This window comes from Lithobates pipiens, unplaced genomic scaffold, assembly GCF_037356315.1.
Source record: "Lithobates pipiens isolate NorthernLeopardFrog02 unplaced genomic scaffold, aLitPip1_a1.2 Scaffold_16, whole genome shotgun sequence".
Classification (NCBI taxonomy): Eukaryota; Metazoa; Chordata; class Amphibia; order Anura; family Ranidae; genus Lithobates; species Lithobates pipiens.
In genome coordinates, this window is record NW_027507748.1 from 539040002 (window position 1) to 539184180 (window position 144179).

Genomic DNA, 144179 nt, shown 5'->3' on the forward strand with positions numbered 1-144179 from the left:
AGATCTTCCGCTGGCAGGTGAATAATCAAACAGAGGTACTTTCTCTCTATCTTCCATGGTACCAAGAGGAAGAACTTTCCTGGGCAGTTTAATAAAAATCACCTCTCTGCTCCTTCTACTGCACAGTGCCTATTGGGATCAGTAATGTAAGGAATCAATTAGTCCCATTATATGGCTGCCATCTCAAACTACAATTCCCAGGAATCTCTGCACTCTGCATACCCTATAGGATTGCTTGACTTTAGCTCTCCCCCTGCTGGTGAGAGAAGAATAGTGCAACATAACATCAGTATCTCAGTAGAGGGAGAGAAGAATAAAAGGCCGTGTCTAGTTCTCCATATTGCTCTTGCGCAGCACCCAGCAGCCTAAGCACTAAAATGGATCCCAATTTGCAATCAGGCCATGTTCCTGATTTTTAGAGATCGATACTTGTGATTTTCAAAAGCAACCATTTTTGCAAAACCAATTTTTCCAAATTAGACCGTAGCCTTGCTTCAACCCTGCCTTGCAATAGATAGCCTCCAAAGGTGGTTTTATGTAATACACAGCCCATACAGCAGTTTTAGTTTTATCAACTTTATTCATGTTCAATGTCAGGTAAAACATAAGCAGCAAGGAAACATAAAATAAAAATAAAAGTTAACCTGTTTATTACTTGTTTTTAGAGCCTAAAATGGTTCTAAACTATTTCTTAAAATCAAATTTGAGAAAGCCCCAACTTAATGTTACCTGTTTCCCTTCACATAGACCCATTTCTATTTTCTTTTATATTTCTTACCTTTTGGAGCTCTTTCATGCAAGCAGCTGAGAGGCAATAAAAATAGGTGGCCGAGCCTACCACCTGAATCCTAACATGACAAGCTGCAATCATGCCATGGCCACCACATTTTTTAACTGGGGCTGCAGAGTTTGACAGCAGAACCACCTTTCAAACTTGGGGCCACACCACAACCGCGAGCCAAATGCATGGCTTGTAGTTGTAGCACAGTCCCACAATGAAAAATTGCAATTCTTGCTGCAGCAAAAAAAATAAAGTCCTTCTGAATGCCAGTCAGCCACTGCTATAAACACCCTTAGATATTTCTTAGGCGAAGGTGTCATGACAGACTGCAAGCATTTCGGAAACAGTCTCACAGTTTTCCTGTGCCCACACAGACTAGGGACATGCTGTGCTATCCCTCATTAAGATACAGTGCAGTAAGCTATCTTTTAAATCTTTAACCTCTTAATGGAAAAGACAGCGTTCAAATCTAGTTTACAACTGAAAATGAGTGCAGACAGGGATAACTTATGGCAAACACAGCTCCTCAGCCCTCTCATATACAGAGAAAACTAAGATGGATTTTTCCTTGCTGGAGTTTTCAGAAAGGAGCATCTGAAAAAGGTAAGCTATACTATGTGAATGGGGACATGTTTTAAATATAAAGTAGGTGTTATCCCAACCAAAAAAGAGAATATTTGTTCATGGGAATTTTAGTGCGTGATACTGAGTGTAAATAACCAAATGTTATAAAAATACAAAATTTATTTCATGTTATATAAAAACAGACACCATTTTATATACAGTAGGTTGTATCCTCATAAAAAAAAACATATTACCTATGTACATACAGTACATATAGCTAATATTGATGTAAAGACATAATTGCACAGGCACTAGATTCCTAATTTGTAAGAGCTGTAGTCTCTACGCGTTTTGTGGGACAATGCCCACTTCCTCAGGAGACAGCCAAGATAGGATCTGTGTAAATCTGTGAGGAGAAATTAACAATCAGTCAATTTCCATTCAGGGACTACTCAAAATAATACAATTAGAGTAAGTTCACTTGATGTGTACAAAACATATTTACACATCAATTGATACATCAGAAGTATAAATGCATAAGAAATTCCATACGTTGAATCACTACAACCGAGGTCCCAGCAATATGGAGGCACCTCCACAATTAAGGTTTCCACTGGTAGCTGATGGCAGCATGTAGATCCGGGGCCGGAACATACAAAAAGAGCATAAGTGGGCGACCCCTATAAGTGAGAATTGATATGAGATAAAACTGCGATGAAATGGAGTGAATGGTGTACCAATTTGGCTAAAAAAAGTGAAAATACGCTAGAAGGTTTGTGAGACTTTCAGAGAGACTCCTTTGAAAGCAACTTCCCTCTCTATAAAGAACAGTCATACCAGTGGCTCTATTGCCATTGATTACGAATTTTCTCAAGAACACCCACCACCACCTTGCCAAGTTGGCTTTTACAATACTTCTACCCAGGGGCGGACTGACAACTCATGGGGCCCCGGGCAATAGGAGATTATGGGGCCCCCAGGCAATCAGAGATTATGGGGCCATACAGTATACACAAACACACACACACAGTATACAATCACACAGTATACACAAACATGTTTCTATTGGCTGAGAAGGTACTGGAGAGATGAGGCAGCTATAATCTCTGGATTTTTAGACCAAAGGGATGTCAGTAAGGGACATTTCAGAGACAGAAATATACAGGCAAGTGACTTTACAGTAGCTAAAGTATGGAAATGTGTATGTGTACATATTCATTTATTATTGAGCGCTGAGTTTTTAAATCCTATACAGTTATATGTGGAGGAGATCATTTACGAGAAATGTTTAATTGAGGACTTTTAGCACTGTTGTCGGGGAAGTACTGATACATGACATGTTTTTAGAGTCCACACCTATGTAGTTCTTGCACAGATTCTACCTTTAAACCATGACTAATGACAATATTATGCACACGTGTTCTTTCTACTGTCTGACTTGTGATAATACAAGGCTGCGATTTTAATCCACTTGTCAACACCAAGTCCTATTTTGAGTGGATTGTCTTGCATGGTTTTGGACTTTGTGCTTCTTATTTAGTTTCAGGACCATAAAACAACAATGAATTGGTTTTCTGAACTCAAATATAGGATTTGTCTATACTGTCTGGCTTCTGCACACTAAAAAAAATCATTACTTGTAAGTAGCTGAGCAGGAGGAACATAAATAGTCACTGTGTACTATGACCTACAGTACACAGATACCACCTCTGTGTATTTATTACATTGATCAATGTAAATGTTGATATTCTATATAACACGTTCCTCATGTGGAATAGTAATAGAACTGAAGGTTTAGTAGGATTATTTTTTACAAAGAGGCAGAAAGGATGTGGGGCTGTGGGCCCATCGTTTTTTGGGAAGGGCATATTCAGATACCAGATGATGACAGTTACCCAATCAGTGTTGCCAACCATTCATGAAATGACAGACAGTTTGTTTTTTTCCCTGTCCATAAATGTCCATAAACAAGAGATAGCATCAGTAAAAATAAAAAAAATCCGGCTTCTCGCTGGCTCTGTACTGTGCATGTGCAGTGTCAGAGGTGGCTGCCTTGTAAACAGTTGAGCTCGCCTTGGGTGGCAGGGAAAATCTTGGTGAACAATAATGTCATGACACACGTCACAAATATATAGCGCACCCGATGGGCCTTTTCCTGCCAGCCACCAAATGCAGCTTCATATTTGCTGCATATCACTGACTCCAAGGATGGAAGCAGGAGGATCAACAGGGCAGCCAAACAAATACCATTGGTCTTCTTTGGCAGCCTTCATATTAGTCTCGTGGTTGTTTACATTAAAATAAATCTGTAAAGATAGTAATAAAAAGCTGCAAGATCCAGGGCTGTCATCCCGATCCTGGCTTCTCTGCCTAGTCAGTCACCAACCTGCAGCAAGCATTGTGTTTGGTGAAATCTATCGTGCATGTTTATTCCAAGTCAGTGAATGTCTAGCCAGTAATTCATGTTTGTTTAATTAAATATGGTAATTTCTGCTTTCAGATTAAAGTTGTTCTAAAGCCTTAAGGGTTTTAGTTTTTTATTTACCGTAATTCATACTATGCGTTACGGTAAAAAAACTTCTGTGCTTCAGGAAATCCCCCCCCCCCAATACTTACCTGAGCCCAATTCATATCCAGCAAAGTGCACGAGAGTGGCATCAACACTTCTCCCTGGGCAGATTGATAGCAAAGAGTGGCATTGGCTCCAGCTGCTGTAAATCGCTATGATGGGGGAACAGGGGGTGGGCCAAACCGTCCAGTCTGTGTCAAAGGCGGCTTTCTATGGGGGCACTCAGCGAAGAGGAGGAGCCATTTGGGGACCCCAGAAGAGGAGAATTGGGGTTGCTCTGTGCAAAACCCTTAAACAGCGCATGTAAGTATAACATGTTTATTTATAACCATAAAGCAACAAGTGAAAAAATGTAATAAATTGTGTGTCACAATAAATCTATATATACCCAATCTGTGAATGAACGCAGCTAAGCTGCTAGCACACAAACAGACTAAGTTCAAAGATAATGTGAATAAAAAGTGCAGCGCTATAGTACACCCATATACAAAAATTTGTGTAAGTGAGACATAAATCAAGAGTATATATCCAATCGAGTTGTATAACAGTGACTGGAAAGTCCCAGGAAGGTATATAAATGTCCACTGGTATCAATTCAAATCTTGGGATTCCAATCCTTGGATATCCCAGGCACAGTAAATCTTGCAACAGACTACTAGACTGTATCACAGAAAGGTGGGTACTTTTACTTGATATGTTGGACACATCTACCCTATAGTAATGTGTCATAGAAGCTCAGAATGTCTACGGTAGCCAAGGCAAACGGACCTTCAGCCGGATGATGTTTCTCCTCAGGAGTCTTCCGTCCCAATCCTCTGTCATCCACAGTCCACAATACGCACTCAAGGGATGGATCAGCTACCTGGGGCTCAAACATTTTAGTCTGAAATGACTCCACAGAGGCTCACCATAAAAGAGAAAAGCACAAAAAGGCGCTCCTCATTGTGTAATTCAACCAATTAAGGTTTATTATAAAAAAATGCATATAAAAAGCACAAAACAACTGAAAATACATGAAAAAATCACGTGATATATAAAAGAAAAGCAAAGTCGTCTACTGCCCCAGTAGATGACTTTGCGGTTGAAACACGTAGGGGAAACATATTTCTGCTCCCCACATTGCTTTTCTTTTATATATCACGTGATTTTTTCATGTATTTTCAGTTGTTTGCTTTTTATACGCATTTTTTTATAATAAACCTTTGCAGGCATTCCGGCGGCTGACGTTTCTTATATACGGAGGGCGGGGCCACCCGTCACCTGACCCCGCCCCCTCTGACGCAAGGGGAAACCCGGGGTTCCCTGTGACGTATGGGTGACCCCGCACCCCTCTGATGTAACACAGGCAGGTTTCCGTTACATCAGAGGGGGGGCGGGGTCACCCATACGTCACGGGGAACCCCGGGTTTCCCCTTGCGTCAGAGGGGGGCGGGGTCAGGTGACGGGTGGCCCCGCCCTCCGTATATAAGAAACGTCAGCCGCCGGAATGCCTGCAGTGTCTCCTCCACGGAGACAGAAGAAGGATGGAGGATTCGCTGCGCTGGATGAGATGAGCCATCGCTGGAGAGATGACCGTCCGTCGCTGGATAGCAAGAGTGGATTACCGCCGCTGGAATCTTTTTTTTATTTTTTTATTTTTAATAAAGGAATTTTTCAAAAGTGTGTTTGTTTTATTTAACCATTTTTTACACTTTCTTTGTGAAATGGTAGGGGTACTTTTGTACCCCCTTACCATTTCAAACAGGGGGGGGCCGGGATCTGGGGGTCCCCTTGTTAAAGGGGGCTTCCAGATTCTGATAAGCCCCCCGCCCGCAGACCTCCACAACCACCGGCCAGGGTTGTGGGGATGAGGCCCTTGTCCTCATCAACATGGGGACAAGGTGCTTTGAGGGGTCACAGACCCCCAAAGCATCCTCCCAATGTTGAGGGCATGTGGCCTGGTACGGTTCAGGAGGGAGGGGGGGCCGCTCTCTCGTCCCCCCCTCTTTTCCTGCAGCCTGCCAGGTTGCGTGCTCGGATAAAGGGTCTGGTATGGATTTTTAGGGGGAACCCCACGTCAATTTTTTTTAAAATTTGATGCAGGGTTCCCCTTAATATCCATACCAGACCTGAAGGGTCTGGTTATGGATATTTAGGGGGAACCCCACGTCAAATTTTTTCTTAAATTTGAGGCAGGGTTCCCCTTAATATCCATACCAGACCTGAAGGGCCTGGTAATTGAATTTGGGGGACCCCCACGCTTTTTTTTAATTTATTTATTTATTTTTTTATCAATGACTTTCAATGAGTGTTCTCTGTATTACGGAGCCGACAATTCATAATAGCTGCGAGTGATTTTAAAGGACTTTTTTCCTGCATAAATGACACTTTGTGCAGGGACAGTTCTAAGCACGGGAAACATGCGCCCCTTCACAGGCATACTATAGACAACCCCCCCCCCTACGAAATTTAAAGGAATATTACACTTTTATTTTTTCACTTTAATCATTATTAAAATCACTGCTCCCGAAAAAACGGCCGTTTTTAAAACTTTTTTTTGCATTGATACATGTCCCCTGGGGCAGGACCCGGGTCCCCAAACACTTTTTAGGACAGTAACTTGCAGAATCTTTTCTCTCTGTCAAATCTTTTTTCTCTGTCGAATATTTTCTCTATATAATCTTGGACTAATAGAGGTAAGGTTAGGCACATTCGACCACAGGTTCTATAGACAGCTTGTTATTGTCAGAGTCATGTCGAATCTCCTATTCTATATCGAACTGTTGTAACAATGAAAACGAAAATAAAGCATTTATTTATGCCGGATCTTTCGTTTTTCGGATTTTGTGCTTTCGTTATCGTTTGTCAAAACGAAAACGAAAATAGCTGAAATTCGGACGAAAATGCATTCGGACGAAAACGAATGCACATGTCTAGTAATGTGTAATGTTTAAGCTTTTATGAAGAAATCATATCACTTGTATAGTCTGTGACCATACATTTGGCTTTAACCACTTGCTGACTGAATTATAGCCGAATGATGGCTACAGCGCAGGCGGCTAGTTCTGGGAGGCCGTCATATGATGGCCTCCTGTAATTGCACCCATTGCGGGCTGTGGGCATCGCACTCTGTGATCACAGATAGGACACTGCTGATCACAGATTGAGGTAAAGAGCCAATCACTGATGTCCAATCACAGCTGGTCACAGATGTAAATAGAAGCCAGTTATCGGCACTCCTTTCCTCATGCTGAGAGCATGAGGAGAGGAGAAGAGAGCCGATAAACGGGGTACTGATTATCAGTGTCCTGATTATAAGTACATTCCAAACAGTTCCCACCAGTGCTGCCAATCAGTGCCACCTATCAGTGCTGCCTACCAGTGTCCATCAGTAGTTCCTATCAGTACCACATATCGGTGCAGCCTCATCAGTACCCATCAGTACCCATCAGTACTCATCAGTGTCGCCTCATCAGTGCCCATCAGTGCAGCCTGAATTTTTTTTTCGACATTTTGGCTCTTTATTTGTTTATTTAGCAAAAAAATAGAAAATCCAGTGGTGCTTAAATACAACCAAAAGAAAGCTCTATTTGTGTAAAAAAAAATCAAAAAATTTTGTTTGGGTATTGTGTTACATGACTGCGAAATTGTCATTCACAGTGTGATAGCGCCGAAAGCTGGTCAGGAAGGGGGTAAAAGTGCCCAGTTGGCAAGTGGTTAATTCATACACAATTAGACAGGTCTTATCTCTGATTTCAGTCATTTAAAATTTTCTGTTGACATTCCAGATACACACCACCATCACTGGGAAGTAAAGCCAGAATTAGGATGACAGTCCAGAACTGGCACCTTTAAAATAAAGTAGCAATGGCAGCTTTCATACACCTGCTCTCATAGGTTCACTTTAAGGTGGCCATACAGTTGAATGGTTGGATGAGCATGCATGGTCCTGCTATCTCACAATGTCTCCAGGGCCACTTTGTTCCCTGAACAAGTTTAGTCACAGAAGCGCTCATGTTTAAGGCAATTGAGGAAGGAGGGAGAGATGCACACAGACAGCCCCTAAAGAAAACAGTATCAATGGGGCAAGGTTTTTCTTTCTTATAATGCCTGATTTTGTTCCCTGAAAGCAGCATTCAGGGCTGACAGGGGCTAACCTATAGACATTGATTTGTCACCCACTCTGACCAAAAATGCCAAATTAAGAGACTATCAACTTGTGCCTAAATACAACCTTTCATTTTGAAGAATGAAGAATATAAACCTGGCTGCTGTTCAGATCTCTAGCCCTGCTGTGTGCATAGCAGATGACATAATTATCTTTCGGAAGACAATGCGATTGCTGTTTGCTCCCAAAGGTGTATAGAAGGCACAGAATTTCTGAATAATTCAGTATTGCATGCCGCAGATTAGTTAAGTAATTAGTGCAGTGGTTATCATTACTGTATGACGTGAACATAAAAGACTGTGAAAGAAATTCCTTCTTTCCAATTCTTTCTTTGCTGAACATATACCACAAAGTGCAGTAAACCACCGAACTCCTGGTTTGACTAATTAATACCCAGCGGCAGTGGAAGCAAAAATTTAAACTCACAGAAGCCGTCTGATTAGGGGAAGTGGAAAATGATGGTAACCACAGAGGCGTCACAATAGCAATGAAGCACATAACGCTCGCACGTCATCGATAGGCTGCTCGTGGTGGAGAAGGGAGGGAGGCGAGAACCTTTAACAGCAGTTTACATGAGTTACTAAATTAGGTGGTTCCAAGTAACATTAAACAAATTCAACCTCCGCCCATAAGCATAAAGAGGAAGTTCATGAACATGAGATGTAGCAAGAAATATAAAAAGAAAAAGATAAGAATAGTATAGTTAACGGCTCTTTAGGCAATGTTATCACAAATATCAGGTAGACTTTAATGGATGCAATGGATAATATCTCCATATAGAATCACCAACTTTTTCCAGAGTACACTAAAGATCTTCCTTAGTAAGCTTATTATCACAATTTGCAAGAGAAGCAAAAAAAAACATTAAGCAAACTGGGTCATGCAATGATTCAAGGAAACCTGTAGCTATAATTATAGAGGCTGCCATTGGTGAACTCTCCTTTAAACGGTGATAATTGCGTAGTTGTTATGCAGATCCAAATATTCGCCAAGTCTGCATAAAGCTAGATATAGATGACTATTTTTTTTTTTTTGTTCAGCCAGAGGGCTGAATGAAAACAAAGAATGGATTCCTTCATCCACGCAAATGAGGTGGAAGGAAGAATCCCACCCGCTGGTATGTTTTATACCCATAGCGGTACTCTCCACTGTTAGAATACACTGATCAGTGGTTGCAAAAAAGGTCTTTTGGATTTGTTTAGATAATCTAAAGATGGGGCAATATTTACCTGAAGTGATTAGGATTCAGTGAACTTGCATGATAGTTTACTTCATGCACAAAAATGTTAGCAAAAAGCTAAAAAGCTGATTAAGCAACAAACTGAATTTCTTACATTACAGAACACTGTTCGGTGTAGGCCATCATCAATGCAAGATCTCATCCATATGAGTGACTGCCACAGTGGTTATCGGTGGAATTGCTATAACAGTTGGATAATGTCTACTACATCCCTAGGTTAGGTATTAGGGTCAGTTTAAAGTGAGTGTAAAGTGTGTACATGTGGCAGGTGGAACAGTCTCTTGCTGGAGGAGTTGTAGTCTGTACTCTCTCTGTGAGGTCCCTCTCCCATAGCAACTGGAGGAGATCAGCGCAGCAGAGGTCCTCAGCCTGTGCACAGGTACAGAAAAGAAAAGAAAATTGCATCAGTGATCATGGTGGTGTACATTAACATTGAGAGCGTTAACTAGAGTTGTTTGTTTAAGCAAAGGTATGTGTAAGGCAGTAACCCTATCCAAAGTGCTTAGCATAGCCCAGAAGAACCCACCCCGGGGTAGGCCTCCTATGTGACCCACAGTTGGTGAGGAGGAGAACATGAAGGAAGTGTCGCCCCTACCCTTACAAGTTTAGTGTAAGGCAGTCTTTGAATAGCTTGACGGTTTAGAGCAGGTCTTCTCAACCAGGATTCCATGCAACCCTAGGATTCCTTCAGACGTTGCTAGGGATTTCTTGAGCCAGTGGTCATCAAACCTGTCCTCAGGGCCCACTAACAGGCCAGGTTTTATGTATTACCTTGGGGAGATGCAGACTAGAATACTGCAATCACTGAGCAGCAAATGATATCACCTGTGATGTATTTCAGTTATCTTTCAAACCTGGCCTGTTAGTGGGCCCTGAGGACAGGGTTGGCAGAGGCGGCTCTAGGCTTTGTGAGGCCTTAAGCAAATCTTAGACATGAGGCCCAACTCATGCCCATAATGGGAAAAATAATTCAAGCAAAAAAAAGTCTGCAGAAAGATGCACAGGTCTAGCGCACAGGTGATCAGCACCACTTCCAGGGCAACCTACTCACTGATCAGACATATGCAGCAATGCTGGGGGGGGGGGGGGGGGAGAAGGGGAGGTGAAAGAGAGAGAGTGGTGATAGAGAGATCCCTAGCCCTGTCCCTGTCTGCACCTCTTCCTGTGCCCCATGTTCCAGTCTACAGTCCCTGTCTGTGGGAAGGTTTGTGTGATGCTTGGTATAGTACCTTCCATGCCAGCAGAATGTTCATGACGGCCAGCAGCAGGCAGGGTCCATTCTTGTTCTGGGTGGGGACAGTGTTCTCCTCCTTCCAGAGGATCTGTTTGCTGTGAGATTGAGTGGTCCCTGGCCACTAGCACCTTCTGTCCGTGTTTGTTTTCTGGGCCCCAGTCAGCCTGTCCTCCTGTCCTGGGAGGTTTTCCCTCCAGGGCTATCGATCCTTGCTGCTGCTCACCTTCTTCACCAGGCCCAGACTCTGACAAAAAAAGGGGCCCAGGCATTTTAGACTGAGCAGTCCATGAGACTGGTCCCCTCCCCGGAAGGAGACCAGAACCTTGCAGAGTTGTGGGGGGTGAGGGGGATGAGAAAGAGCACAGGGGTGGCGGATAGCATGGGAGTGAGGCAGAGAGCACTGGGGGGTATAGAGTAGCCGGGCTGAGAGCACTGGGGGTGTAGAGCACGGGGGTGCTGGAGAGCACTGGCGGAGCGAGAGAGCACTGGGGGAGACAGAGAGCACATGGGGGCAATGAGAATGGGGATAGAGAGCACATGGGCTGGGGAGCACAATAGGGTGGAGAGCACCAGGGAGAGGAGCCAGGTAGAACATGGGGGGGAGAGCACGGTGCGGCGGAAAGCACTGAGGGGAGCCAGGGAGCGCTGGGGGAGCTGAAGACCACTGTGAGGGGGAGCTGGAAAGCATGGTGGGGTGGAGAGCAGTGGGGGGGGGGAACTGGGGAGCACAGTGGGGTGGAGAGCAGAGGAAGAGCCAGAGAGCACATGGGGCAGGCAGAGAGGACATTGGGGGGAACTGGAGAGGACAGTGGGCTGGAGAGCACTAGGGAGGGGAGCCAGGGAGCACGTGGGAGGACTGGAGAACATGGTGAGGTGAAAAGCACTGGATCACTGGGGGGAGCTAGGGAACACATGTGGTGGGAGGCAGAAAGCACTAGGGTGGCTGAAGAGCACTGTTTGGGGAGCTGGAAAGCAAGGTGAGGTGGAGACCATGGGGGGCGGAGAGCAGATGGGGGGTTGAGAACATGGTGAGGTGGAGAGCACTGGGGGGGTGGAGAGCAGATGGGGGACTGAGAGCATGGTGGGGTGGAGAGCACTGGGGAGGTAGGAGATCATAGGGCATGGAGCAAGGGAGCATATGGGGGACCGAGAGCATGGTGGTGTGGAGAGCACTGGGGGGTGGAGGAGATCATGGGAGGCGGAGCCAGGGAGCACATGGGGGGACCAAGAGCATGAGGTCAAGAGCACAGGGGGGCCGGAGAAGATCATGGGGCAGAGCCAGGGACCACATGGGGGAAACTGGAGAGCACTAGGGAGGGGGGGAGCCAGGGAGCATATGGGGGGCAGAGAGCACTGGGGGAGCTGAAGAGCACTGTGTGGGGTGTGGGGAGCTGGGAAGCAAGGTGAGGTGGAGAGCATGGGGTGGCAGAGATCAGATGGGGGGCTGAGAGCATGGTGGGATTGGAGAGCACTGGGGGGGGGCAGAGAGCAGATAGCGGACCGAGAGCATGGGGTGGGGTGGAAATCACAGTGATCAGGCCGGAGGAGATCATGGGGGGCGGAGCCAGGGGGCAGCAAAACAAAAGCTGGATAGGAGGAGCGGTGGAGCCGATGCATATAGAATAATTTGTCTTTCCATATTCCTCCTGCAGCCAGTGAATGCTAGTTTATCCTCCCCTCCTGCAAACATTTAGTGGCTGCAGAAGGAATATGGAAAGATCAATTCTTCTATATGCAGCCACTCCGCCTATCCAGGAGCACAGGAGGTCTGCATGGCCAGGCACTCACTTTCTCTCCAGGCTGCCAGTAAGCACCAGAAGTTCAGATCCATTGAAGATCTTTCCCCTTCACATTCATGGGGCAGAGCTGCTGGGTAGTTTCTGTCCCTGACTGCTGAACTGAATTGGCGATCGGGTAACTGGTTAACCGGTGAGCAGTGCGGACTGAAGGAGCAGCCCAGCTACCTCAGCAGCTGTATGCCCTATGGCTACTCACAAGCCTTGCTGAGATTGCACCTGGAGTCGGGTGCTGGCACCCTATAGGTCTTTGCTGTCCCACTCCCCGTACCTGCTGCACCAGACTGGGATGCTCTATGATTGGCCCAGGTGGCCCTCAGGCAGTGCCCAATTGGTCAGTCTGCCCCTGTACCACGGAGTCCCAGCAGCGGGGGGAAAGGGGGAGGCGGTGGCGCCAACATTAGTATTGATCACAGGCAAATTAGGCAGCCGTGAGGCCCCTGTGAGTGTGAGGCATTAGGCGGTTGCCTAATTTGCCTAATTAGAGAGCTGCCTCTGAGGGTTGATGACCACTGCCTTGAGCAACAAGAGATTTCTGCCTCTCAAATAAGTTCCCACTGACACCATTGATTTTCCCAGCTATTTGCAAGGGAGTAATTTTTCCCCATGTCCACAAGTTTTAAAGGAGCATTCTTTTCACTGACTATCACACTAATATATCATGTGTTCTATATATAGTAGTTTTTATCAGGGGTTCCCTGAGCCTGGAAAGTTGAAAAGGTTGAAAAAGGCTGGTTTACAGTAAAAACAGAGGTAAACAGTGACTGGGCAGCAAATCAACAATGAGTAGTGTAGCAAAGTCCTGGGGCCCCTGAGGCCTAATGGTGAATGGGGACAGCTGACAGCTTTCTGTGTAGAGTGGGTTATAAGCCATGGTGGGTGTAATGCAAGATGAAATGGTGGGCTCCAGACACTTTTTTAATGCATAGCGATTTATTGTCTCTTGAACAGAACTGGGGAGAGAGGGTTAGGGCCAGGACACCCTTAAGTGGATGCAATGATAATTAGCAGACTCCGAGACTTCTATAGGAAGACACAGGTGAAGGCCTCTAGCTGGATACCACTTCTGTGTAGGTAGGATCACTGTCTCCTATGGCAACAATCTTGTAGCAGTGTAGCAATGATAATTGTATTCAACTATTGGCAATACAAACAGTTCTCCGCTTACTCCAAAATCACTGTGGATCTTCACTCAATGAACTTCCAGTCTTTCACTAGACTTGGGATCCAATAGCCACTGGATCACCTGAGCTCTTCCACTTGTAGCACTCAGTATCTTTCTCAAACATCATCCCCGCTTCCCTGCTGCGTCCCTGGCTTGGCACTCACAGATACTCTTAAAGCGTCGACCCTGCTGACCCGCTAGGTCCCTGGCTTGGACCCACTGATGCTCTGCAAGCATCACCTCTGCTCTCTCGCTAGGTCCCTGGCATGGCACTTGCTGAAGTTTTCCTACTTCTTCACTGTCCCCGGTTGGTGAGAAGACTGCTCTAGTACTGACTTCAGCTTACTCACAGTGGAGGCCGGTAACAAGGTGGATGGTCCCTTAGTGGCGACAATTTCCCCTTCTACCTCCGACCACAGCTGATTCCCCGTCCGGCTGAATCGCTACTTCTGGTTGGACTACAAGCCCGCAGTCCCAACCCTACACTGCTCTCCTGATTCTGGATAGGCCCTCAGACAGCCTAGTAGCCAGATGTCCCCGGAATAGGCCTCAGGCTTACGGCCTAGCAGTCCGGGGCAGCATAACACACATCCACCCAGACAGCCGTCCAGGTGGCACAGAACCCCAATCACCTAACTCCACCCAAATACATAGGCTCTCCCTGCAGGCCAAGGGACTTAAAGAAATCCCTGCCAATTGGCTGAGACACCCCATTTATCTGTCCTTGCTATGCCCTTGTCTTATCCAATGTCACCAGCTACCATGCCACCTAGCGACAGAAGAGAGAAGTGCAGCAATTCCAGCAATAGGGGGAAATCAATTGATCTCCTAACAATTGGCCAAGGCAACTATCGGTTGGCAAGTAAATTTGCTAGAAACCGTGCCTAAACATCTACAGTGCTACAGTAGAAAATAATGTCCTATAAAAATCAGCACTTTATCTCCAGTGAGACTTATGCCGCGTACACACGATCGGATTATCCGGTAGACTTTGCAGCGGAGGTCTGCTGGACAAGCACACAGACAGCCTGATTGTCCGCTGGACTGCCGAGTCCGGCGGTCAATTTTGAGTCAAAACTTCTTTCTAAGGCCGCGTACACACGGGCGGACTGTATGGCCTACTTAGTCCGTCGAAAAACACATTTCAGCGGACAGTCCGCTCGTGTGTGGGTTTCAGCGGACTTTTTCAGCGTGCAGTCTGGCGTACTAAGTATTTCGGATTTTTCGAAATTCTGTCCGTCATACTTTGGTTTCAGCGGACAATCCGCTCGTGAGTAGGCTAGTTCGACGGACTAAGAATGGCGCATGCTCAGAAAGGATTTACACGGCGGAAGGGTGCATTGCTGTGTATTGGACTTCCTATTTCTAGTCCCGTCGTACGTGCTGTACACGTCATCGCGCAAGCTTTCGACGGACTGTTTGTGCATCCGTGTGTGGTCAAGTCCGTTCATTCGAAAGTATGACGGACTGTCCGTCGGATTGTATGACGGACTAAGTAGGCCATACAGTCCGCTCGTGTGTACGCGGCCTTAAGTCCGCTGGACTTTTGGAAAGAAAAAGTCAGCCGGAGCCAAGTCCACCGGATATTCTGATCGTGTGTACGAGGTATAAGGGGAAGTATGAGATTCTGCAGATGGAACGTCTAGCTTCTGCTGAAAACATTTAAGTATAATTGCAAAAGCCTGCCATACTTTGCTCTTCAGTCCCTTTTTTTAAGTGATATGACACAATAACTATTTTCATCAAATTTGATCTTCCAAATCTGGCAATTTCACAGAAATTTTCTACTCTGTGGACGTCCTCTGTTAGCCAATATGTTGCTCATTCAACCTACAAATTGATGTACCCAATATGAAAGAGGATAAAATGTCAGTACAAGGGAAAAACAAACCATTCATGAAAAAATTAAGGCTCCAGGCTCGAATTAATGCTTAGTTCTGGAGGAATATCCCTTAGAGCCCAATCATACTTTTGACTGTGTTTAAAGTGGTATTAAAGTGAAATCTTTAACTTTGCCTTAGTGCTAAGCTGACGTCTCCTGCGCATGCACAATATTCTCTGCGTTCATGGAAAAGTTTACTACTGTTTTAAGAATGCTTTCTGTGTGCTAACGTGTTCTGTTAAGGTGGTTCATTCAGTTTGATTGGGTCCTCAACGTGCCCCAATGCATGAAAAAACACCTGCACAATTTTTGGCAGAACACCATAATGCATATTACATCTGTGCATTCTTGTGCACTATAGCACAGGGGCATATTTTCCTTCTTTATGTATGTGTTGAGTCAAAATGAATGGCACTGCATTATGGTAATATGTGTTAAGTGGCAGGTTGTTCACATCTATGTGTTGTTATAATGCTCTATACACTGACTGTTTTTTCTTTCCCTTTCACTTCAGTACAGATTTTTTTTTTTTACTTTATATTTGTGTTGTGGTGACAGTCAAATTGATTGACAATGCTCTGTGCATTGTGGAAACATGCATCAAACTGCAGGTTTTAGCATGTGTTGCTGCAACGTTGCTGCAACGTTCACACATATGTATTTTAGTAACACTCGCGACAAGGACAACAAGGTGATCTACAGCGCCCTTCTTTCCCTTTAGGCTTGGTTCACATATATGCGAATTGGATGTGTTTTTAACCACATCCAATTTGCGTAACAAGTGAATGTGAACGGCATTTAATGCAGCCAGGTTTGCACATGCGAACCGCAATGTGGTTTTCAAAAAGGGTCCTATGTGCTTTTGGGTCCAGTTCAGGTGCAATTTCATGTAAAAATTTGCATCTGAATTGCACCTGAAGCAGTGAACAGAACCGCAACGGACTGCCGAACTGAAACCACAGCAGCATACGTGTGAACCCAGCATGACTCTTTTACCTTTGCTTAATTCTTATTTCCCTCTGAAACCTTCTCAACCTGAAAGACTTAGGCCTCATGCACACGAGACGCAGGGGAAAACTCTGCTCAAAAAAAGCTGAAATGCGTGTTTAGAAACGCGCGTTTTGGCGCGTTTGCATGCCGCGTTTAGATGCGTTTGGCCACGTTTAGACCCGTTTGCGTTTATAAGCGTTTATAAAGATAACATCATGTAGACCCTCCCCAAGCTCTCAAAGCATATTTTTTTAACTATTTCTGCTATTTTGATCAGAGTGAGCAGCAGCAGCATAGAGAGCAGTTGTACACTTGCATTTTTCTCTCTTTCTGTGGTATATATTTTGAAATGGATCCCATATTGAATATATGTCAGGAAATGCTCCTGATGAGACAGCAACATCGTCGCAAATTTCGTGAGAGGTCCAGAGTCAGAGCTCATCGATATTGGACCCATCCATTGATGGGACAGCGAATGTCCATTGGATATTTCACAAACATGTATGTGCAGCTGCGTACCTACCCCGACAAGTTTTTTAATTTTAGCCGGATGTCCATTGTCACATTTGATCTGCTCTTAGAAAAATTACGACCTGGTCTGACATTCATGGACACCAATATGACAAACAGTGTGTCACGAGAGGAACGTCTGTTGGTAACGATCAGGTATGTGTATATATTTATAAAATATATTTATCTTTGGATGTACAGATACATTTTTTTCTCTGTACTTTATTTAAAAAAAAATAATGTCTATTTATAGCAAATTATCCAATTTTTTAAAATATCAAAAATTTTCTTGTGGCAATTTTTTACATGTTTTCATTATTTCTAATATAAAACAATATTAAAATAGTTAATTATTAATTTTTTTATCTTAATATATGTTTTTATTCATTTTTTCTTGTTTCAAATTGTTTTATTTAAAAGCAAATCTATGTTAATTAGATTTTTTATAATTGTTTTAAATTTATTTGGCCAATTTTTTAATATATTTTTATCGTGAAATATGTACTGATTAATATATTTTAATTCTTTGCTGCTGTATATGGTAGTATAATATTTTTTAATGCCTTATTAAAATATCCAGAATCCTAACCCTAACCATTCATCCTAACCCTAACACTAACCACTAACCCTAACCCCTAACACTCACCCTACCCCTAACAGCTAACCCTATCCCTTACACTAACCTTAACCCTAAACAACCCTAACCCTAATCCAACCCTTAATCCTAAACAATAACCCTAACCCTAACGGATAACCACTTACCATAACACCCAACCCTAATGACCAAATTACATTGCCGCAGATGGTCACAGTTGACTTTGAGGCCATGTATCTCTGATGCAGAAAAGTGCATGACATCTTGTGACCCTAATTTTGGGCCCCCTATCTCAGGGTCACTTGGTGATAGGATCCTCAAATTTGGATATGTTGTAGTGCTAGATACACAATGTCTGCATACCGAATTTGGGGTTCCTGGCAATAATTGGCCCCAAGATATGGGCCCCCAAATTCGGGCCGCAAAATGTCATTCTCTGGTGCAGAAAAGTGCATGACATTTTGCGACCCGAATTTGGGGCCCCCTATCTCGGGGTCACTTAGTGATAGGAACCTCAAATTTGGATATGTTGTAGTGCTAGATCTAGAATTTGGGGTTCCTGGCAATAATTGACCCCAAGATATGGGCCCCCAAACTCGGGTCACAAAATGTCATTCTCGGATCATATTTCTGAGTTTTCAGGTCCAAAACATTGGGTTCCTTTAAAAAGGCATATAATCACAAATGCGGCTAAACGCGGGTGCCGCGTTTAGACGCGTTTAGCCACGTTTAGACGCGTTTAGCCGCGTTTTGCGTCTGAAACATGGAAATTTTTGCGTCTGAACCCAGTTTTTTGCTTCTGGAAAAACGAGGTTAAACGCAACTGCATAAAAACGGCAAAAAACGAGACTGTGTGCATGGACACATAGGATAACATTGAATGAGTTCAGGGGCAGTTGAAAAAAAGTGTCCAACTGCATCTGAAAACGTAGGCCTCATGCACACGAGACGCAGATGAAACCTCTGTTAAAAAAAAGCTGAAACGCGCGTTTAGCCGCGTTTGCATGCCGCGTTTAGACGCGTTTGCGTTTAAACGCGTTTATAAAGATAACATCATGTGGACCCTCCCCAAGCTCTCAAAGCATTTTTTTTAACTATTTCTGCTATTTTGATCAGAGTGAGCAGCAGCAGCATAGAGAGCAGTTGTACACTTGCATTTGCCGTGTCACTTGCCACGGCACCTGCCACAAGTTGTGGATTGTCCACTTGCCACGTCACTTGCCACAAGTTGGGGATTGTCCACTTGCCACATCACCTGCCACGTCACCTGCCACAAATTGTGGAATGTCCACTTGCCACGTCACTTGCCACATCACCTGCCACGTCACTTGCCACGAGATGTGGATTGTCCACTTTCCACGTCATCTGCCATGCCACCTGCCACAAGCTGTGGATTGTCCACTTGCCACGTCACCAGCCACATCACCTGCCACAAGTTGTGGATTGTCCACTTGCCACGTGACTTGCCACATCACCTGCCACGTCACTTGCCACAAGTTGTGGATTGTCTACTTGCCACGTCACTTGCCACATCACCTGCCACGTCACTTGCCACGTCACCTGCCACAAGTTGTGGATTGTTCACTTGCCACGTCACCTGCCACGTCACCTGCCACAAGTTGTGGATTGTCCACTTGCCACGTCACTTGCCACAAGCTGTGGATTGTCCACTTGCCACATCACTTGCCACGTCACCTGCCACGTCACTTGCCACATCACCTGCCACAAGTTGTGGATTGTCCACTTGCCACGTCACTTGCCACATCACTTGCCACGTCACCTGCCACGTCACTTGCCACGTCACCTGCCACAAGTTTTGGATTGTCCACTTTCCACGTCACTTGCCACGTCAGCTGCCACGTCACTTACCACGAGATGTGGATTGTCCACTTTCCACGTCATCTGCCATGCCACCTGCCACAAGCTGTGGATTGTCCACTTGCCACGTCACCAGCCACATCACCTGCCACAAGTTGTGGATTGTCCACTTGCCACGTGACTTGCCACGTGACTTGCCACATCACCTGCCACGTCACTTGCCACATCACCTGCCACAAGTTGTGGATTGTCTACTTGCCGCGTCACTTGCCACTTCACCTGCCACGTCACTTGCCACGTCACCTGCCACAAGTTGTGGATTGTTCACTTGCCACGTCACCTGCCACGTCACCTGCCACAAGTTGTGGATTGTCCACTTGCCACGTCACTTGCCACAAGCTGTGGATTGTCCACTTGCCACATCACTTGCCACGTCACCTGCCACGTCACTTGCCACGTCACTTGCCACAAGTTTTGGATTGTCCACTTGCCACGTCACTTGCCACGTCACTTGCCACGTCAGCTGCCACGTCACTTGCCACATCACCTGCCACGTCACCTGCCACAAGTTGTGGATTGTCCACTTGCCACATCACTTGCCACATCACCTGCCACGTCACTTGCCACGAGATGTGGATTGTCCACTTGCCATGTCACTTGCCACGTCACCTGCCACGTCACTTGCCACGTCAGCTGCCACGTCACTTGCCACAAGATGTGGATTGTCCACTTGTCACATCACCTGCCACATCACTTGCCACATCACCTGCCACGTCACCTGCCACAAGTTGTGGATTGTCCACTTGCCACGTCACTTGCCACATCACCTGCCACGTCACTTGCCACAAGATGTGGATTGTCCACTTTCCACGTCACCTGCCATGCCATCTGCCACAAGTTGTGGATTGTCCACTTACCACGTCACCAGCCACATCACCTGCCACAAGTTGTGGATTGTCCACTTGCCACACCACTTTCCACGTCACCTGCCACGTCACCTGCCACAAGATGTGGATTGTCCACTTGCCACGTCACCAGCCACATCACCTGCCACAAGTTGTGGATTGTCCACTTGCCACGTCCCTTGCCACGTCCCCTGCCACGTCACCTGCCACAAGTGGATTGTCCACTTGCCACATTACTTGCCACATCACCTGCCACAAGTTGTGGATTGTCCACTTGCCACGTCACCTGACACAAGTTGTGGATTGTCCACTCGCCACGTCACTTGCCACATCCCCTGCCACAAGTGGATTGTCCACTTGCCACATCACTTGCCCCATCACCTGCCACAAGTTGTGGATTGTCCACTTGCCACGTCACCTGACACAAGTTGTGGATTGTCCACTCGCCACGTCACTTGCCACATCACCTGCCACAAGTGGATTGTCCACTTGCCACATCACTTGCCACGTCCCCTGCCACAAGTGGATTGTCCACTTGCCACGTCACTTGCCACGTCACCTGCCACAAGTTATGGATTGTCCACTTGCCACGTCACATGCCAGTCACCTGCCACAAGTTGATTTTCCACTTGCCACGTCACCTGCCAAGTCACTTGCCGCGTCACCTGCCAGGTCACTTGCCACGTCACCTGCCACAAGTTGTGGATTGTCCACTTTCCACGTCACTTGCCACTTCACCTGCCACGTCACTTGCCACAAGTTGTGGATTGTCCACTTGCCACATCACTTGCCACCTGCCATGTCACTTGCCACAAGTTGTGGATTGTCCACTTGCCACGTCACTTGCCACAAGTTGTCGATTGTCCACTTGCAATTGCAATTGTTTAAAATATTTTTCTAATGGTTTTTCATCATTTGCAATCATTTTTGAGATTTTTAATGTAAAAAAAAAGGTCACCTTTAAAAACGCATATAAACGCAAACGCGGCTAAACGCGGGTGCAGCGTTTAGCCGCGTTTAGCCGCGTTTAGCCGCGTTTTGCGTCTGAAGCGCAGAAATTTTTGTTTCTGAACGCATTTTTTTGCTTCTGGAAAAACGAGATTAAACGCAACTGCATATAAACGGAAAAAAACGAGACTGTGTGCATGGACACATAGGATAACATTGAATGAGTTCAGGTGCAGTTGAAAAAACTGTCCAACTGCATCTGAACGCGCGTTTAACTGCGTCTCGTGTGCATGAGGCTATTATTTGAAGTGAGAGAAAACACATGAAATGTATCTTTTCTATCACCCTCTTGTTGTGCAACCCTGTGACTTTTCAGTGTGGATCAACTTTATTCTTTTTAAAATAAAAGTTACAAAATAAATTCAGTTCATTATGATAAGATTATGAAATAAATGGGTTAAAAAAAGCTTTGATTTTTATACACTTACTTTTGCTTCAAGTACCAATCAGAGCTCTGACCACATCCTGAGAGTCTCCACCATAATTTCCTTGACTTTGGTTTGGTGAAGCGAATATAGGCCAAAATAAATGGGTCAATGCCTCTTTTGCCTCATCTCATGTCCTGCTTTTCTAAAGGTCTCTGATTCTGCTGAAAAGTTGATGATGAAAGAAAATGTAGTAACATAAAAAATAAATAAATAGTAAGCAAACACAAAATTGTTGACATAGGATGGCCTGAATAGTAATGTCTAAATATGAGCTTGTTTGGCCTGTATAACATGTGCAGCTGTGGCTAATTGTAGAACTGCTCATGAACAATCGCATAGAAAGAAAATAGCTGCTTTGAGCAATGTCACAACACCTCCTTCATCCCATTCGGTTGTCTTTTGATCCAAGAGTTGGTATCCCTAGGGTTGGTAGACAGCAAATGTAGTTTCTGCACCCTGATCTCTGTATATGCAGATGTGCAAACTCTATCTGTCTCAGCTCAGAATGAATACACTTTGGCATCCTCAATTAAGGTACCAGAGGACCTTGGCCCAACAATAATGTTTCTGCATTTAGTGCCCACAGCTTAGTGCATCATATTATAGAGTTACTAATGTGCTAGTGAATGCATCAGCATCACTTTACAACATTTGTGACATCATCATTACACACTGACACAAATCTTGAAATCTTGAAATGGCAAGCTACTTATAGGTACTGTCCCAGATCAGTTTTAAAGTATCACAATGATATTTAGTACATTTTATGTCATTTTTAAGAAATGGAATTCAGAAAAAATATCCTAGCTATTATCTGATCACTGCAAGTTCCTCTTTCCTCTGGCACCATCAAAATGTAATGAAGATCAGTTGAGTGATAAAGAAAATGATTTACATTGCTTACTGATATCTGTAAGTCTTAAAATGCTAGTACATGCGTGTAAAAAATAAATAAGCTGCTTTAAATAGTGGTATAAGGCAAAGCTCTCACTCACATGTCTTCCTCTTACAACTTGGAGTATACTGCATAGGCTTGCAGTGAATTTTTCAGTCATAGTCAAAACTGTTTACAATTTGTTTTATGAAAATCAGCCAGATGCAAGCTACATCTCTGACAGGTGAGCTTACCACAGATTAAAGTGACACTAAGCAATATCCTTAGGCCCCTTTCACATGGACGATGCGTTCAGGTCCGCCTGTCAGTTTTTCAGACGGACCTGAACGGATGCTCCATAGAGGTCTATGGAGCGTCGGATGTCAGCGGTGACAAGTCCGCTGACATCCGACCCGTTCCGATCCCAAAAAGTGTGACGGAGGAAAAAGCTATTTTTCCATCCGTCATCGGATTGGATCGGGTGACGACGGACACTGCGGTCCGTCGTCACCCGATCTCCCATAGGGGAGAGTGGGGCTGTAACAGGTCCGTCCCTGCGCAGTGTGCAGAGACAGACCTGTCATCTTCCTACTCAGTGGAGATCGCTCCGGCGATCCCCGATGAGCAAGCGGATATCCACGGGGTGGATCAGTGTGAAAGGACCCTTATTCTTCAAAAACAATCCATACACATCCACTACTTAATGGTCCATTTTTTCAATAGATAGCTTCTTACTGTATTTTTCTACCTCCTTGTTCAAAGTTCCAAACTCTGAGCTCCAATTGTTTAAATTGGGACTTCAAAATTCAGAGTTCTGAATTCCAAATTCCGATTTCTGAGTTTCGAATTCAGAGATCCAAATTCCAAGTTCTGAACTCTGGGTTCCAAAATCTAAATTTCACATTCTGAGTTCTGAATTCCTGATTCCAAGCTTCGAGTTCCAAATTCTGAGTTTGGATTTCGGAATTCAGAACTTGGAATTTGGAAGTCAGAATTTGGAATTTGAATTTAGAACTCAGAATTTGCAATATGGAATTTGGAAGTCAGAACTCAATTTGGAGCTGGAAACTTAAAATTTGGATTATGGAACCCAGAATTTGTAATATAGAATTTGGAAGTCAGAAGTCAATTTGGAGTTGGAAATGTAAAATTTGGATTATGGAACCCAGAATTCAGAATTTGGAACATGGAAATTGGATTTCAGACTCTGCGTTTGGAATTCAGAACTTGAAATCTGGAATTCAAAACTCAATTTGTAATTTGGACTTCGAAATGCAGAACTCAAAATTTGGAATTCAGAACTTAAATTTGAATTCATTACTCAAAACTCTAAATTTGGAATTCTGAACTTAGAATTTGGAATTCAAAATGCAGAACTCAAATTTTGGAATTTGGAACTTGAATTTGAATTCAGTACTCAAAACTCATAAATTGGAATTTAAACTCGGGATTTGAAATTCAGAATTCAGAAGTTGAAATCAAAATTTGAAATCTGAATTTTGGTCTGGGAATTCGTTTTTTGGAATTCAGAGCTCGGAATTCAAGATTTAGAACTCTGAATTTGGAATTCAGCACACAGAACTTGGAATTTGGAATTCCAAGTTCTGAATTCCAAGCTCCAAATTCCAAGTTCCAGTATCCAAGTTCCTAATTGTGGAGATTTCCCTTTACTTCCTTTCCTATATACATAATAGAAAGTGGGAGGGGATCTCTCCAAAGAGAGAAAATGGCTTTTAGACAGTGGGAATTTATCCACTGTTCCTGTTCTGGTGACAATGTGAAATTTCCTTAACTTCCTGCCCTGGTGGCCTTGTTCATCAGGACAAACAAAGAGTGAATCTCCCCAGCAGAGACATAGAAAGTAATAGAAACATGACACGGGTTCTAAACCTTCACCACCCTATGCAAAAACTAAAACTAAAAGTTTTGGCTTTGGGTACACTGGTAAGATGAAATATGGAGATATCCTACTGACCATACCTAGTTTTAACTAAACCCACAAAATCATACCCCCATTTTAATCAATATTTAAACTGAAGAATTATTTTTTCAATATTAATGATACCCAAAAGGGTAATTACCTGGCTTTACAGTTAAAAAGTCAAAATAGTGAGACAACATATGAGCATATTATTATGAAGCACCCAGGGATAGATAACAAGAAAGTTCTGTGGCATGACAATGACTGTCAGCCAAACCTTAAAGTTGCATCTCATGGAAGTGATGGACTTAAAACTTTATCATAGTGCAGTTTATGCAAAATATGTCATCCCTGCGATGTTTAGAGGAGTTACATTGATAACATGAGCAATGGCCAGAGTTTTGGAGGCTTTTCTGTGCTTTAACCCTTTCATGACTAAGCCTATTTTTGGAATTTGGTGTTTACAAGTTAAAATCCATATTTTTTGCTAGAAAATTACTTGGAACCCCCAAACATTATATATATTTTTTTAGCAGAGGCTCTAGAGAATAAAACGGCGATTGTTGCAATATTTTATGTCACACGGTATTTGCGCAGTGGTGTTTTAAACGCAACTTTTTGGGAAAAGGGACACTTTCATGAATAAAAAAAAAAAAAAACAGTAAAATTAGCCCAATTTTTTTGCGAAATGTGAAAGATAATGTTACGCCGAGTAAATAGATACCAAACATGTCACACTTTATAATTGCGCGCACTTGTAGATTGACGACAAAGTACGGTACCTAAAAATCTCAATAGGCGACGCTTTAAACATTTTTTACGGTTACCAGGTTAGCGTTACAGAGGAGGTCTACTGCTAGAATTATTGCTCTCGCTCTGACGATCGCGGCGATACCTCACATGTGTGACTTGAACACCGTTTACGTACGCGGGCGCGACTTCCGCATGCGTTTTCTTTGCTTCGCGAGCTCGCGGGGACGGCGGGCGCTTTGAAAATTTTTTTTTATTTTTTTATTTATTTTATTTATTTTTAAATGACTAAATTGTTTAAAAAAAAAATAAAAAAATTTGATCACTTTTATTGCTGTCACAAGGAATGTAAACATCCCTTGTGACAGTAATAGGTGGTGACAGGTACTCTTTATGGAGGGATCGGGGGTCTAAAAGACCCCCCCACCCCTCCTTTACACTTCAATGTATTCAGATCGCCGAAAACGGCGATTCTGAATACCGGATATTTTTTTAAAACCGGCGCCATTGGCAGCCGAGTAAACGGGAAGTGACGTCATGACGTCGCTTCCGTGTTTACGATGAGGAGACTGGAACGAAGCCGATTACGGCTTCGTTCCAGTTCCTCCCCAGCAGCCAGAGCCGACGGATCTTTAATCGGTGCTCCCGATCGAGTGGGAGCACCGGTAACAGCGGCGAGAGGCGGCGGGAGGGGGGGACGTCCCCTCCCGCTCCTCCGGCATAACAGCCGAGCGGCTTTTAGCCGCATCGGTTGTTATGCCTGGATAGCCAATCGCCTGCTGTAAAAAACGGTACCGGGATGATGCCTGCAGGTGCGGGCATCATCCCGGTATAACCCCCGGAAGCCGAGTACGCAGATGTGCGTACGCTCGGCGGGAAAGGGTTAATGTGTGTAATTCTAAAAATAAATGTACTGTCTTTACTGATTCAGCAACATTGTTGGTAAAACACATCACACAATATCCTAAGTCTGGAGACATCCTAGGGCCAATACTGTTAAGCTAAGTGAGTTACATGCTGCTGTGGACTCATATGAACAGAGGGAGACCAACTTTCATGTCATTTTAATAGGAAGAACACAGACTGAATCTGGCATCAATTACAGCTTCTTTGTCTTACTGGATTATCATAAAGAAAATGAGAAAAACATATTTACTTCACAACATAGACATGTACTGTATCTAAGGATGAGCCGAATACCCCCCAGTTTTGGTTTGCACCAGAACAAATACACTGCCTGAAGCAGATTAGAAATAGTACACCACGGAATGCACTGTAGAATGTAGACCTAGGCTACACTGACTTGATGCTGCAGTATATATATATATATATATATATATATATATATATACTAGACTGACTGTATATATATATATATCTCAAATACACTGCCACTAACTGAATAACATGCCTGCTTGATCTAAATCACACTATCTCTCTGTCCATGCCAACAACACTATATAGGGCCGGTGTGTAGGCAGCCTTATATAGTGTGGGGTGTGGACTTAGTCCCCCTGAGCCATGATTGGCCAAAGGCACCCTGCCCCCAGGTTGCCGAGCTACAGCACTCGAAGCTTGATTGTTTTTATTTTTTTATGTTCATGGCAGGTGAGGCTCTACCTCACCTGCCTCCAGGGCCGCTGTTATAAATCACAGGGCCCCATACAGCCTACCTGACAGGGCCCCCCTGAAAATATCAAAACAATATTGTTACAAAAAAAATCATTATTCGCGGACACAAACAGAATATAACTTACAAAATTCCTGCTAAATCAAAAAGGTACAATTGCATTGAGTTAATAAATAACGACCTATGTGTAAATGACGTCTAAGGACTCTGTCACATGGGTGATGTGGCCTGTACAGTGTAATTCAGTGTTCTTTTTATATTGCTGGAGCTGGTGCAAGGACTTTTGACACCCTAGGTGAAACCTAATTTGGCCCCACCCCTGACTCCACCCCCTTGTCCCTGCTCTTGTAAATCCCACTTTTTAATGAAGCGCCCATCAAATGCAGCCTCACCAGCGCCCATCAAATGCAGCCTCACCAGTGCCCATCAATGAAGCTTACTAGTGTCCATCAATGAATGTTTAATTGCTTGCATTCATTCGGGAGTCGGGACATTGACACAGACCTCAGCACCTCTGACACTATGTGCGAATGAAGTGGTGGCTGCCTGCTGATGCTGAGACTTAGTTGCTTGCTGCAGAGAGAAGAGAGTAGTAACAAGAGAGTAGGAACACCAGTGGCTGTGTGCCCTAGGCAGCACGGCACCCTAGGCAACTCCTAGGCAATCCCGGGGACACATGACTGCCCCCTCTCCCAGCATCCTGCTCCTCTCCTCGTACCACTGCTCCCTCATACAATCACTCTGCCAGCAGCATAGGGGAGAGAACAGACCACAGCGATCCTCCCCCCCCCCCCCCCCCCCTCCTGTACTGTAATGATTACACTCTGCAGCACCAAGCAATCCTGCCCTTCTGGACTACAATACCCATAGTTCATTGCAGTACAGGAGGGAGGGGGAGGAACGCTGTGCTCTGTTCTCTCCCCTATGCTGCCAGGAGAGTGCTTGGAGGGGGGAGCAGTAATGACCACAACCACAAGAAACAGGTGAGTTTGTGTGTATTATAACATAATAAATAATTTTTCTCCTTCACTGGTGGTCACTGATAGGCGGCACTGATGGGCACTGATGGGCACTGATGCAGTGGCACTGGTAGGTGGCACTCATGTGGTGGCACTAATAGGCGGCACTGATGAGGCTGAGCTGATGGGCACTAATGAGGCTGCATTGATGGGCACTGATCAGGCTGCCTTGATGGACACTGATCAGGCTGAGCTGATGGGCACTAATGAGGCTGCATTGATGGGCACTGGTGAGGCTGCATTGATGGGCACTGATCAGGCTGCCTTGATGGACACTAATAAGGCTGCATTGATGGGCACAGATCAGGCTGCATTGATGAGCACTGGTGAGGCTGTTTTGATTGGCACTGATCAGGCTGCCTTAATGGACACTGATCAGGCTGCATTGATGGGCATTGATCAGGCTGCATTGATGGGCACTGGTGAGGCTAGATTGATTGGCACTGACGAGGCTGCACTTATGGGCATTGATGAGGCTGCGCTGATGAGCACTGGCAAGTATAATACACTCTTCAAATGTGCATTAAAATGCATGATTTTTCCCTTTTATGAACAAGAAAATAATGACGTTATGCAGTTGGGCTGGTATAATGATGCTAAGGGGCTGGTATGAAATGATTTCCAGAAATAATGTATATATCGTACAATCATTACATAAACACATATCACACACACTGCATATATCATTTGAGGAAAATATGCTTATAAAATAGTTTACTGTTTGCCAATAAAAAAAAAAAAAACATCTGGTCATCTTAGTTTACAAGATATAAGAAAGTGTAAAAAAATTAAAAAGTTTACTAACAGTCAATTGCTCAAGCACAGGAGGACAATAAATAGTTAATAGGTCTGTGACACCCATTGCCTGACCAGCCTAATTCCTGCAAAGATAACATAAGGATTCTGGCAGAAATACCTCTAAAGAAACAGCTGAAGTTTATTACTAGCCACATGTCACATACTCATATCTAATGCAGGCTGCATCATCTTCCAGAAGTTTAATCATCATCATTATCAGTATGTTCACTGTCCTGTGTGCAGTGTAAATAAAAACAAAGATAAGAAGAGCTAGAGGAAGTCATCCCTTGACCAGTGTGTTCAGTGCCTTATCTGCACACAGGACAGGAGAACACACTGATGATGATGATGATGACTTCTGCAGCCAGCATTACAGGTGACATGTCAGTGATGATGATCAACTGTTTCTATAGCGCTAGAGTCCATTGTGGGCACTGAGTGACCTGTTGGATGACATACCTGGGTGAGTGACCTGTTGGATGACATACCTGGGTATGTCCGATCCTCCCCATCCAGCCCTGCAGGCTGGATAAGGGGTGGGTTACACAGGAAAGCTGATTGGCTAAAGAGGTGGTTGGAGGCAGAGCAATTTATCAGCAGCCACTCCCTCTGACTCAGAGGAGCAGTGCTATTGGTTTGTTACACTGGTGTGTGCCTCTCTATTCTCATGACCCAGTAAGCCAGTGGATCGTCGAATGGAAAGCTCTCTGTTTTCGCCCCTAGATAATCGTCCACCATGTGATGCAGACACTACCGATGGGATGTGGAAGCTGACAGACCTGGGCGGTAAGGACTAAATAAATTCAGAAATGCATCACTTGGGCGGCCGCTTTCTCCACCGCTCCTCTCTTGACCAACAGAAGTTTCAAAACTACATTTTCCATGACACTGTAACCTACCAGAGTGAGGGAAAGCGGGCGATAAACTCCTCTTTAAGATGTCCTCAAGAGATTTCGTCTTCTGCATTCTCTGTGGGGACATGATGAGTTATGAGACTTTACCCTTATAACGGTGGTCAAGGAGGGTTGCCAACCAATAGTGATCCTTTACGCCATGTATTCCTGGGTCTTTTCCCAGGCGTTGAAACATGAGGGAGCCCATGCACCGCAAATTTGCGGAGGCATGAAAAGCAGACTCCTCGGGGTCACTGAGGATTACAGTATCTGTAACTGCCTCCTTCCAGCTACATACTACTCCCAAGGGTTCTGGGGATGGAAAAACATCTCTTACTGTTTGACTTATGTCTTCCTCTGCTTCAATGTCTCTGAAACTGCCAGAATCCTCCTCCTCTCTCTCCTCTTGTGTGTTCTGTGGCATAGGAACAATGGTGTCTACATAAAGTGGGCCTTGAGAGGAAAGGAATTTCTCCTCTGCCTCGAGTGCCCTGTCCATAATGCCACGCAGAGTCTGCTCCAGCAGGAACACAACAGGGATTGTGTCACTTATGCATGCATTGTCACGGCTCACCATCCTTGTGGCCTCCTCAAATGGTGACAGTACAGTGCATGCATCCTTTATGAGCAGTCATTGGCCTGGGGAAAAAAGCTGAGCCGGCCTGAGCCTGTCGCTGTGCCATACTCACACAGGTACTCATTCACGGCACTCCGCTGCATGTGCAGCTGCTGCAGTATTGCCAAAGTCGAGTTCCACCTGATGGGTACGTCACAAATCAGGGCAGATGGAATTCCCGCTGAATTTCAGCCAACCAAGCATTGGCAGTTTATGATCACCTAAAATGGCCACAGACTCTTCTGGACTGCTTTAGTAGATCTTCCAACCCTGGGTACCTATTTAGGAATTGCTGCACCACCAAATTGAGGACATGTGCAAGGCATGGCACATGTTTCAACCTTCCCTATCTAAGGCCAGACAGGAGGTTTGTGCCATTATCACACACATCCATTCCTGACTCCAGCTGGCATGGTGTGAACCACCTCTGGGCCTGTCACTGTAGAGCTGCAAGAATCTCTGCTCCGGTGTGGTTCCTGTCCCTTAGACACACCAGCTGCATGGCACCTTTTACCCTGACTCAGTGAATAGCCCTTTGAATGCTTAGGGGGTACTTGAGGTGCATATGACATGTCAGCAGAGGAGGGCATGAAATAGAAGGAGGGGGAGGAGGGGGTATAGCTGCCAAATCTCACATCATCACCAGCTGTATGGAGACGTGGAGGCACAAGCTGTGAACTAAATATATCGTCATTGCCCATGCTTGATGCACCACGTGTCAGCAGTAACGTGGACTTTCCGGCTGCTTGCCTTGCCCAACATTGCCTTCCATGTGATGGTAGAGAGTTGGAATGACCTTAGGTGAAAAGAAACAGTGACTGAGAACCTGCCATTGTGGTACAGCACATTCTGCAAATTCATGGAATGGGGCAGAATCCACCAGGTGGAAAGGCAGAAGTTGGAAAGCCAGCAGCTTTGACACTGGGCATGTACTGTCAAACAATTTTCCCGAACCTGTTTGACAGGTGCATATGTTTGCAATTTTTGACAGCAAGGCCAATTATTGCCTTCATCAAGAGTATCTCTATAGGATTGCAGTGTGAAGGCGACAACCGACACCCAAAGAACAATTTTTCCACATCCGTTACAGAAGTAGAAATCCAAAGTCTGTGGTAGAGAGAATTTATCCCAAAAATCTCTTATCTTGTTCCCCCTGCACTACATCGTGGCCTCATTATACAGACTGGCTCCCCAAGCCATTGCTTACAAAATAAAGAAAGCTTGCAGGGAAAAGTTTTGGGCTTTATAAATGCAATTATTGCTACAGCAGCTTATATACACAGTACAGATGTGCCACTTTACAGGTGGACTAAAGGGACCCCCCAGGCACTATATTGAAATTTTTTTTTCATTTTTATACTTTGACTTTAAGCATCAATAAATCACTGCTCGTTTAAATTAACCGGACCCCTATAACCATTGTATGCCCAATTACTTCAAAATGAGCACTTTTAATTTTTCACGTTTGGGTCCCATAGACTTCAATGGGGTTCTTTATTCGGCTCCGAACTTTCCCGATGTTCGAAAGTTCTGGTGCGAACCAAACGGGTTGTTCGGCCTATCCTTATACTCAGGAGACATAGCAGAATGTCTTTTAGGGTGTAAATATAAGTATGCCAATGATGTGTATGAGAAATAACTTGTTAAAATTACAACTTTGTAAAAAAAAAAGGGTAGCTTTTGTGGGGGAAAAACATTGTAAATAAACCTTGGACTGTCTACTTTCCAATAAAGGTCATTTGGGGGGTATTTATGTTGTCCTGGCATTTTAGGGCCTCAAGAAATGTGGCGGTCAGCACATCAGGATTGAGCAATTTTCAAATATACAGTATATACACCATAATTTGTAGACTGTGTAACTTTCACATAGACTAAATGATATATACTGATTTGATTTTGTTTTTTTTTTACTAAAGAAATGTAGCTACTAGAATACATATTTGTTTAAATTTATGAAGAATTTATTTATATATTATATATTATATATATATTTATATATTATTTTTATAACAGAAACAAAAAAAGTTTTATTTTTTTTTATTTCTGTATTTTTTGCTTATATAGCAAACAATAAAACCTCCAGTAGTGATTAAATACCACCAAAAAAAGCTCTATCTGTCTCAAAGAAATGGTAAAAATTTAATTTGGGTACAGTGTTGCAAGACTGAGTAATTGTCATTCAAAGTGTAAGAGCACTGAAAGCTGAAAATTGGCCTGGGCAGGAAGTGTTCTGTCTTGAGGTGGTTAAAGCTAAACCATCAAGTAGTAAAGCTATCCAAAAATTAGATACAGGCTTACAATGTTTAAACATGTAAAACATTAAACATTTATATATATGTATTTATATTTTCACTCAGAGTTCAGTTTAATTTATTTAAAGTCAATAAATTCATTTTTTTAAAAAAAATGCATTTATAAGCAGAAGGATATTGGCGTATTTTGTTATTAATAGTTTAATGTGGTGATGACGATCTCACTAAAGCAAATTTCGGTCTATTTCTGTACAAAGATGTTTATCTACAAATGAATAAAAAATTAAAAAATAGAGCTAGCGGAGCCATCACCACTTCACCACACAGATACATGGAAGACTAGTCATGCATGCAGATGTGGGAGAGATGAACCTAAAGTCACTCAGATACCCACCAAGCCACCTGCTCAGACACTGTCATGACAAATGTGATTCACTGGGAATCACAAGGGTTTCATTAATAGGTTACTAAAACATAGGCCATTACAGAGACAAAGACAGCCATAATGTAATATCGCTGCCATTCATACCAACCGACAATTTGCACAAATAAAAAAAATGAGATAACAGTAATAAAAATATTAGGTCTAGATATCAGAGATGTAACCTGTATTACCAGGTTTGTAAATACAAATCACCAAACATATTTTGTTACAGATTAATTGTAATCAAAATGTTTCTTCTTGATTTGGATAAAATTGGATGGGGTTAGAACTTTCTCTTTCTTTCTCGTACATCACGGGACACAGATACAGAGTCTCAGTAATTACTGATGGGTTATATAGGGTATCCCTAGGTGATTGGACACTGGCACACCCTAGACAGGAAGCTCAACCCCCTATATAACCCCTCCCCTTACTGGGAGCACCTCAGTTTTTTCTCCAGTATCTTAGGTGTTGGTCACAAGTAAAGATGTGCTGTGCTGAGCTCCACTGGAATATCCTATACTGGGGCAAGCCATGCAACCCGGATCCATTCAAAGTGTCTTTTCCAGGCCGAATTGGATGGTACCCGGGCCTCGTTTCTGAAGAAACGAGGTTTTACCTGTAACGCTTCTCTTTTTAGAGAGCTGGACCCGCGGATCCAGTATTTTTTTTTTTCCAGCCATAGCCCTGTCGGGGTGCTTTACAGGCCCAGAACTGCAGATCCCCCTATACAAAAGGGGGCCCAGTCTCTGAAGGTTTTTTTCTCTAAACAGAGCCCACCGTGAGAGGTGAAGATTGGGTCTGTTACACAGAACCCTGCAGCTGGATAAGGTAATTCCTTAAGAATTTTTCTAGTTCTAATAGGTTTCTCCTTTAAGAGAATGTCTGCTATGCCTAAAGTCACCACCGGGGGCTGTCAAGAGCACATACCGTTCATGCCTGATCTGTCTGTCTGAGTGTCCATACTGTACGCTCCTCCAAGCCATGCTCCAGGTAGGATGTGGGAAGGGGGGTTTTCTCCTGCAGGGATTCTCCCCCCATGGCTTAGGTTAGGCACAGAGAAGCGGTAGTATACCACACCACCCACCGCCGCCCGCCACCGCCGCCATTACAGCGGCTTCCCATCTACCAGCCCTGCTCTCTCCTCTGCCCCCCCTCCCCTCCATGCAGGTTCCGAGGATCGGAAAGAGAGACTCCGGGATCCTCGGGTGTTTACAAAAATCTTGGCCCCTCCTCTGGCCAGATTAAGGGCCCAAGGTATAACAGTAATAGCATACCTAAACGACCTGATCTTGATAGACCGGTCGGTGGCCCACTTGGACCAAAACTTGGTCACCACAGTCAACTACCTTGAGTACCTAGGTTGGGTCCTCAACTTGGAGAAGTCTTCTTTAAAGCCAGTAAGAAGACTAGAGTATTTGAGTATGGTCATAGATACAGCCCAGAAGAGGGTATTTTTACCCCAGGCAAAGATCAGTGCCATAAAGGAACTGATTCAGGTAGTCAGGGCAAAGAAGGGTCCTTCTATTCGCCTTTGTATGAGGCTGCTGGGGAAGATGGTGGCTTCTAGACATGGGGGCCGTCAATAAATTTGTTTTGTTTCTTTCTGTTACGGTTCATATTAGAATTAATTCGTACTTCGTAATTCGTGTCCGAAATTGTCGAATTGTCGTTAGGTTCGTTAACTTGTACGAATGTTCTTTACGATGAATTTAAAGGCAAAAATATATACCTCAATATGACAGTCGATGCTGATGGAAGTTTGGTTTTTATCCGAAATATGAAATTCCGTTGAAGAATTTCCTATCCGAAATACGAATTTTCGTTAGATGCGTTCACTTTTTGTGTCCAAATTTCATTACTACAGAAACAACATGTGACATTGTTGACCAATCAGAGGTTTTCCTCTGCTGTTGAGACCTACAGGGCAGGCCCGATCATGTGACTTCCCTTTGTGGGTTAGTTAGTGTAGTGGAGCAGATCACACAATTATTTGTCTGTGCATCTGAGCGAATATCTTTGCAATCCTTAGTTTTTCATTGTTCATTTTAGTTTATATCTGTTGTATTTTGGGAGTGTATCATCTGTAAGGCCGTGTACACACGGGCGGACTGTCTGACGGACTTGGTCCGCTGAAACGTGTTTCAGCGGAAATCCGCTCGTGTGCGGGCTTCAGCTGACTTTTTCGGCGGACAGTCTGGCGGACTAAGGCCACGTACACACGGGCGGACTGTCTGCCCAACTAAGTCCGTCAGACAATCTGACATACAGTCCGTTCAACTTTTGAATGAACGGACTTGACCACACACGATGAACAGACAGTCCGCTGAAAACGTGCGCGATGACGTGTACAGCACATACGACGGGACTAGAAAAACGACGTCCAATACACTGCAATGCAACCTTCGGCCATGTAAATCCTTTCTGAGCATGCGCCATACTTAGTCCGTCCAACTTGCCTACACACGAGCAGACTGTCCGCTGAAACCAAGTTTGGACGGACAAAACCAAGTTTCAGCGGACAAAATTACGGAAATTCCGAAAGACAAAGTCCGTCGGACTGTCCGCTGAAAAAGTCTGCTGAAGCCCACACACGAGCGGATTGTCCGCTGAAACACGGTTCAGCGGACTAAGTTGGGCAGACAATCCGCCCGTGTGTACGCGGCCTAAGTCTTTCGGAATTTCCGTAATATTGTCCGTCCAAACTTGGTTTCAGCGGACAGTCCGCTCGTGAGTAGGCTAGTTCGACGGACTAAGTATGGCGCATGCTCAGAAAGGATTTACACGGCGAAAGGTTGCATTGCAGTGTATTGGACGTCGTATTTCTAGTCCCGTCGTACGTGCTGTACACGTCATCGCGCAAGCTTTCGGCGGACTGTCTGTTCATCGTGTGTGGTCAAGTCCGTTCATTCGAAAGTAGGACGGACTGTCTGTCGGATTGTCTGACGGACTTAGTTGGGCAGACAGTCCGCCCGTGTGTACGCGGCCTAAGGCCGCGTACACACGGGCGGATTGTCTGTCCAACTTAGTCCGCTGAAACACGGTTCAGCGGACTAAGTTGGACAGACAATCCGCCCGTGTGTACGCGGCCTTAGGCCGCGTACACACGGGCGGACTGTCTGCCCAACTAAGTCCGTCAGACAATCCGACAGACAGTCCGCTCGTGTGTGGGCTTCAGCTGACTTTTTCAGCGGACAATCTGACGAACAAAGTCTTACGGAATTTCCGTAAGACAGTCCGTTCAAACTTGGTTTTGTCCGTTCAAACTTGGTTTCAGCGGACAGTCCGCTCGTGTGTAGGCAAGTTGGACGGACTAAGTATGGCGCATGCTCAGAAAGGATTTACACGGCCGAAGTTTGCATTGCAGTGTATAGGACGTCGTTTTTCTAGTCCCGTCGTACGTGCTGTGCACGTCATCACGCACGCTTTCAGCGGACTGTCTGCTCATCGTGTGTGGTCAAGTCCGTTCATGCAAACTTTGAACGGACTGTCTGTCGGATTGTCTGACGAACTTAGTTGGCCAGACAATCCGCCCGTGTGTACGCGGCCTTAGTGTTTAGTTTCTGGTTTTATTTGTTTTTTGGTTGGTTTTGAGAGATCTTTTTTTTTTTTTCATTTAGTTAATATTTTGTTATTTTCTGTTGGTATAATTTTTTTGTACATTTGGTGATGTTGGTGTTAGTTTGCTGCAATCAAAATCATATATATTTTTTTTGTCTACATTTTTCTAACTTTTAAAGGAAAAATTAGCAGCAAACAAAGCCAAAAAAGCAGTAAGGCCCCTTTCACACTAACGTCCCGTTCAGGCCCGCCTGTCAGTTTTTCAGGCGGACCTGAACGGGTGCTCCATAGAGCTCTATGGAGCGTCGGATGTCAGCGGTGACATGTCCGCTGACATCCGACCCGCTCCGATCCGAAAAAGTGTGACGGAGGAAAAAGCTATTTTTCCATCCGTCTGCGGATCGGATCGGATGACGACGGGCACTGCGGTCCGTCGTCATCCGATCTCCCATAGGGGAGAGCGGCGCTGTGACAGGTCCGTCCCTGCACAGTGTGCGGAGACAGACCTGTCATCTCCCTGCTCAGCGGGGATCGGCGGAGTGATCCCCGCTGAGCAAACGGACATCCACGGGGCGGATCAGAACTGATCCGCCCCGTGTGAAAGGACCCTAAGAGTGCTGCTGGGAGAGGGAGAACTATGAGCTGTGTACATGAGCAGCAGGTGGGACGTTCTGTCTCTGCGCCCTCTGAGTTCAGCTCACCTCCCATAAAGCTGAGGCGAATGGGAGTGAAGACTGCTGGTGGTAAAGAGCCTGGCAAACAGCAGACATTTGCACATCGCCAGCTGTTCCAGGATTTACCTCCTAGAACCAGCAGCACAATTCATAGCAAAAGTGGCGCTACCACCTCTGCCACTACTGCTGGTAGCATGCTGCCCATTGGTACCTTTTATGGAAGAGGGCAGGCCAAAGGGGTTCCCAGTGCACATACATTTGTGCAGCCAAAGCTGGAGATCCTGGCCATGCAGCAGGAAACATGTCAGGAGGCTGAGGCTCATGATGATGTCACCACCACCATTGCTGCCAGTGCCATCACCATCAGCACTACAGGGAGCTTGGCAGTGGTCAGCAAGGAGACAGAGTTTACTGCTTCTAATGATCACTGTTCCCTTGGCAACGTGAAAGAGGTGGCTTTCCTGACATTGTTATAGACAAATTTAATTTCCAGCCCTCTACCCATGTTGGCACCACCGACAGCCCAGAAAGTATCTCCCCTCAGTCCCCACTACCTTTCTCTCCTGAAAAAAACCCTGCCCAAGTGCTTTCTAAGCCTCCAGCATCAGAATGGGCTAATGCAACCATTAGGCCTCAATCCATCACAGCACCCACAATACCTGGGATGTTTAGGTCTCTTCCTCCTGCTCCTGCCGAACCTCAGAAAAAGAGTGTTACCACTGCAGTGGAAGGGATTCCATCAGGCAGTGTCATTGGTGGTGGCTGCCATTCCAGCATTTGGCAGCATTTTAAAAGAATTGGTGTCGGTCAGAAGGCCAAATGCAATCACTGTGGCAGGGAGGTCAGCCAGGGCCGAGACATAGGGCATCTCAGTAATAGTGGCATGAACCAGCACATGCGTGTGCACCACCATGCAGTGCTGTTAGGGGAGAAAAGTATTATGGCCACTCCTCCAAACACCAAACAGGGAACCAATAGTGGCACCGTCACAGCCACCATGAGTGCCAGCACCACCAGCCAGTATAAGGCAAAAAAGAATGCTGTTACAATCCCTCATCCAATCCATACCAGCCAGGCCACCCTGGAAGAATTTGGTGGCTTTCAGAGTAAGGGTATGCTCATTGCAGTTGGGGGAGCACCTTTCAACATGGTGGAAGGTGAGCCCTTCAAGCAATTGATGCAGGCTGTTGCACCACAGTACCGTGTGCCATCACGTAAGACCTTCAGCCAAACTGTGGTGCCAGCCTTATACAGGTCTTGTGTCGGGGTGCTCAAGGAGGAGATTGGAAGGGCACCTGACCACTGACCTGTGGAGTGCGTGTAGTGCCCAGCATGCCTTCCTGTCCCTGACGGCACATTGGTGGCAGGCCAAGGTGTCCCATGATGTAGTTCAAACATCTGGATCCTCATCAGCAGTTGACAAACAGGGGCACTGTTCCTTCCTCCTGCACGCTGAGGTGCTGGATGAAAAGCACACAGCGGAAAACATCCTGCAAGCCCTGCAGAAAATGGTGTTGCAGTGGTTTGGACAGGCAGACAGCAACTACCAGATTGGCTATGTTGTCACTGGTGGAGGCAGCAACATGGTCAAGGCTGTAAGGGATGGCAGCTTTGTGGGTGTGCGCTGCTCAGCCCATCTTCTCCACCAGGTGGTAACTGACAGTTTCTGGGGGCGATGGAAGGCTGTCCAAAGCGGTGAACTCTTGTCGGAAGATGGCTGGCCACTTCCATCGCAGTGTGAGGGACAGCCACCTCCTCATGGTGGAACAGAGGAAGGCAGGCCTTCCAGAACACTGCCTAAAATAGGATGTGGGGACTAGGTGGAATTCAACCCTAGCAATGCTGGAACGAATCCTTGAGCAGCAGAAGGCTCTCCATGCAATGGCCTGTGATCATAACATTGGCATAGAGAGACCTTTAGGCAGGGAGGACTGGGCCATAATTGGGCAGATTGTGGCAGTCCTCAAACCTTTCCTTCCTGTCACAGAACACCTAAGCCGTGAGGATGCCAGCATTGGTCATGTGCGCCCACTCTTCAACCACCTTCACAGCAAATTGGAGTGGTTCAAGTCGGCTGAGGAACCTTTACCTGGTGGTGGCCCTCAACCCTATGTGTTGGCTCTGCTAAACACATTTCTGATGGAGTTGGGCAGGCACACGCAGGAGTTGACTGCCTCTTGCCCAGAACTGATGCTGGCTGCCATGTGTGACCCTCGCATCAAGGGCAAAATGGCAGTGTAGTGCTCTGACAACATGGCGGGACAGACTAATCAACAGGCTGCGTCAGAGGGAAAGGCAGATGGTAAGGCTGGGAGAGGAGGAAGAGGAGGAAGAAGATATTGAAGACCCCCTCTCCCATGCGTCATCTAGTGAAGTGAGCAGAGCTCCTGCCAGCAGAGCATCTTCTGTCTTGGCTGAGGCACTTGACACCCTAATGGGAACCTCCAGCATAGTGCGCCCCAAGAAACCCATATCAGCAAAGGAGGTTTTCATGTCCTATTTGTCAGCCCCACCAGTGCACCCCACCACAGATCCAATGTTTTTTGGTAGGAGAAGAGCGAGGAGTGGCCTGCCCCCCCAGATATTGCCAAGGAGCTAGTGTCCTGCCCTCTGACAAGTGCCCAGAGTGAGCGGGTGTTTTCTGTGACGGGAAACATCCTGTCACCCCAAAGATCCCAGTTGTCCCCCCAGCTAATGGAGCAGTTAGCATTTTTGAAAATCAATTTGCCAAAGCTGAGGTACCCCTCCCTCACTCTGAACATTCCTTGAACTGACTGTCTGCAGCAGAGATGGCCATTTGGTCTTAGTTGGTCCCTGTCCCTCCACACAATCCCTCCCCTCGCTTCTCATCTACCCCTATTTGCTTGTGACATCATCTGGGATGGACGAGAAGAGAGGAGGGACCGCCAGGGAGCAGCGGAGAGAGAACTATTTACATACGCTTCCTGCGCTACTCTGCATGCTGGCTGGTAAATGCTGTGCCCTGATGTTCCCCAATGTGCCCTAATGTTCCCCAGTGTGTCCCAATGTGCCCAAATGTGCTCCAATATGCCCTGATGTGCCCCAATGTGCTCCAATATGCCCTGATGTGCCCTGATGTGCTCCAATATGCCCTGATGTGCCCCCACTATCCCACTTCTCATTTATACATATAACTGCTAGAACAGATAAAAAGACATTTAGGGAAATTTATCAAAATTGGAGCGAACAGAATCTGGAGCAGTTGCCCATGGCAACCAATCAGCTTCTCTTCAGTTCGTTCCATTAAGATTTGAAAATGAAAGAGAGAAGCGGATTGTCTGCCATGCACCGCTGGTCCAGTTTTCGCCTGCTCCGGTTTTGATAGATCCCCCACACTGTTTTGGGTCACCGGGGATGTGCGGAGAGCAAATGTGTGTTAACACCCAACAATTTCCAGTGACCCCGCACATCCCCAGTGACCCCGTACAGTGCGGGGATCAAAACCGGAGCAGGCAAAAACTGGAGCAGCTGTGCATGGCAGCCATGTGCTCATTATGAGGGGCTCCCACCATCCCTGTGCTGACTTTCTCCTGGGGCTGTACCCCTGCTGTGCTCAGTATGTCAGCACAGCACAGGAATGGTGGAAGCCCCTCATAATGAGCACAGAAGGGGTGCAGCCCCAGGAGGAAGTCAGCATAGCACAGGGATGGTGGGAGCCCCTCATAATAAGCATAATGAGTCGTCGACGACGATTGATCCGAAATTCATAAACAAAAGTTTGTATTTCGTACAAAATTTGGATGCATGGCAATTCATATTTCGGATCCTCCCGAACGTACGAATTTCCCTAAATTTAGAGATTCCTACGAAACTAATCGCACATGTGGCTTCATTCAAAGCGGTTCCCTATGCTCAGTTTCATTAGAGACTGCTGCAAAACAGTATCCTGTCTGCCTGGAACAAGAAGGTTCAGGCGCTAGATTTTCTGATGCGTCTGTCTCCTGCAGTGCATCGGAGCCTCGTTTGGTGGCTGATCCCCGAAAGTCTGCAAAAAGGAAAATCCCTTTTACCAGTTAACTGGAGAGTGGTAACAACAGATGCCAGTCTTTTGGGTTGGGGAGCAGTTCTCGAACTGTTGACTGTACAAAGGGAGATGGTGCAAGACAAAGAGGTCCTTACCCATCAACATTCTGGAGATCCGTGCGGTGTATCTTGCCCTAAAGGCCTGGACACTCAGGTTCCAGGGTTGCCCTGTGAGGATCCAGTCCAACAATGCCACAGCAGTGGCTTATATCAATCACCAAGGAGGCACCAGGAGTTGTGCATCTCAGGGAGGAGTGAACCAGATCTTAATCTTGGCAGGAAAGCATGTGCCGTGCATATCGGCAATCTTCATTCTGGGGGTAGAGAACTGGCAGGTGGACTACTTAAGTCGCCGGCAGTTAGTCCCAGGGGAATGGTCTCTTCTCCTGACATCTTCTTGGCCATATGCCAAAGATGCGGGATTCTGGATGTAGTTCTCTTTGCGTCCAGGTTCAACAACAAGATCAACAAGTTTGTGTCAAGAACAAGGGATCCTCTTGCATCCGGGACAGATGCGTTGGTAACTCCATGGTATCAGCTCTCACTGATTTATGCATTCCCTCCTAGTCTGCTACTGCCACGACTTCTTCGCAGGATCGGGCAGGAAAAGAAGTCAGTACTTCTGGTGACCCAGAAGAGCTTGGTATACAGAAATAGTAAAGATGGAAGTAGGTTCCCCGTGGACCCTACCGTCACGTCCAGACCTGTTATCCCAAGGTCCAGTGTTCCACCTGCCTTACAAATGCTAAATTTGATGGTTTGGCTATTGAAACCCACGTTTTAAAGTAAGAGTGGTGGGCTTCAGGCCCTATGATTTCTACCTTGGTTAATGCAAGGAAGCCAGCTTCCAGAATGATTTATCATTCTGCCTCCTGGTGTCAATTCAGGGTTGACATCACAGTACATATGTCATAAGTAGAATCCTTGACTTTCTGCAAATGGGGCTGGCCTTGAGTACCATTAAGGGCCAGGTCTCAGCCTTGTCAGTATTGTTTTGAAGTCCGCTTGCTTCGCATTCATTGGTCCAAAGCTTTTTACAGGGGGGTAACACATCTTAATCCTCCGGGTTAAGGCCCTAAACCCCTGGGACTTGAATCTGGGTCTGTCAGTTTTACGGAAACAGCCTTTTGAACCGATACATGAAATTCCCTTGGTCCTGTTGACAAGGAAGTAAATTTTTTCTGGTACCCATTTCTGCTAGAAGAATATCAGAATTAGCAGCTCTTTCCTGTAAAGAGCCTTATTTAACCATGCACAAGGATGGAGTGGTATTGCGCCCTTATCCTAGCTCCTACCGAAGGTGGTTTCAGGTTTTCTTCTAAACCAAGACATTGTTCTGCCTTCCTTTTTTCCAGATCCGTGTTCTACGGAAGAAAGGTCACTAAATTCTTTGGATGTAGTGAGAGCAGTCAAAGCCTGGAAGCCTATCTGGAAGCGACTACTCAGGGTCACAAAACGGATGTTTTGTTTGTATTGCCGGAAGGTCCTAATAGAGGACAGGCAGCGTCGAAATCTACTATTGCTAGTGGATTCGACAAGTAATTGTTCAAGCTTATGGTTTGAAGCAGAAAGCTCCACCTTTTCAGATCGAGGTGCACTCCACGAGGGCTATTAGTGCTTCGTGGGCAGTGCATCACCAGGCCTCTATGGCTCAAATCTGTAAGGCCGCAACCTGGTCTTCGGTCCATACATTCACCAGAATTTATCAGGTGGATGTGAGGGCATGAGGATATTGCCTTTGGGTGCAGTGTGCTGCAGGCAGTGGTACAAGGTCCTCAGGTCTGATTACACCCTACTTGTTGTTCCCCCTCCCCTCAGATAGCATTGCTCTGGGACATCCCATCAGTAATTACTGAGACTCTGTGTCCCGTGATGTACGAGAAAGAAAATAGGATTTTTATAACAGCTTTTATAACAGCTTACCTGTAAAATCCTTTTCTTTTGAGGTACATCATGGGACACAGAGGTCCCTCCCCTTTTCTAATACACTTATATTGCTTTGCTACAAAACTGAGGTGCTCCCAGTAAGGGGAGGGGTTATATAGGGGGTTGAACTTCCTGTCTAGGGTGTGCCAGTGTCCAATCAGCTAGTGATACCTTATATAACCCATCAGTAATTACTAAGACTCTGTGTCCCGTGATGTACGAGAAAGAAAGAGAAAGTTCTAACCCCATCCAATTCTATCCAAATCAAGAAGAAACGTTTTGATTACAATTGATCTGTAACAAAATATGTTTGGTGATTTGTATTTACAAACCTGGTAATACAGGTTACATCTCTGATATCTAGACCTAATATTTTTATTACTGTTACTGTTATCTCATTTTTTTATTTGTGCAAATTGTCGGTTGGTATGAATGGCAGCGATATTACATTATGGCTGTCTTTGTCTCTGTAATGGCCTATGTTTTAGTAACCTATTAATGAAACACTTGTGATTCCCAGTGAGTCACATTTGTCATGACAGTGTCTGAGCAGGTGGCTTGATGGATATCTGAGTGACTTTAGGTTCATCTCTCCCACATCTGCATGCATGACTAGTCTTCCATGTATCTGTGTGGTGAAGTGGTGATGGCTCCGCTAGCTCTATTTTTTTATTTTTTTCTATTAATTTGTATCCCGTGATGTACCTCAAAAGAAAAGGATTTTACAGGTTAGCTGTTATAAAAATCCTATTTTTATTACAGGCTGTGCCATTTGAGGACATTTTCCACTCACTTCCTGCCCTGGTGAAAGGTGGTTAACAAAAAGGAAGTGATAGGAAATCTTCCTAATAAAGATAGAGGCAGCAACCTACACACCATTTCTACTAGGATGGGAAAAGGTTAAAACCTATTTAAATTGTAGTTGTCAATTTTTTACTGCTGTCTACGTCCCTATTGAAGAGATTCGCCACTCTGTTTGTCCTGATGACCATTGTCACCAAAACAGAAAGTGAGGTGAAATCCATAATTTCAGAGGTTAGTGGAAACATTCTGAAAGGGATACAGGTTTCTGAGACAGCTGTCTAAGCCCTTGTACACACGGTCAGAGATTCCAACAACCAAATCTGTCGGATTTTGTCAGTCGGATCTTGTCCGAAACTGTTGTATACACACGGTCGGACAAAGTTGTCGAAAAATCCGATCTTTCAGAACGTGATGACGTAATTTAGTTAGGATGGGACTACGATCAGGCTAGTAGCCAATAGCTTTGATGTAGGAATTTGATCTGAGCATGCGTGGCACTTTGTCCGATCGGAAATCTCTACACATGATCGGAGTATGTCCTATCGGACCAGTTTGTCGGAAAATATTTCCAGCAAGTTGGAAAATTTGGTCTGACGGATATTCCGACGGAAACAGTCCGATGCATACCACACACAGTCGTATTATCCGACACCACGGTCCGATAGGACACATTCTGACGGATTCTCCGACCGTGGGCTAAGAGGGTGAACTCATCTCACTTTGGGAAATTGTATCTAACTTCCTGTTGCCCCCCAGGACAGAAAGTGAGTAGAAATGTCCCCAAAGACACACAAATTGCAGAAAATAAAATGATAGGGATAATACCCCTTCCTTACACTATCCAAAAATAAAAAAGAGCTTTGTGTATACATACACATTAAGGTTTTATTGTTTTCTATACCTTCCTACCCCAGTGACTCCAATCCCAGTGTCAAATCTCCCCACTGAAGTCTCAGACAAAAAACTTGTCACAAGATCTGACATATCCCCACTCTAACCAAACCAAAACACAAAAAAACTTAGGGCTGGAGTTGGGTTTTAAGGATTTTTTGAATGTGTGAACAAAAGTTATGCTTACATTTTTTCATTTTCCCAAAAATTTGGACAAAAAATGTACAACGTGAAAAAACTCACTATGCCTCTTACTAAATACCTTGCTAAATACCTGTGTCTACTTTCCAAAAAGGGTCATTCCCCTTACTGCCCGTCTTCCACCCCAGATAGCAAGCAATTGTGCTGCAAGTATGAAAATGACTTGCTAAGCTATTGCTAGACTTGCCAGGCTTCACAAGTTTGTTGCACAATTGCAAAGTCCACATGCATGACTCAAGATCAACTTTCTTTGCAAACATCCTGCAAGTCTGCTGCAAGTTCTGGTTCAGTTATGTTGTGCAATAGTCATCCCACCACAGGGGTCACTGTGACAGAATTTTCATGCTGTAGACTTGCAGAGCTCTTGCTGTAGACTCATCACTGCAACTTTGCTCTTGCTAGAGACTTGCCATGCAAATTTGCTACAAATTGGAAAAGTGTCAACTAGAAATTTTGCTTCAAGTGTTCTGCAAGTGTACAACTTGCCAGTGAAAATGTGCAGCAAGTTAACAGACTTACAATTCAACACTGCCACAGTTCCGTGGCATGTTATCCTTGCTATTTGAGACGTTTGTATGTGTTTGTTTGCAGATGTGGTGCAGGCTTCTGCCAAAAATGTGAGATCTGGCAAAGACTTGCAGCATATCCGTGCATGTGCAGGGGATTCCCAAGCATATGCACAGATGCCACTGGATTCTGGTATCTGTGACCTTGCAGAGACTGTTGAAATGTAAGTGCCATGTACTGCTAAAAGGTCCAGATAAAACTTTATTCCATTAAAGGTCAGGGGTACAGATCAATAAATAATATATATAATATATACGCGTTTCAGGAGTCTACATGCCCCCTTCATCGGGGCTAGAAACAACATAAGAAGATTTTCATGTCAGTCTGACATCAATAGAATGCCCCCTCTATGGGGTCATAATTAAAACCAGTCAATAGTAATGAGTGTCAAAATAATTACATAAAAAAAGAGAATATGAATTCTGTGCACAGGTTTTCCCCATGCATGTGCAGATGTGTCGCAGGTCCCGTATACCAGACAGAGACCTGTACCACGACTGTGCATTTGTGGAATCTCACAGTGTGCCTGGCATCCTTTGTCATTTTCGCCTAGGCAAGAAATCAGGAGCTGCAAAAAAAAAAAGGTCCCAATTTGTTGTGGAACAAAATTTTTCTTTTTTTCCGAAATATTTTTTTTCATATTTTGCTATCATGATGTCAGGCCTGATACATATGGAAGGCGTTATACTGAGCACCGGTTTGTACATTGCATCCGGTTCCTCTTGGCCTCACCATTGCAAACAATCATTTTTAGAACTAGTGCCGGAGCTTATCATCAAGGATGTACTGTTAAGAAATAAATGCCTTGTTTATTTTCATTGTCTGCCTTCCTTTTTAAATAAAAAGAGCCACAGAGTAAAACAAAACATTTGATTTCATTTAATATATGTGCAGTACAGACCTCTCTTCCCACACACTGTTTATTCACGCTGCTATATGTTTCCCAAAAAGAGTTCATATAACAGCTGCTCCAATTAAACAAAAAAAACCTCATAAGTAGATGAACAATCAGCCACAACTTCCCATAAGCCCCGAGCTAATGATCTTCTCTTCTCTGAGCTACTTCATCTGCACACTGTATTGGAGCCATAAAATGAGCTTCATTGCAAACATATGTGTAACATCCCGTTCTTCTCACATATAAGCAGAATGGTTGTAAATGCCATAGACAGGCAACAGGGGTCTACAGGGCCACCAATAGATGAAATGATGCCACATACTGCCTAATGTTTAGATCAGTCTACAAAGGGTACCCATAGATGCTAGAAGCCAATTGTCAAAACTGACCTGAATAAATGATTAGTGACTGTCTAAAGAAAAGTCGATCACAAGACTGGATTATGTACATGCATCAAAATAGAGGCATTGCAAATAGCTCTGTGCAAATAAAATACATGGAGTTTCCAGAAACTGGTAAAAAGACAACGGTAGAGTCTTACAAAATCTAAAAATCGAAAGAAATGTTTATGTTTCAATATTTTTATTAAAGTTTTAACAGAACAAAAATAATGAGATTTTGTACTTGTCCTTGTGGGGTTATGGGGGTTATTTACAAAAGGCAAATCCACTTTGCACTGCCAGTGCACTTGGAAACGCAGTCGCTCTAAATCTAAAGGGTAGATCTGAAATGAGTGGAAGCTCTGCTCATTTTATCATCCAATCATGTGCAAGCTAAAATGCTGTTTTTTATTTTCCTTGCATGTCCCCCTCGGATCTACAGCGACTTAACTTCCAAGTGCACTTTCAGTACACTTGCAGTGCAACTTGGATTTTCCTTTAGTAAATAACCCCCAATGTGTCAGTAGATTCTACACCATAGTTCTACTTTTGTTTTTTTCCAACATAATAACATCCACATTGGCAGGACAGTAGATATACTACCCCAGGAGTACGGCAGTTAACAAAATTGTTTAGTTTGTGTAAATGTCTCAGTTTGGTAAATTAATATTTTTACGTGTGTCCATATATTGCCGGTATATTGGCGGTGGCCACATGAAAAAGATCCCTTGTATTTGGCTCTACTGGTGGTTTCTTCTTTGAATTCACTATGAACCAATTTATCGCGTATTGATGAGGCCCTTTTGCATGTAATTGAAGGTCAGTCTGTAACCAGAGGGGGCAAGAATGGCCTCCATACACAAAAGGTGCATTATCAAAAACTGATAAGAAACATTTGTATCGATGTGAATGGGCATAATTAAAAAAAGATATGATTTTTCTATTCTTGTGCAACGTCACAAAATGCATGTCGCATGAAGATACACACAGATGTGAGTGGGTCTAAGACGTGCAAGGATGGATAAGGCTAAGTTGGAAGACTCCTCTGAAGTAGCCAGAGTTTTTAGCAAGTTCAGAGGCACATTATAAGTCAGTAAAAAATAGTTTATGAAAAGGAAAAATATATTTGCAATACTTAAAGCATAACTCCACTTTTGTTGAGAAAAAATCATTCCCTCCTGGGTGATCTATGTACATTGCAAGATTATAACAAGAACCTTTTGTTATTCTGAAGAAACCCCTGTGTGTTTGTCTGTGCCTCTGTTCCCAGTGGGTCTAATGGGCGTGGTTTTATAATTATCAGTCAGCTGTGGCAGCTGCAGGGCACTAAAGAAAAGCTGCTGGGCCTGCATCCCTTTAGACGTGTTCCTATTGGAAATATCCCACCAAAAAATACTTTTTTTTGCAGGGGATGCCTGAAATCTGACTTATATCTTATGCCGCGTACACACGATCAAACAATCCGGTGGAAAAGTCCGGCAAACTCAAGTCCGCTGGACAATCCCCCCGTGTGTAGCCTCCGGCAGACTTTTTTTACCCAGAAGTACAGCGGACTTAGAAAGTAGTTTTGCACTCCAATCTTACCGCCGGACTCGCATTTTGGCGGATAATCCGGCCGTGCGTATGCCTGTCCGCCGTACTTTTGAAATGAACGTACTTTTCCGGCGGACTTAGTACGCCGTATTAGTCCGCTGAAAAAGTGCCGTGTGTGGGCAAGTAGCTCGTTCGGAAAGTCCGGCGGGAAGTCCACCGGCTAGTCCGCTACGTGTGTACGCGGCATTAGGCAGACTTCTGGGAGAATTGGTGAGCCAATCACACAAGCAGGAAATTATGTTTCTGGCGAGTGGTCCGTACACATTCTGTGTACAGAACAACTCCAGGTAGCCATATTGCTTTGCATTTATAGAAGATTAAAGCGGATGCAGATTGAAAAGGAAAGGTCATTTTTAAAGACATTCAATTACAATATGACTTGTATCGCAATTGTACATGCTATATTATTTTTTCTTTATGTGCTATTCCCCCCCCCCCACGAAAGTGGAGTTATCTTAATTTTTCTGTGCTTTTACCTGTGATTTTTAGGTTGGTGACAAGAGTCTCTTTCAACTATACTTGTAGAGGTCTGTTTTGTTTTAGTAGATGACATGTGTATACATTGTTTTAACTAGTTCAATGAATACAAGGTCATTGAAGAACTGTCATCATCATGGACCATAATGGATACTGACACTATGTATTATTGATCTAAATCCACAACACGCTTTTATCTTAGAACAATTACCCTACTAGGAGCCTAAAAGCCAAAGTATTGCCAAAGGGCTGACAGAACAAAAAAAAAAGATCCTACATAAATACAAACTTCTTGTTCAGGTGCCCTGATGCCTTTATGTAGCCTTCTCAGGTGTATGTTGCCCAATAGCCAGATGATGAGGGTAATCTAAGAACGAATGTAAGGTCTAAAAATAAAAATACCTTCAAGTATTCACAAAGGACAGAACTACACACCATCCATCAATGAAGTCTTTGAAGTCTCTTTTGCTCCAACTCTTTGTTTACATGGGCTGCATGGTTCAGTTACTATGTTTGAATAAGTTACGAAGAAGACTTCTGAACAATGATCACATAAAAAGATGTATAAAGATGTATAGCTTAATTAAGTAAAAAATCCAATTTGCTAAAATAATTTTGATGAGCTAAAAGAAATATTTAAGAGCACTTGTATTGTGTATTCACTCATTTCATATTTACAAAAGAGGGGAGGAGAAAGGAATTACCCGCCATTGTAATCTTTAAAACGTTTCTTTAAAGTTTAGACTTGACATTAAACCAGACATGTATATTAACCTTGATAATGTTAAATAAACTGTTGGGAAGTAATTATTGTAATTATAGTAATATGATGTGATGTTTCCTTGTACAGGGAACACTGTTTAGCTCAGGCCGTTTAATGCAAGTTCAAACAAATCAAAAGGCACAGCTGTACTTTGAGGTATATCTGTATGTATAGCATTTAGTCTTCCCCATGAATAGCAGACAAACGTGTATTTAGTTTTATTCGGTGAGTCAGCCATGAAGCATGACTTTGCTCAGCAAAGAATGGATGAGTTTGCAGAAAGAACACAAAGAAACTAGACGGATTCGGTCTTGGGTCTGGTTCCAAGACGGAGGTTTCTCCGTGCCTTTGGAAACAGACGTTTAGATTTTTGAATGTCTATTTTTAAGTTATTGTTTCCTATTTTACACAGCATCAAATTGCAGACACAGCTCAAATCTTATCTCTTACCCCACATATATTCTATTTTTGATTTATTCTTTAAAGAGAAACTCAACTCCCAAAAGAGAGTTATTTATGCTTTAGCACCCCCCCTCCCTCCAAGCAAACATAATTGCAGGACATGTCTTTGTTTTTTCTTTTCTACTGTTTTTTTTATATGTTTTTAATTATTAGCCCCATTGCCATCCCGGCCTAGTCCAGAATGACATGTACTTTGTCCTGTAGCCTTCTGGAATAACTACATTACATCCCCCAGGAGGTTGAAGGACTAGCACACAGAGTTGCCAGGGGGCAGTCCAGAGGACGGGCCAGGGTGAGAGAAGGGCAGGTTTAGTGCATCACTGGAGCTGGCTGCCTCAACTAAGTGAAAGAGGACCAAGTTGGCGACGTGTGGCACCTGGTCAGCAAATTATAGTGGGACAATGCTATTTACATGGGCTGCATGGTTCAGTTACTATGTTTGAATAGGTTACGAAGAAGACTTGCTGTGCAGGTGAGTATGTGTTTTGTGTTTTGAAGACCACTATAACACTATAGGTAAGTGTGGAAAAAACTTGGGGGGTAGGGGGTGTTAAGTACCTCTTTAAAGTGGGCATCATCTAAAATAAAATCTCTCCTCCTCCCCCTCCTCTCTGCCTATATAAGTTCAAACTTAAATACATTGTTAGAAAATAATTGGTATCCCATCTACCTCACACCTATCAAAGGGGTTGTAAAGGTTTAATTATTATTTTTTTTTAAATAACAAATATATCATACTTACCTCCACTATGCAGTTAGTTTTGCACAGAGTGGCCAGGATCCTCATCTTCTGGGGTCCCTCGGCAGCTGTCTCGGCTCCTCCCCACAAGAGCTAACCCCCCCCCCCCCCCTGGGAGGCGCTCTCCCAAGGGGGTTAGCTTGCGGGCGCGCTCCAATGTGATACATTCAGCGGCCATAGCCGCCGAGTGTATCATTCGCCCCCGGCCCTCGGCTTGCCACGTCACTGATTTGATTGACAGCAGCGGGAGCCAATGGTTGCGCTGCTATCAATCATCCAATGAAGAGCCCCCAAGAGCTGGGGGAAAGCAACACGGGATTGCGCCCACGGAGATTTGGGGCTCAGGTAAGTAAAACGGGGGCTCGGGGGGGGGGGCGGAGAGCACAAGGTGTTTTTTCACCTTAATGCATAGGATGCATTAAGGTGAAAAAACAGGAAGCTTTACATCCAATAGAAGTACAGACTTCAGAAGCAAACAACTGTCACCTCCTTCTGTCAATCCTAGCCGAGCCTGATAGCTTATATATCCTCTGATGATGCTATGTCCTCTAAATGTTTTGTACTTGCCTGGGGCAAAATCTTAAGGGATAATTTCACCTTTTCAGGTAGAATTTCACGTCATGATAAATAGAAGCGTTTTGCAATGCCATTTCTGCCTCAGTCATCCCAATGTGCTTTGCTCTCACTTACCTTATCCACAGAAGGTTTAAACTCTTTCCAGTTTATTTGAATTTTTAAAATGATTTTCAGATTCCATTACTTCCTGTAGATCACTTTCAGTATTTACTTAGTGTAGGTCATCTCCCAGAAGCCTTCATTTCCTTGTTGCATCACAGAAGAGGGCATGACAGGCTGTGCTCACCACTCTGGACCACACCTCCTTCCCTACAATACCACCTTCCACCCATTTCCTATACAACCTGATTGTACAATATTTTTTGGATCTCCCATCAGCTATGTAGTACAATGGCCTTTCTGATTTCATTCAAATTGAATTGATTGGTCAGGTGGGCCCACCTATTTCAATGTTTTGGTAAATATAAAGGAATTTGTATAGCGATTGTACAATCAGGTTGCATAGTTTGCATAGGCCATCTTTATGCAAGTATATAGGAGGAGGAGGACAGAGACACTCAGTTGTCAGGGTTCACATCTCCACATAGCAAAAACTCACATTCCTGTATTTTTTTGGGGTGTTTTGGAGAATTTTTACTTGTATTGCATAGGGCAGTCCATTCACTTGCTGCAGTTGGGGAGCCTTTAACATGTAATGACAACACAAACACGATGCACATTTGCAGCATTCCTGAAACGCATGTCAAAACACAAATTTTCTGTGCGGTTTATCATGCATTTGGAAACACACACGTGACTGAAGCCTCATTGTTCTAAGGTAAATGCACCAATTTTCACATTCAGGCCCCACTCACACCTAGAGTAGTGGGAGTGCATGTTTTTTGGCCTGTTTTGATTCCAATGGGCTGTGCTACACGTGGCAAAGTAGCTCATGAGGCATTTTGGCGTGGTGCAAGTTGCATACTTTTACTGCGTGTTTTGCTGTGTTTGTCACCTGTTTTTTTCATGTGGCAAAATGTGTGTTTGCATTTAAGATTGGTGTGTTGTTAACAATTAACAATCTTAAATGCAAACACACATTTTGCCACATGAAAAAAACAGGTGACAAACACAGCAAAACACGCAGTAAAAGTATGCAACTTGCACCACGCCAAAATGCCTCATGAGCTACTTTGCCACGTGTAGCACAGCAGCTCATGAGGCATTTTGGCGTGGTGCAAGTTGCATACTTTTACTGCGTGTTTTGCTGTGTTTGTCACCTGTTTTTTTCATGTGGCAAAATGTGTGTTTGCATTTAAGATTGGTGTGTTGTTAACAATTAATAACACTGAAAGCACAAACTAGGTAATTTTAGGTGTATAAATGTGGCCATACACTATACAATCTTATTGTACAATCTCTGTACGACCTCCTTTAGATTTATCAAAACTATATACTAGAAGGACACACCATCTTTCCAATCAATCTGTATCCAATCAGGCAGTTCTGTGGGCTGCATGTGGCCTCAGGGAGTTTAGCATGTGGCCTGAGCGTGTCTTGAAGGACCCTGGGGAAGCTAGGCAAATGCACACGTGGAGAGAAGCTGGGGATGCTGTGCAAATGTAGTTTATGGTTTAAGGTGGTCAGCTGGTAAGCTCCTTTCTGTATCTTACTGGTTTCTCCATCCAAAATCTACATACCAGCAAGTGATGAAGTTTTCTAAGAAATACAGCAAGGGCTAAGGTAAGGCCTTGTTCTAAAAATTAAAGAAAACTTTTATTTTCCTGCAACTGAGGTACATTAATGGTATATTAGTACATATTGGAGCTGGATTTTAGAAAAAAAAGGTGAACTTTTACTTTTAATCGGTGCTAAATCCAATGTAGTATATTGTAGTTTACCAGTACTTAAATGTGGTGGCTGCATTGATTTTCTTTTTTAGTCTTTTTCCCTTAATTTTCACTCGATGATCCAGTCAGTAACACACTTCTTGCCTTAGACCCCTTTCATACTGAGGCATTTTTCAGGTGCTTTTGGGCTAAAAATAGCACCTGTAAAGCGCCTGAAAAACGTCTCCCCTGCAGTCTCAGTGTGAAAGCCCGAGTGCACTGAAGTCGCTCCGACTTGAGAAAAGGTTCCTGTACTACTTCAATCCGACTTGTAGGCGACTGGTACCCATTGATTTCAATGGAGGTCGCCTCCAAGTCGGATCTCTGTCTATACGGAGGCGACTCTGACAGAATTATCAGCTCTCAAGAGGGAACTCCACGCCAAATTTATGAAAAAAAATTGGCGTGGGTTTCCCCTCCTAGAGCATACCAGGCCCTTAGGTCTGGAATGGATTCTAAGGGGAACCTCCTACGCTGAAAAAAAACGGTGTGGGGGTCCCCCCCAGATCCATACCAGACCCTTATCTGAGCACACTACCCGGCCAGCCAGGAAAGGGGGTGGGGACGAGCGAGTACCCCCCCTCCTGAGCCGTACCAGGCCACGTGCCCTCAACATGGGGGGTGCCTTGGGGAAGGGGGGGCCGCGCAGCCCCCCACTCCAAAGCACTTTGTCCCCATGTTGATGAGGACAAGGGCCTCTTCCCGACAACCCTGGCCGTTTGTTGTCGAGGTCTGCGGGCAGGGTGCTTATCGGAATCCGGGAGCCCCCTTTAATAAGGGGGCCCCCAGATCCCGGCCCCCCCACCCTATGTGAATGAGTATGGGGTACAATGTACCCCTACCCATTCACATGTGAAAAAATTTACAAAAAAAACACAACACACAAGGGTTAAAATAGTTTATTGCACAGCTCCGGGGGTCTTCCGTCTTCGGGGGTTTTCTCTCCGGACTCCTCCGCTATCTTCTGCTAGCTCTTTTACTAGCAGAGGAGCCCGGCTTTCTTCTTCGCCGCCGCCCTCTTCTTCCGTCTTTGGGGGTCTTGTCTCCCTCTTCGGTTCTTCTTGCCGGGCCACCGCGCCTTCTTCTAGCTCTTTTACAAATGGTGGCCCGGTCTTCTGTCGCGGCTGTCGCCGTCTTCTGGTCTTCTCTTCTTCTCTTCTTCTCTTCAGATGTTGACTCGTCGCTGCCTCCGCTCACAATGGCAGGGACGCAGCGCGCGGCGACTTATATAGGGACATCACCGGATGATGTCCCCGTCCATTATAATGTCACAGTCCCAGCATCCTCTGGGACTGTGACATCATAATGTGCGGAGACATCATCCGGGATGTCCCTATATAAGTCTCCAAACGCCGCGTCTCTGTCATTGTGACCGGAGGCAGCGACGTGCCAACATCTGAAGAGAAGAACAGAAGACGGCGACAGTGGCGACAGAAGACCGGGCCACCACTTGTAAAAGAGCTAGAAGAAGGCGCGAAGTCCCCCGACGCTCACTCGTCCCCACCCCCTTTCCTGGCCGACCGGGTAGCGTGCTCAGATAAGGGTCTGGTATGGATCTGGGGGGGACCCCCACGCCATTTTGTTCGGCATAGGGGGAATCCATACCAGACCTAAGGGTGTTGCGTGGAGTTCCCCCTTCAGAGCTCATTCTCTGATTGGCCACGGCAAAAGTCGTCTGGCCTGGGGCGACTTAAAGTCGTGTTGTAAGTCGCCCCAGGTCATGTCTAAGTCGTGTTCAAGTCATCTCCAAGTTGCCTCACAAAGTTGTCCTGGAAGTCGTGTCGCCCCTGTGTGAACCAGCTCTCAGGGTGCTTCCACTCTAGATGGAGCAGCGACTGAGACACCTTTGGACAGCAGAATCAACAAAATGAGCAGCAGGTGTTAGATGCAGATAGAGTTGACTTAGTTAACAAATTAAAGCTGAACTCCGGCTTAATACTTTTTAAAGAGGTTGTAAACCCCCCAGATAAAAAAAAAAAACCTCTAAGACAAAAGCATAATAAACTAGTATGCATCGCATACTAGCTCACTATGAAATACTTACCTTAGAACAATACCCTCCAGTTCACACACCGCTAAGACAGCTGACATCTTCCCCAGAGTTTCTTCCGTGTTGACGGGCTCTGGTGCTGTGTGTGGCCAGAGCCACGATAACGTCACTTCCCTTTTTTTTTTTTACGGCATGGGCTCTGTAAGCGCATGTGCCGATTATGTCATCGGCTGCATGAACTCTGAATTTCTCCTAAACTGTGCAAGTTTAGGAGATATTCACAGTACCTGCAGGTAAGCCTTATTATAGGTTTACCTGTAGGCAGGGCCGCTGATAGAAATCATGGGGCCCCCTACAGCCTACCTGACGGGGCCCCCCTTTAGCTCCACCCTTGGTCCCTCCTTTAGCCCCATCCCTGGCCCTTCCCCAGATGCCATATTGTGCTGCAGACAGTGGCACCAATGCCATGCTGCCCATCAATGCCATATTGTGCTTCAGACAATGCCACCCATGCCGCTGATGGCAAAGTGCCATTGGCAGCATGGGTGGCACTGTCTGCAGCACAATATGGCTTTGGCGGCATGGGTGACACTGTCTGCTACATATTGCGGCATGGGTGGTACTGTCTACAACACAATATGGCATGCGCAGCATGGGTGGCACTGTCTGCAGCACAATATGGCATTGGCGGCATGGGTGACACTGTCTGCAGCACATTACGGCATTGGCGGCATGGGTGGCACGGTCTCTGCAGGCAGCACATGATACCTGCAGACAGTGCCACCCATGCCACTAATGCCATAATGTGCTGCAGACAGTGCCACCCATGCCATATTGTGCTGTAGACAGTGCCACTCATGCTGCCAATGGCATAATGGCATGGGTGGCACTGTCTCTGCAGGCAGCACATGCGTTATGGCATTAGCGTCATGGGTGGCACTGTCTGCAGCAGATTATGGCATTGGCGGCATGGGCGGCACTGTCTCTGCAGGCAGCACATGTGTTATGGCCCATAATGCATGTGCTGCCTGCAGAGACCGTGCCACCCATGACGCCAATGCCATATTCTGCTGTAACGGTGCCACCCATGCCGCATGCGTTATTGCCCATAACGCATGTGCTACCTGCAGACAGTGCCACCCGTGCCGCCAATGGCATAATGTAAAGATGCTGCTGCAGTAGTAGTAGATCTTGAATCCACCCCCCCAAGCAAGCACACACCTGTGTTCTGTGTTAGCTGGGCCCCAGGAGTCACTTCCTCCTTCATCCTGTTGCTGGTTGCTGTCTGGACTGGAGTGCGAGTCAGATGCCAGATCAAGCCCTTTCTTTTTTTTCTTCCGCCACCGCCGCTCGTCTCTCTGCTTTTTCTCTGTCCGAGTGAAGAACAGAGCAGAAGGGGAGGAATCACTCCGCGCCAGGGAAGGCAATATAGAGGACGCGCTGGCCGGAACTTGAGCCAGCATGAGGAGCGGGTGCAGAGAGGACATTCTTCCGTGTCCGAAATAGAAAAAATAGTCCCTCCCCCTGCATATTGAGCTATCGGCATAAAAAAAAAAAAATGTAAAAAGAACGGCTAGTGTTCAGTTGGTTTGGTGTATGCAGACAGATAGTGTTCAGTCAAGGTGGCTGGGGGATTATTATTTTTTTTAACATTAATTAGGTCTCTGTTCAGGTTGCCCGGGCCCCCCTGCTGGCCGGGGCCCAGTACAACAGGGCCAGTCGTACTGGCCTATCAGCGGCCCTGCCTGTAGGTACAATTAAAAAATAAGACTTTATCTCCTCTTTAAGCAGTTACAGCAACATTTTTTTTCTCTTTTAGGATAAAGGTTTTACATAAATGAATAAAAGTTGACCTTCGTAAGCATCCCTGTCAGTGTTAAATGGTTCATCTCAAACCTCTAAAGCCGCGTACACACGGGCGGACTGTCTGGCCAACTAAGTCCGTCAGACAATCCGACGGACAGTCCGTCCTACTTTCGAATGAACGGACTTGACCACACACGATGAACAGACAGTCCGTCGAAAGCTTGCGCGATGACGTGTACAGCACGTACGACGGGACTAGAAATAGGACGTCCAATACACAGCAATGCAACCTTTCGCCGTGTAAATCCTTTCTGAGCATGCGCCATACTTAGTCCGTCCAACTAGCCTACTCACGAGCGGACTGTCCGCTGAAACCAAAGTTGGACGGACAATATTACGGAAATTCCGAAATACTTAGTCCGCCAGACTGCACGCTGAAAAAGTCAGCTGAAGCCCACACACGAGCGGACTGTCCGCTGAAATGTGTTTCGGCGGACTAAGTTGGACAGACAGTCCGCCCGTGTGTACGCGGCTTAACTGTCACTTTTGCCGTTCCGCTTGGTCTGTTAAAAGAGGTTGAAACATAACAGACCTACTGGCAGGATCAAGAAATTTAAATACAGGAAAAATGCCTTAAAAAGACAAAACGAATGCAGCCACTATATCTAAAAATTGGTAAGCTACAATATATTACATTTTAATTTTTGTGTTTGCTACCACTTTGAGCATGTTGCATCTGCTCGGGATCTAAGAAGATGTCAGAGAGTATAAACACTTTTCTGTCCCTGGGAAAGCAATGCAGTGAAAACGTGCATCTCAGATCAATACTTGTGCTGGGGAATTTGATAAGAAATGTCTAGGCATTTGATCATGCATGTGGTCTTTGTATAGCAGGATTGGTTAATCTTCTCTTTTACTCAGAGGCATTATTATACAGTAAATCACAGGGCTGCGTTGCAAAATGCCCCTATTATACCCATTTAATACAGGTTAGCCAGAGGTCAAAAACCTATAATGCACCCCTGTGGGGTCCTATTCAAACTGTTTTACACTGATGGTTATTGTAATTCAACAATTACAAGGCAATCTGAAATTGATGCAGACAGAGCGTCTCAGAGACTCAGTTTCCTTATCATGAGTAACTGCGAAGGCCAAAGAAGAAAAACACACAATCGGCCCATCCTAAAATAATGTTTGAGTGGGTGGATCAATATAAATAATCATTTGGAAGAAAACTGTTGTTTTTTTTTAATTTTTAAATCACTCTGACATTGACTGGGTCTTCTCCCTTAGACCCCTTTCACACAGAGGGCGTTTTGCAGGCGCTATAGTGTTAGAAATAGCGCCTGCAATCCGTCCTAAAACTGCTGCACCATTGTCTCCAGTGAGAAAGCCTGAGGGCTTTCACAGTGGAGCAGTGCGCTGGAAGGACGTCAGGAAAAGTCCTGCCAGCAGCTTCTTTGGAGCGGTGAAGGAGTGGTGTGTTTACCACTCCTCCACCGCTGCTCCCCATTGAAATCAATGGGGCAGCGCGGCTATACCACCGGCAAAACGCTGCTATTGTGGTGTATTGCGGGTGATTTTAACCCTTTTTCGGCCGCTGGTGAGGCACTTTTATCCGCCGCAAATCCGACGGTAAAACGGCACTAAAAATAGCGGCGTTTTACCGCCGACGCTATGAGCGTGGCAGTGTGAAAGCCGTCTTAGCCCGCTCCTGGGTCTCACAGGGGGACACACTGGATGCTATGGCTGTACTTATACTCTTGCTTGTTATATAAATCAAGAACCTCTGAAGTTTCAGTACGAGGGCCACATCCTATATTTTACAAATATTTGGGATTAAAATAAATCAGTTTTATAAATGAATGAATCAAATTTAAATAAATGAACACATTTTTACTTTTTTTTGTAATCAATATGATATGATTTAAAACAATAGAGAAACATTTCTGTAACGCAAAGCATAGAAAATTCCAATTAAACTTGAGCCCATCAGAGTCCACATCAAAGTCCCCCACACATTGGAGTCCGCCTTACATCTGAGTTCCCCTTACATCAGAGTTTTCCCTTAAATGAGAGTCACTATATTAGAATCCCTCTTACATCAGAGGGCTGGATAAAAGCTTGCAGCAGGCCAGATTTGGCCTGCGAGCTAAAATTTGGAGATCGCTGTTATAGATTATGAGACCATCTGTTTCACATGACTGGCTACCATTGGATAACGCAGCAGTGTTTCTTTTTTCTGCCACAGAATTGTATTACAATTCTGGTACCGTTTAAGTGTTTAAGGAAGAGTATGGGCAGGGTAACATCTTATTTGTGAAGATACATTCACTTTCTTGTACTGCCATGCATGGGTCTTAAGTCCACATCCTGTGTCAATACTAGCAGATGCTTGGCCTCCATATTTGAAGTATAAAGCTATATGTTTTTATCCTTTACATGGCACTGTCCAGTTCCTCCAGTCATTGCAACATTATACTAGTTCTGAGGTTAAAGCGGGAGTCCACCGGGACTCCGCGTTTTTTTTTTTTTTTAAAAGGCAGCAGCTACAAATACTGCAGCTGCTGACTTTTAAAATAGTGACACTTACCTGTCCAGCGCGCCCACGATGTCGGCACCCGAAGCCGATCGCTAGGTCGTCTGTCGGGTCCTGCCGCCGCTATCTTGGGTATGGGAATCAGGAAATGGAGCCTTTCGGCTTCATTTCCCGGTTCCCTACTGCGCATGCGCGAATTGCGCTGCGCAATAAGGACGCTCCCCGCTGCCTCTGGGAGCTGTGTGTTTCCCAGCAGGCAGCGGGGCACTTGCGGGAAGGGGCGGGCACTTGCGGAAAGGGGCGTAAGTTACGCCCCTTTCCGCAGAGAGCTGTCCCGGAAGTGGGTGCAGTTACCTGGATTATCCAGGTAACTGCACCCCTCTCCCCCCTGAAAGGTGCCGATTGTGGCACCGGAGGGGGGGGGGGGTTCCGATGAGTGGAAGGTCCACTTTAGGGTGGACCTCCGCTTTAAATAGCTTAAAGTGATTGTAAAGTCTTGTTTTTTATTTTTTTTAAATAACAAACATGTTATACTTACCTCCTCTGTGCAGTTGGTTTTGCACAGAGAAGCCTGGATCCTCCTCTTCTCGGATGCCTCTTAGCTGCTCTTGGCCCCTCCCTCCTGTAGAGTGCCCCCACAGCAAGCAGCTTGCTATGGGGGCACCTGAGCCGAGTCACAGCTCTGGGTGTCCATTCAGACATGGAGCTGCCATTCAGCCCCACCCCCTCTTTCCCCTGATTGGCTAACTGATTTCTGATAGACAGTTGTGAGAGCCATTGGTGCTGCTGCTGTGTCTCAGCCAATCAGGAGGAAGAGTCGCGGACGGCCGAGGGATTTGTGGACATCGCTGGACAGAGATGGGGCTTAGGTAAGTATTAGGGGTCCCTGGGGCGGCTACTACACACAGAAGGCTTTTAACCACTTCAATATCGGGCCTAGTGTGGCACTTTTCTCCTACATGTAAAAATCTAAAAAATTTTTGCTAGAAAATTACTCAGAACCCCCAAACATTAGATATGTTTTTTTAGCAGACATCCTAGGGAATAAAATGGAAACTTTTTATCTTGCACGGTATTTGCTGAATAAGTCCCCACATCTCTCCTCCAGGCTGGAATGCAGGAGATCGAGAAAAAAAAATCAGCGATCTCATGCTGACAGCCACGTTTGCGGCTTTGTTTACTTCTGGGAACCTGGGCGTGACATTTTGACCTCCGACAGTCATAGAGATGACTGGTGACCATCTGGTCACTGGAAATCTCTATCATCGTCATCCGGCGCCAGCTGATTTTTTTTCCGGCCCCCGATGGTACGGGAGAGCCCGGAAAAACACTGGATGGCGGCAGGAGGCTGGGGGGAGTCCCCTCCCATCGCCTATAAGAACGATCAAGTGGTGGAACTGCCGCTATGATCATTCTTATCATGCACAGAATTGCCGACTTGAAAAATAGATATCTGAATGATGCCTGTAGCTGCAGGCATCATTCAGATATCCCCCCTAATCTTAATGCATAAAATGCATTTACAACTCCTTTAAGGCTTTATTAGCAATCAGCGCTCATCAAAAGAGAAGGGGAATTTGGGAAATACAGATAAATATTACACATCACATCAGTCATCTACTTAGAGTCAAATAAATGATTTAGGAACCAGGTAAATCCGTCTCCCTTATTATTCTTCCAATATCTTATGCCAAGTCATGCCAAGTCATGCTCATATGAGTCCCATAAATGGCTACATAAACGTCTATTAAACTAAAATTAAAGTATGTGTTGAATACCTGCCCTGTCACTGCATGTTTTACATGGAAACCGAATGAAAGGGCTACAAGAGGAAACTAAGCAATACAAAAAGTAGCCTCCAAATTGTTTTGGCATTATTATTATTATTGTGAAGAATTGCATAACATTAGACTGTCAGGTATCAGGATGTTGTGTAGTCTATTGAATGCCAGTGATTAGGGCACTTATCTTCTGCTTGTAGCACTCTATCACACTTCAGAAGCTGTCTCCTTCAAAGCCTTCCAGTACTAAAACAACAGGCAAGGAGGGTGTCTCTTTATCCCATGGAGCGCAGAAGTCAAAGGCCCTGTTTTGAAGCAAAATGTCTTTCAACACTACTGCCAGCACTTTCCCTTGTTTATTTCTTCTGATCTCCATGCAGAATATGGACTTGTCTTTGAGTGATGAAAACACGGTGCCATAAATGCCATGTAATAGTCTGCGCCAAATTAGTTTAGATTAATCAGTACTGATGAGATTCACTTTATTTATGTAGTTAAACAGTTAAAGGGATACCCATACTTTTTTTCTTTTTTCTTGTTTAGCCATTCCCGCCTTTGTGTGGATATTTCAGTTGTATTTTCTCATTGTCTCCCATAAAACGATGGGAGATAAATTAATCTGGCCATATACCAATGGAATTTAATTTGCAAATTTGAATGTCTGTTCCAGTTTCTAAGGGTAAGTGGGGTCAAATCGACATTTGATTTCGACCATAGTGATGAGAATATTCAAAGGAAAAAAAAAAAAATTCTTTCACAAACAAAATTCTAACTCTGAATGTGGTTTTCATTTCAGAAAAATCTTCATATAGTAATGCACATGTTCTAGGCTAAAAAAAAAAGTATTGTTTTCTGGGACTGATCTCATTCAAGTAGTACAGTACTTTTTAGATATCTATAAGGGGGTAATTCTTCTCATGCCGCGTACACACGATCGGAAATTTTGGTCGTAAAAAGCTCTGATGGTTTTCCTGCCGAAATTCTGACGGGATTTCGCTCAAGCTGTCTTGCATACACATGGTCACAACAAATTCCGACCGTCAAGAACGCGGTGACGTACAACACGTACGACGGGACTAGAAAAAGGAAGTTCAATAGCCAGTAGCCAATAGCTTCCGTCTCGTAGTTGAATCTGGGCATGTGTGAGTTTTTGCGCGTCGGAATTGCATACACACAAACGCATTTTCGGATAGGAACTTTTTCTGACCGAAAAATTGAGAACATGCTCTCAATCCTTTGCTGGCCGTATTTCGGCCAGCAAAAGTCCGATGGAGCATACACACGATAGCATTTTCTGAACAAAAGCTCTCATCGGTCTTTTGCTGGCCGAAATTCCAATCGTGTGTACGGGGCATCAGCGTTTGCCATTGTAAGGAGCATTCTTCCCACTGACCATCACCCTAATGTATCATGAGTTGTATGCATAGTCATTTTAGCAGGAGTTCCCCAAGCCTGGGAAGTCGTTTCAAGGGTTCCGCTGTGTTGAAAAGATTGAGAAAGGCTGAAGTAGTGGGTCTAGCTTTCAAACAAAATTAGTTGACTCAAGGCAAGATTAAATGCTCTAACAAATGATTTTTCTGAATTTCTGTATGAATTTTCCAAACAAAATTCTACTGGCATATGACAAACTTAGTACACCACTAACCAATTTATCCATACTGGACTGTGCCTGTGTGACTCTCTATCGCCCTTACACACACACACACGCGCGCGCACACACACACACACACACACACACACACACACACACACACACACACACACACACACACACACACACACACACACACACACACACACACACACACACACACACACACACACACACTGAAAGGGACTTATTGCAGTAAGAGGCTTGTTGAATATGAAAGCAACTGATGACCATGGTAGAGAGAAACCATAGTTCAGAAAAGTTACAATACCGAAATATTGTATGTCCTAATTAATCATGTATGTGAAGTTGTGCTGCCAAAAATAATAAACAACGAGAAGACAAGGAAATTCTACACAAAACTATCAAACAAGTATGAGTCAAACAGATGCAGGTAGTGATCTCTCTGTTTTTGAGAATTCCATACTGCTTCTTTTTATTTTGTTTCTTGTAAGCTCAATGTTACTTAAAGTGATATTAAACCCAAAAATAAAATACATATTATATTACAGCTTCGCAATTCTTAGATGTTTTGTGGTTGCATTAGTTTTCTTTTTTGAGATTTTTTTCCTTTTATTTTCACCTGGTGATCCAGCCAGTATGTCTGTTATTTCTACAACGTTCTTTAAGAGACCAAGCTGTTCACAAAAGTGTCAGTTAAGCCTCGTACACGCGATCAGATTTTCCAACAGGAATTGTGTGATGACAGGCTGGTGGTGGAAAATCCGACCATTTGTATGTCCCATCAGACAATTGTTGGCCAATTTTCAGTGGACAAATGTTGGATGGCAGGTTTATAATTTCTCCCTGGACAACAGTCTGTTGTCGGATTTTCCGAGCAGGTGCACACAAGTCGCACAAAAGTCCAAAGTACAAATGCGCATGCTCGGAAGCAAGGACGAGCCAGAAGCGGTCGGTCTTGTAATCTAGCGTTAGTAATGGAGAATTAACATTCGTGATGTGGCAAATTATGAAATCTCGAATGCAGCGCACAATTCTCTTCTTCCTTAATGGGATAATAATGAAGCTGCTTTGCTGGTGATACCAATGGAGTTCTGCCAAACGTATTTTAAAAGGCTTTTATTTTCTAGTGATATCAAGAATAATATTATTTTGCTTGTTTTTTTTTTTGGGCAAGTTACAACAACACCATTATCCCATAGATTTTAAGATCAAAGATACAACTATGTTGGTGACCCTTGTCAATTTTACATTGTATTTTTTTTTTTTTTATGTAACTGCCTACTCCCAAACTGTCATTCGAAGTAAAACACATAGCCAAGTATTATTCTCCACAATTTTTTTTTATTGTGCATTAAAAAAAGAAAACAAATACAATTAGACTTGTTATTTGCCAATAGAACTTAACCAAAAAATGCATTCTATGCATCCAAAAATATAGAAAATATACCAAATCAAATCATTATTCAACCAAAGAATAAAAGAAAAGCCTCATGCTTGTGTCCTGTTTCTTAATATAGGGGGTCAACAATTCCAAGAGTTGGTGAAAACAGGGGTCCGTCATCCGGAGATAATTCCGACAATCATCTGGAGCTCCTGCAGCAAAGGCATATGACATAATTGGTCACTATTAATAAAGCAACCAATTTTTAGTCCAAGAAATCCTCCTCCTCCTGTTCTTGGACTGGGTCAAAGCAATAACTCCAATAATAAATAACACGTTATCTCCTCTGATTCTGAAATATGTCTGATTGACGAACCGGTTCTACTAACACGAAATTAGCAGAAGGAGCCCAAAGGGTGGCGCCTGACAATGGAACTTCCTCTTTATCGGCTTGTAGTACGTCTAGTACGTCACTACTTTCGTGTTTGTTAGCAGACAATTGGGTACCGTTTGTATGCAAGACAAGTTTTGGCCAACGCTCTTCGGACAAAAGTCCGATCCTTTCTCTGTGGAAAATCCGATCATGTTTCCGAGGGCGCATAAAATTGGCCAGCTTTTATTTATTGATGCAAAACCTTTATCCCAAAAGGAAAAAAACTGTTTGCTGTAACTGATTATAAAGTATTAGTTGGCGTTTAGCTTTTAGTCTTTCTAAATCTGCCAGTGCATCTAACACTACCTTCTCCCCAGATTGACAATGCTGCTGTCCAAAGGTGTCTTTGTTGCTCCTCCATCCAGAGTGGTGACACCCTAATGCCCTGTACACAAGGTCGGACATTCCGACCACAAAATCCGTCTGATTTTTTCTGATGGATTTTTTCCGAAACTTGTGTTGCATACACATGGTCGGACAAAGTTGTCGGAAAATCCAAACGTTCGGAACGGGGTGACATTCGTTGCGTACGACGAGACTACGTAGAGGCTAGTAGTCAATAGCTTTGGTCTCATAATTTGATCTGAGCATGCATGGCACTTTGTCCGTCAGAATTCTCTACAAACGATTGGAAAAAGTCCAATAAAATTTTTTTGTCTGAAAACTTTAGATCCTGCGCTCAAATTTTTTCCATCGGAATTTACGACAACAAAAATAATGGTGTCCGATAGGCATGACCAGGATTAATGGGCCATCACCACAAGCAATAACCTTGTATACTGCCGGCATCCCACACCCTTATTCATTGTGTTCAGAGGTTGAAATTAATGATATTCATGTGAACTGTAATTTTTGTTTTGTAACCGGATGTGGCATAGATGGACCAGTCACTGTTGTACATTGACTATGTATAAACAAGAGGTCTATGTGGTCGAGAGTACATTGCATAAAACACTGACTGTTCATTCAGTAAAACATCAAACTTTTAACAAGTCCCCAGCCCCAAAAAAAAAGTCAGATAGAGCCCAAACACGATCGGATTTTCCGACAATATAATCCGATCGGACCTTATCCGTCTGAATTTCCGACCGTGTGTACAGGGCAAAAGACAGGAATGTGTTACTAGCCTGATCACCAAGTGAACCTTAAAGTGATATTAAAGGCAAGTGAAATTGATAATAATAAAAAAATAAACATGTCATAGTTACCTGCTCTGTGCAGTGGTTTTGCACAGATCAGCCCTGATCCTCCTCTTCTCGAGTCCCCTGCTGGCGCTCCTGGACCCCCCTCCTGCCAAGTGCTCCCAGAGCTTGCAATGGGGCACCCAAGCAGTCTCGCTCCCAAGCTGCTGCACTTTGTGTCCATTCACACACAGAGATGCAGCTCGGCCCTGCCCCCTCTCTCTCTTCATTGGCTCACTAGCATGTTTGCAATGGCTCCCGCTGCTGTCTCAGCCAATGCAGAGGGAGAGTCCCAGGAGAGCCAAGGCTCTCATGCACATCACTGGAGCTAGATGGGGCTCAGGTAAGTTTAAAGGGGGTTGCTGGACACAGAAGTTTATTTTACCTTAATGCATAGAATTATTGGGGGTAAAAAACCTTGAGCCTTTAGAATCACTTAACTAAAACTTAGAAGCCAAAACATTTAAGGACAGGTAAGCTGCAATGTATTACTTTTTTTTTTTGGTTTTAATACAGATTTAGTTACTTTAGGACTGAACAGGAAAATTGGGACCAAGGCGATATTAGTCAGAAACCACTCTTTATTTTCCTTGAACAAATACAAAATGTTGTAATGCAGTATAGCAGTACATCTATGCCCTTCACTTGACATTAGGAGGTAGTGGGAGACAGAATTATATAAAAAATTGATTAGTGTCAAGCAATTATCATCGGCTGGAAGTTGATGCATTTAGCTGTCTGACCCTTCGCTGTGATCACGGCAAATGGGGCAGAGCAAGCATATAATGCACATATGTACACTTCAGTGCACATTCCCATAGATATGTGCTCCTGTGTGGTTGGGTACACATGGTACATACAAACAACCAGGGTAGGTCTGCATCCTTGTATTATCTCATATAAACATTTACGGTACATGTTTAACACCATTTCAAAAGACGATTTCACTATTTTTAAAGTGAACTTTCACTCCATCTTTTCAAAAATCCCCAACTCCACAATCTTAAAAGATGATTTTTTTTCTTTTACCTTTTTTCTAATTATTTTTTGCTCCAGGCCACCTCCTGCCTCAATTTTGCTGCCTTGAAAAAAATAACATGCACCCAGCAGCCTCCCGGGATATCTAATGGCAGTTTACAGACAGCAGCTGGAGGAGGAAGGACCTGGCAGCCCATCATCAGGGATTGGCTGCAAAGACCCGGAATAGACAAGCAGTTCCTGATGACATTAGAAAGGTAGATTGTAATGTGGGACCCATTGTGCAGCTGAGCGGCAGATCACAGCAGCACAAAGCTGAATTTGCTTAGTCTATTTCAGTATAAGGCTTGGTTCACATGGAGAGGATCCATTGGATGCTCTGTTGATCCGTGCTGAGCAGGCGGATGACAGGTCTATCTCTGATCACTGTGCAGGGATGGACATGTCAGAGACCCGCTGTTCTCTATAGGAAGCCTGCCCAATTTCATGCGATCAAATCTGATTCGATCCGCTGGACGGATGGCGAACGTATTGCCACCTGTCTGTTTTGAGTGGATCTTGTCAGATCAGATGGCAGGCGGGTGTCAGCAGAAACATCTCCACTGACACGCGCCTGCCCATAGAAGCCAATGGGTGGCCCGTTCAGATCCACCTGAAAAACCGACAGGTGGATCCAAGTTAGCCAATAGTGTGAAAGGGGCCTAAGCCAGTAAAAACGATAAGGGGGGGGGGGGGTTAAAAGCAAAATTAACCCCCAAGGTGAAATTTCCCTTTAAATCTTCAACTTTTACTAACATAGTAACACCTGGTGATCATGTAATTAAAATATTTTCTAATCCCTGATTGAGTTCTACCTATAGAGATGTATACAATGTGGACTAGATCTCTCTATCTAGCTCGTAAACTCATTTTACAAAAGTGGATTGCCAATACCCCACCAACCCATAAAACCCATAAACAATGGGGTAATAAAATAAATTATATATTAAAAAAAGAAAGATTAGCATATAAACATAGAGGAGTCCCTCAAAAATGTAATAAAATATGGTACTATTAGCTCAAGTAACTTATGGTATGATAGATCATGTGAAAGGGTTGGTGAGAGGGAGGAGGGGGGGGGGGGGAGCAGATGGGGGTGATGTTTTATTGTTTAAATATTTGTATGGAATAAGCATGATAAAAAGAAAAAAAACTATTTGATTTAAAAATATATATTTTTTTTCTCATGCACTTTCTTTTAATGGGAAACAACTCTCTGTCCCTGCCGCCCAATTGCGCTCAATATACAATATGTCACCATGTCTTCTTATGGAGATTATAAGTGGCCATGCCGCAGCTCAAGTTCCACCATTTTCACCATCAGGAAACCCACCATGAGCACCAACTCTAAGTTGCTGATAGAGTGCATGCATGTAGACATGAAGTGGCTGCAAAGAAACTAGGAAAAATTAGCAGCACAGAGATGACAAAAAGGTGTGAAAAGTGGTGAAAACCCAAGATGTGCTATGTTACATTATTCTGTTATACTGAAGAATACAGAAAAAGAAAAAAAGGTGAAAACAGTATTTTATAAAATAAAACCTGGCAAATGGTTATGTTACACAGTGGTTTAGCAAAGTAAAGGTCATCCATTAAAGGTTTTGAGCTACTTTATTCTTAGCCTAGGCCAATTTTTTGTTTTGTTTTGTTAGAGTAGGAAAGGGTTGGAACATTTGTCTGTTTTTTCTGCATTTTGGGGAGATTTACTCTTATTTGCATCCTAGTGATAGTCAATAAAATTCTGCCAGGCTCCGATTCTTACCCACGATGTTCGAAATCAAAGAGGGGTGGCTGAGGAGCGCACTGCACAGAAACCTTGTGCGTCTTTGCCTCCGATTCTGCCCCGATTTGTCCCTGAAACGGAGAACAGGGATGGACAACATTGCTGTGCGATCCGAGGCTGGTTTAGGTGTGAACTGAGCCTAAAGTTTTAATATCACCTCCAACTTCCCCACGCCGCCATTTTCAGCTCCCTCTTCTATGAATGAAACACGATCTATGAATGGAGGGTGGGCAGGTAATTGAAAGGTCCTCCCTCTCCATTTATAGATCTGTTCATTAAATAAAATGCAAATTGTTTCATTTATAGGAGCTGTAGTAGCAGCTTCTATGAATGGAGGATCTGGATAGAAAATGTGGGCATAGTTGATGAGTAAAAATATCAACTCTCTAAATTCCTCCAGGACTTCTCCAAGGCCTCTCCCATCCTCTGGAACTCACTACTTCAATCTGTTCGACTATCTTCTACTCTATCAACTTTTAGGCGATCCCTGAAGACTTGTCTCTTCAGGGAAGCCTATTCTTGCCTTCAGCTAATAAACAAATCTTCTATTTCTCCCATCAGTTTATCCCTCGCAGTTATTGCCTTTTGTTGCACCAGCCCCTCCCTATTAGATTGTAAGCTTGCAGGAGCAGACCCCTCTTGTATTGAATTGTATTGTCACTATATTGTCTCCCTTTATATTGGAAAGTGCTGTGCAAACTGTTAGAGCTATATAAATGCTGTATAATAATAATACTATCTCCAACTATTAATAAGGAACTTGTTTTTATACTAGAAAAATAATAAAAAGGAAGAAACATAATATAAAATAATTTGTATAAATGTATCACATGTGAATGCATCAATAAAATAAAATATCATAATTTCTATGTATTTTCTGTGCCCTTTCTTTTAAAAACAGTGCTGGTAATCCCATAAATAATTGACTAGGTGAAACTTTAGCAGAGGGTCAAAAATGTTATCCTAGTCTTACACCATTATTTTTGTTGTCAAGAAAGTCAATGAATCAAAGTTTCACAAGTCTTATAACTGCCCAGGGGGGTCAGTGATGGAGTGACCCCTTGACTTGTTGTGAAGACTTCACTGGTTTCCATCTACGACTTGTCTTTCTCTATTAGAGGATATTTGTGTGTTCACTTCAAACAGGTCCTCTTCTCTCTCATGACCAGGATTAATGGACCATCACCACAAGCAATAACCTTGTACACTGCCGGCACCCCACACCCTTATTCATTGTGTTCAGAGGTTGAAATTAATGATATTCATGTGAACTGTAATTTTTGTTTTGTAACCGGATGTGGCATAGATGGACCAGTCACTGTTGTACATTGACTATGTATAAACAAGAGGTCTGTGTGGTCGAGAGTACATTGCATAAAACACTGACTGTTCATTCAGTAAAACATCAAACTTTTAACAAGTCCCCAGCCCCAAGTCCAGCAGTTAAACAGTCACAGCCTGTTTGAGTTATCTATGACATTATGGAAATAGGAAATGATTAGGGTGTAGAGGTCAAATCTCATATGTGTTTAAAAGGGCATTATATTATACAAATATACAGGTCATGTTATATAAGCTGTGCGTATGAACTTTTATTCTGAATATTGCTAAATAAATTGCACTTTATAATTTGTATAAGCAGTTACCGCAATTGATCTACAAACTGCCTATATAATACAGACTATACTTTTTTACTTTTTAAGGCTAAACTTCATGCAAGCAGTTATATACACAGCTGAATGCATATTGCAGGGCCCTCCGATTCCTCTTGTACCAAATTGTAACGTAACTGTAATGTCTGCCTTTATTTTGTTAAGCGCTGCGCAAACTGTTGGTGCTATATAAATCCTGTATTATAATAATAAAAATAATAATAATAATAATGCACTGGATCTGTTTACCTGACAAAGAATTTCTAATTCTGTGCAGCCATTTTTTGATTCAGGCACCCCTGCCAAGGAGCACCTTCATATCATTAATAACCCACAAAGCAATAGCAACACACCTTGGTCAAGAACAAATCTCTGAAATAGACATGTGCAGGGGGTGTGCCAACTGGGCACACCCTAATCACTTTGTGCGGCAAAGATTGCCCCTGCTGACATTTCATCAAAACCCTCCAATGGGGCTCCTAAAAAAAATTGTAAAAAAATAAATAAAAATTACTGACATCATCCTCTGCCCTACTGACAGCAACCTCTGCCCTACTGACAAATCTACTGCTCTACTGACACCATCCACTGCCCTACTAAAACGGTCCATGTTTTAATACATTTGGGAACCACACCCTAATGCAATAGGCTGCGCACACTTATGACCTCTGACTTGATTGGACAATGAACCATCGGCACATGAGTCAGGTCCATAGGTGTGCACAGCCTATTGTGTTAGGGTGTGCACCTCAAAGCTCAAACACGCATGTGTGTGCATGCGTATATATGTAGACGTGTCAGTAGAGCAGTGGACAGTGTCAGTAGGGCACAGGTTGGTGTCAGTAGTTTTTAATTTGTATTATTTTGTTCTTTCTTATTTTGTACAATTTTATTTTATTTTATTTTTTACACATTTTTTATGAGCTTCGTTAGGGGGCTTTGGTGAAATATCAGGGGTTTAAACAGTGGAAATATGCACCACACAGGGTGATTAGGGTGTGTCCAGGCACACCTGGCACACCCTGTGTGCACGCCTATGGTCAGGTCATCTGTTGGAAAGCTGCTATAAATTCTTAGCACTGCAGACTCTTACCAGTCATGTCAAAACAACAAGAACACAGAGACAGGAAATTACATCACAACATGTAGTTCTACTAGGATAAACATTGCATTAAAACTAAACTCCAGGTGTGACCCTAATTGCATACTTACATTAGATGTGTCAATGCTATGGAAGCTGACAATTATTGTAGTAGTTGGCACTACTACAGTGATCACCACAATCTTGCAGGTCCTTTGCCAAGCAGCTACCCTACTGTATACTGATCAAAGGAGGTCACTCGGCACTGTCACTATTCATAAAGCACTTTGCATTTTACTTAATTAATTCTCTGATTGGATGAGGTGGGGATAGAGACATCATGGACTCTCCTCTTCACCGTGTTCACTCAGAAGACATCTTATATTCACTGAAAAAAATACAAGGCATTCTGTGCATGGTGACAGTGCACAGTGAGAGCCCCTTGTAGTCAGTGCACAGTGGGGCAACTGTTCAGCACAAGACCCAGAAGATCACAGCAATCACTGTACTAGCACCCACTACTAAAGTGATCGTCTGCTTCCACAGCACTTCCTTGGGTATGAAATATGCATGTGCACATGGGTAAGATACAATTAATATCATACCTGGAGTTCTGCTTTAAAGTGGCTGTAAACCCTTACAACCAACTTTGACCTACAGGTAAGCCTAGATTAAGGCTTACCTGTATGTCCAAGAAATATCTCCTAAACCTACACGGTTTAGGAGATATCACACGGTTGAGGACAGATTTCCTTAGCCCCCGTACACACGGTCGGACATTCCGACCACAAAATCCATCTGATTTTCAGGTGAATTGTGCCATTTTGAACCTATTATCAATTTCCAACGTTTCCTCTATAGTATATTCCCACTATTTCATATAAAACAATTTTTCCTACTTAGAGGACAAGATGCTATATATTTTAGAGATATGGCCGGTATGCTTATCTAAAGACCCATATAGATATTCCATGGGGGTGTTAAATCATTTGTACGCTGTAGAGTCTTCAGATAATGCACTCCTCACCTCACCATTGAGTTGCTGCCCAGGGCTGAAATACCCTTTGGCCATATTTACCCTCTTTCTGAACTGAGTCAGCATCTTCTTTGTCAAGAAGAAAGATCATACGCTCAGGCCCTGCGTAGATTACCGAGACCTTAACAAGATAACTGTCAAGGATCGCTACCCACTTCCCTTAATTCCTGAACTATTGCAGAGGTTGTGAGGGGCGCAAGTATTCTCTAAACTTGATTTTAGGGTTGCATACAACCTAGTCAGAATTTGTGAAGGAGACGAATGGAAGACAGCATTCCAAATGCGCTTTGGATATTATGAATATCTAATTATGCCGTTTGGTCTCTGTAATACCCCTGCCACATTTCAACATCTTGTCAATGACATATTTCGGAACTATCTTGATTTATTTATTATGGTCTATTTAGATGACATCTTTGTTTTCTCCAGTTCACTTGACCTTCACAGGGGTCATGTAAAGAAGGTACCGGATAGACTTCGGTAGCACCATCTCCACAAAAGCTGAGAAATACAAATTCGAGAGACTGACCATCCAATTCCCGGGACTTGTCATTTCTGCAGAAGGCATTTCTCTGGATCCACAAAAAGTTGCTGCTGTTCTAGACAAACATACAATGCTTTGTGCGGTTTGCCAACTTTTATAGAACGTTTATAAAGAACGTTTCCAGTATCATTGCACCAATTACTCAGTTGACCAAGCAGCATGTCCCATTCAAATGGACTCCAGAGGTTAAAATCACTTTTGAACAACTAAAGACTGTTCACCTCTGCTCTTATTATAAAACATCCTGACCCTACTCTGGCCTACGTGCTCGAAGTAGATGCTTCTGAAAGTGCAGTTGGGGCTATACTATCTCAACAACTAGGGGCTAAGTCCTTACTCCATCCTATTGCCTTTTCTCCAGGAAACTAAGTTCTTCCGAAAGGAATTATAATGTGGGGGATTGAGAAATGCTAGCTATTAACCACTTAAGCCCCGGACCATTTTGTTGGCTTAAGACCAGACCACTTTTTGTGATTCGGCACTGCGTTGCTTTAACTGACAATTGCGTGGTCGTGCGACGTGGCTCCCAAACAAAATTGACGTCCATTTTTTCCCACAAATAGAGCTTTCTTTTGGTGGTATTTGATCACCCCTGCAGTTTTTATTTTTTGTGCTATAAACAAAAATAGAGCGACAAGAGAGATTAGAGGAACTTAATTTATTCACTCTTGATAAGAGGAGATTAAGGGGGGATATGATCAACATGTTCAAATATATTAGGGGTCCATATAGTGAACTTGGTGTTGAGTTATTCTCTGTATGGTCAACCCAGGGGACACGGGGGCACTCTTTACGTCTACAGGAAAAGAGATTTCATCTTCAAGTACGGAAAGGTTTCTTCACAGTTAGAGCTGTGAAAATGTGGAATAGACTCCCGCCAGAGGTGGTTCTGGCCAGCTCAGTAGATTACTTTAAGAAAGGCCTGGATACTTTCCTGAATGTACATAATATAACTGGGTACTAACATAGGTAAAGTTGATCCAGGGAAAATCCGATTGCCTCTCGGGGGATCAGGAAGGAATTTTTTCCCCCTGCTAAAGCAAATTGGAGCATGCTCTGCTGGGGGTTTTTTTCGCCTTCCCCTGGATCAGTTGTGGGCATAAAATTGGGTATTTGATTGTACGATTATTTTTTATTTTTTATTTGTCTTTAAGGTTGAACTGGATGGACTTGTGTCTTTTTTAAACCTGACTAACTATGTAACTATGACAATTTTGAAAAAAAACGCATTGTTTTTTACTTTTTGTTATAATAAATATCCCCCATAAATATATAAAAAAAAACATTTTTTTTCCTCAGTTTAGGCCGATATGTATTCTTCTACATATTTTTGGTAAAAAAAAAAAAACGCAATAAGCGATTATTGATTGGTTTGCGCAAGTTATAGCGTTTACAAAATAGAGGATAGTTTTATGGCATTTTTATTAATAATTTTTTTTTACTAGTAATAGCGGCGATCAGCGATTTTTATTGTGACTGCGACATTATGGCGGACACATCGGACATTTTTGACACATTTTTGGGACCATTGTCATTTATACAGCAATCACTGCTATACAAATGTGTAAATGAAACTGGCAGTGAAGGGGTTAACCAGTGGGTGGCAGTGTAGGGGTTTAGTGTTCCTAGGGGTGTGTTACTAACTGTTGGGGGCTGGGCTTTCTTTTAGTGAACGCTGATCTCTGCTCCAATCACATGGAGCAGAGATCAGCGTCACTTGTTGCTAGGCAGAACTGGGAGATGCTGTTTACAATGGCATCTCCAAGTTCAGCCACCCCGTGAGGCGATCGTGGGTATCCCCGCGGCGATCGAGTCTGCGGGACCCGCTACCGAACTCACGGGGGTCCTGACCGCCACGTGAGCACGCCGGCAGTGGCGTGCTCACGATGGCAGGGCGGCAAATTTAAAGGGACATACAGGTACGCCCATTTGCCTGCCCGTGCCATTCTGCCGACGTACATCGGCGTGCGCTGGTCAGGAAGTGGTTAAGGCTGCCCTGGAAGAATGGTGCTGTTGGAAGGGGCTACTCACCCTATTCTTATTTTCACAGACCATAAGAACTTGGAATACTTAAGAACTACTAGATGACTGAGACCCCAACAGGCCAGATGGGCACTGTCCTTTTCACGTTTTGTATTCCATTTGACCTTTCGTCTCAATCCAAGAAAGGTAAACCTGATGCGCTCTCACACATGTTCCCTGAATCAGCTCCACATTCTGAACCTGACACTATTTTGCCTGCCAAGAACTTCCTACTTCTACAAGCAGATGTGATGTCCCAAATCAAAAGAGGCGGTCGCTAACCACCCTCCTCCTCTGGATTTACATCCTTAACAAAAGGATGAACTCGTCTTCCACAAGCAACAAGTCTTTATTCCTGAACAATTTAGAGTTCCCATTCTCAAGAAGTGCCATGACCATCCTCTTGCCGGGCACTTTGGCATCCATAAGACCTCAGATCTGGTTTCCCGTTCCTTTTGGAGGCAAAACTTATTAAAGGACTGTAGAGAATATGTCAGATCCTGCTCTGTATGCCTCAGAAACAAGTCTGATTGTGCCAAGACCTGGGGCCTGTTGGAATCCCTTCCATTACCTGAAAAGCCATGGAATATGATTTCCATGGATTTTTTTATGGAATTTCCCCCATCTGAAGGATTCACCACTATCTTCATCATAATTGACCATTTCTCAAAGATGGCACATTTCGTACTGTTAAAAGGAACCCCCTCTGCCACTGAAACAGCTTCTGCATTTATCAGAGAGATCGTAAGGATACATGACATTTCAGACAGTATTATTTCAGACCATGGGGTCCAGTTTACCTCAAAATTTTGGAAAGCCCTGTGTGAAGCATTGAATATTGAACTTTGTCTGTCCTTTGCTTACCATATAGACAAATGGACAGGCCAAGAGGACAAATCAGACTCTTGAACAATATTTGATATGTTTCTCGTTTTTCTTGCAAGATGATTGGGTGTCCCTCCTTCCTTTGGCGGAATTTTTATATAACAACTCGGTTCATTCTGCCATCGGTCACCCTTTTCTGCCAATTACGGGTATCATCCTTCCTTCCTACCTGATGTACCCATGGAATCTACTGTACCAGCTGTACAAGAGAGACTAAACCTTCTTAATACTAATAACCAACTCTTGCGAGAGACCATCTTGAAGACACAGGCAGGAAATAAAAAATTTTTTGATAAAAGGAGAGGGAATTTGAATTTGAAACCAGGAGGTAGGGTCTGGTTGTCCACAGAAAAATTAAAATTGAAATGTCCCTCAAAGAAACTTGGCCCAAGATTCCTGGGTCTTTTTTCAATTAAGAAACAGATCAGCTCTGTGGCTTTTGAATTCTCTTTACCAAGTAATCTGAAGATTCATCCTGTATTTCATGTTTCTCTACTCAAACCAACGGTTGCTAATCCCTTTCCAGATCAAGGCTCTGAAACTCCTGCTCCTTTATTGATTGAAGGTAATGAAGAATATGAGGTAGAGGCTATCCTGGAACCGGCCACTAATGTTCATGCTCCCCAGTTGGTACAAGCCAACCTCCAACTTCATCCTGAAATACGGTCTCTAGTGGGAATCCAGAGGCTGCCCCTAATGGGGGGGAGGGGGGGGGCAATGTCAGGGAATCCCTGAGACGTCTGGCAAAATTCCTCTTGGCGGCAGATGGCATATTTAAAGGGAGTTTAGCCTCCTATGCTTTGCTGACTGATCTTCAGCTGTGTTCTCTATCCTGATCTGATCCTGTGTGCTCTCCTTGTTGCTGACCTGGCTTTTTCTTTGACCTTGGCTGTGTATCCTGCTCCTGCTGCTCATCTCTGACCTGGCTCCGTTCCTGATTCTGGCTCTGTTTATGATTTAGTACTCTGCTGCCTGGCTGCTGAAGACCCTGGCTATTCCTGAGACTCTACTTCTGCCTATGTTTCTGGCTTCTGTTAACCCTCGGGTGCCTGCCTGGCTGTCTCCTGCTCCAGCTCTGCACACTGCTGCATACTGCAGTCTCCAGAACCCTGACAAGCTGCCACCCTAGAATCATCCACATCAGGCACTCGTGTCTCTCCTGTCCTTCGGCTTCCTCTGTCTCATCCTCAGTGGGGCCAGGACAGGAGATTATAAGAGGCTGACCTCATCAACTCAGTCTTCTATCAGGTACATAACAATTGCTCTTGTTTAATATGTTCCTAAAGCATTCCCAATTTTCTTCCGTGTTTAATGTTTCTAGGATTTGGTCCCAATTGATGTCATGTAGTATTGATCTCAGTTCAGAAAAGTTTGCTCATTTGAAATGTAGTGTTCTTGTGCTGCCCTCGTGCCTCTTTTTCCTATGATTTACGCTAAATGTGATCATCATATGATTGCTAGATCCCAAGTTGTGCTGTGTTGCCACATCTAAGATCGGATTGTTCATAATTAATAGATCTAGCAATGCATTCTTTCTAGTCGGGGAATCCACCAACTGAGACATGAAGTTGTTCTGTAAGACATTGTGGAAAAGATGAGCCTTTAATGAGTGGGCTGTCCCCTCTGCCCAGTCAAGATCCAGATAAGCAAAAGTATTAATTTAGCTTTAACTCTAAAACTATGTAGGCAGTTTGTCTGGTGGGGAGATCCAGCTCTTTGGACTTTCTCTGTTGTTCCACCTGGATTGCTGCTAACACCTCACTTCACACTCGAGAATCCCATTTCATGTAAATCTTAAAGCGGGGTTCCACCCTAAAGTGGAACTTCCGCTGATCGGAACATTCCCCCCCTCCGGTGTCACAATTGGCACCTTTCAGTTGGGTGGAGATACCTGTCAAAGACAGGTATTTACACCCACTTCCGGGCATAGACTCCCGTGGGAGTCTAAGCCTCTTCCTGTCCTGCCGCGCTGTCTGCTGGGACACACACGGGTCCCAGAGACAGCGCGGACAATTCCTATTGCGCTGCGCGACTCGCGCATGCGCAGTAGGGAACCGGGAAGTGAAGCCGAATCGCTTCACTTCCTGATTCCCTCACCTAGAATGGTGGCGGCAGCAGCCGAGAGCCGAGCGATCGATCGGCCTCAGCTGCCGGCATCGCTGGACCCCGGGACAGGTGAGTGTCCATTTATTAAAAGTCAGCAGCTGTAGTATTTATAGCTGCTGGCTTTTAATATTTTTTTCCCCAGTACAGTCCCGCTTTAAATGTTGAAACAGAAAAGAGATTATCAGAGGAAATGATGGGCCTGGATCTTTACATCAAGGTTGCAAGTATATCTTGCCTTGTATGTATGGTATGAACATCCACCCTTTTCTTTAAAGAGGATATATCTCTAAAATGAACAAGTTACGCAAGTCAAAAATGAACATGTCAACATTGCCAAATCATCTTATGATGTAAAAAGTAAACTAAAGACGATTCTTTCTATTCATTAAAAAATGTTGCCCCAAACACCTTCATATGACCTAACCAACAGTGACCATGTAGTTTCTAACCCCCAGGATTGTTGGAGGAGTTTTACATTTGATCATTGGAGACTGCAGAGAGTCTGTTGTCTTTAGCCGCACAAACACTTTGAGGTAAAAAGTTTACAAGGCATAACCAATTGTGCAGTAATGCTAATCAGAAAGCAGAGCCTGCATTTGTAATGAATAAATATGTTTGCACTGATGTAAAATAAAAATGTAAAATGGAGCATAGAACCAATGTATTCAAACCATGATACACTTTGATAAGATTTATGTAAGAGGGTAACTATACTTACTTAGCCTTAGTATACCTACCCTCCCAGAACCCACTTAAAGTCTTATACTCACCTGCCCATGCTCCTGCCAGATCTATAATGTGAGGTCCAAAAGGAGCATCACAGTCCATGGCGGAAACTCTCCTGGTCCATCTTGAATGAATGAATGAAGTATTTGTATAGCGCACAACGCGAACTGAATCGCCTCAATTTTTTCTTCTCTTGCATAGAGAAAACATGTTCTATCTATCATTGGAACACAAAATGGATTGGCTTTCTTTAGTAATGAATAGGGGTTTCCCCTATTCATAGGGAAGATATTGAGACCACCTAAGGCCCCTTTCACAATGTCGGACCCGGTCTGATCCACAAAAAATCGGACGGATGGCCCTACATTTGCATCCGTCCCTGGTGGATCGGATCGGGTGAGATCTGATGAAAACGGACATGCCGTTTTCGTCCAATCTCTCCATAGCAAGCGGCAGCGCTCGAAAAGCCCCTCCCTGCTCAGTGAGCAGAGAGGGACCAGTCATCTGTCGGCTCAGCGGAGATCAACGGAGAGATCTCCTGCTGAGGAGTCGGACTCGCCTGATGTGAATGAGGCCTAAGTGCTTCTATAGGCCTGTCTATCAACAGAGCATTAGCTGACCTTGTTGCGTAATATGCACAACGTCAGCATAATTAGGTGGCAAGCTCATTATATTGTGTACAGTATACTGCATGAGCAATTACAAAACATGTTATAAGGTGTTACTTTCCTGTTTCAGCCGTGATAAGCCTCGTGCCACTGTAAATATGTATGCCAGGTTATTAGACTCCAGTCCCAAGGAAATGTTTTCTCTAATTTTAGATTGGGAAATGGTTACAATCTCTCACAGTAGTTATTGTCACTAGGACAGAACACAAAGGAAAATTCAACATTTTTTGGTTATCACTGCAACGATATTAGAGGGGATATCTGATACAGCCACAAAAAGGATAGGTTTTCGGTTCACTATAGGGAGTTTTCCACCCCCTTTTTGCCCTGTTTTTGAGAGAGGGGAAAAAAAAAAAAGGAAGAGAAACCTCCACTATTGGGAATGCAGACAGATAAAACCCCAATAGAGGTTCTAACCCTTCCACATTTTAAAAACTAGAGAAAAAGCTTTAACAGTAGTTTAAGGAATATTCCTAGCTCTATGATTAGCAGCAAGCAAGCAAGTCCTCTACCTGTAGTGGATATATAAGTCTCCCAGCATTTTCCTGGCTGACATTATACTTTGTTTGGTGGACATGGCATTACATTTCCTGTTATTTTCCTGCATACCTCCTATTTGGCAGTCATATTTGTAACAGTTTTAAAGCGCAGTAGGGAACCAAGAAATGAAGCCGAAAGGCTCCACTTCCTGATTCCCATACCCAAGATGGCGGCAGCACCCGAGAGACAATCGAGAGATCGGCTTCGGGTGCCGACATCGCGGGCGCGCTGGGCGGGTAAGTGTCATTATTTTAAAAGTCAGCAGCTGCAGTATTTGTAGCTGCTGGCTTTAAAAAAAAAAAAAAAACGGTGGACTCCCGCTTTAATATCTGAAAATCTTTTTCAGAGCTGTTCTATGACGTTTACAGATTATCTTCCTACAGAATATACCAATGAATGCAAATTTAATGATCTTTTGTTTTTAAAAAAAAACTAAATTTGCTTTGCACACGGGTGTCCTGACCAGTAGTAATCAACGCCTAACCAAACATAAAATTGTACGAAATGTGACACTTAAACTAAATGTTTGGAACTGTTTTTTGAGTTATGCCCTGTACACATGATTGGACATTCCGACAACAAAACCGTGGATTTTTTTCCAACGGATGTTGGCTCAAACTTGTCTTGCATACACATGGTCGCACAAATGTTGTCAGAAATTCTGAATGTCAATAACGCGGTGACGTACAACACATACAACGAGCCGAGAGAAATTAAATTCAATAGCCAGTGCGGCTCTTCTGCTTGATTCCGAGCATGAGTGGATTTTTGTGCGTCAGAATTGTGTACACAAGCTCGGAATTTCCGACAACAAGTTTGTTGTCGGAAAATTTGAGAATCTGCTCTTAAACATTTGTTGTTGGAATTTCCGATAGCAAATGTCCGATGGAGCATACACACGGTGGAAATTTCCGACAAGCTCGCATCAAACATTTGTTGTCAGAAATTCCGACCGTGTATATGCAGCATTATAGGGACATTTGTAGGCAGTGTAAGTCAATATATTTTTTCCAAGTAAAAATAATTTAGGGTTACGTATGTATGAAACATGCTTGAAGGCTAAGTTCACCTTTTACTTGATGTGATTGTAGCCGTATTAGTGCAATTGTGACAGAGAAAATTGAGTACCGTATTTTCCGGCGTATAAGACGACCTTTTACACTTAAAAAAACTGGGCAAAAAGGAGGGGTCGTCTTATACGCCGGGTTAGCTGCTGGGATGCCTTCTGGATGTTCGGTAATACTGTATGTAGCTTCGGCTACATACAGTATATACCACTGAGCCAATCCCAGTGAGCGATGTATTCAAATGAATACAGAGCCTGGTCGGATTGGAGTAACAATCTCTACCAATCCGAGCAGGCTACACACAGTAGCCTGCTCGGATTGGCTTTGAGAGTGAGAGAGGCACGGGCTGACGATGTTACAGCCTCTGCCAATCCAAGCAGGCTTTGTATTTATTAATAGAATACATCGCTCGCCGTGATTGGCTCCAGCACCAGCAAGAAGGAAGAAGGAAATGGCTCCAGCAAGAATGAAGAAGAGGGATATGAAGCGTTGGAAGCCTCGGAATGGGGGGTCGTCTTAAACGGTGAGTACGGGCAAAACATTTTAAAAACCTGTACAGTTAGGGGGTCGTCTTATATGCCGGGTCGTCTTATACACCGGCAAATACGGTACTGTCCGTGATACTTTTTTTATTTGCATTAACATGTAAAAAATTGTATGTTAGTGCAAATAAAAAAAAGTATGACGGACAGTACTCAATTTTCTCATTCACCTTTTACAAAACAATAAGACCCCTTTCACACTGAAGGCATTTTTCAGGAATTTTAGCGCTAAAAATAACGCCTGTAAAGTGCCTGAAAAACTCCTCCCACGGCAGCCTGTTATTGAATGGCAGGAAGAATCAATGGAGTACGAGAATTCTTACTCGCAATTCATTGAGAACTACAAGCCATCAGCTGCAAGGTCCAACGGTACTTGTAGTTCATTCATTCACAGAACTCTGTGAATGAATAATGCAGCAGTGTGGGTAGAACCCCACATGGCCGAGCGGTTTTTAAATTCCAAAAGTGGTGTAGGGAGAAGATCGCCCATCTGCTGTCACGGGGGGAGTGTATGCGGGAGCTGGAGGATGTTACATATTCCACCCTAAATACGGCTGGAACATGTTTCAAAAGTGAACTTATCCTTTAAAGTGGAGCTATGGCCAAAATAAAAAATGACATGTATGATGCTGTCTGTCAAAAGAATTATTTGTTTTTAGGAGTTCTCAATCCCCCTTAACATTGTCTTGTTACCTGATGATACTTTAACATTTTCAGCTTTTATACGTATAGTTAAAAACCTTATCCCCCCCAAGAAAAGTTACAGTAATTGTTTAAATAAGTGCCTAATAAATGAAAGCTAACACTTTTTAACCACTTTCAGACCGGACCATTTTGCTGGTAAATGACCAGAGGTCTTTTTACACTTTGGCACTGCGCTGCTTTAACTGGTAATTGCGCGGTCATGCAATGTTGTACCCAAACAAAATTTGCGTCCTTTTCTTCCCACAAATAGAGCTTTCTTTTGATGGTATTTGATTGCCTCTGCGATTTTTATTTTTTGCGATATAAACGTAAAAAGACCGCAAATTTTGAAAAAAAATGATATTTTCTACTTTTTGTTATTAGAAAAATCCAATAAACTCAATTTTAGTCATACATTTAGGCCAAAATGTATTCAGCCACATGTCTTTGGTAAAAAAAAAGTCAATAATTGTATATTTATTGGTTTGCGCAAAAGTTGTCACATCTACAAACTAAGGTACGTTTTCTGGAATTTACGCAGCTTTTAGTTTACGACTGCCTATCTCATTTCTTGAGGTGCTAAAATGGCAGGGCAGTACAAAACCCCCCCAAATGACCCCATTTTGGAAAGTAGACCCCCTAAGGAAATTGATAAGAGGCATGTTGAGCCCATTGAATATTTTATTTTTTTGCCTCAAGCGATTGAATAATGACAAAAAAAAAATTTTTTTTTTTTTTTTACACAAAGTTGTCACTAAATGATATATTGCTCACACATGCTATGGGCGTATGTGAAATGACACCCCAAAATAAATTCTGCTGCTTCTCCTGAGTACGGGGATACCACATATGTGGGACTTTTTGGGAGCCTAGCCGCGTACGGGGCCCCGAAAACCAAGCACCGCCTTCAGGCTTTCTAAGGGCGTAAATTTTTGAGTTCACTTCTCACTACCTATTACAGTTTTGAAGGCCATAAAATGCCAAGATGGCACAAAACCCCCACAAATGACCCCATTTTAGAAAGTAGACACCCCAAGCTATTTGCTGAGAGGCATGTTGAGTTCATGGAATATTTTATATTTTGCCACAAGTTGCGGGAAAATTACAAACTTTTTTTTTTTTTTTTTTTTTTTCACAAAGTTGTCACTAAATGATATATTGCTCACACATGCCATGGGCATATGTGAAATGACACCCCAAAATAAATTCTGCTGCTTCTCCTGAGTACGGGGATACCACATATGTGGGACTTTTTGGGAGCCTAGCCGCGTACGGGGCCCCGAAAACCAAGCACCGCCTTCAGGCTTTCTAAGGGCGTAAATATTTGACTTCACTCCTCACTACCTATTACAGTTTTGAAGGCCATAAAATGCCAAGATGGCACAAAACCCCCACAAATGACCCCATTTTAGAAAGTAGACACCCCAAGCTATTTGCTGAGAGGCATGTTGAGTCCATGGAATATTTTATATTTTGCCACAAGTTGCGGGAAAATTACAAACTTTTTTTTTTTTTTTTTTTTTTTCACAAAGTTGTCACTAAATGATATATTGCTCACGCATGCCATGGGCATATGTGAAATGACACCCCAAAATAAATTCTGCTGCTTCTCCTGAGTACGGGGATACCACATATGTGGGACTTTTTGGGAGCCTAGCCGCGTACGGGGCCCCGAAAACCAAGCACCGCCTTCAGGCTTTCTAAGGGCGTTACAGTTTTGAAGGCCATAAAATGCCAAGATGGCACAAACCCCCCCCAAATGACCCCATTTTGGAAAGTAGACACCCCTAAATTTAGGGGTACACTAGTGAGACTAGGTAATAAATGGCGGGTGCCCTGAAACTATAAAAAAATAACTAACCAACCAGCGTCACCTGTAACAGTTATATGGTGATCACTGGTGAAAGGGTTAACTAGGGGGCAATCAGGGGGCTTTATGCGGTAGTATATGGGGGTCCCTGGCGCTATAAAAAGCTGCGGCGAACCTAAATACCTACTTGCCTAACTAGCGTCACCTGTGACACTAATACAGCGATCAGAAAAACGATCGCTTATTAGGCTGGGTTCACACTGGAGCGATGCGGGAACGCCACGAATGCGCGGCGGGTTCCCGCATCGCATGCCTCCCGGCGGCAGTTCACACTGCCCTATGCGAACTGCTGGGAGTGTCAGTGAAATGTTACTGACACCCCCAGATCAGTTCGCATATCGCAGTGCGATCTGCAAACTCGGATCGCATGGTGTGAACACCCATGCGATCCGATTCTGCTGCGGGCCAAAAAAAGGGTCCCGTGCGAATTTGCGGCGGGTGCGGCGGGTGTGGCGGGTGCGGCGAATGGCTGAACTCGAATCGCACAGAGATCGGATGTGATTTGCACTGCAGTGCGAATCACATCCGTTCTCAAACCGCTGCAATCTGAACCCAGCCTTAGTGACACTGGCGACGGGGGGTGATCACGGGGTTAAACCTTTATTGGGGGGGTTAGGGGGGTACCTTAGAACTAAAGGGGGCTAACCCTAACTGCCCTAACAGTTATTAGTCACAAATGACACCCGCCGGGTGATCAGGGGGTTAAACCTTTATTAGGTAATAAATGGCGGGTGCCCTGAAACTATAAAAAAATAACTAACCAACCAGCGTCACCTGTAACAGTTATATGGTGATCACTGGTGAAAGGGTTAACTAGGGGGCAATCAGGGGGCTTTATGCGGTAGTATATGGGGGTCCCTGGCGCTATAAAAAGCTGCGGCGAACCTAAATACCTACCTGCCTAACTAGCGTCACCTGTGACACTAATACGGCGATCAGAAAAATGATCGCTTATTAGGCTGGGTTCACACTGGAGCGATGCGGAAACGCCGCGAATCCGCGGCGGGTTCCCGCATCGCATGCCTCCCGGCGGCAGTTCACACTGCCCTATGCGAACTGCTGGGAGTGTCAGTGAAATGTTACTGACACCCCCAGATCAGTTCGCATATCGCAGTGCGATCTGCAAACTCGGATCGCATGGTGTGAACACCCATGCGATCCGATTCTGCTGCGGGCCAAAAAAAGGGTCCCGTGCGAATTTGCGGCGGGTGCGGCGGGTGTGGCGGGTGCGGCGGGTGCGGCGAATGGCTGAACTCGAATCGCACAGAGATCGGATGTGATTTGCACTGCAGTGCGGTGCGAATCACATTCGTTCTCATAAACCGCTGCAATGTGAACCCAGCCTTAGTGACACTGGCGACGGGGGGTGATCACGGGGTTAAACCTTTATTGGGGGGGTTAGGGGGGTACATTAGAACTAAAGGGGGCTAACTCTAACTGCCCTAACAGTTATTACAGTCACAAATGACACCAATGCAAAAAAAAAAAAAAAAAAAAAAAAAATGACATTGGTGTCACTGTGACTGGGGGGCAGGGGTAATTGGGGGGGTGATCGGGGGGTAAAGGGGGGGTGTGAGTGTGCCTGGCATGTTCTACTGTGTGTGGGATGTGTTGGTGCAACTCACTGATCCGCTCTCCTCCGTGTCGGAACGAAAAATACCGACACGGAGGAGAGAATACATCACTTCCTCTCCTGTGTTTACATTACAGGAGAGGAAGTGATGTCACCGGGGATTTCTATTCGTCGGGAGCGATCGCGAGGGGGTGGCCATGAATGAATGGCCGTCCCCTCGTCCGGGATCGCTCCCGAACGAAAACCGACCGCCGCAGGCACCGGGCGGGGGCCCGATCGGGCCCCCGACCCGCGGGAGGCAAATCACGTACATGTACGTGCTTATGCCTGCCCGTGCCATTCTGCCGACGTACATCGGCGTTAGGCGGTCGGCAAGTGGTTAAAGTCTATATAACTCTACTAGTCCATCTAGCACCCTGAAATTCAACATGTGGCCTGCGGGCTGTATGTGGCCAGTTGGTGCTCAGTGTGAGTCCCTCTGTGTTCCATACCTCATGGTAGGTCCGGAGCACAGGGTTGTCAATACTCATACAGGAGCTGCTGTTAGCTCTTCTGTACAAGCATAAACAAAGCCAGCATTTGTTAATTTAGTGCTGACAGATTGGGACTTACTCCTGTGCAAACCCTGCAAGCTTACACCACAATCCCCACCTTTGTACTGCTGTTCCCCCGGTCACCTCTCATTAGTCCAACTGCTTCTCCCTCCTCTACATTATTATTATTTAAGGTAGTTATATAGCGCTGTCAATTTACACAGCGCTTTACATATACATTGTACATTCACATCAGTCCCTACCCTCAATATAAGGTCCTTAACTCACATTCATATACTAGGGCCAATTTAGACAGAAGCCAATTAACCTACCAGCATGTCTTTGGGGTGTGGGAGGAAACCAGAGTACCCAGAGGAAACCCATGCAGGCACAGGGAGAACATGCAAACTCCAGGCAGGTAGTGTCGTGGTTGGTATTTGAACCAGCGACACTTTTTTTGCTAGGCGAGAGTGCTACCCACTACAAAACACACATACATACGTACATAAGCTTGTTAATGTTGAATATGCTAATTTTGCTATATTGGACCCCACCCTTTCATACTTGTTTGAAAACGACCTCTAACAACAAATACGCCAATTATTACACAAAAACAACACATGGAAAACTACAGAATATTTTTTACAACTATGAAGTGGTATACAGCTACAGCTACTGGAATGTTTTTTTTTATGTTGTCTTGCACTCATATAAGTAGCATACAATGGTCAGGGTCCAGCGGGAGCATTTGTCATAATGTCCAAATATGCAATAATGCACTACATTTTTTCTAGAAATAGCTTCATATTCCCTGTCTCAACTCCACAGCTACTTTCTAAAACAGTCAGCCTCTTATTTATACAGCTTTTGGCCAGCCAGTGGTGATGTAAAGATGGCCATAGATGGATTGCAATTCATCCGATTCAGCTGTGACCAGCCAAATCTCAATCCATCCATGGCCATTCCTGTTTGATAGAAGTTAATCTAAAAGTCACCTTTTGTTGAATGGGATGTTGTTTCATTCGATCAGCAGACACAGCACTTCTGACAGCAGAGGAATCCCCGCTGTCAGAATACAATAACACAGCGGAGAGGATTCCTCTATACAACTTGCTTGTGTGGAAGGGGGAATCCTTATGCCCCGTATACACAATAGGATTTTACAAATGTTGGATGTGAGCTTGTTGGTGGAAAGTCCGACCGTGTGTATGCTCCATCGAACATTTATTGTCGGACTTTCTGCCAACAAATGTTGGCTAGCAGGTTCTCAAATTTTCCGCCAACAAATTTTTGTAGGACTTTCCAATCGTGTGTAGTAGACAAGTCCATCGCACAAAAGTCCATGCATGCTTGGAATCAATGCTCACCAAACACAACATTAGTAGAAGGAGCCCAAAGGGTGGTGCATAACTATTGAACTTCCTTTTTATTCTGTTCTCCGTACATCTTGTACATCACTACGTTCGTAATTGTTGGCCAATATTTGTGTGCCCACGTTTATGCAAGACAAGTTGGAGCCAACAACTTTCAAACAAAATTCCACGTTTTTGTTGTCGGAATGTCCGATCATGTTTACAAGGCATTATGTTTCTTTTTTTGTTTTATCTTCAGTCACCCTGCTGGCTGTAAAAAAAAAAAAAAGTTTATCTATGGGCAGCCTTACCCTATGTGGCTGTACCATCCCATCATTAGTCTCTACTCTTTAGAGAAAGAAAAAGTTGTTCTTTAGTAGAGGAGGTATACAAACTCCCTTTTACCAGAAAACTGTGCCCACTAGCAACATTTCTTTTGTGAGTTTAGTTCCTCTTAAATATTTTTGACACCAGGTCTGCTTTAAAATGCGACTGTAAATTGTTTCTCAAGACAGAATTGAAGAAGTAAAAGATAACCACAGCCGTTCTGTCCGTACTTGTGGCTGAGACAAACTTGCTGTGCAAGAAGATTTTCAGAGTTCATCACATGCGCTCTAAGTCTTGAGCATGTGATTTCTGTTAATATTCACCTAGTCTACGGTACAAAAGGAAAATCACATTTTTGTTACAAATCATCTAGCATTTTTACCACCAGCTCCTATATCGTCACTCAGCAGAATCTGAGTCTGTCCATTTTTGTGACAAACAGGAACTGACCTCATAAACTGAGTTTGCAAAAAACAGAGCAATGATATTGGGCATTTTAGTATCTGCTTGGGACGCAATATCCCAGCTGGCGGAACTGCACCCTGAACCACAGAAATGAGCTGGAATTTGCTTGTTAATGGTGAATGTATGGAAGAGTTGGCTGGAGAACATAGGGGCCAACTGCCAGAACATGCTGCTAAAATTGGCTCACACCAGTTGTCTGTTCCTTATGAATCTATTTGTAATCTGAAACACTTATGAATTCATTATATAAATACTTTGATTAAACACGTAACAACTTAATATTTCAGGGTCTTAAAAAATAGTGTAGATGCAAGAGATGGATCTCTTGTAAAATGTTATTGAAATGTAACCTTTTCTTTGGGATGTATAAAATTTACACAGCTTTAGATTTTCATGGGGCAAATTATTGCATAAGCGCTACTCTTTGGATCAAAGTGAATTATATCTCTTTCTGTCACAATTTCAACCAAGATCTTTACTTCTTCCTATGTGTGTATAATAAATAAGTTGAATGTGCAAAGTGCAGTAACCAATTGCTTCCAATTACCAATAACCTTTTACTAATTTTTAGGGCTGTTACTGATTAAAATTTTTGTGTTTGAATAATAATTTTTTTTTAATCGACTAATTTCGATTAATTATAACGCACATACAGATCCAACTACTTTTAGCTGATCTCCTTGCATTGCAACTCTGCGTTAGTCAGTGGTAAATGTGGTATACACTATATGCAATCACCCGACACTAGTTCGTTTCCACAATCCATGACTTAACTTCACAGTTCACACAAATATGTTTTAAATTCAGACTGTAGCATTGATAGTAGTAATTTATCTTCCACAGTAGCGTGACAATCCCTCCACCTCCGGTCTAACTAATCACTCTCACCTTATGGCATGGACTCCTGTCAAACAGGTGGTCATGCAAGCGGGTATCAAAAGGGTTAACACAGACCATAAACTTCTCTCACGTCTCCTTAGATCTCAGCAAGGACACCAGGTCATGGGTAGAAAGAAAAGATCTAAGTGCTCACCGCTTAAGTATAAGATTTAATTTGTGTGTTCAAACACAAACTACTCACATAAAGATGATAAAAACACAGCATGCAAAGCCGACAATCGTGTTAGTTCCGTAGGGCAGCAGCGGGTGACGTCATGCGTAGCTCCTCCCCGTATGTGTTACGTTCAATCAGAACTTTGACGTCACCGGACTCCTCCCGCCTTCCCTTCATTAGCAGATGGAGGCACTTGGGGAAGGGGGAGGAGTCCAGTGATGTCGATGTCCATGACGTCACTGGATCTCCGACGGAACTCCCTGAAGCTGGCGGAGAGGTGAGTACCGATCAATAGAATTTTGATCGATCAAAAAAATGAATCGATTGATCAAGAAATTAATTGTTAAATTTCCACAGCCCTACTAATTTTAAATATGTTTGGTTGCATCATATCATAATGACGCGGTATAGTCACAAGGCTGTGCATTTCATTGTCATTCATAAGGTAATACTGACATATAATCACACACATTTGTTGGACTTGATGGACTTGTGTCTTTTTTCGACCTCACCAACTCCAACTATGTAACTATGTAAATGGGGTACCGGTGTGTCATCCCGCGAAAAAAGGGAACTGATAACAAATCCAAAGAATTTCCTTATCAGTTTAATGGCAATTCATAGTTCAGGCAAAACCAGTCACTAGAATATCTGCTTGATATTTTGTTATTGAAATGACTGTTTTGAAGTTTTGCAAACCAGCATAAGCAGCCTTGTGCTAATGAGTTATTTTATAAAGTAAACCAATCACCCTACAGGAACAGGAGTGACACTTAATGACCCCCACCCTCTTGGCTGTAGAACTAAAGTATGGAGTACTGTCTGTGTCCTTAACCCAAATCACTCCTGTTAAACGCATCTTTTCTTCCAGTATTTAGTGCTGACATTCCTCCCCAGGACATTTGACTGTTCAATGCCACTTCTAATTGGTCCCTTGTGTTACCCATCTGGAAGCATACATTCATAAATCACCTGAATGCAATCCACACCAAAAAGTGCCCCTCAGAACTACCCTGTCCCTGACTATGTAATTTGAACTGAGGAGCAGTAAATGAAGCGCAGTTTGCTAAAAAAAAAAAAAAAAAAAAAGTACAAAAAGTTATTTTTTTTAGGATGGTTGGCACTCTGCCTTAATGCAGGGGTCCTGCGTGGCCCTCAAAGTTTTGGTAACTTGCAGTGACCATAGCGTTGATATAAATAAATGCTTTTCTTGCAACAAAGATGGGGTGCTGCCTGCCTGTACATGGATCGAAATTCAGCCTGTCCCTGCTGAACCGTATGACTGTAAGCCCTTGTACACACGGTCGGAGAATCCGTCGGAATCTGTCCTATCAGACCGTGTCGTCGGATAATCCGACTGTGCGTGGTATGCTTTGGACTGATTCCGTCGGAATATCCATCAGACCCAATTTTCCAACATGTTGGAAATATTTCCCGACCAAATGGGCCGGTCGGACATACTCCGATCATGTGTAGAGAAGTTTGATCGGACCAAGTGCCACGCATGCTCAGATCAAATTCCTACATCAAAGCTATTGGCTACTAGCCTGAATGTAGTCCCATCGTAACGAAATTACGTCATCACGTTCTGAAAGATCCGATTTTTCGTCAACTTTGTCCGACCGTGTGTATGCAACAGTTTCGAACAAAATCCGACGGGCAAAATCCGACGGATTTGGTTGTGGAAATCTCCGACCGTGTGTACAGGGGCTTAGACTTGTGGTAAGGGGGTCAGAGACAGCAATAAAAACCTTAGAGGTGTTCTAATCCCTCCTGACTCTGTCCAAAACAAAAAAAAATATGATTTTGCCTTTAGATATATTTTAAACGTTGATGAACCAATGAATGTCACTAGAATGTTCTTTTCATACCTCCAAATACTAGTGAGGTAGTACCACCATAATGTACACGTGTTTGACATGAGCCATGAAAAAAATACAGTTATGAAATGTTAGACACTTGTCGGCAGATCTGTAGATTACAGTGCAGCGAGGCGTGATTATAAGGGTGGAGTACATTTCCCTCTAGAACTGTATCATTACAAGTTCTGTTTACAGCTAGAAGGTTTTGGAATTACCCAACAATATGTGATCTTCAATGGTCCGTGAGTCAGATCACTCAGTCATGTGCTCCGTTTTGTCTTTACCCTAAATACATGAAATCCATGTCACAACATGATGTCACCATAAAAAACTGGTTTACATATGCTAGAGGTACGAAAGAAATATCACTTTTACTATGTTAATTTCAAACAAAAAGTTTTACTTTATATGGTACAAAACAAAGTTAACCAAATATGAATCAATTGTAAAATATTGTTTTTTTGTAAATATTCTATCAATAAATGACATTAACAACCAATAACAAATGAATTAAATAAAATATTCTATATGGTGTATTTACAATATTTTTTTCAAAGATGAATCAGCTTTCAAATATTTTATCTCAGGTGGTTTCCATTGTCTATACCCATACTCCCCCAAACGATATGATCTGCCACTATCCAATCTCATTATACTACCAGTAGGTTGTTTACCAAAGTGTATGGGAAGGAATTGTTCAAGGCTCCCCACACATGCTCATTTGATGTGACCATTTTCAGCTAGATTGAAGTCATGGTCACTATGGTACCCAATGCCCTGCAACCACCAGCTATCAGGAGAAATAAAGATTAGACAGGTACTTGTCCAATCACTTTTGCTTTCCTTTTATAAGCCATATCCAGGATTTATAAGTGTGCCCCTCAATTACTGTACAATGTAGTTTTCAGATATAACCAGTAGAAAGATGTTTGAGTGGGGTTGCATGGCAATGTATGTTCAGATTTAAGGTGGCCTATATACTTTCTCTGGGACACAAATATTTCTGTGAGCCTTCGGAAGCGATCAACAACATTTTGCTAAGTCATAATTGATAAAGTGCTGTCTAAAAATTACTAAAGGAAAGACCTGGTTTGGGTGCTGTAGCGAACTGAAGGATGGTGTCATCAACTTTGGACAAGAGAATGACAACAGAAGCAGTAAACACCTTGGGGATATGTAGAGTCAAGCAGACAGTGACAACTCTACACAAGAATCCATCGAATACCCACTTCTATGACAGAGACCACCCCTAGGTCGTGACTTTACAGTAAAGTCTATTGGCCACTATATGATGTGTGGAAGAGCCAGGCCCAGTGACTTTTGTAACTTCTGCAATCTCTCTTCCTACCTCAATGCCTCTGCTTCTCTTAATGGCTCAGTAAACAATTGTTTCCTGTTGATCAACAGTTCCATTCTGGAACTTCTTAATTGTTGAATTAGTATTACACATTGTCTGTTGTAATAAAGACCATTTCCCTCCATTCATTAAAGTTAGAATTTCATCTCGCATGGCACAATACTTGGCATAGCAGAGATGAAACAGCATGTAATTTCTCCTTCAAGCAACTCCAGGGGATCAAGTCATTGACAGCTCTCAGTATTAATTATTGAAATAAGTGCAATTCAACAACTGGTCACCTGTGGGCTGGTTAGTATTTTTGTGTAACTTTTTGGGGTTTTTAACAAGCTATTGTAAAGCACAGTATAACTAACATTTAGAGGTTTCTTTCTTGCAACATTCTCTGGCAATGCTTGACAATCTCTGCAAAATGTGTTCTGTGGAAGCCATGCTAATTGCTGTGAGAACAGTTATGTCCTGTACACGCGGTCAGACTTTGACGGAAAATGTGCGATCAGATCTTGTTGTCGGAAAATCCGATCGTGTGTGGGCTCCATCAGACTTTTTCCGTCGGAATTTCAGACACACAAAGTTTGAGAGCAGGATCTAAAATTTTACGACAACAAAATCCAATCGTCTAAATTTCAATAGTGTGTAGACAATTCCGACGGACAAAGTGCCACGCATGCTCAGAATAAATTATGAGACAAAAGTTATTGGCTACTGGCCCGTTTATAGTCCCGTCGTACATATTCCCAATTCTCAAAGTGCCACGCATGCTCAGAATAAATTACGAGACAAAAGTTATTGGCTACTGGCCCGTTTATAGTCCTGTCATACATATTCTACATCAACGCGTTCAGGATGATCAGATTTTCTGACAACATTGTGCGACAGTGTGTATACTAGACAAGTTTGGGACAAAATCCGTCGGGAAAAAAAATGATTTTGTTGTCGGAATGTCCGACCGTGTGTACAGGGCATAAGATGTCAAGTCTTTTGTATATTGTCAGGATTAAAAGATGGACACTCCACTTCCTGCATTTACCTTTGCACAGTATATGGGGGGCAGTCAGCAAGTGTCCTTTTCAGGGTATAATACCAATGCAGAGAAGGTTGTAATGCACTAAATTAGTATTTCCTAAACTATTGGTCGGGACCTAAATTGGGTCGTAAACGGGTTTAGGATGCATTGCCACTTTATGGCTAAGAACAAAATCAACAGACCGTTGGTAAGTGATATCACGCCAACTATGATTGACAGCACTGACACATAAAGGAAGCTATGTGAAGTTGTTAAAAAAGAAAGCCAAAATTCTCCATAACAATTTTTTTGTAAATTCTTTATTTTACATTTTCAATACAAAACACAGGTTACAGACACTATACATGAAGTTAAGTTGAATCTTGCTTTCATTAACCGGAAGTGTCCTGACGTGCTTACAAACACATACACATATGTAGTGATTTCACATGAGTTTAACATAGGAGTTGACAATAACAGCATAACTAGCGTATTTATCGACGTATAACATGCGCCGGCGTATAACACGTACCCCAAGTTTAGGAGGCAAGTTTAAGGAAAAAACCTTACATTTTAAATGCCCATCAATGTAGCCTTCCACTGTCCCCCTGCAGCCCTACACTGTTCTCCTGCAGCCTTCCACTGTCCCCCTGCAGCCCTACACTGTTCTCCTGCAGCCCTACACTGTCCCCCTGCAGCCCTACACTGTCCCCCTGCAGCCTTCCAAAAAATTGCAGTATGGTTAGTTTTAAATTTACCGCCGCGATCTTCAGCTCCTCCCGCCGCCGGCGCTGAGATCTTCGGCTCCTCCCGCCGCCGGCGTCGAGATCTTCGGCTCCTCCCGCCGCCGAGATCTTCGGCTCCTCCCGCCGCCGCCATCGAGATCTTCGGCTCCTCCCGCCGCCGACATAGACCGAGCCGAGGGTACACGGCTGCTCGGCTCTGCTCGCAGTAACGCCCCCGTCCCGCCCCCTGTCCTGGCTCCTGTGATGGACACAACACCGGGCCAATGGTGGGACGTAAAGGCTAGGAGGCGGGACTGGGCGTGACCGAGAGCGGAGCCGAGTACACAGTACACTCGGCTCAGCTCGGTAAATGTCGGCGGCGCTCCACAGAGCGCAGATCAGCAGATCGGCGGGGGGATCGGCGTATAACACGCACCCATGATTTTCCCCCGATTTTAAGGGGAAAAAAGTGCGTGTTATACGCCGACAAATACGGTACTTAGGATATCAGATTTATGAAGGCATATTGCATCTGTAGCCTACGAGAAAAAAAAAAAAAAAAAGGAACTCCCTACCCTTTTTTGTGTAGCATTCCAGTTTCCAGTTTACTATTGTACCAAATGTCTATATAGTATATCTAAAAGCCTGGTACGCATGGGCCGAATATTGGCCGTTATCGGCTGGTTCAAAAGAAACCGGCCGACATTTGGATGGCCCGTGTGTACATCAGCCTGTCCGACAGAAACTGATGCTGAATGGGCATGCTGGGAAACCACATTCCGATCAGCAGCCGGTCAGCGCTGGCACCCAATGGCTGATCGGTGTGTTCTGGCGGGGGGGTAGTCATAATTGCATAATTAGTACAGCGAGCTCCTCCGTTTTTTTTTTTGTTCAGCCACTTCAGGGCTTCAGGCTTAAGGCTGATCATGGATATTACAATCTAATTATAATATCTTCTCTAGATATACCAACAACTATATAGCACATTTGCCTACCTAACTACCGGTAGATGCAGATGGTGAATTGAGTAGGAGGGCCCTAACATTTCAAAACAATGTTAAATCCAAAGGAACTTGTACAATCAGATTGCAAGCTGAATGGACAACTTAAGAATGGCCATAGATGAACAGTTCACCAAGAACATTGGTTAGTAAGAGATCTGGTCATCTTTACCTGTGTAGTACCAGGGCATTCCACAGTCTTCTTCCAGGCTTAGATGTACAATTTATGCACTGTGAGAGGTTTGCTCCCTCTGACTCACAGAATGAAGCAATGTCTTCTGGTGCCATGATCTTAGAGCTGTGTAAGGGCCAGAACTTGAACCTGGGACCTCTGCTGTGTCTGGCAATGACTCTTCTCGCCGAGGTGAGATGCTGGACAGCACCCTGTCTGATCCATTGGACAACCCTCCCTCTTTCCTTGACTTCTGCTGAACCTTGAACTCTTTGCTCCTCCCATGAACTTCCTGATTTAGGCTATGTCTCTGCACTTGCTGTTTGGCAGATTATTGTGCTCTCTTGTGGCCAATATCTCGCTCTTGTCTATCCTGCTGCCATCCATATTTTTTCTCTCACTTGTATCTAACCTTTGGCTTGTTCCTCGACTACGCTTCTGCCTGATCTCAACCTGCAACCACTTGTTACGACCTTCTGGCTTGTTTACTGACTATTCTTATGTTTGATCCTTACCTGGTATATCTGCTACTGAAACCCGGCTTGCTCACCTCCTGGTGGGGCGGTCCTGACCTGGTACTAACACGTAGCAAATCCTTTCTCCGCCATCAGGGGCTCTGGTGAAAACCAGTTAGTATTTAGACTCTTCATCTCAGGTGAGCCTGTGTCACCTGCCAGGGTGACCTGCTTGTATACCCATCCTGTTGGTCAGTGGCAGTCCCCCTACTGCTATAGCTACTGGTCTCCGATCCTGACCCCTGATTGTGACAAGCTGCTTGATTCTGGGGTAAAACCTCTTTAGTGCTGCTACAGAAGCTGAAGTTGAGTCTTCAGCAGAACAGGGGTTAGTGTGAGAGCTTACCGTAGTTAAGAGGTAGATTAGACTAGTAAGGGCTTAATTTTGGGGGTTAAACTAAAAGTAGATCTAAGGTCAACTAAAAAATAAAAATGTAGTATATATATATATATATATATATATATATATATATATATATATATATATATATATATATATATATATATATATATATATATATATATATATACACACACACACATACACATACACACACATACACATACACACACATACATACACACTGTATATGTATAGGATAAAATTAATTAAAATACCAATCTATCCTGCATGGTTGATAATAAAGCTCAGTTCACTTTATTTCATTGATTTAAGGGAGGTCCAATCTCCCTGTGTGTCCACCATGAATGTCTGTTTCATAAAAGAAAATCCATATACAGTAAATTCCTTGAAAAAAACATGACCTGTTTAAAGATAAATAATTCAATGCCCATAAGTTGGTGATAATGAAACCTCCCTTGTAACCATTTTCCTTTTAATAAAGTGCTTTCCAGACTGCTCGGCAGGTAATTTTTCCATTCTCTTATTCATAGAATTTATTGATAGATTTGTGGCTCGCTATTGACTACCAGTTAGAGAAAACATGACTATATTCCCAGAGTCCTATTATTGTAGGTCATTGTAGGTCATCACTTGTGTATTCTGATACAAACACTTAAAGTGGAAGTTAACTTCCATGCATGACTGTTACCATTACTATAGGCAATGTAAATATCTCCTAAACGTGCACCATGATATTTACTATATATGCAGCCAGTGACATCACTGGTGCATGTGCTCTGAAGGAACGGCTACCTGTTCTGTTTCTTTAGAGCCCCATGCTGTGACCAGTGGCTTCCGTGTGCATGCATCATGGCTCTGGCCAGTCACAGAGTCTGCAAACCCGGAGGCAAGATGGTTCAAGATGGAAGCAGCCCCCAGATCTGAGATTTCGGTGTAGGTGGGCTTTGTTTTAAGGTAAGTTTAACATAATGTGCTAGTATAATGTGCTAATATGCCTTCACCTTGCAGGGCAAAAAAAAAACAAAAAAAAACCTTCCATCGGTTTACAACCTCTTTAACCACTTCAGCCCCGGAGGATTTTACCCCCTTCCTTACCAGAGCACTTTTTGCGATTTGGCACTGCGCCGCTTTAACTGACAATTGCGCAGTCGTGCGCTGTTACAAAACCCAAACAAAATTGATGTCCTTTTTTTCCCATAAATAGAGATTTATTTTGGTGGTATTTGATCACCTCTGCGGTTTTTATTTTTTGCGCTATAAACAAAAAAAGAGCGACAATTTTGAAAAAAAAACAAAAAAAACAAACACAATATTTTTTACTTTTTGCTATAATAAATATCCCATTTAAAAAAAAAAAATAATCAAAACAAATTTTTTTCTTCAGTTTAGGCCGATACATATTCTTCTACATATTTTTGGTAAAAAATGTTTTTTAAAAAAATCAGCAGTTAGCGATTATTGATTAGTTTGTGCAAAAGTTATAGCATCTACAAAATAAGGGATAGATTTATGCCATTTTTTTTTTTTTACTAGTAATGGCGGCGATCTGCGATTTTTTTCATGACTGCGACATTATGGCGGACACAGACACTTTTGACACATTTTTGGGACCATTCACATTTACACAGCGATCGGTGCTATAAAATTATAAAATGTGTAAATGTGACTGTCAGGGAAGGGGTTAACACCAGGGGGCACTGCAGGGGTTAATATGTTCCCTATGGGAGTGATTCTAACTGTGGGGGGAGGGGACTCACAAGGGGAGGAGACCGATCAGTGTTCCTCTGTACTGGTAACACACCATCGGTCTCCTCTCCACTGACAGGACGTGGATCTGTGTGTTTACATACACAGATACATGGTCCTGCTGTGTTCCCGGGCAAGCGCGGGTGCCCGGCGGACATTGCGGCCGCCGGGCACACGCACCGGGTCTCGAGTGATGCTGCGGGTGCGCACACCGCCGGCGGCGTGCCACCTAGACAGCCACCTAGACAGCCAGGAATCAGGGGACGTCATATGATGCCTACCCAGGATGGGAGATCCCATCTGCGGGCATCATATGACTATACGCCGGGGCTGAAGTGGTTAAGGCAGTTCTTAGGTTATTATTATACAATATAAAAATAGCGCCGCTTTACCACTGACACCCGGGGTGGCTCAGTGTGAAAGGGGTGCAAGTCATCATCATCATGTGCAATTGTGTGTGTGCCAGGCACAAGCAGAAGCAAGCAGCCAATCAGATATAGTGCTCAATATGGATTAAATAAACAATATTAGCTATTGATATCATAAGTAAAGTGTAATAAAGTGATTTGTGCAACAGCAGGTACTACATGCCCAAATCGCTTTATTACACTTTATATCAAATCAATGGCTAAGCATATTTATTTCATCCAAATAGTTTGAGCACTATATTTGATTGCTTGCTTTGCAGTTGGCACTGGTTACTGGTACACTGTACACATGCTGCATGCACATGATGATCAGGATTGTGGTGACAAGTACTGTACTAGTACCTGCTGCTGCTTCTGTCTGGGGGTGTTCCAATTATTTTTCTTCTCTCTAGTGACGTCTCTCTCCTCTCCTGGTCTCCAGCCTCCAGGTTCCCCTTCCTCACCCGCGTCACACAGACCCGGGAGACCCCCGAGAAGAGACGATGAAGCAGACAGCAGTTGCGCAGAGCAGGGTAGGCAGAGTTTTAGGCCCCGCCTCCGCCAGTTACCCTATGGCTATGGGAGGTCACTCTGGCCAGAGCCAACTCATTGGCCGCCATGGGGGCGCCTGTTGCTTCCCTCCTCACTTGCTAATCAAGTGCTGTGCCGGCACTACGCTCCAGCAGGCCGGCCGTAACGCTGGGGACTAGTTTGTGCGTGAAACTGCCACAAGAGGACGGGTGGGACTTTTATTTTTGCCGCCCCCCCCCCCCCCATGGCGCCCATGGCACTTTCCATGGCTGCCATACCCTAGATACGCCTCTGCAGCAGTGTGAATGAGATTCATGGATAATACCTTTGAATTGCTCACTATTCTCACTTGTGCATCCTGTAAGTGGGTTAAATTTGTCCCTGCACTACTTTGATTTCACTTTGATGCTACTTGAGGCCCATATACCGTAAGATTACACAGGCATTGGTCGCACGAGTGGAAATGGGGCCTAATGCAAAGGTGTTATCAATGAATCTCATTAGGCTCCTTTCACACTTGCCTGACTTTTCATACAACTTGAAGTCCATAAGGCCCCACCTGAAAGTCCCGCGATTTTGCAGCGGTTTTTGCCTCAAATTTGATGTGATTTGAAGCAATACCAGTGTAATCTTGAGGACTATGGACGCAGGAGTCGTAGGACAAGTTGCACAAGTGTGAAAGGTGCCTTATGGACCTCAAGTTGTATGAAAAGTCAGCCAAGTGTCAAAGGAGCCTAATGAGATTCATTGATAACACCTTTGAATTAGGCCCCATTTCACACTGCTGTGCTGTCCAACATCAGATGTGATTTGCCCCACACTGCAAATCACATGCGATGTCTGTGTGATGCAAGCTCAGCCATACAGATTGTATGGTTGAATTTGCATCGCATTTGGACCAAACTCGCACAGGACCCTTTTTTGGTCCGCAGCAGAATCGGATTGCATGGGTGTTGTCTGAATTAGAATTTCACTCTGCGATATGTGAACTGATTTGGGGGAGTCATTAGCTTTCTACTGACACTCACAGCAATTCGCATATGGCAGTGTGAACTGCCTACGAGTTGTATGCGATGCAGGAACCCGCACTGGATTCGTAGGGTTCCCGCATCACTCCAGTGTGAACTGGCCCTGACCCTAGGTTCAAACCTATGCATTTTTTTAGTGTGTTTTGCAGTTTGCAGAAATACTCTACAGTCCATTTAACATGGTTTCCTATGGTACTAGTTCATATCTATGCGTTTTTTTGGCCAGTATGTTTATGGAAATGGTCGGGGACTTTTTTCACGCAATTTGCGGGTAATAGATTTCAATGAAACTGCACCAGAAACGCAACTGTTGAATTTGTGATGCAATTTTTGATGTGTTTTGCGGTTTTTATTTTAACACTTTATATAGCTGGTTGCTAACCGGGCAGCCACTTCCCTACTGAAAGTATGAAAAAAAATGCCAGCCAAAAAAAAAATTGCAAAAAAAATGCATGGGGTCCTCCCAGGTCTATTTCAGGCTCTTCGGGTCTAGTATGGATTCGGAGGTGACCCCTCCATGCCAAAATGTTTTAAAAATGGTGTTGGGTTCCCCCCAAGTCTATACCAGGCCCTTCAGGTCTAGTATGAATTCGGAAGGGACCCCCACACCAAAATTTAAAACAAATGGTGTGGGGGTCCCCCCAAAATCCATACCAGACCCTTATCTGAGCACGCAACCTGGCAGACCACAGGAAAAGAGGGGGGGAAAGAGAGCGCCTCTTCTCCTGAACCATACCAGGCCACATGCCCTCAACATGGGGAGGGGGCTTTGGGGTCCCCCCGAAACACCTTGTCCCCATGTTGATGGGGACCAGGGCCTCATCCCCACTACCCTTGCCCAGTGGTTGTGGGGGTCTGTGGGCAGGGGGCTTATTGGAATCTGAAAGCCCCCAGATTACGCCCCCCCCCATGTGAATGGGTAGGGGTAAATTGTACCCCTACCCATTCACCCAAAAAAGTAATGAAATATGACAAAAAAAATAGCCCGTTTTTGACAATTCGGAGTTTCTGAGAGTTGAAGTCTTAATTGGCCTTAATTGGGCACTATTTTCCAGGACTGCAAGATCATTTATTGGTGCTATAGTAAATGACACCCATAGACTCAAGAGAGAGACATAACTTTGCCCTTGTACAAATCATTAGTAAGACCTTCTGGTGTATCATCAGGGTGACTAGAACTAGTATCCGCATTGGAAGAGTTTCCATCTATATCTGTTCTGGTGTCAACCCACAATTTGGGATTTTCCTTTACTTCCAATTTTGTTGATAACAGTAAACTGAACAAATAAAGAGAACGATTCTCCCTAACCAGAGCACAAACAGAAATAAAAACTGATGGGTGTTCTAAGCACTCTCCACTCTATCCAAAACTTAAACACAACCAAGGGCTGCCTTTCACAGCTTGGTCTATGTGCTGGGAGTGTGCAGTCAGTACACTCAGCACAGAAATATTGGCCACCCAATTATGCATATATGAGTGCCAGGGAGGGAAGGGAGTTTAACAAGACACATGGCCACTCATTAAAATTAGAAGAAGAGGTTTAACCTTAAACTATGTTGAGGGTTCTTTACTATAAGAGTGGCAAGGATGTGGAATTCCCTTCCACAGGCGGTGGTATCAGCAGGGAGCAGTGATAGTTTAAAAAAACTATTAGATAAGCACCTGAACGACCACAGTATACAGGGATATACAATGTAATATTGACATATAATCACACACATAGGTTGGACTTGATGGACGTGTGCCTTTTTTCAACCTCACCTACTATGTAACTATGAGTGGCAAGAGATTAAGGGCAAGTGGTTGGGGGGTGGTAAAAATACAGGTCAACTAAAACTATAACTAGTCTAGAATGCACTCTAGAGGTGATTAGACTATAGCTGAGGTCTACTGCAGAGATAGCCCTACTACTACAAGTAATACCAGGAATCCTTGTAGGGTGGCTTACCTGAATAGACAGTTCTTCACTCTATCCTCCAGCCGGATAACCTTGGGGCCCATCTTGCCATTGGAGCACATAGGCATTGTCCCCATGCAGTAATATAAGCTATTGGGTGAGCTCTTACCCAATAGTACCCTATAGTTACTCCTCTTAAGCTTAGTTTCTGATAGCAGCAGCAGCTTGTGACCACACATCACTCTCACCAATCCAGTGATACAGTCACAGAAGTCCCACCATGTGGGTATCTACTGTTTTGACTCAATGCGACTCTAGTCCTCAGTTTACCTGGCTGTAGTGCACCAGCATCAGAGTACCTCAAGACTTCCTCCAGTACTGACTTAGACCCATTTTCCACGTTCCCTTATCCTCTCACTCTCTCTCATCTCCCTGTTGCATCAGACTGAGGTCTCTGCTGCAAGTATAAGCAGGATGGGGGGGGGGGGTGGATATGCTCACTCCAAACTTCTGAAGCAAAAGACTGCAATATTCAAACTGCAGCCCGGTAAGATACAGCTCCTTTCGCCTCCCTGTCGCTGCCTCACCTAGGAACTGTAGTTTATTGATTAATAGAAGTCCACAAAAGTTCTCCCTTCCTGGACGTCAACTCCCACATTCCATTTCAGCCAGCCTCAGGGGGTGCCTTTTCACTTGCCCGCTCCCCCTGCTGATGGGAGGCAATAGTGTGCTTAAATCCAGTTTCGACGAAGGAGAAAACTGGGCCACTAGCAAAAGAGCAACAAAAGAGCAGAAGATAGCGGAGGAGCCTGGGAGAAGAATTGGAGAGTAGGAGAAGAGGCCGGAGAGAGCGGAGGAGTCGGAAGAGACCCCCAAAGACGGAAGAGACCCCTGGAGCTGCCTAATAAACTACTTTAAAAACCTGTATAGTGTGTTTTTTATTGACTTTCTTTCCCCCAGGTGAATGGGTAGGGGTACAATGTAGGATTCCGATAAGCCCCCCCGCCCGCAGACCCCAACAACCAACGGCCATGGTTGTCGGGAACAGGCCCTTGTCCTCACCAACATGGGGACAAGATGCAGAGTGCCCCCCTTCCCCAAAGCACCCGACGCCCATGTTGAGGGCATGCTGCCTGGTATGGTTCAGGGGGAGGCGCTCTCTTCCCCACCCCCTTTCCCCCTTTCCTGACTGGCCGGGCTGCGTGCACGGATAAGGTTCTGGTATGGACCTTGGGGGGGACCCCCACGCTGTTTTTTCGATGTAGGGGCTTCCCCTTAAAATCCATACCAGGCGACGGGGCTCGCAAGATGTCAATCTCGCCGATAAAAGTGGTGAGATTGACTTCCTTTTCTAGTCCCGTCGTAACTCATCATGTTCAAAATGAACAGACTTTAATCCATGTGTGGGCAAGACCGTTCATTTTTAAGTCCACCAGAACTCTGTCGGGAAGACCTAGTCTGCCGCAAAGTCTGGTCATGTGTGGGTAAGTCCGTTAGTTTGGAAAGTCCGTCGGAACTCCGCTGGAATTCCGGCGGGAAGTCCGTCACACCTAGTCTGATGGAAAGTCCAGTTGTGTGTACAGGGCATTCATTTACATAAAGGTAAGAGTGATTTTTTTTTTGTCCCCCCTCTTCCTCCTTTTCTCCTCTGTGCAAGCTACTTGATCATTTTGCATTTATTCATTTTATTATAAATACAGCCATCTCTTATTTTCTCCTGATGAGTGGACATATCTACAAAACGCGTAGAGATCCTGTCATTTGCTGCACCATTGTAATCATGTGTTTGAGATTCTTCAGTATTATGTTTTTTATCATTAATTTTATCATCATTACCAAGATTATCTTTACATTGAATCAAAACAATGGACTATATACCAATAGGTTTATTACTATACATTGTGAATCATGTTGAAATATGTGTACGTAAATGAATTATCAAGGTGCTATCTATTGTTAATAATGTTATACATTTTTACCATGGATTTAGGGTATATTTAATAGGAAACATTAAACACGATTTTGCATACCTATTTTTTTTTAGTAGTGTGCTTCATATAAAGTCCCAACCAACCCCTCCCTTTTGTAACATATCTAGCTTTTATTAACCACTTGCTGACCAGCCGTTGTCATTATTCTGCGGCAGGTTGGCAAGGCTGCGAGAATCACCATTGGTGTACTTAGGCCGTCTTATGAGCGATAGAGGGGGGTGCGCAGGATGTCCGCCGGCCACCTGCGATCACTCCACAGAGAGCAAGAATGGGGGATCTGTGTATGTAAACAAACAGATCCACGTTCTGACAGGGGAGTAGAGAGAGATCTGCTGTTCCTAGTGATCAGGAACAGCAATCTCTCACCTCCTCCAGTCAGTACACTCCCCCCCCCCCCAAGTTAGAAACACCTCCTTAGGGAACACTGTAAGCCTTGATTGCCCCCTAGTGCTAACCCCTTCCCTGTCAGTGACATTTATACAGTAATCAGTGGCTACTTTTAGCTCTGATCGCTGTATAAATGTCACTGGTCCCAATCGCAGTGTCGCAGTCCCGCTAAAAATAGCATATCGCTGCCATTACTAGTAAAAAATAAATAAATAATAAAAATGCCAGAAACTTAGCTATAACGCTATAACTTTTGAACAAACCAATCAATATACGCTTATTGCGATTTTTTTTACCAAAAATATGTAAAAGAATACAAATTGGCCTTAAGTGATGAAGAAATTAGTTTTTTGCAGATTTTTTGGGGATATTTATTATAGCAAAAAGTAAAAAAATTTATTTTTTTTCAAAATTGACGCTTTTTTGTTTATAGTGCAAAATATAAAAGCTGCAGAGGTGATCAAATACCACCAAAAAAGCTCTATTTATGGGGGGGGAAAAAAAGACATACATTATGTTTGGATACAATGCCGCACGACTGCGCAATTGTCAGTAAAAGCGACGCAGTCCCATATCGCAAAAAAAAATAAAAAATAATGGCCTGGTCATTAAAGGGGCAAATCCTTCTGGTCCTTAAGTGGTTAAGCTAGGTGTTGCCAGCCCATGAACACTGTTTCTAAGATGGTTTTTATGTTCAAGATTCCTTAAATAAAAATGAATAATGCTGTCATATCTTGAATTAGCAGTCAAACCTGAAAAGACAAACCGAAGAGATGGAAAACATTATCTGTGTGTCTGTGGTTTTCCTTTTAACAATAAAATGGTGTATACATTCCAAATCTGGAGATGAAAGCACCAATGCTTAAACTTGAGTTAACACAGAACTAATGTTTGTTAGAATAATTAAAACAGCCTTTTCAACATAATGGATAATGCATTTTAAAAATATTGATTTGACATTTCTGTGTATTCTTCAATAAAATTTTGGTATTGAAAATTAATGTATTCTAAAATTCAGATTTTTAACAAAGACACTATTGATAACATTAAACAATGTAAGAACAAGGACGCTATTCTACTAAGTTGCAAAATCATAGCCCAATGAATTGCTATTCTAATACTAGTCTGCATATTGGTATAAATCTGTGTTGGACAGACTGCTAGATTTTGGGGAATTTACACCTGGGCTCTAAAAGATTGGAGACGTAACATGCTGAATAACAGATACAAAATCGGAAATGTCAAATATTTAAGGTGTGCCTTTGAGTTATATAGCCAGTGGTAGTAGTTGTGTCTATTAAAAACCTGTACTGGGTAAAATATAGAAACTGCTATTGCTGACCTTCTCCTGAAAATGCTAGTTGTCTGGGTTTAATACGTTTACCAGAAACAAACAGGCAGATTAGAAAAGTCAGAGTGAAGCTAAAGTTTCTAAACGGCATACTTGCTGAAGGGCCAGTGCTGAGGGGCTTTTGTTCACATCAGAACGGCCTATTTTTCTTAGAAGGTCAAATGCATCTGTGAATGAACTCTGAATGATCTCATATGCCTCCTAAACTGATCTCAAATATGAAAGCAGGCTACATTTCCCAAAAGACAGGAGCAGCAACAGCCAAAGAATTAGCAATAAATATTAGCATTAGCATTCTCAGCAGAGGTCAGTAATACCAGCTTTTATACATCCTTTCTACAGTTTTCATTTAATATGCCATCAGTGCTACCAACTCAGTGCTTCCAACTCAGTGCTGGTATATCTACTACACAATGCAACAGATTTTTGATCCATGCATGACATTTTAAGAGACAACTAAGGCTGGGTTCACACTAGAGCACGGAGCTTGCTCTATTCACTGGTTCAGGTCCAATTATAGCCCGAATATTTGGCTGAATTCTGTCCTGGAACCAACCAGAAGATGCACAGGACTCCTGTACAATTCCCACTGGAGTCATTCCAGAAATGTGTAAACCAACTCCATAGAGAGCCGGTCACAATCTCTTGACATGTGAATTGAATGCAGGGAAACCCACATCCAATTCGCAACAGTGTGAACCCAGCCTTAATCTTCTCAATATCAGCTAGAATTTACCAATGACTTGCATAGACCATCAACCAGCCTGTGTATACAGTAAATGATTTGATGGAGATTTGACTATCACTGCATAGTTTCATTTGCTAACATTTTTTGCCTAGCAGTAGTGTCTTTTTACCTAGAATACTGAGGTTAATTGAAATATAATTCCTACAGTGCTGGATGTCCTTTTAGATAAATTGTAGAATGTTTGAAGGAAGTAGAACAAGTTTCACTCTCATATAACACACATTCTTTTCATATTACACATATGGTTTCAAAATATTTACAATAGAATAAGCTATGATAAGGTTATAAAACAATAAAATGCTAGCAGATGTAAAGCTAAAATGTAAATACAATGTAATAAACTGATATGCCTCAATAGCAACGAAAAATAACAGGAGACATACATACCTCCCAACTTTTTGAGATGGGAATGAGAGAACTATTAGCAAAAGTGTGCAGGGATAGGACACCTCCCTGCCATGCCCCTTAAAGAGGAAGTAAACCCCTTCAAACCACTTTGACCTACAGGTAAGCCTAGATTAAGGCTTACCTATAGGTCCAAGCAATATCTCCTAAACCTACATGGTTTAGGAGATATTTGCCCGAAAATGGGCACCGCTGTCTACGGCGCATGCGCTGTAGACAGCGGCGCGCAGGCGCACTAAATGCGGCAAGTCCAAGAATGGATTTGCCTAATTTGTCGACTCCCGTGCGCATGCGCGGGAGTGACGTCATCGCGGCTTCGCCGAATGGCAGCGGCGGAGCTGCGAGACGCGACTCCCGTGCGCATGCGCGGGAGTGACGTCATCGCGGCTTCGCCGCTGTCATTGGTCGGAGCTGCGAGACGCCACCAGCAAGATGGATGCGGCGGACTACAGGGATCAGCGGCGACTTCGCTGGCTCCTGTGTCAGGTAAGTGACACATAATGAGCTACTATGCGATGCATAGTAGTCCATTATGCTTTACCTTTGCAGGGAAAAAAAGAGGAAGTAAACCCATCAGGGTTTACTTCCTCTTTAAAGGAGAATTATACAAAAAAAAAATTATAAATGATTAGTTAAACCCACAAGTGTTTTTTTTACCACTTTTATTTCTTTATACTGACTTTAAAAATTTAAAAATGCAGCAATTTATAAATGGATGAAAGGGTTAGCACTGGCAAACACTTTTTGAAAGATAAGTAGTGCATTTTATAGACAACTATATAGATCAGACCAAAATGAGGGACAAATGAGGAGGAATGAGGGACAGAGGGACTTTGCTCCAAATCAGGGACAGTCCCTTAAAATCGGGGACAGTTGGGAGCTATGGGCATGTATGAGGATGACAGGTTACAGGCTTGGTTAAGCACTGATCCAAAGACTTCCACAACCGCTGCAAAAAGCAAGTAAAGCTTTGCTTTGAAATTACAGTACTTACAAAAACATTAATGGTACAGAAAAGAAAATTTGAAGCAACAAATGTTACTGGAACTGTCGATGACAGCATATTGTTGACACCTCCAAATGTTCATGTCAGGTAAATTTTTTTATACTCAGGGCTCACAGTGCTGGAAATTTCAGGATACTTTGGTGTACAAAAGAGGACCTTTACCCAAAAAATAAGATTATCCCTATATCCCCCCCAAAATGTAACTAAATATCAGTTAAGTTCAGGGAGTCAGTACCTTTTTTGGTGGTAAATGTTTTCACTTCCTGAGTTTAGATGTCTCCTCGATCCACCCAAAAAGAAAATCACAGCTCCCAAAGTCAAGATGGATCTGAAGGCCTGAGAAGAATCGGCTGCGTGGAAGACAGTGCCAGACTTCACTGGCTAGTAGTTATCAATTTTCACAGTATTTGTAGTTGCTGATATGTACGTTTTACACACTTGAGTCAAGTTCCTATTTAACCACTTCTCATCCATAGGACATATCTGTACATCCTTGGATGGGAAGGGTGATATCTTGGGCATCGCTGCAGGAATGATCAAGGTATCATTTTTTAGAGCCAATGATTCTGCACAGGGTAAAAGTAATCAGAGTGACTATAGAGCCATTGGATTACTTTTACAGGTGGGGAAAAGGGTCACCATCACTGTCCCATTGGGGAGCCAAGTAAGGATGTGACCAGTGGCATACTAATAATAAAATGCCACTTATATACATACCTGGAAACATGCCAGCTTTTGCTAAGCTCAGTTTTCCAGCTGCCTGCTGACTTACAGGAGTGGCAGGAGAATCACTCCTATCATGCAGAGTAGGGCCATGGTAGTTTTTGGACAGAGGTATCTGCTCTCTCCTCCTTCCAATTGCAGCCTGCTGGGGCAAAAGAGAGCAAGGAAATGGGGTGCTTGCGAAGAATAGATCACCTTTTTAGTATGAGTATCAAAACTGGGGAATGAGGATGGACTGCCCTTCTTCATGTCTCCCCTTGGTCACACCTCACATGACCAAAAACAGGAAGAAGGAGAATTAGCCTTCATTCCCTTGTAGTTGATGCGTTGAGAAGGAGGTCTGAACTGTGAGCACACAGTGGGTGAGGAGCAACTCATTCCAGAGCTTCTCTGTTCCCCTCAAAGTCCCAAAGAGCAACATAGCCACACTACCTGCCTCAGAACCCTTAAGCTCCCCTTCCTCCACCATGCTACCCAGAGCCCCTTAGCTCAATACACCCAACGGAGTCTATCTCCCCCTGGGCTCCCAGTTTTCCTCCACTTCATTGTACTGATACAGATGCCAAAACAGTCATCCCTGGACTGACATTGGGACATATTTTTGTTCCATTACAACCAGCAATGCAAGGGCATTTTTTCCTTCCAGTGACACCACTGACACAGGGCATTCATTTCTTTACACTGGCATTTCTTCTTTTAACATTGTTAGCTCCATATTTTGCTACGGGACAGAAAGTACTGTACACCGCTATTAAACTCTTCAATTCACTGCACCACAACCATAGACATTATTTCAGTGAATGCTGCAACCATTACATATGATTTGATTTGGCAGGCTGTGCGCACTTCTATTATCCCCTGCCCCACCCCCATTCTTAGGCCTGCTAATTTACGAGCATGCTTTTAAAGGACAAAAATTAGAACATTTATTTGATGATGTTATTGTTTACCTGCCTTTTCAAATAAATGTGCTGTACATTAATATTTTTTAGACAATTATCCTCAAATATACTGTATATTTCAGGTTGGTAACCCTGTTTACAGTTCACGTCCACCATATAGTTAGAGAATAAATGATCTCCCAATGTAGCCAGTTTACATACAGCACAGAGCATGTCTTTCTAGTGTAGCATGTAAAAAGACGCAGAGTTTTCATTTTCCCCTGTTAAAGATGTGTCTCTTCCAGCCCTTCCTGTCTCCCTTCCTCTGGGATGTTGTGAAATGCCTTCAGCTACGTTCCCACCCATAAGCATTTCCTATTTTAGTGATGGTGAAATCTGCTACCGTGTTATGGCCACAAACACAAACCATTTATCAGCACCTAATGCAATACTCTTTAAAAGCAGAAACGTCAATGATGTTAGGAAACTGTGCAACACAGATTAGAGTTTATTTGTTGGAAACTCTAGTTCTATGGAAAGTTGTTTATTCACATCAACAGTTTGAGCTAATTTTCATATTCATTTCAGCTTAGTATTATAATGAAATATACTCATGATCGTTTTAAAGTGGAAGGTTTTTGGACTTTATTGCTGTCACAAACTCATTTCTATGTGCCACGTTTGAAAGATTTCATAAAGACAAGACTTGATTGTGTTACAGCTCAAGTATAAGTCAAACAGGAATACTCTGCCCCCATGTGGATAACTTGGGGAGTCTCAGTTTTTTAGAAGGAAAATGTTTCTCCTTTGAGCCCTGGTTCAAATTGCAGAGATTTGGCATGCGATTTGACATGTCAAATTGCATGCCAAATGGGCGGCTATTGCCATCCGAATCAGATTCTGTACTGCTTTTGGCAACTTTGGGGTGCGATTTCAATAGACATCTGTGCAGAAACACGCACAGATGTCTCTGAAATCATGCCCAAATTCGGGACTGACATGCAGGAATAAAATTGTGCGAGTTCAGTTGAACTCGCAGGATTTCATTCCTGGCGTCAGTGTGAACCTAGGCTAAAAAGTACTTCTAAAGCTGGCCATTGCTTTTTTTTTTTTTTTTTTAAGTTCAGCCAGTGTGCTGAATGGAAACAATTTAACAGATTCCTCCATCCACACAAACAAGGTGACTGGAGAAATCCCAATGACTGGTACATTGTATTATGATAGCAGACCTGCTGTCAGAAAACGCTGATTAAGAAAAGTTTTCCAGCATGTTGCTTTGACAGAAGTCAGTCAACGATCGACTTCTGTCAAGCAGGGATGGCCACACACTGTTCAAAATATGTCTGGTCCCTGCTGAACCGACTGAATATCGATCAGTGTACTTTCTCTAAAGTGATAGAATTTGACTGATTATTAAGTTATTAAACTTTGCACAAACAATTACAAAGAAATCCCATTAAGAAAAAAAACTGATTGATGAAGATAAAATTTACCTACATGGTTATTTTTTCTAAGCTAGATGGAGCATTATTGTATACTTACTTTGTACTGGGTGGTGTTGGCATATGGTATGGGTTTAAACCTTAAAGAATCTAATGACATTTTTTTCTATTTTTAGGTAAACAGTAAGGGATGATTTAAACCCCTATCAATGTTTTGCGGTGGCACTTAAAACTTTGCATTTAAAATTTCATTCCCAGTGACCAGGACAAACAGAGTGAATCTTGGATTGGTGGGAAAACAGGCAGCAAAGAAAACTTTACAGAGGTATTAATGTTTCCACACACTATCCAAAACTACAAAAAAATATGTACTTTAATAGAAAATCTGATCGGTAGGTGTCCAATGCAGGGGGAGGTGGATTGGTTTGGTTATTAAAGAGTGATTATAAAGGAGACAAAAAGGGGTGTGGTCTAAATGAAATATTGGGCGTGGCTTAAAAGGTGGTGTTGTTGAAGTCTGAGATGAAAGAGGGATGGAGGGAGAAGGAAGAGAGGGATGGAGGGAGAAAGAAAGAAACAGAAAGATAGGGAGAGGGATGGAGGGACAGCAGGCCCAGATCCTACACCACAATAGAAATATGTGTATTCCAGAAAATGTAACAATTAGCAGATAAAGATACTCCAAACACCTGGTGTTAGCACTTTAATCATCACGGAACTATGGTTATGGTGTCAGGATGATTGAAGCGCATTATTTCTTATATTAATTTGTGATATAAAATTAAATAGTTCAACTCACCATAATGCAGATTCTGTGGGAACCCTGAGTTTGTCACTTGCCACCGTCGCCTGCCTCCAGATGCATCTTGCCACGTCACCTGCCACCACATACAATGTGTCACCTGCCACATCACTGGTCACCAGATGCAACTTGGCTCACTTGTCATCAGATGCAGTTTGTGCCACTTGTCACCACAGATGCAGTGCTCAATTTTCACCAGAGATGCAGCTTGTCACTTGTCTCCACAGATGCAGCTTGTCATCAGATTCATTATGAGATGTCACCTCCATGCTACTGTATCAGTGATTTGGTCTCTGCACCATTTAGAGAAGACCAGCTCTCATGGAGGTTGAAGGGAAGAAACAAGAGGCTGAGCCCAGATAGCAATGAAAGCGGCTGCCAATAGAAATGGAGCTGCCGCCTACGACAGGTCATGGGCCAGCAGCAGACCATGGGGTTGGCAGTAGCGCCATTTCTATTGGCAGCCGTTTTCATTGCCACCTGGGCTCTGCCTCTTGTTTCTTCCTAGCGAGAGCTGATCTTCTGTAAAATGTCTCTGGCAATATAACGGGACAACGCCAATTTCCCATGAAATTTCCCGGGACACAGTAAGAATGGGACAAGGGTCTTAATACTGTGAATGTCCTGGGAAAATTGGGGATGTTGGCAGCCATGCATACAACAAACCTGTGTGATACCTCTAGAAGATGGAAATCACTAAAGTAGACACCCTTCTCCATTAGCTTCTGCGTCCAGTACTGAGTGACTGCCCTGCGGTTTACTGAACATAGGAGGTTGCCAGGTTTCCAATTAGAGAATGCTTTGTATTTTTTCAATAAAATCAAAGCATTCTCTGATTGGACAAAGTGAACAGCATGACATCACTGCCCCTTCTCTCCACTTCATCCAATCAGAGAATGTTATAGTGATTTTCAGCTTCTAAAGGTATCCCACAAGTATGGTGTGAGCATAGTTACATTGGTCCAAGTTGTACTTGCTCCTACCTGGAATTCCCTTTAATCAATAGCAACTTTGGTCCTAGTAGTGTGTTTGAGCAGTTGTAGAGCTGTGGGTGGGATATTGGAAACATTCTTAAAGTTCTTGCATGGCCAGCATACTCACCGGACATGTCACCCATTGAGCATGTTTGGGGTGCTCTGGATCGGCGTATACGGCAGCGTGTTCCAGTTCCAATATCCAGCAACTTTGCACAGCCATTGAAGAGGAATGGACCAACATTCCACAGGCTACAATCAACCACCCAATCAACTCTATGTGAAGTAGATGTGCTGGACTGAGCCCCCAATACAGTAAAACTGCACATTTTAGAGTGGCCTTTTATTGTGGCCAGCCGGCACACCTGTGCAATAATCATGCTGTCTAATCAGCATCTTGATATACCACACCTGTGAGGTGGATAGATTATCTTGGCAAAGGAGAAGTGCTCACTAACACAGACTTAAGCCCCATACACACTATTAGATTTTCTGCTGATTTTTTCCTTCAGATTTACAAAACCATAAAATATGAGGTCAAACCTTAGGAGTTTCAATTTGTATGCAATCCGGCAGGCCCTTGCACTACATGGTTTTGGTAAATCTGAAGACAAAAAAAATCAGCAGAAAATCTGATCATGTGTATGGGGCTTCAGACAGATTTGTGAACAAAATTTGCGAGAAATAGGCCTTTTGTGTACATAGAAAAAGTCATAGACCTTTGCGTTCAGCTCATGATAAATAAGGTCAAACACAAAAGTGTTGCATTTATCATTTTGCTCAGTGTGTATATATACAGTATCTCACAAAAGTGAGTACACCCCTCACATTTTTTGTAAATATTTTATTATATCTTCATGTGACAACACTGAAGAAATGACACTTTGCTACAATGTAAAGTAGTGAGTGAACAGCTTGTATAACAGTGTACATTTGTGTAAACCTCTGGCAACAAAAGTACACCCCTAAGTGAAAATGTCCAAATTGGGCCCAAAGTGTCAATATTTTGTGTGGCCACCATTATTTTCCAGCATGTAAACATAAACCACAAGAAAATGGCCGCTATGCCCGCCGTATAGACAACCAACAAAATGGCTGCAATGTAAATATAGAGCGAACCACCAAAAAATTGGCCGCTCTATCATTTCCGATTTCTAGTCATTTAAACCAGGTCTGTACAACCAATCCGGTTCCCCAGATGAAGACACGTGACGTATCATAAGGCATAGGGAGTGGCCGGAGTCAGACGCACACCGGAAGTGATGCGAGAAGGCGCTGAGAACGCAGTTATTATTGTTCTTTGCTTGTTTTTAAAATTTGTCAATGTAAGAGTCCACCTATTTGGTACCTGAATAAATATTACTTTAGACTTTTAAATATACTACACCATTGGAGGCATTTCTTCTCTCTTTTCCCCACACTTTTGCATTGGTGCTATACCGGCAGGGCTGGTGCAAGGATTTTTGACACCCTAGGCGAAACCTCTACCCCTGACTCCACCCCCTATGCCCTTCGGATGTATTCCCCACCTTTTTAATGAAGCGCCCATCAAATGCAGCCTCACCAGTGCCCATCAACTGCAACCTCACCGGCGCACATCATATGCAGCCTCACCGGCGCCCATCAATGAGTGTTTGTTTGCTTATGCTCATTCGGGAGTCGGGACACAGACAGTCCTCCGCCGCTGCTGCGCCTCTGACACTATGTGCGATTGGAGCAGCGGCTGCCTGCTAATGCTGAGACCTAGTTGCTTGCTGCAGAGAGAAGAGAGTAGGAACACCAGTGGCTGGGCGCCCTAGGCAGCAGTGCACCCTAGGCGGCTGCCTAGTTTGCCTACTGGTAGCACCGGCCCTTTATACCAGAGCAAATTAGAATGGCTCAGTGGAGAATCCACATAGCTGGAGACGTATCCATGATTTCATCAGCAGTGCATGTAACCAAATAAAGCCCCAATAGGATGCTGTGAAGAGTTCATCTTGCTTATTGATGCAATTTACTTCATTTTCATAAAGGTGAGATTTCTGTGAGACTAGAGTTGATAGAAGGAACTTGTGGAGTTAATTTATGGACAATCGAATATTATACATTTGCCCAGCCACCTATTTGGAGTCTCTCCCAACACTTTATACCTGTTTTAGGACGTTATATAATTTTTTTTCTTTAATTATCCACGTATTCATTCATCCATTTTTTAGGACTTTTATTACTATTTGAACATTTCATTTTTTGCACATTTATATGTCTTTCCTTTGCATTGCTTGCACCCTCTAGTAAAGATATCATTATTTTGCACTTTAATATTTTTGCACTTTATTTATCCCTTTATTTATCTTTGATGTTTTAGAGTGATTTTTATTGCTGCTCGAGATCACTTTATATTTACATTTGTTTCATTTGTGTATATTGAACACTACTAGGTTTTGCTGCTGGTTTTACTTAATTTTTATCACTTTATTTCTGTAGATAGGCACATTTTATTAGGTACTTCTAGTAGCGCGAGGGACATTTTCACATAATGCCAAGTGTGGCTCAGGGTTACCGCTAATGATACTTAATGGTATTTAACCCCGATCCACACTTGGGATTACCACCAGGGAGGTTAATGGCTGTGTGTTGAGTTATTTTGAGGGGACTGCAAATTTACACTGTTATACAAGCTGTACACTCAATACTTTACATTGTAGCAAAGTGTAATTTCTTCAGTGTTGTCACATAAAGATATAATAAAATATTTACAAAAATGTGAGGGGTGTACTCACTTTTGTGAGATACTGTATAATATATTAATTATATATATATATATATATACACACACATATACACATACATACACACACACACACTATAAATACCCTTTTCCCCTTTTTTATGAGTGATCACATTCCCTCTGTTCTCAGCTGAATAAGAGCTGGGTGTAGGAGAAGCAACAGCACACTGATCTTCACAGTGAATAGCTGTGCAGTGGGAGCATGTCGGCTCATTGGAGGAGAGCACACTGAATTCCCAGCATAGCTAGAGTCAGTTTTTAATAGAAAAGCAGAGGGACTGGCAGGATCACCAGAGATTTTACACAAACAAAGTAATACAAAGAGAACAGGGTATTTTTTCATACAAGTACATGGTACAGTAGGCACAGATCAGGTAAATTAAGTGTTGGGGTAACAAACGCTTTAAAAACTATACAGTTTTGTACCAAAAATGTATAGAACATCCCTCATTTACCATATTGCTAGAGGTGGCTTTTATGTGCCACTTTTAGATTGTAAGCTCCAACGAGCAGGACCCTCTGATTCCTCCTGTATTGAATTGTATTTAATTGTATAGTAACTGTACTGTCTGCCCTTGTGTTGTAAAGCACTGAGTAAACTGTTAAAATTATATAAATCCTTTATTATAATAATAAAAGTTGCATTTTCAGTTTTATAGGAAATTGAAGTATTTGTAGAATAAAAATAAGGGTCATTTTTAATATAATTCCAAAATTGTGTAGTAATTATTATCATATTATTTTTCAGTGCTAGCCTTAGCCCCCAGTGTTGTATTGTAGGAGAACCATCCAGACAGGCCATGTCTGTCAAGTAGGCAGGATTTATGATACTACACTCCCCAGCTTGAAGTTGGCAGTGTTGTATTTCTGAAAGTTGTGTGTCTCTAAATATAGGCAGTGATTTGTATACAAAACCAATAGCGGGATCGTCTCATTCATTCAAATGGATAACATTAGACCTGCGGCTTCAAGAACTTCCTGTGAGCGTGTGTGTGTATAGTAATTAGTGGGGTAGCGCAAAAATAGACAAAGAATCCCAAACCATAAATAGCAACTAAATACTGTAAGCAACCTTCACTGACAAATTACTGGTTTCTCAGCAATCAAAATAAACATGTTGACTTGTACAGAATTCCCCCAAAGTATGCAGCTCTGTTTGAGAACACAATACTGCAAGCTCATGCAACTGCTCCAATATAAGACAAAAAGACAGAACAATGGATCAACTTATTTTTCATTTACAGTCTAAAAGGCCAACAGGTAATGAGAGGTCACATGACAATACAACTTAAGTGACCGTTGAGTAGTGATCATATGTCTCATGTGTGGTAAACAAGAGATCATATGACAAACAGCCTTGTTTGCTTCTCTAGATACTCCATCTGCTGAGACGGTCACTAGAGAGTGGTGGTACACCTAGATGTCAAGTGTCTGCAGCATTAGCATTGGAGGATAGTCACCTCTAGATCTATGCAATAACGGCACATCTTTCAAATTTAATTAGTACTATAATTACATATAAATTCAGTTCTGACAACTTTGTCTCCTTTCAATTCACCCTTCCCTGTCCCTGCTGAAGAAAAACATCCCCACAACATGATGCTGCCACCACCATGGTTTGTTCAGTGTGATGTTTTCCACCACACATAGTGTTTGCTTTTAGGCCAAAAAGTTAAATTTTGGTCACATTTGACCAGAGCACCTTCTTCCACATGTTTGCTGTGTCCCCCACATGGCTTCTTGCAAACTGCAAACGGGTCTTCTTATGGCTTTCTTTCAACAATAGCTTTCTTATTGCCACTCTTCTATAAAGGCCAGATTTGTGGCGTGTACGACTAATAGTTGTCCTGTGGACAGATTCTCCCACCAGAGTTGTGGATCTCTGCAGCACCTCCAGAGTTACCATAGGCCTCTTGGCTGCTTCTCTGATTAATGCTCTCCTTGCCCGGTCTATCAGTTTAGGTGGATATCCATGTCTTGGCAGTAGTGTATTTAGGTTTTGTGCTGTCCTAGGCTTGACTAAACTCATGCCCCCCCAATTTAAATATGACCCACCCCTTCCTGTCAAGGCCATACCCCTTGCTGTTTAAGACTTGCCCTGAAATTTTCGAGTGGGGACACTAGTTCTGAGGGCTTGGGGGGTGGGGGGGGGGCAATGGATTCCCTTAATTTGCATAGACTTCCTCACTTCCTGTTTGGCTATGGGGCAGGAAGTGAAGGGAAATCTCTGCAATGGGACAGGGATCGTAAAAAATAACACTCCCTTACTCTATCCAAAACAAAAAAGTGGTGCCTATAGTTCTACTTTAAGCACAAATTTCTGATAATTTTATGGAGAGGACTACGAAGATATAACCATGCCACTGGTGCAGCAGAAAACATAGCACAGTGAGGGAGGTTTGTGGTCCAAGATGATAGGACAGTCAAAATTAGAAGCGCCCCCCCCCCCCTCCATAATTGCAGAATGCCGGCCACTCGCATACTGGAAGCCGTGCGGCCGCTTTATGGGGGCTCTAGACTAATTTGCCTTTCAGCCCAGTTTGCCCCATAAGACTGGCGCTACATTAAAAGTGTAGCGCAAGCTGGTGGGGACTCTTTCTGTGCTGCCCCCCTGCAAAGTGCCAAAGTGCTGCCCTAGGCCTGGGCCTTGTCAGCATAACAGCTGCATTAATACTGAGATTAAATAACACCCAGGTGGACTCTACTAAATAGGTGATTTCTAAAGGCAATTGGTTCCACTAGATTTTAGTTAGGGGTATCAGAGTAAAGAGGGCTGGATATGCACGCCACACTTTTCAGATATTTATTTGTAAAAAAAAAAAAAAAATTGAAAACCATTTATCATTTTCCTTCCACTTCACAATTATGTACCACTTTGTGTTGGTCTATTACAAAATCTCAAAAAAATACATTTACATTTTTGGTTGTAACATGACAAAATGTGTAAAAATTTAAGGGGATGTGAATACCTTTTCAAGGCACTGCAAGTAGCCATCATCTTTATGTATACAAAAAGGGAATTTTTTCTAAAGTGCTAGTTCCTAAATGCAGTAACTCATAGTAATCAATAAGAATCCATCTCACATCATCACAAATACTTATCACATCACATACAAATACATATCTCCGGTACATTTTGCACAAAAACGGTCCGTCTTTTGGTCTGTTTTCAGGTCCAAATGCAGCCCAAAAATTCCAACAAAAAATGAAGTAAAAAGTTTGACAATATACCAATTCTAACATGTCAAATTCTATATTTAAATAAAAATGTAAAATAATAATTGGTGCTTTCATTTGTCTCTGCTTAATATTTTTGGCAAGCCTATATGCATCTAATAAGTGGGTCTGCAATATTTAATGTGCTTCACACCAATATCTACCTCTTCAGTACTTTCCACCACCATTTATAATTTCCCTCACCTTCAAAAGTGGACTTAATTAGGACTCTCACCATATTTCCCCAGCTGCAAAATAAAAATGCTGCAGTGGAGGCACGCCTCTCACTGCAGTGTCATAGAAGGGGCATGTGTCTAAAAGACAAATGCTCCCTTCGAGCCCAGTTCTCTTAAATACAAGGAGGAGGAGGCGGAGGAGGAGGAGGAGGAGGAGCTCTAGCTGCCATGTTCAGTGACCGACGCACTGTTATTGGGCATATGGGGGTCATGTGCGGAGGCGGGACTTCAGGAGCAATTGCGGACAGGCCAGCCCTACACCTCACATGACCCCCATATGCCCAATCATAGGGTGCCAGACACAACATGGCGGACAGAGCGGGGGGACACAGGAACTTGAAATTAGGAGGCAGCCAGTAGTGACACATACTGGCACCCCCCCTAAATGTCACACAGGCCATGGCACCCCCCGCACTTCGCCACTGGTATCATGTGACTTCCTCAATAACTGGAAAAGCCCCTCCTCCAAAAAATTTGCCCAGGAAGGCTCATGGGATTTATGACATCACTTTGGTCTAGGCCAAAAACCAGGAAGCAACTGAAGAAATAATAATAAAAAAAAAAAGGTTAAAACAAGTAAATATAATATACCTTCAGTATACCTAATATAATTAAGGTTTACCTCTGCTTTAATCACTTGGCAACCACCCACCTGCAATGTACTACCGGCTAGCAGCCACTGTAGGCAAAGCGATGTATCCAAACTGCCTGGAATCCATCTGCCCTTAGCTCAGATATGCAGGCAGGAAGGTGCGTTTACCTGAAAAGCCCCTTCTCTCCTACTCCAAATAAAAGAAAAAAATACCTATGAAGACTTCTGGAATTTATGACATTTTGGCCTAGAAAGAAACCAGGAAACGATTGAAGAAATGTAAAGTAAATATAATATTATACCTTCCTTTTAATTTACTAATGTTAACAGTACTAAAGTATTAAAAATAGATAACGATGATTGAGAGGGTTTAGTTCTGCTTTAGGGTCCGGATCTTAAGGGCCATACCCATACCTCCCAACTTTTGAACTTCAGAATGAGGGACAATTAAGGGAGTAAGCTGCAGCATGCGTAACGGCAAAATGTGGGTGTGGCCAAAGTCTTAATGGTGGAAGTGGCTTTCCCAGCAACGCCCCCCCGCTCTCTCACCAATGCTCCCCCTCCTCTCTTACTAATCCCCCCCAGCTCTCTCACCAATGCCCCCGCTCTTACTAATGCCCTACACCAGCTCTCACCAATGCCCCCCCCCAGCTATCTCACCAATGCCCCCCTCTCTAATTAATGCCCCTCCCCTCTAATGCCCCTCCTCTCTTACTAATCCCCCCCAAAGCTCTCTCACCTACTCCCCCCTCCTCTTACTAATGCCGCCCCCAGCTCTCTCACCAATTCCACCCTCCTCTTACTAGTGCCCCCCTTAGCTCTCTCACCACTTCCCCCCTCCTCTCTTACTAATGACCCCCTCCCCGCCCTTAGCTCTCTCACCAGTTACCCCCTCCTCTTACTAGAGCCCATCCCCCAGCTCTCTCACCAATTCCCCCTCCTCTCTTCCTAATCCCCCCCAGCTCTTTCACCAATTACCCCCTCCTGTCTTAGTAATGACCTCCCCCCCTGCTCTCAAATGGCGATTGATATTTATCCATGTGATTTTCTAAGCACAGTGCTGCTGACAGCTCTGAGTGTCAGGACTGTAGCATGGAGCTGAGGAGGAGTTTCACAGAACTTCCCTCGGCTCCATGCTACAGTTCTGACAAGTGGGGAAAGAAAACACCTTCCGCATTACCAATTAATCAGCAATATGGGCAGTTGTGTCTAGACTTGTGCACAACAGAAAATTTTGTTTAGGTTTGGTTCGTTGCTTTTCGTAAAATACATAATTATGTTCTGTTATATTCGTTATGTTATTAAATTTTCGGATAATTTGTTATTTCTGTAGAGTGTCTATATTCTTTATAAAGAATCTCCAATCATGTCAAATGTATTCGTTATATGCGCTATAATTTTGTCCGTATTCGTTGAAATTCGATGTTTATGTAAGTGTATATATATATTTGTGATAATGATTCATAGTTTGAAAGTTGTTTGCTTATTTAATCTTTTAACACACCCAATGACAATATCTCGTCTCCTCTGCTCAAATACAATACAACACCCTTCTCACTCAGTTCTCAGGAATGCACTTTGCCAGTAATCCAACCTCCAGCACAAAATGAATCAGCCGATTGGACTGTAAGATTTACTTTGAGTTGACCTTTTGTTTCATTAGATCTTTAACAAATTACCAAATCATGGCGAATTTATTCATTATATCCGCTATAATTTCTTTCGTATTAGTTGAAATTCGTTTTTTTTTTATTCAGATATTCGGATGCATCCGAATGCCCGAAAGATGCAAAATTTGGCTGAATTTCGATTCGTTACCAAACTTATTGCACAAGCCTAGTTGTGGCACCAGGACCCAGGGCACCCACCAACAAATGTGGGCCATGTCCCCCCTGGGTGCCTGGCGCAAACACACAGAAGCAGGTGGAGTGTTCTGTCAGGTGTCCATAAGGTGGTATTCTACAGATTGACACCGTTTCTTTTCCAATAAAAAACATTTAAACTGCAGAGAATATAGCCTGAAAACCTTTTATTTTTCACCATTCACATAGATTAAGTGTACATTCAGATTCCCTGGACAAATAGCTTTGAAAATGTCTCCTTTAAATGGTTACTAAACCCAGGACCCTGCATTCTCTATATCTAGTCTCCCACAGTACACAGAACATGGAAATGCAATTATTTAAAAAAATATAAACTGCTAAATACATTTTCTCAGCAGCATATAGCAGTCTTGTGACTTCTATCAGTGTCTGGTTAAAGCTTGTAGTTTTCCTTCTCCTTTGACTGTCCTAGCAGGCTCAAGGACCCCTGACCCTCTGTCTGGACAGTGCCGATTCTAGAAATACACACCAAACTGAGCCATGTGCAGCTTGATCCCCAGCCTCTGTTCTATCAGCAGATATATTGGGGACTGTGGATGAAAGGAAGGATCAGACAAGACAGGATCAAACAGCCTTTTTTTACACAATGAAGAGGATTAACTCCTTGGGTTCCATAGTGAGTATAATACGCATGCTGATTTTACTGTTTTGGATTTAGTAACACTTTAATAAACAACTTTGTTTTATAATGTATAGATATAAAAAAGGGCCTAAGCCTTTTTTGTGTGTTTGTTTGGAATAGAGTAAGAATCCTCTGTCAGGTTCTTAGTACTCCCTGGTAGGGACAGGGTCTAACTTCCTGTGGGGTCACCTGGACATGAAGTGAGTAAAACTTTCCTTAAGGAGCTACAGACAGCATTAAAAACTGAAGCTCTAACCCTCTAACTTTTTGGAGTCCCACCTTAAGTCTCTAGACTTAAGTTAGATGCTGAATAGTAATAGCGTTAGCCAGGGGTTGACAAATTTGCTTGGAATCTAGGAGCCAGCTAAAAAAGTTAGGAGCCAGGTCCGTGACGGCGATCCGGACCTGTCCCTGGCCTGACATGGAGATGAGTGAGGGGAAGATAGCCGCCCCCCACCTGTCTCCAAGTCATTGCCCATAGCTCTTAGAGGGACATTTTATTTGTTTTATTTTTTTCAAATGACAATTTTTTTTTAAATTGCATTTTAGTGTAAATATGAGATGTGAGGTCTCTCTGACCCCAGATCTTATATATAAGAGGACCTGTCATGCTTTTTTTTTTTTACACAGGGGATTTTTACATTCCTTGTAATAGGAATAAAAGTGATACACTTTTTTTTAAAAGAACAGTGAAAAAATAAAAGTTTAAAATAAATAAAAAAAAATTTTTTTTAAATGCGCCCTGTCCCGCCAAGCTTGCATGCAGAAGCGAACACATATATGAAAGCAATGTTCAAACCACACATGTGAGGTATCACCGCGATCGGTAGAGTAAGAGCAATAATTCTAGCCCTTCTCTGTAACTCAAAACGTGCAACCTGTAGAATTTTTTAAACGTCGACTATGGAGATTTTAAAGGGTAAAAGTTTGTCGCCATTCCATGAGCGGGCGCAATTTTAAAGCATGACATGTTGGGTATCAATTTACTCAGCGTAACATTATCTTTCACAATATAAAAAAAAAAAATTGGGCTGACTTTACTGCTGTCTTATTTTTTTTTTATTAAATAAATTATTTTTCCCCCAAAAAAGTGCGCTTGTAAGTCCGCTGTGCAAATATGGTGTGACAGACATTATTGCAACAACCACCATTTTACTCTAGGGTGTTAAAAAAAAAAAAAAAAAAAAAAGTGTGTGTGTATATATATATATATATATATATATATATATATATATATATATATATATATATATATACATACACACACACATACACACACACACACATATACACATATATACATACACATACACACATACGTGTGTTTAGGTGTTCTAAGTAAATGAAAGGAGATATCTCCATTGTCATTGCTGGTTGTAATTCCAACGGCCACCACAAGAGGGCGCCAGATTCCAGAAGGAATAGGATCACAGAAGGCCTCAAAGCCGGGGGCTCAATTACCGGCCGCCGGCGGCGCGGCCCGACGCAGTCACGCCGGGGGGTCCACGGACACAGGATACCCCCAGCTGTGCTGCCCGAGGCGCCAATCGCTAATTCTAGTCGCCAATGCGACCTGGCGACCGGGTTTTGTCGAGCCCTGGCGTTAGCTTTGGACAAAGTGGGGAAAGATTACACCCTTGGAGAGATTCCTTCACTTCTCATTTTTTACCACAAGCAGGTAAGAATACTTTATTGCAGAAAAGACATAGTATGTTACTTCTGTAATAAAAAGTCTGCCTGTTCACATTGCTTTTTAAACGAAAGTATGTCTAAAGCATTCCGTGCAGCAGCAGGGCTCGGGAGCAAGCATGCCCGAGTGTCCCCATGGGAAGTGGCCTCCCATGGGGGCACTAGGGGGGGGGAGAGGGAGGGGCAGGAGCTTTGGCGGGGGGGGGGGTGTCGCTCTGAGCAATTCCATTGCACAGAGCAGGTAATTACAGAGATGTTTGTTTTGTTTTTGTGTTTTTTAAATGTCCTTTACAATCCCTTTAAAGTTCCAGTTTAAGTTGATTCACAATTCTATAAAATTCCTATACTGCCATCTTGTGGTAATATGTCATTAGTTTTTCATTTCAAGATTTCTTGCATGAGTGTGTATAGCCCATTATGGCATTTTTCAGCAGTTTCTCAAACTTTTTTTGTCTTGCGGCGCACCAAAAAGATCAAAAAATGTCACGGTACACCTGAAAAGATTTAACATTTTTGTGGTGAAGAACTTATTTATTTTAACATATGTATTTAATTTTACATTTAAAGTAAAGGATGTGCCTGCTTTCGAGAGCAAATCAGATTGAAGCTATTGTAATCTTTGCAGTTTCACTTGCTTCCTTAATTTTAACAGTTTCTCTTTCAGAGTTCCAGACTTGATTAAGTATTTCACCATCGCTAAACAATGGGCAAACCTTATTTATAAGCATCAACGTTGGAGTGGAACGGTCTCTATTATAATATAATTAGAGTGATCGCGTTCTCCCGGGATCTCGCACAAGTCTTGCGAAAAGGAACCAATGAATGACAGACTGACAGATTGCTTTTTTATATATGTTCATTTGGTTTTTTTTTTACTTTTGCGACATTTACCATTTAATTTTTTGATATGTTCAAGGTTTCAAACCGCTAGCAACTTTAAATATTTTTCCAAATTCCCACGGCACACCTGCAAATCTCACATAGCACACTACACAGTTTGAGAATCACTGTTTTATGGTAATGTAATATATTAATGTATATAGTGTTAAAAGTATGATTTACAGGAGATTTAATCCTTTGCAACCAAGTAATTTAACTTATTGTTGCCAGTTGTCTTGTTTGTAAAATACTGATATTAATCTGCTGTGAATTGGTTGCTAACAAGTAGTTTAGTAGCTTGGCTTTTAAACTGTATTTCTACTTTTTCCATCAATTGGGATAACACCTACAAAAAAAAAAGTGTAGGGGTTTCCCCAAAATCCATACCAGACCCTTATCCAAGCATGGAACCTGACAGGCCACAGAAAAAAAAAATGTGAGGGACGAGAGAGCACCCCCTCGAACCCTACCAGGCCACATGCCCTCATGGGAAGAATGCTTTGGGGTCCCCCCAAAAGCACCTTGTCCCCATACTAAAAAGACAAAGGGAAAAATGAAAGGGCTGGAGGGTAACCAACCCTCTGGACTTTTATACGGTACCCTGGTAAAAGCAGATCAATAACTACCCCATATTAAAATAATTAATTTTAATCAAAGAACAGACAATTATAAAAAAAAACACAATATAAACACTGTTGGTACAAATGTCAATTGATTGTGTACAGAGCGGGTACAGGATCGAGGATGACCACATATATTACCAATCTATACACGTAAAGATGCTGCAAATCAACATGTTTCGCTCCCGTGAGCTTCATCAGGATGATGCAGCTTGCGTTTAAAAACTTAAAAGTAAATTGCCAATATATTGGGCAAAGATTCATTCACATTAGTATTAATGCAGTAAGTCAAAGTTGATATAGATGAAAAAACATTTATAACAAATTAAGGACAAATGTAAACATAAATGGTGAGTCAAAATCAATAGCCATAATTAGGTACATATGAATTAATGCAATAAATAAAAGTAAAAAAAAAAAATAGTAATAATAATGTGGCCGTCTTACCATATGGATCACAGCTCATAAGTTAAGGTCTTGCGATGTAACTCGATCACAGCATCCAACGACCTGAGGAAAAAAAAAAAAGAAACCAGAAAAAACTCGATGGGAAGCATCCCACTGACTGCAGGCTTTTTCCAATGACAGCTGTTATATAGCTGAGGGCGGGGCCACCCGGTGACATAAACGGGTGACCCCGCCTCCTTCGGACGTCATGTGATGTCACGTAAAGTCAGAGGGGGCAGGGTCACCTGTTTATATATCTGTGGATGGGGCCACCCAGTGACATAACAGCTGTCATTGGAAGAAGCCTGCAGTCAGTGAGATGTCTCCCATAGGCAGAGTTTTTACCGGTTTCTTTTTTTTTCTCGGTTCGTCGGTTCTGTGATCGAAGATGGAGTTAGAGTACTGAACGATCCCAAAATCAGCTTTGGGTGCCGACATCATGGGAACCTTGGACAGGTAAATGTCCCAATATTAAAAGTCAGCAGCTACAGTATTTGGGGTGGGGGGGGGGGGGAGGTGCAACTCTGCTTTAAGGCCTTTTTTTTAACTTTATTTCTTTATTCACAAATTTTATAATTTTTGCACAATTTATCAAAACAGACATTTCCTCCAGCGCCCAACCTCCCCCGTACTTTCCACCCCTCTTAAAAGCAATAAGTGTAATATCAACTATACACATGTTGACTGTTGCCTGTGTGGCGAGGTAGTCCTGCAGGAGGACCTGTCTAGAAATCAATTTGAGTCTAAATTCACAACCAATTCGCTACATCCTCTCAACTCCATCCATTTCTCTCATTCACTCATCTTGCCATCTCTCAAGGTCTATTTTCTTTTAAGTCATTATCCGACCTTTCGGGTTTTTTCCAGAGTAGTAGACATTACACAATAAAGCCTCTTTCTTCCCACCAGAGTTTCCAAATCAAGTCATATTTCTTTAGCACCCCACAGGCTTTTTACTTGCTTAGAAATCCTACCATGCTTTCTCCCTGCTAATTTTGCAGGGGTTCGCCAATCATTCTATACTTTTTATATTGTCTTGCTAAAACTAGAAAAAAAAAAAAAAAAAAAAACTTTCATTACATGACATAACAGTGTGCACAATCACAAAGCCAAATATACCTGGTTGATCCTGCCTTTGGCTATTCTTCCCATCTTCCCTGTGTCCCCACTGCAGCCTGAGAATCTGTAGACCAGTTGGTGTCCTCTACAGATAAAGCTTAATTTCAGTACCCGTCTAAGTTCTATTCACACGATTCACAAGTCCACATGACAATAGAATCACACATGTGGGTGCATACACAGTGGTAAATGACACTCCCTTCCCTGCTACATGTCCTCCTATTGCTAAACACTATATGGACAGGATATAGTATGCTGATTGATTACATTCACTCATCAACAAATTCACAAAAACACTTAGTTTTAATATACAGTAAATCAGTATTTAACCTCCCTAGCGGTATTCCCAACTATGGCTCTGGGTTAATTTTCAGTACCAATAGCGGTAACCCCAAGACACACTTGGGATTGCATCGCAGTATCCAGGTACAGTTACTTACCTTGTCCTGAGGATCCTGAAATGTCCTCCCGGTGTGTCCTCCAGTGGATCCTCTGCCCGATGTATTACTGTTCTGGCGGCAAATGCAAAAAAGTACAAACCCCCCCCCACACACACACACACACTACATTATAATCTGTAGATTACATTACTGTATCAATTATTTCACCTCAGCGGATCCCGGCAGTAAATTAAAAAAATGTAAAAATCATAATACATACAGTACAGTGTAATCTTACAGATTACATTACTGTATGAAATTATTTCACATACCCTTTGTCCCTAGTGCTTTGTCCAATGCCCTGCATGCACTTTTATATTATATATACTGTTCTTTCTGCCTGAAAACTTGAGAATGTCCATGGCATACAAAAAGCACTCCTGTACGTCAAAAAAGGTTTTAGACCAGCTATAACACAGTGATAGTGAATTAGAATCACTTGCAGAATTGAGCGATAGTGGTTTGTGGGGAGATTCGTCATCAGACACTGGTAGTGACGACAGCGACAATTCTGCAACTGAGCTCAGTGATGTGCGAACTTGGTGCTCTATTGACTGTTGTACGGATCACGCAGCACTGAGCTCAGTCGTAGAATCGTCGCCGTCTTCGCTTTGTGTTTGTTGACGAATTTCCCCACTAATCACTATCGCTGCTTTCTAGCTGTCTAAAAACACTTTTGACATTGTGCTGATTGTGACGTTGAACTTTGTGCAGTCCCACATTTCAAAATTTGTCATACTGGGGATGTTTACTAAACCAATATGCAGTGTCTAAAATTACAGTGACAGTGAGTAATATTACACCATTGTTTGGACAAATTTCAGTGTTTTTGACGTGATTACATTATTGAATAAAATGTATTTTTTATATTTATAGTTATTTATTATATTATAATTTATGATTTCATGTTTCAAACTTTATCATACCCGGGACCAGGGCCGGACTGGGAATAAAAACCAGCCCTGGAAAAAAAATTTAATACCAGCCCAACAGCATAATGTCATTATTTTCTTGTTCGTGAAAGGGAAAACCATACATTTTAAAGCATATTTGATGAAGAGTCAGTGGCGTAACTAGAACCTTCAGGGCCCCGATGCAAGAAACCATGAAGGGCCCCCCTGACAGGGCCCTTTCCTCCGAGCTCGTGGCGGAACAACATGGCCTGGTTGCCAGTGGGTGGCTGCGTGTAAAGGAACCATTCTCCATTTCCCTCCGCTTCACCTCTCCCTCCCACAGGCGTTCAGCGACTGCAGGAGGAAAATGGAGAGATGGGTTCCTCTATGTCGTTGTTGCTCAATCTTTTTCCAGTCAGGGCACCCTTTAAGTACATCCCTAGGTGAATGGGGCTGCACTGCAACCCCCCCTGCAACTGTGTGCATTGCATGCAGTTGCAGCATAGTGATGATGCATTTAAAGGGGTTGTAAACCCTCCTGTTTTTTCACCTTAATGCATCTTATGCATTAAGGTGAAAAAACACCTGGCAGTTACCGGAACCCCAGCCCCCCCCCCCCCCCCCCGTTTTACTTACCTGAGCCCTGGAACTTCACCAGGTGGAGATGCTTTCTTCCTTTGCTCTGGGTTCTCGGCTCCTGATTAGATAGATTGATAGCAGCTCAGCCATTGGCTCCTGCTGCTGTTAATCAAATCCAATGACGCGGGCGTCGGGGCGCCTGCAAGGTAACCCCTCCCCCCAGGAGAGCGCTTCTCCTAGGGGGTTATCTGATAAGAGGAGGAGCCACGAGAGCCGCTGAGGGACCCCAGAAGACGAAGTTCAGGGCCACTCTGCAAAATGAGCTGCACAGTGAAGGTAAGTATAACATGATTTATTTTATTTTTTTAACAAAAGCAAACCTTTACAACCACATTAAGGGGTTAAAACAGGTGGTCAGGAGGCAACATATTGCCTCTTTACCGGCTGTCAATTGTCTCTGAAAAGCGTTCTGAGCACAGATCGTTTTTCAGAGGAACAGCATTTTTTTTTGCTGGTACTTTGAACAAGCAAGAAAAAAAATAATAATAAAAAAAATAAAAAAATAAACTGTTCTGATTGTACACATATGGGGTAGGGCTGGGGGAAAAAATAGATTTGAATCGAGTTGAGAGGTCAAATCGATTCAAATTTTCAGCAAATCGTGTTTTTTTTTCACCAGGATCGGTGCTAACACCGCACCGGTCCTAAGGAGCTCCGGGCAGGAGTTTTTAAGTGAGGCCACGGCTTCGGCCTAGACCCGCGGACTAGGACGAAGCCGCGGCCTCGCCTAAAAACCTCCTGCCCGCAGCTCCTCCTCAGGACTGGCGCGGTGTCCATAAAAAAAAAAAAAAAAACCCTGATTCGAATTATGAATCAAGCTTTTTTTTTTTTTTAAATGACAGTTTTTTTTTTGAAAATCGCCCAGCTGTAATATGGGGAGGGGGGGGGGGGCAGGATTAAACACGCATACATAAAATGTGCATACATACATATAAACAGCGGTGGCTGGTGGTCAAAATTTTTTTTGGGGGGGGGGCGCAAAAAAGATTTTTGAAAAAAATAAAACATCAAATGCTGCTACTGTGCCATCAAACGCTGCCAGTGTGCCCCCCGCCTGCTCGCCACACACACACACACACACACACACACACACACACACACACTCTTTTAAAAAACAGCGGTGCTGCTTTCTCTATCTTACCTCTTCCTGCCGGATACTGCACTGTAGGGGGAGACAAAGAGCACACACTGCTTTCACTTTAGTTATAAGCAGTGTGATGATTCTGAGCACAGTGCCAATTACACTTCGGCTGAAGATCAGGGAGCTCGGTCTCAGCCGCCCTCCTTGAGATATACAGGGGCCCCCAAGGGCCCCCTGCACCATGGGGCCCGGTCGCCTTGGCGATCACAGCGACCCCTATAATTCCGCCACTGTGAAGAGTGTATTATATATAGATATGAAATCTCATAGGGCTATATTATATATAAGCAAATTCCAGTTAAAAGTGGTAAGTGGTCAATCATCAAGGGGGACCACAGGAACTCAGAACATGGGGGGAGCAGAGAGTACTGGCGGGGTTGGAGAACACATAGGTGGAGGGCGTGGAGATCACAGGGGTGGGGAGAGGAGAGCGCTGGGGGGGGAACTTGAGAGAAATGGGGGGCCAAAAAGAACAGGGGTGGAGAGCACGGTAGGCTGAGAGCACTGGGGGGGGGGGGCTAAGTGTGGGGTGGGGAAGAAAAACACGGCTGGAGAGTACAAAGAGCAGGACGGAGTGGAGAGCAATTGGGGGAGCTTGAGAGCACCAGTGGGGGCCAGAAGGAACAGGGGTGGAAAGCATGGAGGACTGGAGAGCACTATGGGGGTTGGAGAGCACTGGCAGGGTTGGAAGTACATGGGGTGGGAGTAAAATGCATGGGGAAGTGGAGAGTACAGGGGTGGGGAGGGAGCCAAAAAGAACAGGGGCAGAGAGCACGGGAGGGGGGGTGGGGTAGAGAGCACTGGGGAGGCTGGAGAGCACCAGAAAGAACAGGGGTGGGGAGAACGGGGGGGCTGGAGAGTGATAGGGGGAGCTGGAAAGAACTGGACATGGAGGTAGTGGAGAGCACTGGGGGCGGAGAGCACACTCAGAATAAATTTATGAGACGAAAGCTATTGGCCTCTTTATAGTCCCATCATACGTGTTGTACTTCACCTCGTTCTGAACGATCAGATTTTCCGACAACTTTGTGCAACCGTGTGTATGCAAGACAAGTTTGGGCCAAAATCCATCGGAAAAAATCTGATGGATTTTGTCATCGGAATCTCCAACCGTGTGCATTACTCTGTCTACACAATATTAATGACTTCAGGTCTGAACCTTTTACCCCCCTTCCTGACCAGCCCATTTTTTTGTGATACGGCACTGCGTTGGTTTAACTGACAATTGCGCAGTCGTGCAACACTGTACCCAAATAAAATGTTGGTCCCTTTTTCCCCCACAAAAAGTATTTTTGGTGGTATTTGATAACCTCTGCAGTTTTTATTGTTTGTGCTAGAAACAAAGAACGACTGACAATTTTGAAAAAAAAAACAAACAAACTAATTTTTTACGTTCTGCTGCTTTCTAAAACACATCTAATTAAAAAAAAAATTTAAAAAAAAAAACGAATTTCTTCATCAATTTGGGCCAATATGCATTCTGCTTCATATTTTTGGCAATAAAAAATCCCAATAAGCGGATATTGATTAGCTTGTGCAAAAGTTACAGCGACTACAAACTGTGGGATATTTTTATTTATGTATTTATTTTTACTAGTAATGGCGGTGATCAGCAATTTATAGCTGGACTGCAATATTGCAGCGGACAAATCAGACACCTAACTGACACTTTTTTGGGGGATCAGTGACATTATTACAGTGATCAGTGCTAAAAATATGCACTGTCACTGTACTAATAACAGTGGCAGGGAAGAGGTTAACATCAGGGGCGATCAAAGGGTTAAATGTGTGCCTAGCGAGTGCTTACTAACTGTGGAGGAGATGCATTTACTACTGGAAGACATGCATCTGTGTTTCTGCTTCACAGAAACACAGGATGCGTGAACCCGGTACTCACAGAATGACAGTCTGCCTTTTTTACATAGACAGACTGTCATTCTGTCAGAGTACTGAACGATCGACGGATCCTGGCAGACATTGCGTCCGTGGGACCCGCTGTGATTTTATGTGCGGCACACGCTCAAAACCTGGAAGTGCAGAATCACACAAAAATATAATATAATATAATATAATATAAATATATATGCAATTAACACTTCTCTGTTTAGTATCACCTTAACCACTTGCCGACCGCTGCATGCCGATATACATCAGCACAATGGCAGTGTTGGGCAAATGGGCGTACCTGTACATCCCCTTTAAGAGGCAAGGATAGCAGGCGCCACGTACAGCGTGACCGTGCCCACGGGACTGTTTATAGCGCAAAAAATAAAAACCGCAGAGGTGCTCAAATACCACCAAAAGAAAGCTCTATTTGTGGGGGGAAAAATATGTCAATTTTGTTTGGGTGCAATGTCGCACGACCGCACAATTGCCAGTTAAAGCAACGCAGTGCCGAATCGCAAAAACTGCTCTGGTCAGGAAGGGGGTAAAATCTTCCGGGGCTCGAGTGCCTGGCGGGATCGCTGAACCTGGAACTGGATCGGAGCAGTGGTAGGCAGGTAGCTGGAGCGAATAGACAACCGGTCCCCACAAGCAGGAGTGCAGATGCAGCAGAAGGTTTGGTGGCACCCTCAAGGATGAAGAGAAGGCAGGTACAGGCAGGCTGGGTCATACACAATGAGCATGTCAGGATCAGGGGCTGAAGCAGAAGCATGGCAGAAGGAGCAGGCAGGTGCGGAGTGGGGGACAAGCCCAGGCCGGATGCAGGCAGGAAATAGGAAAATCAGGAAGCAAGCCGGGTCACAACAGGAACAGAAGGCAGGTAAGTAATTGCAGGTTAGACAGGGAACGCTGTAGAGCAGACAGCACTGAGTCTGGAAACTGGCTGAGTTTAAATAGCCTGTTTGGGCGGAAAAAGCTGTCACATGGTGCGTGCGCACCAATGGCATCCTGACAGGGGAAGAGGTAACAGGTCATCTTCTTCTGCAGCTATCTTGGGTGCTGGCATGCCCTTGCTGACATGAAGAGGTAACAGGTCGTCTTCTTCGGCAGTGATCTTGGGTGCTCGCATGCCCTTCCTGACACTTGTCCTTAAACATAGCTATAGGTAAATTTAGCTGTGCTGGGTGGTATCTATCGTGGCTAATTTGTAGTTTTTATGGATCAAATGGGCTTCCTCCTACTCCTGTTTCAGCTGTGACTTCTCCTTTTTGTCAGTAGGTGTCACTGTCGCCTCTGGCATTAGTATGATGAGCTACAGTGAATTCAGGTTATAAATAAACACACCTTTTTCGGCCAATCAGATGGGCTGCTTTGCATGCTGGGAGAAAGTATTTGTTTGGAGAGAGTCAGGGGATCTGGGTCTTCTCCACCCAGGCGGCTGTCTGGGAGGGTTTGTGAGAAAAAGTTCCTGGCTGCTAGGCCTGAAGCCTGAGGTCTATCCAGGAGTTCTCCTAGCTGCTAGGTCTGGTTGAGGCCTATCCAGGGGTTCAAGATTCCGCAGAGGAGAGCCTGCTAAATACCTGGAAATAATGCTGAGAGGGATGAAGTTCTAGAGAAGTACCAGCGGTGACTCTTCATGGACCAGGCACCCATGAGACGGCTGGGAGAGCTTCAGGAGAGAGCTCATCCAAGAGAAAATTCTGTATGATGCTGTGAGTAAAGTTCAGTTACCATAGGAGAACTACAAAGTACAGATGTGTTGGTTCAGCTTAAAGGCTCTTTTCCTATACTGTTGTCTTCCTTATCTCACCTTTTTTGTCTAAGGAGTCTGCCTGTCTGCTGATCGGTACTATTTTTGATTAAGGGTGACCTGTGCCCCATCCCCTCTCTCACATTTTCCTGTTTGTGAGAAATAAACTTCTATGTGTTCAAGCATAAAAGTGACTCACAAATTCTTAAAATTCCAAAATAAAAAATAAAAAAACATTTGGAAAAAAAATGTAACTCACCTCTAAATGCCTGTTGCTAGGGGGTCCCTCGTAGTCTGCCTCCTTCAGTGCCTGGGCTCCTGACATCACTTCCCCTTCCCACAGTGCAGGAAAGGCCTGGCTCCGCCCCCTCCCTCCTGTCAGTCATCTGGGACACATGACAGGTCCCATATGACAGAGCGGCCAATCACGGCGCGCGGTGCCGCCGAGAGGAGGGGGACGCTGGCCCCTGGGACAGGTAAGTGTCTGATTATTAAAAGTCAGCAGCTGCAATATTTGTAGCAGCTGACTTTTAATTTTTTTTTTTTTTGTTAGGGGAAACTCCTCTTTAAAAAGAAAAAAGTAAGCATCTTGCATGACAAACAAGAAAACAGTAGGCATCCTGCATGAGAGACAACAAGAAAACAGTAGGCATCCTGCATGAGAGACAACAAGAAAACAGTAGGCATCCTGCATGAGAGACAACAAGAAAACAGTAGGCATCCTGCATGAGAGACAACTAGAAAACAGTAAGCATCCTGCAAGACAGACAGACGCAGGTTGACAAGGTTTGGGATCCATGGATACATTATATACAACCTGTCACCTGGCTAGCTCACTAGAAAATAGTCCTGGACACAAGTATTTTTTCTTTATTACCCTACTTTACTACATTCCCTCTCTGCTTCTTTCTCTGCTTATGCTGGAACAGGTTGATCATAGCTCCCAACTGTCCCTGATTTTGAGGGACTGTCCCTGATTTGGAACAATGTTCCTCTGTCCCTCTTTCCTCCTCATTTGTCCCTCATTTTGGTCTCATCTATATAAAATTTCTGCATTTATTAAAGTGATACTAAAGTTTTTTGTTTTTTTTTATTCTATAAAAATAACAAACATGTTATACTTACCTGCTCTGTGCAGTGGTTTTGCACAGAGCAGCCCAGATCCTCCTGTTCTCTGGTGCCTCTCCAGAGCTTCTGGCCCTTCCCCCCTGCCAAGTGCCCCCCACAGCAAGCAGCTTGGTATGGGGCACCCGAGCTGAGTCCAGCGCTGCTCTGTGTATCCATTCAGACATGGAGCCACAGTTCAGCACCCCCTTTCTCTCTCCTCAATGGCTCACTGACTTTGATTGACAGCAATGGGAGCCAATAGCGCCTGCTGTATGTCTCAGCCAATCAGGAGGCAGAGTCCCGGACAGCCGAGTCTCTTGTGTAATATCTCTGGATTGAGATGGGGCTCAGGATTAATATTAGGGGGGCTGCTGCACACGGAAGGTTTTTTATCTTAATGCAAAAAAATTCATTAAGATACAAAATATTCTGCCTTTAGAACCACTGTAATTAAATTCCAATAGTATAAAATCCAGTATAAAGGAATAGTAGCAGTAAAATGACTTGTGGGTTTAACTATTTTTTTTGTGCAAAATTCTCCTTTAAGGGGGTGTGGCAGGATGTGTGTACTATGCCTACATACTTTTGCTAATAGGTGTCCCTCGTTCCCATCTCAAAATGTTTGGAGGTATGAGTTTTATCTTTGCATTACCCTATACATGTCAATAGATCATCAAGACTGAACTAATGTTATAATATTGGAAGAAAATATGTCTTGATCCAGGGTAGTCATTGTTAATACATGGCGAAAAATTTTGCAAACCATATTTATACTCACTCCCTTTTTTTTGACTCAAGCCATGCTTTAGATCTATAATGCACTCACTTTGTCTCATGTAATGACTTGTGGATACATTTCTCTCATTTACATTCTGGCAGTGCTTATTTTGTCAACTGTGTACAATGATGTGGGCAGTTCCTGTACATTGGGTTGTGTGTTCCTTTCTTTCAAAATAATAAAAATTATTGAAAACAAGGAAGATTTATTATTATATTTTTTTTAATCTTGATGTTTGCTGTAATGCTTAACGTGGTTGTACAGGCAGGTTTTTTTTTTTATTTATCCTAATGCATTCCATGCATTAAGATAAAAAAAACTTCTGTGTGCAGCAGCCCCCCTAATACTTATCTGAGGTCCATCTAGATCCAGCGATGTTGCAGGAGTGTCTCGATTGCCCAGGACTCCCCTCCTCATTGGTTGAGACAGCAGTGTGGCGCCATTGGCTCCCGCTGCTATCAATCAAAGTCAGTCAGTCAATAAGGAGAGAAAGGAGCCGTGTCGCGGCTCCGTGTCTGAATGATCACAGGGAGCTGTGGCTTAGTTCGGGTGCCCCCATAGCAAGCAGTATGATATGGGGGCACTCAACAGAAGGGTGGGGGGCAGAAGAACTGAAGAGGGACCCGAGAAGAGGAGGATCCAGGCTGATCTGTTCAAAACCACTGTATAGAGCAGGTAAGTTTGTTATTTTTAGCAGGTAAGTATAACATGTTTGTTATTTTTAACTAAAAACAAAAAAAACAAGACTTTAGTATCACTTTAAGGTCAGACAACATTGCAAATTATTCTGTATGATTAAAGAAAAAGCTCTTTGTTTGATAAATACGGGGCTGGCACTGGGTTGTTTTCAAATGTGTAAGCTTAGGCCCTAGATGAGTCAGCTTTCTTCATTCAACCTACAGGTTGAAAAAAAACAAAAACTGATCAAATTTCCCCATCCACACATTCCATGTGAGTGGGGAAATCCTCCCCACTGAGCTGTTGTATTCTGACAGTAGGGGGGCTTCCCCCACTTTCAGAATACACTGAACAGCGCTGCAGGCTATAACCTGCTGCGTCAATCAGGTGGGGAAAATACAACAGGGCATTTGAACACAGTGCCCATACATGGATCAAAATTTGGCTAGTTCAGCCAGAATTGCCACTCCATATATGGCCAGCTTTACGTAAAAAAAAAAAAAAAACAGACTCAATTTCCCCCATCTACACACTTGATGTGGATAAGGGAATCTTCCCCGCTAAACTAGTGTATTCTGACAGCAGGGACGCTTCCCTGCCATCAGAATACACCGATCAGTGCTGCCAGTAAGGATGAGCTCTGGCGTGTTCGCACACCCGCTTGCAGAGCCCGCCAGGAAGTCGGCATTGCTCCACTAATCACAGGCAATGAGACATTGTCCCTATGCACGGCTGCAGAGATCAGGAAACGTCTCACTGCCTGTGATTAGTGCAGCGCAGTGCCGACTTCCTGGCGGGCTCTGCACATGGGGTGTGCGAACACGCCGGAGCTCATCCTTAGCTGCCAGCTATGCTGAGGAAATCTTACAGAGCAGTTGTACAGAAGTTGATAGGTAGATCACTGATCATTAGAACACACTGATCAGTGGTAGCAGGTGATTGGCTGCTGTCTGATCAAGGATTTTCCAACTTGTCCCTTCAACAGAAGTTAAATTAGCTGCACCCTTGCATGTCAGCTAAGGAGCAGTACATTCTGCCTGTGTGAACTTAGGCATTATACACAAAACAAACAAGGATGAGTGGGAACATCTAGTGGTGAATAAAAAGAATTACAACATAAATCCCACTATGTAACATACAAAATGTAGTAGGTACAGGGTCGTGGAGTGAAATGAGTGAGGTAAATCTGGTTGTGTAGGGAGAGGGGTAAGGGAAATATGGGGGTGAGGAGTGTGCAGTGAGAGGAGTGCAACAAATGTGGGGTGTGAAGTGAGAGGGGTGAGGAAAATCTAGGTTTGTAATGAAAGGGTTACGTTTAACTAGTTCCAGATTCCGGGCGTGTGTAGCACATCCAGTCTGGAACTCCCAGTATCAATGCACCCCGGATTGTGGGACAGGTGAGTGTGTGCTTATTAAAAGTCAGCAACTACAGTCTTTTTTTTAGCTGCTGACTTTTATTAAACAAAAAAAAAATGACTGGAACTCCGCTTTAATCACTTGAAGACCAGACTTTTTCTGGAACTTTTTGTTTACAAGTTTAAATTTGTATTTTTTGCTAGAAAACTACGATAGATAGATTTAGCAGAGACTCTAGAGAATAAAATGGCGATCCTTGCAATATTTTACGTCAAACTGTATTTGCTCAGCAGTCTATCAAAAAATACACTAGTGAATAATAATAATTAAAAAAAGACAATAGTTACCCCAATTTTTTTGTATAATGTGAAAGATAAATTTACAGTGAGTAAATATAAGAAAAAGGAAAAATGATGCGCTATTCGGCAAAAATTATTTAAATCATAACTCTAAAGAATACCATTTATCACAACATGAATTTATTATATCATTGCGTGAAATTTTGGGGTCAGTGATAACATACACATATAGGGGGTCATTTACTATAGCGTTGCATGCTAATTAGCGCTCAAATTACCACGATCATGGTAATTAGCACTAAAACAGAATTCACTGTAGCGCTGGTGAAAAAAATTCTTCCAAAATCGAATTTTCTATAGCTCCCAGAAAACAGATAGGGCCCAAACCCCTACTCTTGTTAGAACCTGGAGAATTGTACATGGAAATAATGTTTAGAGCATGAGATGATTGCCTAAATGGTTCTGAAATATGCAGTATATTTTTTAAAGATAATCTGCTTTTAAAGTGTATAAAAAAGTGATTTCTACACTTAAATATCTTTAAAAAAGTCTGAGAAGAGATAAATTCCCCATCTCTTTACAACTAGGTGCCTTCACAACTGAGCATACTCAGACATGCAAACTACACCCAGGACTTTATAAAGTGACTTTTGTATTGATCCTATGTGGCTTTGAAAGTTTTTCTTATGCACAAGGATTTGGCACCAATTATCTTGGTATGAATTTCTGATAATATGAATTTTTGATAGTATTTCGATATTATTATATGGATTTTATATTAATCTGACATAGCAGTGTTAGCACGTATTTGCATATTTTTCACTTCAACTTTATATGGGTCAATTAGTATTTCTAGCATCACATTGTTTGCAGACAGATCATTAATATCATATACACATACATATGGCAAGTATATAATTTTGGGTTTAGCGCCATAACCTATTTTTTCTCTCAAACTTAAACCCCCCCCCCCCCCACACTAAGGCGCGGAGGCTTCAGGTAAAGGCAGCTCTAACCCCTGAAAAATTCACTTTCACCATTTCACGGTTACACTTTGATTTTATTTCTATATTTATTTTTATTTTTATTTGAGTTCAAATTCTAGCCCTCACAGGGTGTGCAGTCCGTAGCGTGACTTCATTTATTCACTTACACTCACTTTAACTCCCATGGATTTTTTTTTTTACCAAGAGTTATAGTAAATACCAAAATGAGCGCTGGATTAAAGAGCGTTTTTTGGGAGTGAAAATGAGAGTTATGTAGCCCAATGCAAGTTTCAGCCATGGATTCTAATGGTACAATTGTAACTTCCTCAAATAAATCCTTTTTATGTTGAGATGAAATCAGGGGCGGACTGACCATTGGGCCACTCGGGCACTGCCCGAGGGCCCCGTGCCACTAGGGGGCCCCATCAGGGTTGCCAGCCTCAGTAAAACCAGGGAAAGTATGTAAAAATCAGTTGTTTTTTTTACATCTGTCTCTGAAATGTCCATACCGACATCCTTTTGGTCTAAAAATCCTGAGATTATAGCTGCACAACTCTCCAGTACCTTCTCAGCCAATAGAAACATGTCTGTGTATACTGTGTTATTGTATACTGTGTGTGTGTGTGTTTGTGTATACTGTGTGGCCCCATAATGTCATATTGCCTGGGGGCCCCATAATCTATTGCCCGGGGGCCCCATGAGTTGTCAGTCCGCCCCTGGATGAAATGTATCTTTCTCTCAAAGAAAATGTCCTTGCAACAATATTGCTTCTTCATCGTCTATTTTGTTTTAAGACTGCTAGAATGTGTAATGTTTTCGGTAAAATATCTTTTTCTCTGTCACTTTCAATTGTTGCTGTCCATCTCACCAAAATCTTTATCCAAACTCACACAGGTGTCGTTACAAATCAAACAATACAATTGCTAATGCAAATTTAAAATAAGTCACCATTTTGTGTTTTTCCAAATGATCCTAATTAGAGATGGCCTTGCGGTTCGCCCGGTGGCCGGTTTGCAGCGAACTTTGCTCGTTCGCGATTCGCCAAACCAGCGGACTTCTGGCGCTGTTCGCGGCGGACATACTTGTTTACATTGTGAAGAACTTTGACTCATGACACATCCATCATGGGGTACAGGACAGCCAATTGAGACATTTCAGCACATGGACATACCCCCTACCTTTTAAATAGACCTGATCTGGCGGCCATTTTACATTCTGTCTTTTGTCAGTGTAGGAAAAGGACGCTGTGTGGAGCAGGGACAGTCAGTCTGTAATCACTAGCTATTACTATTAGGTCCACAAAAGTCCTTTTAAGGACTGGTATAGGTGTACAGTATATAGGGTTGTAATACACTTATAATATACTTTCTTTCAAATATAGAAAGCATATTATAGTTCACTGCAGTGCTGACTGATTCTGCAGCTGTCTTTTCTCAGTGTAGGGATAGAGTTTGCTGTTTGGAGCAGGGACAGTCTATAATTCACTAGCTACTAGCTAGCTACTATTAGGTCCACAAGCGTCCTTTTAAGGACTGGTATAGGTGTAAAGTATATAGGTGTCAGTGCTCTCTATCTCGGTGCTGGTGTCAGTGCTCTCTATCTCGGTGCTGGTGTCAGTGCTCTCTATCTCTGTGCTGGTGTCAGTGCTCTCTATCTCTATGCCTGCCATCAACTGATCAGAGTACTCGCATACCTGTCACCAGCCCATCAGAGTACCCAAGTACCTATCTCCAGCTCATCAGAGTACCCCAAGTACTTGTCAAGAGCCCATCAGATTACACCCGAGCACCTGTCAACAGCTCATCAGAGTACCTGAATACCTGTCACCAGCCCTTCAGAGTTCCTGAATACCTGTCACCAGCCCATTAGAGTACCAGAGTACCAGTCACCAGCCCATTAGCGTACCCAAGTACCAGTCATCAGCCCATCAGAGTACCCGAGTACCTGTCATCAGCCCATCAGAGTACCCGAGTACCTGTCATCAGCCCATCAGAGTACCCGAGTACCTGTCATCAGCCCATCAGAGTACCCGAGTACCTGTCATCAGCCCATCAGAGTACCCGAGTACCTGTCATCAGCCCATCAGAGTACCCAAGTACCTATCATCAGCCCATCAGAGTACCCGAGTACCTATCTCCAGCTCAAAGTACCCCGAGTACCTGTCCCCAGCCCATCAGAGTACCCGAGTACCTGTCCCCAGCCCATCAGAGTACCCGAGTACCTGTCCCCAGCCCATCAGAGTACTCGAGTACCTGTCACCTGCCCATCAGAGTACCTGAGCACCTATCATCAGCCCATCAGAGTACCTGAGTACCTATCTCCAGCTCATCAGATTACACCCGAGTACCTGTAACCAGCCCATCAGAGTACCCGAGTACCTGTCATCAGCCAATCGGGGTACCCGCGTACCTGTCACCTGCCCATCAGAGTACCTGAGCACCTATCATCAGCCCATCAGAGTACCCGAGCACCTATCATCAGCCCATCAGAGTACCCAAGCACCTATCTCCAGCTCATCAGAGTACCTGAGTATCGGTCACCAGCCCATCAGAGTACCCGAGTACTGGTCACCAGCCCATCAGAGTATCCCGAGTACCTTTCACCAGCCCACCACATTACCCCCGAATACCTGTCCCCAGCCCATCAGAGCACTCGAGTACCTGTCACCAGCTGATTAGAGTACCCACGTACCTGACACCAGCCCATCAGAGAACCCGAGTACCTGTCATCAGCTGATCAGAGTACCCACATACCTGTCACCAGCCTGTCAGAGTACCCGAGTACCAGTCACCAGCCCATCAGAGTTCCCGAGTACCTATCATCAGCCCATCAGAGTACCTATCTCCAGCTCAGAGTACTCCGAGTACCTGTCACGAGCCCATCAGATTACCCCAGATTACCCTTCACCAGCCCATCAGAGTACTTGAGTACCTGTCACCAACCAATTAGAGTACCCGCATACCTGTCACCAGCCCATCAGAGTTTCCGAGCACCTATCATCAGCCCATCAGAGTACCCGAGTACCTATTTCCAGCTCATCAGAGTACCCCGAGTACCTGTCACCAGCCTATCACATTACCTCCAAGTACCTGTCCCCAGCCCATCAGAGTACTGGAGTACCTGTCACCAGCCCATCAGAGTCCCCGAGTACCTATCTCCAGCTCAGAGTACCCTGAGTACCTGTCACCAGCCCATCAGATTACCCCAGAGTACCCTTCATCAGCCCATCAGAGTACCTGAGTACCTGTCACCAGCCCATCAGAGTACTCAAGTACTCGAGTGTCTATCATCGGCCCATCAGAGTGCCCGAGTACCTATCTCCAGCTCATCAGAGTACCCAAAGTACATGTCACCAACCCATCAGAGTACCTGAGTACCTATCTGCTCATCAGAGTTCCCGAATACCTGTCACCAGCCCATCAGAGTACCCCACAGTGCCTGTCACCAGCCCAACAGAGTACCTGAGTAGCTGTCACCAGCCCATAGTACTCGAATACCTGTCACCAATCCCTCAGCATACCCGAGTACCTGTCACCAGCCCATCAGAGTACCCGACTACCTATCTCCAGCTCAAAGTACCCGAGTACCTCTCACCAGCCCATCAGAGTACCTGACTACCTGTCACTAGCACATCAGAGTACCCGAGTACTGGTGACCAGCCCATCAGAGTACCTATGTACCTGTCACCAGCCCATCATAGTACCTGAGTACCTATCTCCAGCCCATCAGAGTACCGGAGTACTTGTCCCCAGCCCAGAGTACCCGAGTACCTATCTGCAGCCCATCAGAGTACCCGAGCCCCTATCTGCAACCCATCAGAGTACTTGAGTAGTTATCTGAAGCCCATTGGAGTACCCGAGTGCCTGTGTCCAGCCCACCAGAATGCCTGAGTACCTATTTGCAGCCCATCAGAGTACCAGAGTAGCAATCTGAAGCCCATCAGAGTACCTGAATACCTATCTGCAGCCCATCAGAATACCTAAGTACCTATCAGCAGCCCATGCCTTATAGAATATACGCTGGTGCATTCGCTTTTCAAAATGGGGTCATTTTGTGGGCATTTCCATTATCCTGGTGCTCCAGGACCTTCAAAAGTGTGATAGGTTGTCAGGAAGTGAGATGTGTAATTTATGCTCCTAGAACACCTGCTGGTGCTCCCTGCATGCTGGGCCTCTGTATGTGGCCAGGCTGTGTAAAAGTCTCACACATGTGGTATCACCATACTCAGGAGTAGCAGAATGTATTTTGGGGTGTAATTTTTGGTATGTACATGCTGTGTGTTATAACTATCTTTAAAATGGACAACTTTGTGTAAAGAAAATTAATTTTCATTTTCTTTCCATGTCTTTCGAAAAAATGACCCGTTCAAAAGACTCATAATGCCTCGTAGAATATATACCTTGGGGTGTTTACTTTCCAAAATGGAGTAATTTTGTGGGCGCTTCCATTGTCCTGGTTTTCCAGGGCCTTTAAAAATATGACAGGTCGTCATGCAATTATGTGTAATTTATGCTTCTAGAACATCTGGAGGTGCTACTTGGATGTTGGGCTTCTGTATGTGGCCAGGCTGTGTAAAAGTCTCATAAATGTGGTATCGCTATACTCAGGAGGAGTAGAAAAATGTATTTAGGGGTGTACTTACAAGTATACATATGCTGTGTGAGAGAAATAACTTATTAATATGACAATTTTGTGTAAAAAATAAAAACAAATTCTTAATTTTGCCAAAGATTGTGGGAAAAGGTTACAACTTCAAAAAACCCACCAAGCCTGTTAATAAATACATTATATTGTTTAACAAAAAAGGTAAACACCTATAAGCCTTGCACCCTTTATCAAACAATCAATAATGGATACATAATGAAATAAATTGAAATATAATTTTAAATAAAGAGCAGCTCGTAGTGTAACCAATGGTCAAATATGTGAAAAAGTGAAAATGAAAATTAATAAATCAATCATTTCCATACCGCGCTCATTTACATGTAACAAAATTAACAATAACAAAGTCCATAAACTACCATCAACGGATCTTCAATCACGTGCACAATGATGTATACAAATTCGTGCCGTCTTCCACTGGTTTAGGCAAACATCCTACTCACCAGACCGATCAGACACCCATGACAAATTTCAAATAATCAGGGATGACTATAAAGATGTATCCACCAATGGAAGCGACCCTCGCCGATTATATAACCAAACAAAGATGAGGATCATATATCAAGGAAAGAAGAGATAACTCCTCATAGTGAAACTTGTAGCCAGTTTATTTATATAAAAAAAAGTAGTAACTTACATTTTAATATCCTTTAAAAAGCACATAAATGGAGCAGGCATGCCAGATGGC